At 36.9% G+C, this 143,529-nt stretch overlaps 8 protein-coding genes across 19 annotated transcripts in view; 7 read left to right on the top strand and 1 right to left on the bottom strand.

The window, feature by feature from the left end:
• Window positions 1-58,490, top strand: part of LOC127951694 (rho GTPase-activating protein 23) — a 68,863-nt gene extending 10,373 nt beyond the window's left edge. For 2 of the 6 annotated variants that reach the window (XM_052549748.1, XM_052549742.1), the window contains exons 2-23: window positions 27,487-27,678; window positions 29,303-29,327; window positions 31,813-31,905; window positions 33,834-33,912; window positions 34,347-34,401; window positions 37,588-39,319; window positions 45,541-45,696; window positions 46,129-46,240; window positions 46,352-46,391; window positions 47,162-47,299; window positions 47,501-47,809; window positions 48,570-48,631; window positions 48,716-48,944; window positions 49,038-49,190; window positions 49,378-49,456; window positions 49,621-49,694; window positions 51,636-51,725; window positions 52,068-52,193; window positions 52,290-52,331; window positions 52,417-52,510; window positions 54,009-54,040; window positions 54,248-58,490. In XM_052549748.1, the coding sequence (XP_052405708.1) occupies window positions 27,487-27,678; window positions 29,303-29,327; window positions 31,813-31,905; window positions 33,834-33,912; window positions 34,347-34,401; window positions 37,588-39,319; window positions 45,541-45,696; window positions 46,129-46,240; window positions 46,352-46,391; window positions 47,162-47,299; window positions 47,501-47,809; window positions 48,570-48,631; window positions 48,716-48,944; window positions 49,038-49,190; window positions 49,378-49,456; window positions 49,621-49,694; window positions 51,636-51,725; window positions 52,068-52,193; window positions 52,290-52,331; window positions 52,417-52,510; window positions 54,009-54,040; window positions 54,248-55,618 (5,283 nt within the window). In that variant the 3' untranslated portion in view covers window positions 55,619-58,490. Of the gene's footprint in view, window positions 1-10,200; window positions 10,321-20,961; window positions 21,892-27,486; window positions 27,679-29,302; window positions 29,328-31,812; window positions 31,906-33,833; window positions 33,913-34,346; window positions 34,402-37,587; window positions 39,320-45,540; window positions 45,697-46,128; window positions 46,241-46,351; window positions 46,392-47,161; window positions 47,300-47,500; window positions 47,810-48,569; window positions 48,632-48,715; window positions 48,945-49,037; window positions 49,191-49,377; window positions 49,457-49,620; window positions 49,695-51,635; window positions 51,726-52,067; window positions 52,194-52,289; window positions 52,332-52,416; window positions 52,511-54,008; window positions 54,041-54,247 lie in introns of those variants that run through there. The other 4 variants (XM_052549747.1, XM_052549724.1, XM_052549734.1 and 1 more) reach the window with 4 other exon arrangements.
• A 2,959-nt stretch (window positions 58,491-61,449) lies between these two features.
• Window positions 61,450-85,591, top strand: LOC127951673 (1-phosphatidylinositol 4,5-bisphosphate phosphodiesterase delta-3-A). The gene is made up of 16 exons (XM_052549690.1): window positions 61,450-61,748; window positions 61,783-61,875; window positions 67,937-68,104; window positions 73,971-74,199; window positions 75,215-75,344; window positions 75,461-75,686; window positions 76,959-77,160; window positions 78,099-78,243; window positions 78,353-78,505; window positions 79,617-79,769; window positions 79,995-80,148; window positions 81,257-81,373; window positions 81,457-81,635; window positions 81,774-81,909; window positions 82,178-82,327; window positions 83,556-85,591. Exons 2-16 carry the CDS (start codon window positions 61,788-61,790, stop codon window positions 83,684-83,686), a joined length of 2,361 nt encoding a protein of 786 aa, XP_052405650.1. The 5' UTR covers window positions 61,450-61,748; window positions 61,783-61,787; the 3' UTR covers window positions 83,687-85,591.
• Window positions 85,592-85,720: 129 nt separating this feature from the next.
• Window positions 85,721-100,986, top strand: LOC127951682 (glycylpeptide N-tetradecanoyltransferase 1-like). 2 transcript variants are annotated; one of them, XM_052549712.1, is made up of 12 exons: window positions 85,721-85,888; window positions 87,855-87,957; window positions 88,864-89,008; window positions 89,263-89,381; window positions 89,482-89,573; window positions 89,715-89,831; window positions 91,560-91,730; window positions 92,673-92,781; window positions 92,866-93,036; window positions 93,186-93,353; window positions 93,628-93,765; window positions 99,665-100,986. In XM_052549712.1, the coding sequence occupies exons 1-12, from the start codon at window positions 85,779-85,781 to the stop codon at window positions 99,683-99,685; spliced, it is 1,464 nt and encodes a 487-aa protein (XP_052405672.1). In that variant the 5' UTR covers window positions 85,721-85,778; the 3' UTR covers window positions 99,686-100,986. The 2 variants fall into 2 exon arrangements, with proteins under 2 accessions (XP_052405672.1, XP_052405663.1); XM_052549703.1 differs by having other exon boundaries at window positions 88,852-89,008.
• A 6,210-nt stretch (window positions 100,987-107,196) lies between these two features.
• On the top strand, window positions 107,197-115,837 carry LOC127951642 (C-type lectin domain family 4 member A). Of its 6 annotated transcripts, XR_008152689.1 has the most exons (14): window positions 107,212-107,359; window positions 108,266-108,385; window positions 108,467-108,529; window positions 108,653-108,688; window positions 110,082-110,218; window positions 110,509-110,633; window positions 110,762-110,897; window positions 114,232-114,298; window positions 114,418-114,510; window positions 114,966-115,028; window positions 115,131-115,214; window positions 115,395-115,475; window positions 115,563-115,681; window positions 115,810-115,837. XR_008152689.1 is itself a non-coding variant. In XM_052549648.1 (10 exons), the coding sequence occupies exons 1-9, from the start codon at window positions 107,296-107,298 to the stop codon at window positions 114,993-114,995; spliced, it is 771 nt and encodes a 256-aa protein (XP_052405608.1). In that variant the 5' UTR covers window positions 107,212-107,295; the 3' UTR covers window positions 114,996-115,028; window positions 115,131-115,278. The 6 variants fall into 6 exon arrangements, 2 of the variants coding, with proteins under 2 accessions (XP_052405612.1, XP_052405608.1); XR_008152686.1 differs by lacking the exon at window positions 115,810-115,837 and having other exon boundaries at window positions 115,131-115,475; window positions 115,563-115,573; XR_008152698.1 differs by lacking the exons at window positions 114,418-114,510; window positions 115,563-115,681; window positions 115,810-115,837 and having other exon boundaries at window positions 114,973-115,028; window positions 115,395-115,457.
• A 1,193-nt stretch (window positions 115,838-117,030) lies between these two features.
• Window positions 117,031-123,951, top strand: LOC127951666 (C-type lectin domain family 4 member E). The gene is made up of 11 exons (XM_052549678.1): window positions 117,031-117,460; window positions 117,811-117,915; window positions 118,009-118,071; window positions 118,162-118,227; window positions 118,516-118,652; window positions 119,705-120,764; window positions 121,115-121,198; window positions 121,559-121,639; window positions 121,908-122,044; window positions 122,173-122,291; window positions 122,461-123,951. Exons 6-11 carry the CDS (start codon window positions 120,698-120,700, stop codon window positions 122,609-122,611), a joined length of 639 nt encoding a protein of 212 aa, XP_052405638.1. The 5' UTR covers window positions 117,031-117,460; window positions 117,811-117,915; window positions 118,009-118,071; window positions 118,162-118,227; window positions 118,516-118,652; window positions 119,705-120,697; the 3' UTR covers window positions 122,612-123,951.
• A 129-nt stretch (window positions 123,952-124,080) lies between these two features.
• Window positions 124,081-128,836, top strand: retsat.2 (retinol saturase, tandem duplicate 2). Its single transcript, XM_052549626.1, has 11 exons — window positions 124,081-124,329; window positions 124,486-124,668; window positions 124,840-125,081; window positions 125,984-126,185; window positions 126,319-126,516; window positions 126,637-126,756; window positions 126,893-127,031; window positions 127,137-127,246; window positions 127,485-127,651; window positions 127,752-127,911; window positions 128,096-128,836. Exons 1-11 carry the CDS (start codon window positions 124,170-124,172, stop codon window positions 128,239-128,241), a joined length of 1,827 nt encoding a protein of 608 aa, XP_052405586.1. The 5' UTR covers window positions 124,081-124,169; the 3' UTR covers window positions 128,242-128,836.
• Window positions 128,837-129,690: 854 nt separating this feature from the next.
• cdk21 (cyclin-dependent kinase 21) lies at window positions 129,691-132,870 on the top strand. The gene is made up of 7 exons (XM_052549665.1): window positions 129,691-130,035; window positions 130,115-130,247; window positions 130,582-130,749; window positions 130,837-130,946; window positions 131,326-131,376; window positions 131,485-131,617; window positions 132,100-132,870. The coding sequence occupies exons 1-7, from the start codon at window positions 129,806-129,808 to the stop codon at window positions 132,190-132,192; spliced, it is 918 nt and encodes a 305-aa protein (XP_052405625.1). The 5' UTR covers window positions 129,691-129,805; the 3' UTR covers window positions 132,193-132,870.
• A 1,613-nt stretch (window positions 132,871-134,483) lies between these two features.
• tmem98 (transmembrane protein 98) lies at window positions 134,484-139,821 on the bottom strand. Its single transcript, XM_052549616.1, has 7 exons — window positions 139,659-139,821; window positions 137,266-137,469; window positions 137,008-137,139; window positions 136,871-136,904; window positions 136,090-136,205; window positions 135,954-136,013; window positions 134,484-135,871 (listed from the first exon to the last, which is right to left on the bottom strand). The coding sequence occupies exons 2-7, from the start codon at window positions 137,394-137,396 to the stop codon at window positions 135,682-135,684; spliced, it is 663 nt and encodes a 220-aa protein (XP_052405576.1). The 5' UTR covers window positions 137,397-137,469; window positions 139,659-139,821; the 3' UTR covers window positions 134,484-135,681.
• Window positions 139,822-143,529: the final 3,708 nt, after the last annotated feature.

Here is a 143,529-nt window from a genome sequence, read left to right as displayed (position 1 = left end):
TGTAGCTATTCGGGTCAACCGTATAATTCTTTTCTTTTGTTTAGACTACTTCCATGTTATGTTTCTGATTTGAATGCATGGCATGTGTTGATAATGAATGCACATCAGAGGTACACACTTTCCATGCGCACTAGAAAGCACAGTAAGAACACGATTCATTAGTGTTTGAGAACCATTCCAGATTTTGATCAGTATATCAACTTTTTAGCATTTGAAATCATAAAATATGATAGACCTCTGTGAAGCAGTTTTTCTTTTAAAAAATCTGTATGTTAATAGACCTATTAGGCCTAAACTCACTTCAGCATCCTTTACATGACAATGTAAAAGGTTTAATATTATTTACAGTGGTGGTGGAATAATAATATTTTAGAGTGTGACAGTTAAGTAATTTATTTAAGGAATTGAGTCTGTCTGTGAATATGACATAAATCTAGCCCCTGTCCCCAACCCACACAGTGAAAGACAGAGGGAAGTTATTTACAGAGGACAAGAAAAGACCAGGGAGGGAGAGTAGAAAGAAAGATGCTATTTTCTCATTAAGGACCCAAATACACTTGATAAATATAGCCTGGTGTTGTTTTGCTCAGAGGGTGTGGTACGAGTGAATGTGCTGCTCTCTCTCAGTCATGCCCAACTGAACCCTGATTCAATTATCACGAAGCGGTTAGGCAGAGAGGAGGGGAGGAAAGATGGAGAGAGAAGAGAACACCAGAACACACTTCATTTAAAGAGATCAGCAGACTGCATTTAGTGACTCAAATGAACACATTATTTTTTTCAGTCTGTTACTTAATAATTTTATTGCATGATCTATTAATCATTCAAAGATTCTCCACTGCTTTAAAAAAGCCATTGATTGGTGCTTCATTAGAAGACTTCAGCTTAGATCTGACCACATGAGTGGTTTGTGCTTCTCGACCTACAGTGTCTTGGCTTGTATGCTGACTGTCCCATCAGGTAGTAAACTACAAACTCAAAGCTTAGGTCTATGAGAGAGGAGAGGGTGAATGTGTGAAAGTAGAGGTTCATTAGCGCACACACAGGCCTCCAGAGCTGCTTTACACACTCAACTCTCTCTTTTTGTTTCATTCTTTATTCACTACTTTTGGTTTAGTATGATTTTTTTTTTTTTTTGGTTTGATGCAAATAGAAGGATGGATGGGTAGATGGAAAAACAGACAAGGAAAGATGATAGATGGTTAGATGAATAGATGAAAGGAATGCAAAGATAGCCTGATGGATCTCCTTGAAGATTCCCAAAACCATAATGAGGGATGTTCATTAAGAATGAGGATTTCAATTGGTCAGACTGACACCGAGGGGAGTGTTTTAGATCCTCTCTCATCTCATATCAGCTCAATGCTTCTGTGAGTTCAGGAAATTGTGCAGTGAATCAGGAATTGATGTACACCGATCCATGATGCCACAAACCCTAATTTAGAGAGGCTTCTTTTCTGAGAAGCTTGATTGTCTTGGTGGGGCGACATGACATACACCATTGATTTACAAAAACAAAATTTTACAGTTGATAACTGAATTAATCGAACATTTCTCATCAATAGCACAACAGTGGCTCCCTGTGACATACATTAAGACAGTGCTGAGCTACAGTTATGAATCTGCTTCAGTAATGCTCCAGAATGCTTCTGATAATCCTTCAGATATCTTTGACTCACTGTATTGAAATGCAGCGGCACAGTATAAAACATGTGTGAGCAGTATGCTGTTATTCACTGCAGCAGCCTATTATTGGGCCTGTATTTGAAGAATGATCGCTGTAGGGTTTAGATGTTGAATGCAGAGTCCCAGATGGGCGTTGGCCTCCACCGCTGTTCCCAGTGGATGACAGCACTCACATAATGGCTGCTTATTGATCTCTTTTTCTCTCGCGCTCTCCTTCTACCCCTGTGTCTCTCTCTATAACCTAAAGTGAACCTGATGAACCATTCCAGAAGTGCTCTTGTTAGTCATTTGACTGTCTCAGTAGCCTGCAGTCGATCCAGTGACCTGTGTTTGATGGGAATAGCCATGACAGTGACTCTGTGACCCTGACCAACCATCTCTATCAGCAGCTCATCTGACTGATAAACCCATGAGTTTACAAGTTTTATTCATCACAGTTAGTATATTCTAATGAGCTTTGCTACACTGTAAAAACAAGTTGCCAGAAATTCACCCCAAAAAAATACAGTGACATTGTTTCTGCCAATAGGCTACAAAATGGCATATATACTTGAAGTACCAAAATATGCTTTGTGACTTAAAAAGCACTTATAACCTCCGTGATAAATTACTGGTAGTAAAATAAAAAGTTAATCATAAGTGGCCTGTAGAAATGTAAAAAATATACATACAAAGACACAACACTGAAATAATGCAATAAACATTTACTACATAACAGAAAATGCACTGTAGCATTTTTTCCATAAAACTTTATTTTACAGTGCATGGTTTCCACTAGAATACCAGCTTGTTACACTTCTTGGTGCATATATATATATATATATATATATATATATATATATATATATATATATATATATATATATATATATATATATATATATATGTGTGTATGTGTGTGTGTGTGTGTGTGTGTGTGAGTGTGTGTGTTTAAGCTTTCTACAATTTTGAAAATTTCGGTCCATAAAATGTCTGATTGTAACAACAGAGCAAAAGCCAAAACTTTCCATTTCTGTCAGTACAGAGTGGGAAGAGGGCAATTTTTGCAAGTATGATGAAAATGCCTCTCTTCCCACTGAAGTACATTCCTGTGTGCCCTCCTGAAAGAGAGACTGGGAGGCGAGAGCAGAATTAAAGGAATAGTTGGGCAGGGCACGGGACTGTTGTGCTGTGAAGAGATTCACACAATGACTCTCTCTTTCAGCAGAACACAGCAGCTAATGCAGATCAGCTTGTTGATGGTACACAGCTGGTGTGTGTGGAAGAGAGAGAGGAAGGAAGAGAAGACAGATCAGACTATGTATTTAGCTATCACTCTTTGGGCATGAGGTCACTGTCCACAGTTTATTCATTCTGGTGATTTGAATCTGAAAAAGATTTACTTAAAAGATTTGTTCAGTAATCCTTTCTGTAGGTCATATCAGTAGATGGCAACCAGTCTGTCTTATAAGGGACTGATTCACTTAACAGATTAGTTCAAACAGATTCATTTGTTAAAAAGTTATTGAAAAAATAATAATATATATTTCATGACAAAAACAGGTTTTACTACCCTTTATTAAAGGGGTCATATGATGCAATTTCAAATTTTCCTTTCTCTTTGGAGTGTTACAAGCTCTTGGTGCATAATATATATCTGTAAAGTTGCAAAGACTTAAGTCTCAAATTCACAGTGATATTCTTCATCAAAGACTCACTCCTTAAAATGGCTCATTCAGACACGCCCCCACATGTCTATGTCACTATGTGGAAATATTTGCGTAATGCCGCCCAAATGTTCACGCAATAAGAAGATGTGGTCACATAGATGAATTCACATACTGAGCTCTGATTTAGTCAGTAGGGAAATCCTTGGTCTTCAACAAGGTGCCTCAGTTTGCTTTGTTTATTCACGAATGAGGTACTTTGTTCATTCAGATGGTTCACAAGATTTATTAAGTGTCGCTTTTTGATTCATTCATTAGGTCCAACCAGTGATATTCTTCTTTAAATATGGCACTCAAGTGCTCTTTGCTTGCACCACAGCAGGCATATGCTTGATGTACATAGTTAATGAAAGAATGTCAAAATGAAAACAATTTATTTACATAAACTATCTGTCCAAAAACACATTTTTTTCACGACAGAGATATAACTAGTGCCATTTTTTTTATTCCGGAAAGATGGTGGAACAAGGCCTGTTAGTCCCAATCACAGTCAATGTGCTGTCACTATTTTTGGCATGTCTTTGTGTTTGGACATTATGAGATAATTGGTTTTTACAGATTGCGAACTTGTTTATCATTAATTAATAAACAGTTTAACAGGCTCACATTCTGTATATGAGTGAACATGCAACCCTTGCCCTGTAGGAACAAACATCCCTCTCTCTGAGTCTGCTAAAGGATAAGATGTTTTTCCCCAGGGAAACGTGTCCAGGCAGGCCGGGATTGGAGCCTGGGACTTGCCTAGCTGGAGCGGCTGATGAAGAGATAAATCGAGCGTAGGGTAACACAGCAGCAGCCTGAGGGCAGGGAGGACAACTCTCCTAACACAACTCATTTATCTCATTTTCTCACGTCTAACTACTCCTGTAATATTCTTCAATAGTTATCCATCAGAATTCATGTTTCAGTTTTAAAAGGATTTAATTAAGGGCATAATAACAAACATAGTGTACAAAATTTAGTTTAAATGTTTTTCTACCTTTTCTTGGACTTTTAGAATTTTGTTGTCTTTAAGACATATGTTAAGTGACATTCAGCCAAGTATGGTGACCCATACTCAGAATTTGTGCTCTGCATTTAACCCATCCGAAATGCACACACACAGAGCAGTGAACACACACACACACTGTGAGCACACAGTGGGCAGCCATTTATGCTGCGGCGCCCGGGGAGCAGTTGGGGGTTCGATGCCTTGCTCAAGGGCACCTAAGTCGTGGTATTGAAGGTGGAGAGAGAGCTGTTCATGCACTACCCCCACCCACAGTTCCGTCCAGCACGAGACTAGAACTCACAACCCTTCGATTGGGAGTCCGACACTCTAACCATTAGGCCACGACTTCCCTACTTCCCAGGGTTAATGAACCCTGGTTAGATTTTCCAGTGTCCTGCTTGAAAACATGCAATAATACAGCATTGAAGTTGAACAAAATTGGAAACTCAAGTGGAAGTCAGAGTTCAAGTAGAATTTATTTTTATTATTACTAGTTTTATTAATCAAGAATGCATTCAATTGACTAAAATTGTAACATACTATTTTGCTAAACTCTGTTTTTACTGTATTTTTGATCACATAAATGTAGCCTTGGTGAGCCTCTCTTTTGATAATCTGACCTCTAAAGACAAATGTTAGCATCGGACTGCATCATTTATCCTGCACAGATTGTTCTTCTTTGTTGACCTGCAATGTTAACAGTAGTGTTTCTTTAAACATCTTGTTCCAAGCATTGGGCAGTGGAACTAATTTATGGACGTAAATAGGAAATATATCCCAATTTAAAATCCCTATTTAAACTTATTTTTAAAAGGAGTGCAGGATAACTTCCACATACGTGTTGTTCATCAGTCTGGGCCAAACGTGGGTGGCCATATGTTAAAGTGCTCATGGATTGTGACGTCAATGTCATCATGATTTCTGAATGACCCATTTTTTGCAGCTTAGTTTCTATAAAGACTGAGTGGACTGGTTAAGGAGCTTTGCTTCGTGAACATTAAAATATGTCAATGCACTACAACATCAAACTCTTATTTTTAAAGACCAAAGAAATGTCATCTTTCCGTGATATGGCCCCTTTAGCAAATCTCAGCGATTTGTGACCTTTCTTTATCAGCCTATCATCTCTGTTGTTTGTTATTTCCACCACTAGCATTCCACCATCCCTCTGTCTCTTCTGTCTATCTTTTCAGCTACTTTCTTTCTCAAGATCAGTCGCTTCTTTAAGCTGTTGCCTTATTTGGTTATCTCTCGGCTGAAATCTATGAATACACGTCTCTGCCTCCCTCTTTCTCCTTCCAGTCATCCCTCCTCTCTCTCTCTCTGCTGCTTGTGTGGGTCTGACAGTTTTTTTAACACAGGAGTGTAGCTGAGAGGTCACAGGAGGTCCACAACCTAGAGAGCTGCCTACTTAGCACATATTTTTGTTTATAGAGCATAGGTATGATTATGACGCAAAGGTGGATTCAAAAAACATATACAATATTAGCAAAATTAGTTGATTGCATTACATATCTGTCAGACGGTCTAAGTGGGCAGTTTTTAGAAAAAGAATAAACTACAAAGAATATCAGAATGTATTTGTGCCAATGACATTGCTTTTTATCTGTGATAATAATAATAATAATAAAATAAATAAATAAATAATGGAAATTATATTATAGAGAGGCCCTCAGGATTGGGTGCCAAGGTCAGTAAGTCAGATCATTTTACTTTTTATGACAAGGCAAGCTTAGTTCAGGTAATTTATTCCTCTGATGCAAAACTGAATTTTCTGCATAATTACTCCAGCTTTCAGTGTCTCATGATCCTTTAGAAATCATTCAGATATAATTTTGATCTGATTTGATGATGATCTGATTTGCAGGAATTCATCTTTGCTCAATAAAAGTATTAATTTCTTTAAAAAGCTTTTGAACGAGTATGTTCAGTATGGGCCCTCTTCCATGTGATTGACCCTGAGTTGATAGTGAGAAGCATGGTTGTAACAATGTCTGGAGCTTTGTAAGTGTTTATGTGAGACTGTGTGTCATTGGGACAGAAAACCAAAATGATCCTTACGTGAATGTGTGTGTTTGAGAGAGTATGCTCAGTCAGTATCATTGAAAAACCCGCGGAAGGTTGATATCTGTTTCAAATTAGCTGTTATCTGCTCAGAGCCGGGCTGGAAGATCCAGGAGGCTTTCTGTAATGGTTGAGTGCCATCGTCTGGATGGTTTTGGGGGGAACTATTGGAATATTTCCAAGTCCCAGCTTAGTATTTCAATTCAGGGTCCAGAATTAACACTTGGGCGAGTTGCTAATGTGAGAAAATGCACATTGGCAAGTGAATAAAACTACCTGCCAGTTGGCTGAATACTTTATTGGGAACATAACACATGAAAACATCCAGTACACCTAAAGGTTTTTTTTTTTTCTCCAAAACTGTATATGCAGAAGATTAATGGAATTACAATCACAGCTACTACAATTAATCACAACATGATTAATATTCATGAACCCAGCAGCTAATCAATCCTTAGTGTGTTTTATATTGTTGGTATATTATTAAAATTAGTAGTAGCAACATAATTTGTTTTTCTTACCTTTCTGGACAGTATACCGTTCACACAGTTTCAATGGAGGGACTGAGAACTCTCAGGCCCCGTCCACACGGAGACGGAGCTTACCCCAATCCGATCTTTTTTTTCCTCGTCTCAAGAAATATCCGCGTCCACACGAAACCACAAAATGATGTAGTATACATGCCAGACCAGTATGTGGCGCTGTAATTCTGCCACAGAGATACACTAAAAACAGAGAAGAAGACTTGGACTATGCTCATAAACCTTGCGCGTGATACACAAACGCACATGAAACAATACATTTATTAATCAGTGTTAATGTAAGTTAATAAAAAGACAATCGTTCAGTGTTTGTTCATGTTTTTGTTGCTGTTACGTGACGTAGAGGTGTCTGACTAGGGGGGAGACGTGGGCTGATGACGTCATCGTTTCAGAAAATATACGGATTACCTGTCCAGACGAAAACGCAAAGACGGCATTTTGGGCACTTTGGGACCCGGTTTCAAAAAATAGCGGTTTCACCTTGCGAAAACGCCGGATCCGTGTGGACGAAACGCCTATCCGATAAAAAATGTGTGCGTATTCACAGAAACGCATCTCCATGTGGACGGGGCCTCAGACTAAATCTAAAATATCTTAAACTGTGTTCTGAAGATGAACGGAGGTCTTATGGGTTTGGAACGACATGAGGATGAGTCATTAATGACATCAATTTCATTTTTGGGTGAACTAACCCTTTAAGCACCACCACAAGTCCTAATCTCACCTAAAATATTAAATATGCATTCATACAAGTTTTAATTCTAATCACTAAAGTTCTATCATTAAATAGCACTAAATTATAATAATATCACAATATAATGCTTGATTGACTGATTAAGAAGCTAAGATTTGAGAAGTTATTTACCATCTTACAAATATAAGCTTTTGTGTAATCAAATATATATATATATATATATATATATATATATATATATATATATATATATATATATATATATTAGGGGTGTAACGATACGCGTATTCGTATTGAACCGTTCGGTACGACGCTTTCGGTTCGGTACGCGGTACGCATTATGTATACCGAACGGTTCGTTGGAGTAATTAATTATATTTGGAAAAAAAAAAAAAAAAAGAGAGAGATAGAAATATAATGATATGCGTTCAACAAGGTAGCCCAATAACCCAAACAACGTAACAGGCAACGCCCCTGACACCCCCGAAGAAGAAAAAAACACCATCTTATATGTTTATGTTAGGCTACTCAGCAGGCGCTCGCTCACTCAGTACGCGCTGAAGGCTCGTTGCAAAATAGCCAATGCGTTTAACAGACTAGAAATGAGAAGATCCCCCAATAACCAACAGGTCTGGTGTTTGGGTGCACTTTGGATTCCCTTTATAATGGTGATGGCAAGAGAGCGGTGGATAAAAAAACAACGGTATGTCGTTCTCCTCCTTTCCAAAGCGCTCGGGCAGAAGCGCTCATGAGGCGTCTGTCTTTGCTAAGCAACAATGACGTGCTCTCTCCATGAGACGCGGAAATTTCAGCGAAGGATAAATGGATTTGCAGCTCTAAAAATCGCTTGCAGTAGCTCTGCTACTAAATTTATTTCAAAATTGCAATCCATATACAACTACGATCAGCTGTTCCTTCATCTTGGCTGAGCTCTCAACGTTGTTACGGGAAAGGATGAAGCTGATTGGTTGGTTCTTGTCACATGACCCGCGGTGCGCTTGCGGCATTCTGAAAAGTTGAGATGTTTTTACATTTTGCTGTATCTAAAACGTATCGAACCGAACCGAACCGAACCGTGACATCAGTGTATCGTATCGAACCGAACCGTGAATTTTGTGAACCGTTACACCCCTAATATATATAAATATATAGTCTGATGATTTAAAAATAAATAAATAAATTGCTAGCCAGTGGTGATTATATTGCAAAGGTGTGCTTACAGGGTTGGTTGACCACTCGAGTCACATCTTAATCATCTTATGTAAGGCTATCAAAGTCTCTCCTCTCCTCTCCTCTCCTCATTACTTTCATCCCAGTGGAGGTATGAGTCTCAACTGCTGAGGTCCACACTACAGTTCTACAGATGGGAACCCACACACACACACACACACACACACACACAGACAGATGGAAGAAACACGTCATCCTTGCAGTCCAACATTATAATTTACATCTGCTAATTACACAGGGGTTGAGTGAACTGAAGGGGCCCAGCAGATGCAGAGAGTCAGTCCTGTGAGGGAGGGTGCTGGGCCTCTTCTGACCACAACAAGCCCCTCTCTCTGCAGCTCTCCACCAGCCAGAGAGACTCACAGCGTAATTGAGAACAGGAGATGACGAAAGAGAAGTCAATTGGAAAGAGAGTGAACTTCATATTGGTGTTACTTTTACAAAATTGGTTAACCCTTTAATAGGGAATATCTCAGAGATCTCTTAATGAGAATTTTTTGTTTTTAATTAATTAATTTATTTATTTATTATTTTGTCTTCAATATAAACACGGCTTTCATATATATTCAATATTTGAGTGTATTTTATTGCAAAATATCTTAGTGGGTGTTGGGCACTGATCACTATATAAAAATTCCTATAGAAACCTATGCAAATCTTATGATAATAAGTAACGTTTACTAACGTTTAATGAAGCGTTCATGCTGAAACACTCAGAAATAGCGGCATAAAAATAAATACCATCATTACACATGATCAAGCAAGCTGCCCAAAGCTTTTCTACAAACTGTTGTCTACTTAAAGGCCAGTTGTCTTTAAATAGGGATGCACTTAATTTTGTCTGACATGGCAAGGCTATAATTAGTTTCATTCATATATTGTACTATGAAATTGTTAGTGTTTTTAATAATTTTAAGTGGGTAACTTTGATTTTATTTTTATTTTTAGTTTTTTTTTTATGAAGGCAAGGGTAATGTAAAATTAAAAATAGGGGAAATTAGTATGAGCAATTAATAAATAAAAAAAATTTGTTACATTTGCTTGATTATCTGTAAAATCACACACAAATCACACTGACTCTGGTACTGGTACGCTTGATCAGATGCAGTCAAACACAAATGAGTAAAGATGAATGATCTCAGCATTAAGAAAAAAGTGTCCGAGAATCTAATTCATGAGTTATGAATCATAACACTCCGACACGGAAATCTATCTAGATATTGTTTTAATAAACAAGAACACAAACTCCACCCCATTGATAAATCATTAGGTTGTGGTTACAGGAACATCCAGTTTAAGATGATTAGCTCCCCATAACCCACTGGACTGTGGAAACATTGATCGCCGCGGTGGTGGGGTGTGGCTGTTAAAGCAGCTGCACTGATGTGGAATTCAGCAATGCAGAAGGTAAACCACACACACTAAAACACACCATCACAGAGACGTTAACCTTCAGAGCCACGGAGGATGTATTTTTAGGGCAGAACAATTTCACAGTTGACTTAAAAGGGGTCAGTGTTGAGCTGACTGCTGGTGAGGAGAATGTCTTCAGGTATCTGACACATACACAACACATCTCAACCCATTCAGCCCCCTCTAAAGCTCCACACTTCAGGTTATGTTCCTTAGTTGTATTAAGTAGTATACTGTTGCAAACATTTGTGAATTTTTTTATTGATGTATAGAAGTTGCATTTCCACTTGTATGAATATATAATACTGTAGAAAATTTTGGAATGATTTTTAAAAAGTTTTTAAAGAAATCTCTTAGGCTCAACAAGACTACATTGTCAGCATAATTACTCCAGTCTTCAGTGTCACATAATCCTTCAGAAATAATTCTAATATGCTGATTTGCTGCTTAAGAAACATTTAGGCTATTTCTTTGTGTTTAGGGTTCTATGATGAATACAAAGTTCAAAAGAACTCTAACATTCTAAATGCCTTTACTGACACTTTTTGAACATTTAATGCATCCTTGCTGAATAAAAGTAATTTTTTTTAATAAAAGAATAACAATCGTGTTTACCCCAAACCTTTGAGTGGTAGTGGGGTGTGTGTGTGTGTGTGTGTGTGTGTGTGTTCACGTCTGCACATCTGCTCTGTGTTCAGTTGCTGCTCTAATCTCTCTGGTCTTCATGTAGAACAGGTGTGATGGGCCTCACACCCCCTTTCGACTGTACATCAAAAGATGTACATAATTCAGGTCCAGCCATACACATGCATACCAGTTGTGTAGATACTGGACAGTCTTATACTTGATAAATATACCTTGTGTGAATCTCGAGTTTCTTTCTGGCTGTGTCATAAACTTAAAGCAGCTGCCTTTCTGCCAAAACTTTTACAATGAACTGGTTTCAGACTTCCTTCCAAGGAAACCATAATGCCATATCTGGTGACCTTGAACAAATTCAAGTGAGCTTTAGACATAACCTACTAGTGACTATTTCATGACTTTGAAGAAAATGAGCATTTTGCAGGATTTTTCATGTTCAAACAATTTGCTATTAACTATTAACTGGAAACTGAATTCAGTTGTATCGTAATGAAAGTTTTCTGTGTCAGTGTCAGTGTTTAGTTTTTTTCCATTCAGTGGAAGTCAATAGTAATTACCAAAACTGTTAATTACATTCTTCAAAATCTCTTCTTTAATATTCTTTTAGATATTTTATGAAGAAAGAAAGTTATACATGTTTGAGCTGACATGAGGGTTAGTCAGACTCAGTGATAACAGTATTTTATTTTAATTTATGGCTGATCTGTCCCTATATAAAGGTTTTCATTTTTCTTGCTGCATTCACCTCTGGCCTGCCCATCAGGTGTTTTTTTATACAATGTATAACTGATTTGAAACGATATGTATTGTGAAATTCTCAAACACTGTTGTGCTCTAGTGCTGCCATCTGTTGGTAGTTTCATCACACTACAACCCATTGGTTTTACTTCAATTCTGCAGCCTATAGTCTATGGCCTTGCAGATTACAGCTAAAATTAACCATCTTAAAGTAGTTTTTTATTCACACACACAAAAACTCGCACACACATAAACACACACTCAGGAAAGTCAGATTAAAGTGGCGTCTAGACTGTGTTCTGCTATCTAATGCTCTTGAGACCAAATGGTGTTGACAGATCTCCTATTATCTCCTGTCTCTGTATCGCCATATGCTCTCTGAGGCCTCATTTAAACAGCTGAAACTCAATTTGAACTGATCTTTGCTCGGCACTTGTTATTGCAGCTCTCATATACTGTAGTTCCAGTGTGTATTCATGTGTTTATTCACGTGCGACCAGCAGGGGACAGACTACGTCATTTTTTAAGAGTGCACGAGTGAGCGTGAGTGTGTACTTTTATGAAGATAAAACCGTGTGTTATATGGTTGTTTTTGCATAAAGCATTTTTTTTGTTGTTGAGAGACCCGTGACCCATGAGCTGAGTTCTTCTGGTTTAGAGTATCTGTTCCATCTGTATATGTTGATGAATGAATCAGCCATGTTTGTATGAGGATGAAAGGGATTAGTTCATATCAGAGCACGTGCAAATCAAACATCTGCCGCTCACGTAGCTTTCACTGCTCGATGAGGGCTTTACACTGCTCTCTGTTTTTATAGATAAAGTGGCTGAGAAGATGTACAATATAGGCTATTTCTCAGAAATGACTCTATAGATTTCCATTTTATGGATTCAATAAGTTGCCACCGTATTGGTGTTTTTGTTTATTTGTTTTAGTGCTATCGGACTTCAATGGATATTTATCTGCCAACGTTATATGCTTCTACTTGTTTTAAGACGTAGATCATCACTAATTAAAAGAGATGGTGATGGATTATGACAAAGGTTTAACTCTTTAAGCGCACATATTGGAGTGATTTGCAATGTAGCAACGCACAAATCGTTATTAAATTATATTGTGTGTAATTTATCAGTTATGCTTATTGATGTTATTAAATGAAATGAAATGGAGATTAAATGTACACTTCTACTAGTGTTGTCAACTGTCTGGTTTGTTTCTGTTTTTATTTCTCTTTAGGAATGTTATCCCTCAGATATCCCTCACTTAGGGGTCATACTTGTGATCCTCAGGGTCAAAACAGGCTAAAAACAAGTTTAGTATTCAGAATTCAGAGAATGCACTGATGAATGTATGTTTGTTTCTATTTCTATTTGAAATAATACAGTTATTAAGAAAAAATAAATAAAATATAGCTGCAAGCAGCAATCACGGGGCCAAGCACTCCAACGGCAACATCAGGAGCTAAGCATATGTAGCATCAGACCAAATGCAACAATTAATAATGAAATTAATAATTGCATGATTGTAATTGAAATGGCTGAAAATCGTTAATAAAAGTTCCACAGCGAGGAGCTAAGCATGGCATGGAGCATCAGACCAAATGCAACGAGTAAGAAAAGCAATTATTGGAAGAGTGTAATTGAAACAGCCAGTAAAACTCCAGTAAAATGATGCTTTATCATTTTTGGAAAATAGGTGGCGCTGTAATCAAATCGCTTTGTTGTGTTCTGTGGGAGGTGACAATGTTGTGGGCAATTTCTTTCAAAATACTTACAGACCTTTAGGGCAATGAGTCGAACATGCCCACCGAGTTTCGTTCCGATCGACTTCCATTAACCTTGTCAAATAGGTGCTTAAAGTTGTTTGGCCAATGGCGGCCATGTTTTTTAAGATAAGTGAAATTCCTCATAGAGCACTTGTGCCACATTGGGCCATATCAATTTTCAAGTTGATTGGATCAACGGTTGCTTAGTTATAGCCATTTGATTTTTTTTCATCCTGTAGCGCCACCAAGTGCCAGATATGGAAAAAAAAAAAATAATTTGACTAAAGTTTTTGTTCATGCAAATGAGTTCTGAGTTTGGTGAAGATATCTCATTTTGTTCCCGAGTTATAGCCTTTTTCGTAAAATTGGTCCACGAATTTGAATGTTTTGGGTCACCTGGTTTTTTGTTCAGTCTTGATCAAACCACTGCAATAATATTCTATGGACTCTCTAGATCAATAATTTTCCAAAATATGTTGCATTTTGTCCTTTGGTTAGCTATAAGAGGTCATTTAGGAAAGGGCCGTGGCCACATGTAACCTAAAGCCTATAAAACTGAAACAAACAAAAACTCAAAACTTTATGAAACTTGGTTATAACATGTGAAAGATGACCCACCAAGCATGCAAAGTTTCATTAAGATCAGAAAATAGCTGGTGCTATAACAGTTAAAATGGCCTAAAAAACAAAAGATTTCTGTTGTGAATGGCATTAAACTGCAAAAAAAAAAGGGGTAATATAATCACACATGCATTAGATCTGTATTTTTTCTAAACAATCATGCAAAATTTAACAGAGATTAGGTAAAAAAGAACACTGTAATATTTATAAAGCTTCAAAACCCAGTGTTGAATAAAAAATTGCAATTATAACCACTAGATGTCACCGGAAGACCACTAATGAGCTCACTAAAGACTAAAACATTACAGTTTATGGGCTTGTTGAGGGATTCATCTAGAAAAAATGTATATTACTATTATTTAATATAACTGTTCAAGCATTTCAGATCACACTGAATCAAAGTTTACCAATTTATTCATACAGATATATCTAATGTTTATAATTATGCCAGATTATGATTGCAATGAAACCTGAAAAATGACATAGAAGCCCATAAAAACAGAAGACTTGCAATAGGTTTTATCACCCATCATTTATTTTAATTATCTATATATATAACAAAATGTGTGCATCTGTGTGTGGGTTTAAGCATGCTTATTGAGTATTAATATAGTAGTTTAAACATTTCATGTTTGTGTGTGTCTGTAATTCTGTTCTATTCTTTTACTGTCAGCCATATCTAGGTTATTTAAAATCAGTACAGTACTATTATCTAGACGGTGAAATTATACATAAATTGCGTATGCTTCTTTGGAATGAAATTAAGACAACATATAACAGTTATAAAGGTTAAAGAGACAGTGTTGTATGATAAATTGCATTTACGACCACTAGATGTCACTGGAAGACCACTAATGGGCTCACTAAAGACTAAAACATTACAGTTCATTGTCTCGATGATTGATTCATCTAGAAAAATATATATTACTATTATTTAATATTACTGTTCAAGCATTTAAGATCACATTGAGTGAAAGTTCAACAATTTATTCATACATGTATATCAAATGTTTACTATTATGTCAGAATATGAATGCAATGAAACCTGACATAGAAATGTAAGAAAAGAAGTCTTTCTGTGAGTTGTGTGTCACCTATAATTTATTTCAAATATCTACATACAACAAAATGTGTGGGCATGTACTTCTCTGTGTGTGTGTGTGTGTGTGTGTGTAATCATGCTTATTGATTATTCATATAATAGTTGAACCATTTCATTTCTGTGTGTGAGTGTCTGTGAGCCTATTCTCCATGTTAGACAATGGCACACACGAGTTTGGCTTAATTACAACAAAGCTTTGCAGAGATATAGCCTCAGACTCATTTTGTGAAGATGCCTGACATCTGAAGCAGCGCTGTACAAAAACGGTTTCGTCTATTGACACGAAATCCATAACTTTTTGTCAGCACGGTCTGAAGATGATCTGATTCAATTTTGGTGAAAATCAGACAAACGGTTGAGGATGAGTTTAAAAAAAAAGGTTTTCAACATGAATCAAAATGGCGGACAGGAAGTTTTGCTTAATATGACATAATTGGTATGTATGTTGTCGGCATGTCCCAAGGAACATGTTGAGACATGTTTCATGATAATAGGCTAATGCAATCAAAAGTTATTAGCATTATTGGAAATGTAATAATTAGCGGTTATTGATTGGTTTATTACTCTTGACCAATAGGTGGCGCTGTGACCAAAATGATGTGGCGTGGTCAATGTGATGTGACAATGTCACATATTAAGTTTTGTGTAAATATCTCCAACCTTTGCAGAGATACAGCCTCAGATGCAGTTTGGCATCTTTCCAGCAAATTCGTTGGTACGCTAATTGAAAACGGTTACGTGTATCGACACAAATTCCATAACTTTTTGCCAGCATGGTCTGAAGATGATCCAAATCAAATTTGGTGAAAATCTGAGCAACGGTCTAGGAGGAGTTCGAAAAAGTAGGTTTTCAACATGAATCAAAATGGCGGACAGGAAATTTTGTCAAAATTGACAAATGGGGTATCTGTGTTCTCGGCATGACCCAAGGAATCTATCAACATCAGCTTTGTTACAATAGGCTAATGTATGCAAAAGTTATTAGCATTTTTCGAAAAATCGTTATAACTATTGACCACAAGGTGGCGCTGCCCCCAATTTTTTTGTGTACATTCAGGGCATGGAGCCGGACATTTTTGTAATTATTTGCGAAACGATACGGAACTTCATTCTTAAGATACAGCAATTTACAACTAAATTCAAAATGGCCGACGCCCAAAATGGCCGAATTGGTAAAATTCGGTATCATTCGACTCGGAATGATGCACTGAATCTAAAGACACCACTTTTGTGATTTTTGGCAAAACCGTTCAGAAGTTATGAGCAAAAACATGCATTTTTCATATCTCCTGACCACTAGGGGGCACAGCGCCGAAACACTGCAGGTAGTCCCAGGGAATGGTTGTTATAAGACCCACCAAGATTGGTCTCAATAGGCCAAACCGTTGCGGAGATATAGCCTCACGTTCACGTTTGCGTGCTTTTCGAAGAATTCGTTCATGAGCTATTCGGAAACGGTTTGAGAAATCAACTTGAATTCCATAACTTTTTGCCAGCATGGTCTGAAGATTATCTGATTCAATTTTCGTGACAATCGGTGCAACGGCCTAGGACGAGTTCGAAAAAGTAGGTTTTACGAACAATTGACGATAGCGAAAAAACTAAACCTTGCGATTTTTGAATTTCAGTGTCCATTCGACTCGGCATGAGCCAAGGAATCACAGGAAAAAAGAATTTTCATTTTGTGGCTTACGGTTCAAGAGTTATTAGCATCAAGTTTTTGAAAGTTTAGACAATTGGTGGCGCTAGAGAGTTTGAGTTAGAGACTTCAAATTTGCTACGGTTAATGTTCAGACAGTCCTCTATTAGTGTGCCAAATTATACAACTTTCCCGCAATCGGTTCTATGGGCTACCATAGACTTGGGGTGGAAGAAGAAGAATAATAACGCCAACAAACACAATAGGTGCCTTCGCACCTTCGGTGCTTGGCCCCTAATTATTATTAGTTAATACAGTTTTTAACTTGAAAATGTATTTGAAATCCAGTGCTTGGAAGGCAGATTTGTTAGTGCCAGAAAATCAGATGTCATACCATACCATACATGTTACCACTAAAAGAGTGTGTTCCCTAGTTGATTATTTTTAGACATAATTTTATAAATCGACTTTATCTGTAGATTGAACCCAAAAAGGTTGCTCTGTATTTTTTTACTTATTATTATTTCCCATTAATTTCCTATGGAACTGTATCTTAAGTATAATTTTTATATTATTTTTGTCTGTGTATTTAAATAGCAAGTGCAGGAAAAGTAATCTAGTTTTGTAGCATTTTGATGAAGTAAAAACTAAATAACTAAAACAAAACAAAATCTGTCTAAATTAACTGAAGACCACCAGAGGGTTAAGAGATTTTTTTTGTCTTCTGGGCTTTAAAAAGACCAACCCTCAGAGCAATAAAAATGTTCCTCTGGAATTGCTGACATTTTATTTTATGTGGATTGCATAGTTCAAATAAGCTCTTATGGGGGGAAAAAATAATGGAAGTAAGTTCATACTGACTTTAAATGCAGACTTTTGTGTCTTGGCAAATCTGAAAGTGAGATATCTCTCTCTTTCTCTCATGCTCTCTCTCTCTCCTTTTTTTTTTTTTTTTGCTTCTTATTGTTATTGTTCTGTTTAGTTTATACAGGGGTAAGGAATAGGAGGATGTGCTTCAGATTAGACTGTAGGAAGTCTTGACACTCATATTTAATTACTAGAGATTATGTGTCTTCATCCCCAACACACCTCAGGCATTTTTCTTAAAGAGGAAACAGACACAGGAAGTGCTGTAATACCAAGTTTTAGACATTGTTCAAATAAGTACAAGCTAGAAAGAGAAGAAATAAATAAAGAGAATGCTTTTTTAGGGCCGGGACTCGATTAAAAAAATTAATCTAATTAATTAGAGGCTTTGTAATTAATTAATCGAAATTAATCGCATTTTAATCGCATATAAATATTTGACCTGAGAACAGTGATAAGTTTTTTTTTTCACATGGATTTATAGTATACCATTGAATAATGACTGAATACATAAGCTTAAGCAACAAAATATTGTTTATTTTTGTTCAACCAAGTCTAGCAGACCAGTGCAACTGCATATTTAGTAACAATTTAGAAATAGTACATTTCAGAAATTCAGGAAGCTTATAGGTGCTGGAACCTTCTGTAAGGTGTTTTTTTAAGTAAAACACAATACTGTCAATTACATTCAGAACATTGGAAACCCTGACTATTAGAAAACATCTCTCTGTTGCTTCAGAGGCCATAACATACTCCAACTCATAAGTCCAACTCTCAATAACCTTGGCCAAAACAATAAAGAGTTCAACATAAACTGTTGCACCAACAAAATAATACATAGTTCAACATAAAGTGTAAAGTCCACGCTAGCTGCTATATGTTTTGTGTTGAGGTGATACTTGAGGCTCGACGTGCTGCTGCGGTGATATGCGAACACTAGTTGGTGCTCCAGTATAATCGGTCCGCCAAAACTCATCCAGTGAGAAACGTTCCGCGGTGCAAAAATATGTTATTAAAAACGCGGGAATTTTTTTTTCTGTAATTAATTAATCTTAGTTAACGCGTTATTTTTTGTGTAATTAATTAATCTCAATTAACGCGTTAAAGTCCCGGCCCTAGTTTTTTTGTTTGTTACGATAAAGTGTGTTTGCTCAATTAAAGCTTTCTATTAGAGATTCACCGATTGATCAGCCACGGATTGGAATCGGTTGATTTTCTCATCGGCCCGGATCGGTGACAGGTGTTGTGCTGAATCCTGCATCCTTCCAGATTATGCACCCCCTAGTATTGGTAGGTTTAGGAGTAGGTGTGGGGGAGGGGTTAGGATTAGGGGTGCAGAATTCGGCACAACACTGGCCGATGAGTCACACTTTTTTCCGATTTCGAGCCAATTCATTTCGTTAGCAACGGCACAGGCAATAATGTCACATTTTACAGTGAAGACTACAGAAATTAAATTTGATAAAAATTTACATTTGATTACTTTCAGTAGTATTTCTTACCTAAATAAAAAATTAACCTGAAAGGATTTATTTGTTGCGGTTGTAAATTTTTTTTTACGTTTGTCACATTTTACATGTATTTTGTTTTATAAAATAAAATAAATAATACTTTGCAGTGAAGAAAAGTAGATTTTTTTTGTTTATGCTGCAATTATAGGTCTTAAAAAAAAATAGGTATCGGCAGATCACACTGACAAAAAAAAATCGGAAATCAGAATCGGCCAAGAAAATTGCAATCGGTGCATCTCTACTTTCTATGCATGCTTTCATAATAACACGAGGATATTTAATGTCATAAGCATCTTTTGTGTGTTTAGGCATATATTGTATGGCATTTATGTGATTGGAAGTCACTTATTGTTCAGTCTATTCATGACACTTTAACCTGGCCTGATGTGTTGTGTTTCATGTATTGTGTACATGTTCTGGCTGTATGTTGTCATGCAGGTACACGTCTAACAGTGCGGTAAGTGAAACCAGTCCATCCTCATTTGTAACGGATCTCAGGTGTGTGTGTTTTGTGCAGTTGAATTAGAGGGAAATGTCTCATTAATGGCCTGCTGCCTTCTCCTCTGACACACACCAGAGACCTGCCTGTTGGGTGAGATTTTCAATGGATGTGTGTGTGTTAGTGTCAGTATGTGACCTGATAAATGATATGTTACTGTGCGTGTCGTGGTGTGATTGTGTGTATGTCTGTTGTTTTATAGCAGCTGTTTTAGTCCAGCCTCAGAGAGCAGCTGCAGTGAGGTGTCTGGCACCCTCTGTTTTTGTCTGGGTTCTGGGGTTTTTCTCTCATAGTGGTCAATCCTCTATTTGTGCAGTTTTTCAATTTTTTTGTACACTTTTTTTTTGGGCTCATTGTGTTTGCTAGGGGAGCCATTATTTTGTTCTTTCTCTGAAGGGACTTTTAAAGAGCGGGGGGTTTTACATTGCTCTGTTGATTCCTGTTTTGCACTCAGTAGAGTGGTCTTTCAGAGCCGCTGGGGGCTCCGGCAGGTTTCAGCAAGGCTACAGCATGGACTACATGGACATTTTGTTTGTACTGTCTGATGGTTTTAGATTTTTTCATATCTTTTTCTTGATGGAACAAAAGATTGAGTGAAAAAGATGAAAATGAAATGGAAAGATTAGATAATACAGAAATCGGAGAGCTCCAAGGGGCAAAAGGCAAAACAGACTGAAGAGATGACAGTGATAAAGAAAGAGAAGGAGCCAGAGGGATAGAGATGGCAAAAAGAAAGCGGAGTTTACAGTTTTGGGTTTGAGTAAGTTTAGTTACATATTGAAGGGATTTTTTTAACCATTAGATATAAGCTTTGCAGTCATTTCTGGCTGATTTCATTTAAACTTGGTGACCATTTTAAATATGCAATCTGAAACAACAACAACAACAAAAATGACTTGACAAATGAAAAATGAAAAATTTGCTTAAAATGAGTTGTAGTTTTTATTATTAGAGGCTTGAGCATTCCCATTCTAAAGAGCGTCTGATTGGATGGAATTCTGTGCAGTGCAGGATGAGTCATCAGGATTAATAGTGAGTGTTCCGGAAGAAAAGACTGGCTTGAAAACTGACTTGAACATGACCTCAAAGCTAACAGACATGGACAAAAAGCAACAAAACACTTATTTTTATTTTGTAGGTCATTAGAAATATGAGATATTGCATGTGGAGTAAAGAATAGTGAGCAGCAAGCAGATACAGATAGGAAAGAGTGATAAACACAAAGATACCTGAATGAATGAGAGAGAGAGAGAGAGAGAGAAGGAAACAGCAAGCAAAAGAAAAGCAGGAGCGCAAACAGTTTAGAGTTCGTCAGGAGATGACAGAGTAGAGAGAGACAGAGAGGGAGCTGAATGGTTTAGAAAGTTAAAGAATAGATGAAAAAAAAGACTGAGAAAGACAAAAGTAAGAGAAGGAAAACTGATGCATAAAAAAACTTGGATTAAATGTATTTTTTTCCATCCTGCAGCCGGCTGCCCTGGATCTACTTCTTGCTAGCACTGCCACGTGCTCGCCACACACACACACACACATTTCTGGGTCTGCCAGACAGGGGTATGTGGCTACATCCCGGATCACTCTCATCTCTGGATATGCCTCTGTGGTCGTAACACTTATCTGGGTGTGTGTGCGTGAGCATGGGAGGTGCAGAGTTCACCGGTGTGATATGGAACTATCAGTTAAACTCTGGAATCCTTGAAAACATTTCACCAGCATGGATTAACGAAATATGAGGAGATTTGGGCATGTTCAACAGAAACCACATCTGGAATTTCTCCTCTCTTTGGGAGAGAACGGGGCACATCTTTAAGTTGACTTGTAGATCTGAACTTTTTCCTATTTCTGGTTGTCAGATTCTTATTTTTTTCCCCCTGTGATTGCGACTCGTCCTTTTGTGAGCCCTTGCACACTCCCGTGCGTGTTGATGTGTGATGTGGTCAGTGGGTCAGGTGCCGTTGGCGATGCCTGCTGTGTGCCCACGTGTAGGGGGTAAGGAGTGGTGTTTTCAGGATGTGGTAGGGGTAGACTGCAGCTCTCCAGAACCTTGCTGTATCTGGGTGGCAGTTTTACACGGGGATGCACCACAAATCAATGCTTTCAACCTCCAAAATGACACTATTGAAAGCACAAATGGCATCAGTGCTGGCAGAGCACTACCGAGACCCTCACAGACCTGCAGGGTAAGCTGTTTCTATATACGTGTGTGTGTGTGTGTGTGTGTGTATGGAGGAAAAGAGAGACATAATGTATAGCCTAGTCTACATGTTAAAATGCTTTTGAAAGACTTTTATATTTATCCTACTAAGGGTAGAAATGGAACTGGGTCTTGAGCAAAAATGCCACTGAAAGTCTCAAAAATGCCTAAAATATAAAAAAAATATATAAAAGCCCAAAATGGGAAAAAAAAAAGAATTATAATTACATGATACTGTTAAGGTTTATATACATATTTACATTTGATATTTCATTATATTAAATTCCTTTCTTATTAAATTTAGTATGGTCATTAAAGTGTTTATATTAAATTAATTGTATATATTATAATATTTTATGTTATATTAAGTGTTTCATAAATATTAAGTATTTGTATTGTGTTTGTCTTTAAAAGTTTTGGGAAAAACGGCCTCATAAAGGTAAAAGGTCAATTTGTGGAACAAATATTTAATGTCGGCGACTATGCCTTTCATGCATTTACATCTTATCTGAGACTTTTCTGAGAGATTGTTGTGGGAGGTCAGAAACACTAATTAGAAAGTAAAGGTAGCAGATAAGGGGTTATAAAAGCCCTGTGCTTGATATAGTTAGGGAATGTCTAGGTCTGTTGTGTATATAAGAGTCTGTTTGTGTCCGTGATTGTGCTGTCATGTGATCACACACTTTAAGATATGCGTAAGACCTATTCCCATGTCAGGATGGAATAGTGTGGAAAGGGATGGCATATTCTTCAGAATTTTACATGCAGACAGCTGTCGGCCAGACACATGCTCATATCAGACTCTTACCCAAACCAAACCCAACCACTTTCAACTATGACTACTCCTTCAGTTGGGTTAACTGCTCCATGCTCTCCTAAAAAAGCTAATTGTGCACCACACCATGTTTGTACAACCATCATAATCCATTTAGAAGTGAACCCTTCCATTTTTTTTTCCCATCACAGAAAAGGAAAATGTCTCTAGAATGACAGACTCATGATCGGCCAATGAAGGCAAGAAGCCATGTTGTTTCAGTGATGTTGTTGGGTTATTAGGCTGACAGAAGGTTTCCAGGTGGTGTCCTTTAGCAAGGCTGTGTTAAGATACACAAGTGCTGGAGGTGCACTGTATGGTTACAGAACATTTTGTCAGGATGGACTCTACACACCATATTATATGTGAATCAAACCAACGACTGGGGACAAATGATAAAATAGGTTTTTTATTCAAAATGGCACGCAGGAATTTTTATTATTTTTAATTATAATTATTTAAAAACCATTTGCAATTGAAATAATTGAATTCTGTATTTTGATTGGCCGTTGGCTGCCATTTTTGTTGTTCGATTTAAGAAAATTATGATATTTTAGTTCGAATTTGTTCGAATTTGCAGAAAAGGAACACCAAACTAAATTTTAAATCCTCGATCGAACAGTCGCAGAGCTATAAGTATTTTTCTGTTATAGACACCGCTATTGGTAAAATTTGGCTACATTGAACTAAATAGACTGAATAATAAGAATGTCAGTTCAAATAGATTTGCTGCTTGGGCCCTTAATAAGTAAGCAGTCAATCAGCAGACATGACCCAAAGTGACATACTCTTAAGCCCCTTTCACACTGCACGTCGGACCCGCAATATTCCCGTAACATTGCCTGGTCGCCTTCTGTGTGAAAGCAACCACGTCCCGGAATTGATTACCGAATCGAACCCGGGTCGGGGACATAGTAACATTGCGGTAATCGATCCGGAACGAGCGCTGTGTGAACAAAACTTTTTTACCGGCTGTTTTGAAGGAAGATCAACATTCGTGACGAAAACATATGTGCAAACTGTAATGAAGCCGAGATCAGTTAGTTCCTCACTTTCCGCGCTGACGCAGAGATCGTTTGCTTGCTTCAGTTAAAGTATAATGTGCCAAGCGTTGTCGACTCGTACATTACACGTCACGCGCTGATGTCACGTGTCGTTACGGGATCTTCAAGGGTTGTGTGTGAAAGCACGGACATATACCGGGTCATCACTGGCAGTGTGAAAGTGCCAAATCTAGCGACCAGGGAACAATTACAGGAACACTTTACCCCTGAATTTGCCGGAATGGCAGTGTGAAAGGGGCTACAGTGACAATGTGCCAGATCAGCCTGGGTTTAGATGACTTGCTTGAGGGCACAATAGTGAAAGCTCATGTTCACGTTTGAACCTACAACCTTTCAGTCACCAATTCATATCTTTTACCACTATACCATACCACTCCAATAATGTAAAATTAGCTTATTTTAAACAGTAATATCAAAAACTTACAGTAAAGCTGCTATTTTCTGAAACTATTCATTGCCTTGGCAACTGATGGAAATAGATTGAAGTTGAAGTAAGTTTAAGCTGAAATGCTAAAACTGATCCCCACCCCCCAAATCATAAAAAACTGAAAGGCTATAAAACTATAAATATTACTAAAATAACTAAAGGTTAATGCTCATGGTAAATGACACAGTGGTCCAAGACATCCATTCAGTGCATTAGGCTATATGGTCATCATGCTGACAATTATGTAGAGTGAAAGCAATGTCTATTTGATATTAAAAAGATGTTGGTATTGAAGTCAATCGTACTTGATACCAGTATATTCATTTATGTTCCCTACAGTTCTGTTTATTTTTTTTACATCTTAATTCAAACAATGCTGTAAAGGTGGAAAACCCTGTTTAACGGAGCTTCAGCGGAACTGAAAGAGCTGACATACAGGTTTATACACACACATACACACACCTCTTCTCAGTTATGTGTGTGTTGCAGTCATAGTGAAGGGTGTCAGGGATTAAACACTCAACATTAATTACGCTCAACTTTTCAGCAGGATCACGCACTCTGTTTGGACTGTATTGTTTCTGGTGACTGTTTGTGAGCATGTGTGCATAAGCATAGCCTGCCAGCTTAATAAAACACTCATCAAATGAGGTATTTTGAGGGCATTACGCTATATACAGTATCATAAGTCAATGTCCATGTTTAGTTTCCAATTCTTTCCCTGATTTATGACCAAATTACTCTGGATCAACACTAGAAACATGTCAACCCCAAAGAAAAATGTGTGTTAACCCATCATCAGCTGGTCATTAACTATGTCATCAACCCAACTGTTTGGCTGAATGAATTTTGGTGGTTCAGCAGAAATTATCAGGTTGTATTTCTAGTGTTTGCCTGACAAACGCATATATGAAAAAAAAAATTAAATCTTTATTAAATTTTTATTTTTATTTAATTTATTTTAAATGGGAGAAACATTTTTGCATACTGTGTTTCAGCATAAATCTATGAAATATTTTTTTTTAAGCATAATGAAAGAAAACAAATAACTGTGGTGCATGAAAATAAATTATTCAAGATGCATTCTCTGAAAAGAAATTTCAATAATATTTTCAATAATTTTGCTTCTCATGTCCATGTTCACCCTTTTTTTTTTTTTTTTTTTTGCTGGAAACTGAGACTCTCTCTCTCTATATAAGATGTGATATTGTTGTGTACCATTAGTTCTTTGGACATCTTCTGGCTTGCTGCATTTCAGCAAATTTCTCCAAAGCTTGCTCCTAATGGGAATGTACTAAGAGTTCTTGGAGATCATTGGATGAGGTCTCTCTCTCTGATGTCAAACAGATGACTTGTTTGAGCTTAGTGCTTGGTTTCCTTGGAGAGTCACGTTTACAATCCATTCAAATAGTAGTGATGGAGAAAACATAGATGAACAGAACGGAAGGAAAAGTTTAATGCTTTAAATGGATGGACATTGCTGGACCATAAGGAGACTAACATGTGTTTTTGGTGGGTAATAACAGGGTTTGGTATTCTCAGTGCCAGGAGGAGCCTTGTGCTGGAAACCTGCATGTTGGAGCCTGTTGACTGAACTCTCCCTCTCTATCTCTTTCTAAAGCTAGCCTGTCCATCTCTGCCTGAACATGTCCTGGCTTAACGGTAAATGTTAAGGAATTCACACATGGCCCGTACATTTGTCCTGTCACTTACACAGTCTTATTATGCGTTTTACTTTTATTTGTCTGTGTAATCCATTGAGCAGGCCCACGCGCGCATGAACTCTGCAGAACTTAAGTGGAGAAAGACAAGAATTTCAATTCAAATACATTCTCTCAAAACGAGCCCTAATATCTTTGAAATATCTATGCAAATTAGCTTCTCAGGAAGTATCTTATTTTAAGAAACCCCTAAAACCTTTTGTGTTTCTTAAATATTTTAGCTTTTTTTTCAGCCTCCGATAAGAAATCTCAGCTCTGTTTAATGTGGTGTGTTCAGATACATTCCACAGATTTAAAAAAATATATATCTTTAATCTGTTTTCTAATCCAAAATACTGGGATAATTCACCCAATAAAATGTTATTCCAAAACCTGTATAACTTTCTTCCAGACAAGAGAGGCAGAGTGACCATTTTTAGGTGAACTATCCCTTTAACAGAAGAATGGGAAATTAAATAAAACATATTACATCATTCCACACGACATGCAAGGCGGTTTAAAAAGAAGCATTTGTCTATATGTGTGTGATCATGCGTGCAAGTTGGTAGGATTGCAAGCGCAAGAAAGAAGGTTCAGACATAAGCACAGCCAAATGAAAACAGCGTGTGAGACAGAAATAGAGTGAGAAGCAGAGAGGGGGTGAGGCTGCGGTCAGAGTCAGGACCGCTGGATTACAGAGTATGACTTCTGCTGAGTTCAGAGAGATGTGAGGAGAAACGGGGTGAAGAGGAGACATTTGAGAACTAAATGTTTGCTTTATATAAAATGAGTTGGCAAAAATAAAAAAAAATAAAAACTTGTTTATGTATATGGCGACTGGCACCATTCTTGGGGAACTTCTTGCCCTCACTAGATACTTCCTGTTATAGTGAAACCACAGGGCTGGTGAGGTTGTTGATTTTAGGTTGGAGAGAAAAGAGGTATTTTAATGCAAAATGAGGGCAATAATGATGTCACCTTTCAAATAAAACGGCACTATACGCCTTTGACCTTTTTTGTCCCAATATTCTTGATGGGTTACATACTTATTTGGAGAGCCAAAGCAAAGAAAATATAGATTAAAGATCTATATATATATATATTATTTTTTTTTTTTTTTTTTTTTTTTTTTTGTAGCAATCCCTGGTCTTCATTCCTACTAACCTCATAACCTACTAACCTTTCTGAGAATTCCTCAGAGAATGTTGGCATCTCAAAAATGACATCATGGTTCCCCAATGTGTAGAGATGTTTCCCGTTCCCTCCCCTTTCAGTTAATTTTCCTCACATGTCCACGTCTTGTTTGCACAGGTGGCGTAAGTACCCTGACAGATCCAAAACAGTTGGGATGGTCATTTAGAACAACAAGGTGTTATTTCTAGCAATTATCTGGCAAGAACATTCTCCAATTATCACATTAAATGTGACGTGTTCGTCAACACAGATGCATTTCATTTGCATTCGATTCAGTGTTCTCTGTGACATGTTATCCCATTGGAATAATAGTTTTGGACGAAATGACTGAATGAATGAATGTCTAATTACAGTTGTCTCTCTGTGTCTCCCCCGGGCAAAGGGGCGGAGAGATGGGATCTCTTCATCCAGTGAGAACCCTCGGCCGGTGGTCAGGAGTGGAGCAGATGGTTTTGGCGTGTCCTGGCAGGGTCCACGTACACTGGTGCTCTATAAGAACTCTCAGGGATTTGGCTTCACACTCCGTCACTTCATCGTTTACCCGCCAGAGTCTGCCCTGCACACCAGTCTCAAGGTGAGGATGTCTGCCAGCTATCACAAAATCGAGCTACAAAAGTTTCAGTTAGAATAAGAGATTTCCAAAAAAAAAAAAAAAAAAATCCTGCCAGTGTATTTTATTCCCATATTTTATTAAGAATGGGTTACAGATGTGTTTGCACATGATGTAAGAGAAGCAAACCCCCGTTATGATAAGGCATCTCTTCTCTGAGAAGCTGCTGTTTGCTTTCTTGCTCAAAGGGCCTATTATGTGTTTGACTGGTACCACACATGCTCTGAGCTGGTCAGGGCCGTACCAGGGCTGCTGGGACAGTATGTTCAGGTCCATTCACTGTGCCCAGTGCCCATGTGGTCACATGACTTGTGTGGCACTCTCCATCTGTCACCCCATCAGCTCCATGTTAATGCACACGTGGACATTCATTTTGATCTGTGAGTTGGATGTTGAATACAAATCTTAAAGTTGTGGTCACTGTCCGTCACTCTACCCATCTGTTTCCCCTCTGTCTGTCTTTCTCTCTCCTGGGACGGCAAAGCCTCAGTATTGTGTGAGTCTGTTAGGAATGAGCTCAGTCAGCGCAGACTAAACACTGGGCTGCCCACATTAAACTGCCTGATCAGCGTTGCGTGTGTGTGATTTGAGCCTCTGGTTTGCAGTCTGGTTATTTTGTGAAAGCTGCGCATGTGTTATCTAAACACATGTGTCTGTTGTAAATAAAGATGCAGAGTGAATATTATAAAGACTATGTCATTTCCTGCAGAGATGGAAAAATGAATGTTGTTCTTGCAGAGGTGTGTTTAGATGCACATTCATTGCTAAAGTTCTCCATTTTTCTCAGTGCTGACCTCTATTGCTGGGACAGAGTCAGTGCTGATATCACTGCCATCCATCATGGAGATCAAACCCATTTATTGAGACCTAAAATAATAATAATAATGAAAAGTTATTTCCTGTTTTTGTAACAATTGACTTCTGGTTCATGTTGTGCACCATAGACATAATAGGTATAATTTATCTATTATTATATTGTTCCAAACCTTTCTTCTCAAGCATCCCAAAAGGATCCTTAATTTCTTGGCCACTTTTTTTCAATGTTAATGAATAAAATGACTCAAATATAATAAATTGGCCCATATGACATGTGCAGAATAATAATAAAATATAGTTTTTAAAAGTGACATAATGGTGAGTAAAAATGACATCCCTGAAGTATTTAGTAAATTACTAAATCATTAAGAGAGTGAAGTGACATTCAGCCAAGTATGGTGACCCATACTCAGAATTTGTGCTCTGCATTTAACCCATCCGAAATGCACACACACAGAGCAGTGAACACACACACACACACTGTGAGCACACACCCGGAGCAGTGGGCAGCCATTTATGCTGCGGCGCCCGGGGAGCAGTTGGGGGTTCGATGCCTTGCTCAAGGGCACCTAAGTCGTGGTATTGTAGGTGGAGAGAGAGCTGTTCATGCACTCCCCCCACCCACAATTCCGTCCGGCCCGAGACTAGAACCCACAACCCTTCGATTGGGAGTCCAACCCTCTAACCATTAGGCCACGACTTCCCAAATTAAGTTTAAGACCATATTGTAATTTTGCTAGGATCTAACTATCTTCTTATTATTTGCCTTTAGGATGAAGAGAACGGGAATGGAAAGGGTGAGTCTATCTTTTATATTTCTTCTATCTTCTCGTCATGTGAATTAGTGTCATTAAAGCAAATTTGGAAAATTTCTTATTAATTGAAAACGCTTCATCACTCATCTGAGTTGACTGAAAATCTTATGACTTGATGAGCACTGTGTTTCTTCCTCTATCTTACTGATATTATCATCCTCTGGACTTCATTTATTTCTCAGTGACTGATGATCCTAGATGAATTAGTAGCATAAGCAATGTCATTGATCAGGGAAGCTGATGTTGGTTGCATGGCGCCCCCTAGAGCAAGTTTCAGTTCATGCACATTCAAGGTGGCCATCTGCATTCAAATCAATCCAAGCAGGATTACTGGAAGGCACATGATTGAAATGAGATATATGCCACGTAATTTGCAAGTTCTGACATATGAAAATGTTTCCTTATATCTATTAAAAAAAAAAAAAAGATATTGCCCCAGTTGAACAATGATTTTTGGGGCAGTCCTGGCCTAATTAAAAGAGAGTCAGATTTGTAACCTGAAGGTTGTGGGTTCGAGTCTCAGGTCTGGCAGGGATTGTTGGTAGGGGGAGTGAATGACCAGTGCTCTCCGGGTGTATGTGTGTGTGTGTGTGTTCACTACTGTGTGTGTGCACTTGGATGGGTTAAATGCAGAGCACAAATTCTGAGAATGGGTCCCCATACTTGGCCGTATGTAACTACACTTCTACTTCTTCACTGTATATCAGTGTACTTGTAAATGAAAATAGATGTAAATCCAGATGTACAGATCTTAAGTGAGAATTTACTGTTGAGCCCTAATGTCTTATTTTCATAACTCCATACTAATAAATCCCAGGCAATTAAATCCAGTATGATACAGAGGTGCACTAGAATACACACACATCCACACATCTAAACAAAGCTCTACAGTTCCCAGATCAGTTTGTGCATTACTACCTCAGCCTGTTTGTTGACTATTACAATCTGTCCTCATCTTATCATGCCATCACGAGACACTGGCATCAGTATGAGCAAAACACATTCCACAGTGCCAGCCCAAACAACTGTGAATGTGTGTGTCTCTGTACATTGAGGTCCAAAAGTCCACTAGTGAAATTTTTCTAATTTAATACAGATTATTTTTTTCCATTTGCAAATTATATAAGCAGCATGATGAAATATTAACATGAATGTCAAGACTTTCTTATTATACAATATTCCATGTATGCTTTAATGACAACTGCACAAGTTTGTAGAACCTGATGATCTTTATGTTTTTTTATTTGTTTGTCTGATGAATAAAATCATATATATGTATATATATATATATATTAGGGCTGTCAAATAATTACATTTTTTAATCAAATTAATCAGAATTTTCAGTGGATTAATCAGGATTAATCACTATTTGCAATTACACCTGAATCGTAACCATTTTTTTTACTGAAATGCATACCAAAAGATAAATAACAGGACACAGATACATAATTTTCATGTATTGATTCATCAATATGTGGTTCTTTTTTTCAGAATTTCAAAAGTTTAACATTTACTTAATCAAATTTACCTGAGCACTATATCAAACCATGCCATTTAACTACAGATAGTGTAAGAGTTTTAGGTGTAACAGTGGTTAAATATAGCCACATATCTATGAAATTATGCATAGAGAAACTCGAAAGAATGAACTCAGAAACACAAACATGTGCCCTCTGCACTCTGGGCACTCTTGTTTTTGGGAGGTGTTCATTTGCTCTGCCTCAGTACTTTAGGATCGATATTTTCACGTTCTGAAGGCTGTAAGCGCCAGTAAAACCAAGTAAAAATGCATATGCTTTTCCAAACAGCTGTAATTTTCGCTGCATTGCATGTAGGCGTTCTGCGCATGCGCAGTGTGAAACACAGGACGCTAGAACAGGAAGAAGCTCCAGTGTATCAACTACCAAAGTCGTCTCTGTTTATCGAGCTTGGCATTAATGTATTTGAGAGTAACTGGGCTAAAACCTTAAGCTTCTTCTGTGTTTTCGTCGCGGCGCTCGCTGCTGTTTTTTTACTATCTTGAGAATTCAGAGATCGACGAGACTTTCCTAACCTGAATAATACGTCACACTGCACATGCGTGAAATGCGTTAAAAAATTTGACGTAATTAACGACAAACAACTAATTAACGTCGTTAACGCGCTATTTTTGACGGCCCTAATATATAAATATATATATATATATATATATATATATATATATATATATATATATATATATATATATATAGATAGATAGATAGATAGATCTACAGCATGACTTGAGATTATCAAAATAGCATATTGAGCAGAAGTGGAAGAGAAACATAAAATATTTCATATATCATTTTAAAAAAAATCTAGAAAACTTTATTACATGCAAGGTTAAATTGGATTTTGAATCCCAGATTTTCCCCACTGTATTTGCATTCTGTACTAACTATGAAGTATATTGTTTTGTGTGTGTGTGTGTGTGTGTTTCATGCAGGGCTCCATGGGAGTTGTCTGGAGCCCATGGACACCATCTTCGTTAAGAATGTGAGGGACAAAGGCCCTGCCCACCAGGCCGGCTTGTGTACAGGTAAAAGAGTTTTTCTGTTCAGACCGATACAAACATTAGTGTGAGGGAAGGATTTCCATCACACTTCAAAGAAAACTGGCCATCTAATAGGTTTAGCATTTTTGGTCACATGCCCAGAGCCGCTGCTATTATATAAATCTACGGCTTGGTGGTGTTCACAGATGGACTCACTGCAATGATAAATAATTGTAATGCAGTAAATATCCATCTCTGTATTTACTGTTGTTTGATAAACGTCATGCAAATCCCAAAATCTGAAGAAAATGTGTGTAGATATGTTCATGCTAAACAATATTACACCCGGACCAGAGCACTCATGTGAATACATATTTGATCTCTTGTTATGACATGCTTACTCAGAGACAGATTTGCAGAAAATGTGTCTCTGTACTAAGACATATTTAAAGTGCAGGTAATGTCCTGCTTCCTGTGACTAGTCATGTCACCTGACTGCCATGGATGGTCCACTGTGCTCTCACTGCATACAGAGTCTTATTCCTGATGATATCTATGAACAGAATAAACTTGAACCAGGGAGAGAAACTGATAAAAATCAGGATCTATTATGGAATATTTTGCTCGTGAATTGTGGTTTGTTATTTACACACTACACTTTCAGCTTGACAGAAGGTGACTCATTATCTCTCACTATACACAAGGCTGCTTCCTGGTCAGGAAAAGGTGCTTGAATTCAATGAGTGCATGTTCTTACTTCCTTTTCTTAAACCGTACTAAACCATATAGGATTACAGGATGTTTACCATATTTTTGTTGCTAGTAACTATGCTACCATACACACATGATCTCTCGCTGACAGATTAAAATAATCTTTTTAATTTAAGCCACATTGAATAAGAATATGACAGACTTTTTTATATTTTATGCGAACATCTTGATGCAAAGTCAATGGAATGTATAAAATTTGTTACGTGGAGCTGAGAGCCAAAATATTTCATAAACAAATATGCAAGGTGACGTGTTGAACTATGATAAGTGATCCAGTTCTGCGGAAATACTCTGAGTTTTCTTAGGAACCTGGTGCAACAGATCATGAATGTATTTTAATATGATTGGTTATGACTGGATAAGAGTCGCAGCCTTCACTGACTCCTCTGACAAACTGCCGCTGGCTGAGATGATCTGATAATGTAACCCTGAAATGAACCAAAACACAGCAGAGATCTAAGGAAAACAGAGTGAACACATGGAATGAGTCGATTTAATCTTTATTATTTGAACAGAATGCACATGCTCGCTCTCTCCCACTATGTAAAGAATGTTAATTGTGAAGACTTCTAATAAATGAAAAAAATACATGTAACTGTAATATTATATTTTAAAGTATATTACAAACCATTATTATATATATATAATAATAATAGTATATATAAAAAATTTAAATTGCAATTTTTCTGTATTTCTGATCAAATAAATTCATCCTTGATAAGCAGGAGAATCATCTTTAAAAAACATTACAAATCATACTGATCCAAAACTATTGAATTGCAATTTATGATTTTTTTTTTTTTTTTTGGTATTATTATTTTCATTTATATGTTAAAAACTGTATTAAAAACAGTTTTGTAATAATATATGAACATTAATAACTTTCAATTAACTGCATTCTTGTTTAATAAGGATTCATTTTATTAAAAAAAAAAAAAATCTTACTGACCCAAATGTTTAAACAGTAATGAATATGCTAATTTGTGAGTAGTATTGACTTCCATTATAATTAGAGACTTATAATAATATTAATGTTTCTGCAAAATGACTTCCATTATTACATCAGTTATAGGAACACATTTCTGGTTTATAAGTGTAACTTGAGTTTTATTTTGTGTACATTAGACAAAAAAAGCTTGGGAAACCCGGTTCTAAATGTTTGTCAAGTAAGTGTGTTATTTTGTGTGTGTGTGTGTCTGCAGGAGACAGACTGGTTAAAGTGAATGGAGAGAGTGTGCTGGGGAAGACATACTCACAGGTCATTGCACTGATTCAGCACAGGTGAGCTTCTGAAGTCAAAAAACTCTTATTCAAAAGATTATTCCACTTTGTAGCATGAGCTGATTCAAACGAGGTCTTCTACAGCCATCCAGACTAACCTTGGTCAAGATGTCTTGATCTGTAACATTGTTTGGGTTCAAATTTAAAGGAGCAGAACGCAACTAAACGTTTTCACATGAGTGCTGTTCATGTGGAATGTGTTTTACGTAACAGGATGACCTCAGGCAGTGTGTGCTTGGGGAAGTTTGCTGGATGATTATTATGTGCATTACTTAAAAAGGTTACTACTGAACCCAGTGTAAAGGTTGTCTGTGTACTCAACCCAAATCACAACTTTTAAAGGAGAATTTGTTCCATATTCACTACATCCTATAAACAGTAGATACTCCTATTGAATCTCATGCTGTCTGGGTCTCTTTGTCTTCTCCATGTAGTGAGAGTGTACTGGAGCTCTCCATCATGCCAAAGGACGAGGACGTGCTGCAGCTGGTAAGTGTACGTTTGAGCATTTTTGACACACCTTTTCTGTCTTACACACCCACTCATACCTACACATTTACCTGCACAGAATAGCATACACATTTATTTTATCGTATTTTATTTATTTTATCGTCTTACTGCTGTGGCAAGTGTCCTTTTTCTGCTTTTGTCGTATTTATTCAACCGGCCTTTTTTTTTTTTTTTTTTTTTTTCACGTTTTGAAGTCAAGTCTGAGAATTTTTGTCTAGTTTTAGTCAAGTCATAAAAAACTGATTATCGTAATTATTTTGCTTAAAGTTTTGTCACTGTTGCTGATCGTGATTGTAGTCATTTGAGATATTTCATCAGAATTCTTGCACTTTTAACCTTAAAGCACAAATCAAGTGTCAACTTATGCACATGGTTTGATTTACCTCATCTGGTTTCCTGATTTATTTTTATATGATCATAGATATAAACAGCATGTATAAATGGTAACCAGGATGCAAAGATCAAGTAAAACACAAGGCAGAAAATTTTCCTTTAAGAGAGTAGCTCTGATAGGGGATTTAAACTCTTGACATCTGGCGACCCCAAGCATGAAAGCTAGTTAAGGTCTGTTTTTTTTTTTTTTCTGAAGAAAAGTTTGGATATAGTATTTTTTTTTTTTTTTTTTTTACTACTACATTTAAGTCTTATCTCTCTTTTTTTTGTCAATTAATTAATCGTTTTTACAGCTAGTTTTAAATGATTTCAATGTCATCTTGTCTTAACCTTGTCTTACTCATGGAAAAAAAGGTTGTCAACCAAAATTTTTTTTTTTGTCAAAGTTTTTGCTACCAAAATCAACACTACTCCAGACTAACCCAGGCTCTAAAGGAAAAAAAAGCAATTGAATAACTTTCCAGTAAACTTGTGTATGGTAAATACAGTTCGCTAAATTGTTTAAATTAAGAAAGATTCTTTAATTTAATTTAATTTAATTTAATTTAATTTAATTTAATTTAATTTAATTTAATTTAATTTAATTTAATTTAATTTAATTATACTTAAAATATTTGTCTTAATATTTTATTCCATGTTTAATTATATTTTTACTGAAACAAGGCAAAAATACTGATTAATAGAATGTTTTGTAATGTGAGCACTTTGCATTTGTAGAGTATAGAGTTTAGGTAGCTTTGTGGTTTAGTTTTGTTTTCGAAGTACAGCTAGTAAACCCACACACACCCTCAAGAGTTGTGTACACTTCTCTCACACTTTTAAATAGACACAGACACTGAAGTTGGACAACTCTAGATATTTAGTAGTCATTACAAAGCAATGTGTGAGTCAGTAGGTTGCTTCAGCAATATCTTTGAAGCATTTCCAAGCAAGAAATCAAGATTCATTCTTGTAGTAAGCATGCAGACGGTCATATGATTAACACACAAACACATATGCATTCTTTCACACAGTGCACAGACATTCCCACTTGCATATTTTCCTCAGTGCACAAATTACCCAGTTGCCCACATGATCGGACATGCAACTCGCTAAAGGCGAAGGAAACCCTTCATGCACTTGTGAGGAACATAAAGACACATGCTTTATACACACTTTAATAAATCTTTATAGAAACACTCATACTAAGCAAATTACCCATATAGCCTCCCAAGAGACCCCACTCCTCTATTCTTACCCCATGTCTATCTCTCCTCCTCTCTGTCTCTCTACACACCCCTCCTTAAACCCGCATCAGCCACATTCCAGAGATGACATCATCAGTTATGTGGCCCCTCCCACACTCCCACAGGGTGGAGAGAAAATGAGAGAGAGAGAGAGAGAGAGAGGGAGGGAGAAAGAAAGGAGGGAGCTCAAGAGCATTGGGTTGGGTAGGGCTCAACATGGACAGAAAGAGAAAAAGAGATAAAGAGAATAACAGAGGGACGTGACAACGAGACATGAACTCAAAAAAATACGAATCAGGACATAAGAGGTAAATATAAGCTGTTAAAGAGGACACTAAATAGAAAACGAGAGACGTTCAACACTTTAGGGAATTTTTCTCTCGATTAGTGAGTTTCAGTTCTCTGTGTTTGGTTGTATTTGCATGTATTAGCAGACTGCATGTACTATGCTATGTTATTCGATTTGGTTGTCTGGAGCTGGACAGCTTGACATCCTCTGTACAGTCACACAGTAGTCACTGCATGGGTCATACAAGTTGTTGATGTTTTGGAGTCCATGTCTTCTGGTTTGTAACATTGTACTGCAAAATGTATTTTCTTAGTACATAATTAAGTCATATTTTCTATTTAAACATCCTTAAAACAAGATGCATTTAATTTAGAAGGTGATTTTTACCACATGAGTTAAGTTTTAATTTTTTCTTATTCTTATGCTTTTCTTATTTATTTATTTATTATATATATATATATATATAATTTTTTGCTTTAACCATAAATCTACATATTATATAAATTTTACAACAATTTTGTGTCTTTAAGAATTATTATTATTATTATTATTATTTTATTGAAAAATGTTACATTGTGGTGTTGTGGTGAATCTCTCAAAGAGTTTTTTTTTTTCTTCTCAGTTTTGTTTTCCGCTGATGATTTTTATTTAATTTTAGAATATTATTATAAATCATTAGCATTTGTCTTATAGCGAGACATCTTTAGAAGCCTGTTTTGTTTTTTAAGTTATATTTGTTTTGGTGTTTGAAAAATTGAATAAGCTAGTACCACACTGAAACTCAATATTATGACACAATCACATGATCAGTATATAGTGATAGTGTCTCATGGTCAGTAATCGTAATGTCATCCCTCTTACCCCTTTTTTTATATGAACTTTTCACCTCCACTCCTTGACTCCTTTCTTTATATATATATATATATATATATATATATATATATATATATATATATATATATATATATATATATATATATATATAAAGAAAGGAGTCAAGGAGTGGAGGTGAAACACTTTACATAATTACATGGAAATTTGGCTTCATTGTTTGTGCTTTTGTTTGGCTTTCTTTTTTTCTTCTTTTTTTTGTCAGACTTGCTTTACATTTACAGCAATATTTTCTTCTATTTTGTACTGTTTTTCTGTATGTCCTATTTTGTCTTGTTAAAAAAAAAAGAAAAAAAAGGAAATTTAGTCACCCAAAATATTTAGTTTATTTTCCTTTAGAATGAAAGTTGTATTTCTCTCTTTCAGGCATATTCCCATGATGCCTACCTAAGAGGGAACAATCCATATACAGGAAAGGCCCAAAATCTTCCTCCACCACCCCCTGTCCTCTACCCTCCACATACAAAATCACAGCCTCCAGCCCTGGCAAGCCCTGCCCCAGCTTCATTACACATGGGGCAAAACCAGCTGGACAACTGGAGCCACTGGCCCAGCTCCTCCTCTGGTCCCTCTCCACCCCTTGACAACCGGACAGTAGCTTCCAATGCTGTCTGGGCAGCCGAGGGCAGGAGCTGTGAGTCAAGAGGTGTTGGTCACAGTAGCCCTGCACACCGAACTGAGGAGATCCAGTATGGAATGACTGACAGGGGACCGCAGGTAACTGGGCAAATGAGAGGTCGCTCATATTCATCGTCTTCCTCCTCAGGAGGGATGATGAGCCCATTGCATCATGCTCATCTTGCCAACCACAACATGGGTACTGCAGTGGGGCACATTGGAGCCCGCAAGGAAAGCCCACCTTGGGCCAGCCCTTCTCAATCAATATCAACAACCCCATCCAGCCGCAGCGAATGCACCCAACAAGCTCTTTCCAACTGGTACTATAGCCAAGTACCAGGTCGGGAACGGGAACGAGAGCGGGAGCGATCTGTTTCTCGCTCCATGCACCCACGCCACAGGAGTATCTCACAGGACCGTCTAGGTGATATTGGGAGGGCCAGGCATTCGCAGCAAGCAGGTTTTCCCCACAGTGCATCACAAGACACATTACTGTTGCTTCAGCAGAGCTCAGCAGCATACACTGATCCCTACTGGAACCATGGAGACTGGCGGGGTGAGCATGTGTATGGACAGCACCCGTCTGCAGTGGCCTATGGGCGCAAGTCCTCTGAAAACCTTCAAGCAAGCCGGTACGGACATTCAGCACGTTCACTGGAAACTCTCGACAGAGCAGTGGGGATACTTTCACCACAACTCGAAAGATCTACTTGGGTCCACCAGCAACCAAACAGGACTGAAAGCTATCTGAGACATGCCAGACATTGTGGCCAACACGCAGAGTCACACCACCAAATCCAGCAACACCAAGTGCAACACCACACACCACAACACCATCAACACACACCTCAGCATCAAAACCTCACACATGCAGTACACCAACACTCGTCTCAGGCTCCGCAACCACAGCAGAAAGCTCCACAGACAAGACATTTGCCTTCTTGCCAGAGTCTAGATGAGGAGCCAGTTGGCTATCGTAGCTACAGCCCCTCTTTCAACCGGAAGACTGGCCGTATCTTGCAGCAAGCCCAGTCATTCAGAGACCCCTCTTACACAGGTCCACATCTCTGGACCCCTACACCCAAGACCAGTCCCCCAGAGGGGCTTCCACACTCGGCCACTCCTTCCCCATCTCCACCAACCACCTCTTCTACAACTGCTATTCCCACAGCTCCTGAAGGACAAGACAGAACTTACCAACCAACTAATCATGACAGAGGGGCAGGGGAAGCAACAGGTGAAGCCCAGACACAGGAAGTGGTTCTGAGGCAAAAACCACCCACTGGCCGCAGGGGTGTGAACGCCCTACGACATCCTCATTATGGCATAGCACTTGACTCCAGTGACCCTCTACTCTTTACCTCTGATCCTACGGAGCCCCCTACCAAAGCAGAAAATGCCATTTCTCATCGCCGTACAAACGGTAACCTACCACCACTATCCATAGAGGATGATTCCCTCGCGTCAATTCCCTTCATAGGTAAGTCGCTACTTATCAATGACTCCTTTGCTCTCATGTTCTCCCTTTCTTCTTGGTATATTCTTTGTTGCAGAATACTGTTCCATATAGTTCTCGGTTTCTCCCTCTCTTTTTCACTTCCCATCATTTGCTCACTCTATCCTGCACATGGTTGTTATTTTAACAAGGAAACTGATTTAGTTTCCAGACACCATTAAAATAGACTGATGGGAATGTTAGAGAATGACTGTTCTTGTCTTAATAACTCACAACCCCACTGGTCTTACCCTTCATTTCCTATGTCTGGTGAACCAGTGTGCATGTCTGCGCATTAGGTAATGCTGGAATCTCCCATGATCAGCCTGAGAATATTAGTTGTCTGTGGCTGAATCAGACTTACTGGATTTAAATTAGTCCTATTTTTCTTTCTTCCTCTCATTCTTTTTCCACTCTTCCAGTGCCTCACCCAATTCCATCCTATGTTTCTACAGTTTTAATCTTTTAGTAGAGGATTGTACACAAATTGACTGCATTCTCTGGGAATTGAGCTCACAACCTTTGAATCGCTAGTGCCACGCTCTACTGTTGGAGCAACGGGAACACTGTGAAGCTAAAGGATTTGAAGAGAATTGTCTTGACGTCAAATGTCTCTTCATATTTACATAATGTAGAAATGTTGATTGTCTAAGGCACAGTTTTGTGAATATGTGTGTTTTATAACCTACCATTATTTTAGATACAAACTAGCTGAAAAATATCTGTAGATGTTAACCAAGTCTGACAAAAAATATGTATTAAGGATACTCTTAAATGGGGAAATGGTTTATAAATAAAGTAAATAATGTCTCATGTCTTCTTTAAAGGGAAAGGTTAGGGTTGGGTTGTGGTTAGTTTATAGTAATTATGATTGGTTTTATTTGATTAAAAATTGTGTGTAGTCCGTGTGTATGCTCTGGTCTGTAGCTCAAAATGATCTTGTCTCTGCTTGCCTTTTACTAAACCAGAGTACAAGAGGAAATCTGAAACAAAATGGCTGGCTGAATGCAAAACATTCAAAACAAACTGAGATAGACATAGACACCAAAACTCTTACTCCTAAATGTGCTACAGGGTTATATATGGTTAGCCATAAATCCGTATCCTCTAATTATATGTTTATAGCACGGCTGGATTCAAGTGGAGTGCTATTGATTTTGCAGTTTCATTAAAAGCTTTCCGTTGGTCATTTGCTTTCTTTTAACATTGCAATAGGAGTTGTAATGGCAACATTAAAACAAAACCAATTCATTTCTAGGCCTAATTTCTGATTTTTTTTCACTGCTGGACATCTTTTTATGCTCTGTTGTGATTGCATAAGCTGTTGTTAGTGCAGTGCTTTCATTCCTGAGGGAGGTTAAGCCTAAAACCACTATGCATAATAGTGCCCCACCTTTAGCAATCAGCACAGATGAGAAGCATAGTTGTGTCTCCGCACACCTGTACAGTGCAACACACCCCTTGAGCTAGACCCATCAGTTTGAATACATGTGTTAAAATGATCTTGTTTACGATATGTGTTTGTGTAAGTTTAGGAGTTGTGGAGTATTGCAAAAATGTAACTACATATTTAGGATGGGAGCAGGTTGGTGTATCCCAGGTCCTGTTTAGAGACTGATGGAGGCAACACAGCAGAAAAGGCAGAGAGGACTAAACTGAAACTAACAGAAATGCTTACAAGCTGGGGCACGTTACACCATACTGATAAAAACAACAGACAGTTTGTTCTTGCTCTACCTGCCATGCCAGTGGAGTCGTTTTTGTACTGGAATTTCTCGTATTGATTTGGGGTGAATGGGTTTCAAACTGCATTATTGTGTTAGTGCAATTGGATCTTTGTTTTATGTAACGATGACATTCAAGTCATATGATGACAACCAGGAAACATCAGTTATTTTCATTGGATTTGGCCATATCTACATCAATCTACAACAAACTAAAAGCTTGTCTGTGTCTTGTTTTAAAATTGAAAAGGTTTTCACACAAATCTTTGGTCTTGAGAGTATAGGATAATTGTGATTGATATTATAGCTTTTATTAATATTTTATTATTTAACTTAATATTTTTTGATTATTATTTTTAATATATAATTTTAGTTGAAGCTAACTATAATAACCCTGTTAATTAAATAAATAAAAAGCCTTTGTGATATCTTTATTCATTCCAGCCCACAGATGAATAATACCCAATCAGGTTTCATTTTTTTTACTTTTTGAACATATTTTACTATAAATCATGCTGATCAGAAATTTGAGGAACTATAAAACTTGTTTCAGTTAGCAGCAGTTACCAGGGAACGGTCAGTTCATTCAGGTATTCAGGCAAAACGTTTTTCAGAGGAATGAGGAAAGTTAAAATAGTTTTGGAATGTATGTAGTTGTTTCATGTAGTGTAAACTTTTATGTTGTTTAGTTGCAGAAGACTTGCATTTTTTTTTACAGTCGTGTAGTGAACTGAGAATGGCAGAAGGAAGAGTGGCAGGGAGCAGGGGTTTATGGGGTTAGGGGTGAAAGACACACACATACACACTCTCACACAATCAGATATTACCAGACACAATCGGCACACTCAGCTCTTTCTGCACTCAATGCGGTCATTGTGTCTCAAATAAAAGGGGAGGAGTCTTCACTCCACCAGCCGCCCATTAACACGCTACATGCTAACTCACCAGAGATATTTGCACATCCACACACACGTTGTCTCCCCTACTCCTTTTTGGAGAAATCCCTCTTACCACACTTTTGCACATACAGTATTACAGTGTTGTCAGGCCTGGTTTCATTTTGATTAGTGACACTATAAGAGGAAACCTCGCCATATTTGTTATATTTGTGTTCTTCACTCTTTGGTTTTGTGGATATATCTGAAGAAAGACTGCATTTCATGGCTAATTAGAGTCCGTTCATGGAAGTACTTCTGATGGGTCAGGTTATTTACAGCATCTCATCTGAACCTCAAAATACGACTGTTACACATGACTGATGTTGAAGTAGAACAGATGGATTTTCTATGTGCATGTGTTGTATGTCCATGATACAGACACTGTGTGTGTGTGTGTGTGTGTGTGTGTGTGTGTGTGCTCATACTCAGGCTTCAGTAATGAGGGCCTTTGTTAAACCCACAGAACAGCTATTTCTGCCAGTGGCTGGAAAACAAGCTCAGTCCAGATTCCACATCCTAGATTGGGAATGTTTCCGCCCCTGCTCCCTTCTAGTATGAGAAAGAGTAGACAACAGAGAATTAAAAGAAAGAGGATTCACTTGATTTAGGATAAACATTTAATTAGAGGTTGGTTGATGTATGTGCATTGAAGACATTTAAATGTGATAAACTGATGAATAAGAAGAAAAGGAGTGGAGTTCATATGAAGTCAGAAGTGATGGATGGCTAAGATAGTCACATGAAAATGTGATGCACAGAGATAATGAGAATAGAGAGCAGGGTATGGATGAGTTTAAACACTGGGCCTATTTCTTAAGCTTTTTAGAAACAAAAGGGTCTATATTATACCCAGAGAAATCCATATGTTAGCATTATTCTTCTCTACTCGGCCAGATTTTATTGGTTCGGTCACCTGAGCCTTATGACATTTGACTAATCAAAGCAAGAAAATGACAACATGACAACACTGATTGGCTGGTGGCACTATAAGAATACTTTTTCCTTTTACTGTTTTGAATGGCTGTCAATGGTGAAAGATGATCTCTGCCCAGTTGTTCAAAAAGTTAATCTGGCTCAAAATAATGAAATATACTTGTAACAAGGCAAGTAGTTGTTAGAAAGTAATTATAATGTAAGTGTAATTACATAAAATGTAATTGTTAGATCAGGATAATGCCGTTTTATTTATTTATTTATTTATTTATTTTTTGATAAAAGGTTTAAAAATGTGGTTTGAACAACACTTACTGAAGGTTTTATCCAGATAAAAACCAAGAGTGGATTTCATGATTGCATTCTTGGAATCTTTTGTTTGTTTGTTTTCCATTTTCTAGTCTGTTCAGAGTTCTTTTGAACAACTTGGCCTAGAGCTAACTGGACCATGCTAACAGACAAATCTAGTTTAGAAATCCTCTTGTTCAGGGACGTTTGTGTGCCGCTGCCACCTGCTGGTGTAGATAGATGTTGTTGCAGGTGGTTTCATGTTTGACAGAATCTCCTTAGTCACTGAAATAGCAACATTCTGCCAAATTGTGTTTTGAAGCGATCATGTTACCGCTGCAGGGCAAGAAAGACCCGACAGAAAGTTTTTTGAAGAATTCATTGAAGGTGCTACTCATCTCACACATAACTAATATGTGCTTATATATTAGGGATTTGGGGAAAAGAAAGACTTTGAAGGGGTGGATCTTTAATGCATTAGTTTTAACCAGGTGACCACTCCAAAGAGGTAGTAATAAAAGCATACCTGCAGCAACTAACCACTTCCCACTAGAAACACACAACATCAAGCACTTTGCGCTTTAGCAAGAACTGAAACCATGTATTAATACAAAAAGGGCATGTACATCTTAGTTCCACATCGAGCACTTATTTCATGGAGGGGCACGAGTCAGGTACAAAATTATTTAAGATTTATTCATTCTCACTCTTTTTTTATCTTCTTTTATTTCTCAGCATTTTTTACTTTGTCACGCATCATATTCTTAAACATTTTTCATTTAAAGGTCCCATGACATGGATTATTTCCTTTTCTTTAAATGCTTTTTAATGTTTCCTTAGGTGTATTTATATTGTTAGTATGATTTTTACATTTAAAATTTAGAAATAAAAAGCATTTTTATATCCTGACATTAGCCCTCTGGCTTGAATGCTCTGTTTGAAGGGGCGTGTCTGCTGTGAGACTCCGAGTAAACCACAACTGTTGTGATTGGCTGACATCTTTGCATACGAAATGCATATTACATGTGAAACCCCTCTCAAATATTTATATATATATATATATATATATATATATATATATATATTTTTTTTTTTTTTTTTTTTTTTTTTTTTTTACTATTACAGCTGTCGAGATTAACGAATCGTGGAAGTGTGGATTATATTAAACATTTTTTCGATCTTTTCCCCATCACATGAAAGGCTGCAGTGATGAGCATTGAGTAGACAGCGTCTGTTTATCGCGTGGATGCAGTGATCTCGTCATTATTGCAACGTTTTCTCACAAAATGCTTTCACCACAGCTAACAGCAAACACATGAATACAGTAAGAGCTTTGTTGTGCAGCATAACAGCGTCATTCATTGTAACGGCAGTTTGGGCAAGTGTGCAGATATACTCGCGATGTGTAACAGCTCCGGAAAAAAGTGAGCGTTCTTTGATCGCTCTCTGTAGTTAAATCACAATTTAAATAACAGATTTGTTTCATGCTACTAAGAGAAACAACGTGAAGTTGATCGTTTAGTCACTGGCTTGATTCACTGATGCATAAACAGTATTAAACGATTTAGAAAGAAAGTCTGTGTGAACTTGAATGATTAGCTACCCATCAGAAATCATTGATCACAGATCAGGCATTAATGAACACTGTTACTCACTGTTTGTGCCAGTGCCGTCGAATCCATATCATAAAAGTCTGTTTGAAACGCCTGTGCTGACATTGCGACTGAATTATATGTAATGTTTGGGCGGGCAAAGCAGAGAAAGGGGAGGTTACAATTCTCGTTACAACGTCACAACGAGGAGATTCAAGATCAGCCCGTTTCTCATAGGCAGAGAAAGATAGAAAAATCTCAATTTACACCGATTCAAATTTCTAGAAACTTGGGGAGCATATACAGGCTAGGGGAACTCATATTAAAGTGAAATTTTCATGTCATAGGACCTTTAAAACATGAGTGGGTAGTGATAAAGTGTGCACTATAGCTTCTCCTTACTCCTCCTCTCTTTAAGAGGGTTTAAAACTCATTAGGTTTTGCAGTAAATTGAGTGTTTGGAATTTCACTTTTGTATGCACACATGTCAGAAAGGAAGAGTCTCTTTTGCTTTGGTGTATTATGATATTTGATCATATTCTATAGATCTTGACATTAACTGTGCAACACCATTTTGCTTTCCCTCTAACCTTTCCCTCCTTCCTTGTTATTCTTTTTGGTTTCCCTTCTTCCAATCCTACTCTTTTTACCAATATAACTTTCTTTTCTTCTTGTCTTCCTTTCTTCCTTCCCCTTTTCCTCTCCTTTACTCAATTCCACTCCTCCCACAGATGAGCCAACCAGTCCAAGTGCAGATCTGCGGGCACGTCATGTCCCCGCCTGCTCCGTCGTGTCCAGTGGTATAAACTCCGCCCCTCCTGTGGCCACAAGCCCCGCCTCCCCAACCTTCACCTTTCCCCTCAACCGCCTTTTCTCCCGCGACAGCAGTGAGTGATGCAGAGAAAGAGAAACACCGTTACTGCTACTACAGAATGAACCAATCAATGCCTAGAGCTGTACATGAAAACACTGCGATGAGTTTTCAATATTCTGTAAACATTCAGAAGCTGCATGTGATCATTATAAAGCTCCAACTGCATGCGTATTCATACAGCACGAATAAGTCAAATATATATGTGCATGCCATACTGAATTTGTTCACATGATCTTTCGGTAATGCCCATGCACCCTCTTTGGACTTCACTGAGACTGTGATGAAGATCGCCACCTTCCTACCTCCTAATCTCAGATCACTTCCTGTATCCTACCCAACTCCACACTAACTGTCTTTCATCAGCTCTCTCTCTTTTCCTGGACTTTGTCATTTTCACAGTTTTTAATGAGTGGATCTCTCTCTCTCTCTCTCTCTCTATTCGCAGGTGATCCCAAATCGAATCGTCGCTCCTCTTACCTGCTGGCCATCACCACTGAACGCTCCAAGTCATGTGATGAGGGGCTTAATGTGTATAGAGAAGAGGGCCGGATCTTCTCGTGAGTTTGGGGAATTTTACTATTACTATTTTTGAATACTGTTCACATCTCAGTAAGGATGTGTGACCTGATTTTATGTTTGAACATATTCTCATTGTTCTTTTTCAACAGGAGGATTCCAAAAAGAGTCAAGAGCTTCTTTACTGAAGGGGTGAGTTTAATTCTCTATCCTCTCTAAAATTTCGACATGAACAAAATGACTGTGTTGTTGTTTTAAATCAACACCAGTCAACATAATGTGATATATTTCTTTCTATAGATCAGATTGTTCCATCCTGGATGCTGATTGGTCAATATTAGTGTTATTTTTGCATTATTTACATACTATTGTTTTTATTAATGTTGAATTAAATTTTATATTAGGTCTTCGGTGTTCATTTTAATTGCAGTTTAAGTTTAAAAAATGTGTTATGTGCTTTTAATATATTTCAAATTAGAGATCATATTCTGATTGGTCATTATCAGTGTTATTTTATAATTTTTTTTTATATATAATTTTTTTTATTAATATTTAATAGAGGCAACATCTAATCAGTTAATATTTATATTGTTCAAGCTTTATTTACATTTACAAAAACTGCTTTTGAATGTTTTTGTTTTAGTTAAAAATGCCATCACTGGTCAGTACAGCATTCCAGCCACATTATAATTTATGCTATAATAAAAGTTATCACCTCTCCATTGTCTATTTTCTTATTTCAATTGATAATACATGTTAGCTAAAGCAATGCCTCACTAGTTATTTAACTATTGGTTAACCAAAAGGTCCATTTTGTTTCAAACTGTATTGTATGATATTTTAACACATAACTTTGGAGCGTACAGCTTTAAATATTCTCTTCCTTTATTCTGGCTCTTTTTAAACTGTAGTTCCATGTTGGTGTCACAGTTGTGTATTTTTTGTCCTGTGTCATTGTTTAGTCTCTGGACAGTCTGGCTGCTGCGGAAGAAGCTCGCTCTAAACGACACTCTACCTCTGAGCTGGGCAACATCAGCTACAGTGATGTGAAGAGAGAAGGCTGGCTCCACTTTAAACAGATCCACACGGAGAAGGGCAAGGTAATCAGACAGCGAGGGTTGATTTATAATTCAGGGGGAGCAGTTGTTAGTGGCTTAGATAAAGATGTTGGTTTGTAAGAGAAAGGTTTTAGGTACAAACTCGCAGCGCAAGTTGCTTTGGATAGAAGCGTATGTTAAATGACTACCGTAATAAGTTACCTGTATGATGGATGAGATTTGCCTTTTCTCTCTCTCTTGCAGAAGGTGGGTAGTGCCATCTGGCCTTGGAGGCGGGTGTTCTCTGTGCTACGGTCCCATTCTCTGTTCCTGTACAAAGACAAGCGAGAGGCAGTGCTTAAAGGGGCGGCGCTGGGAGGCGGGGCTGAAGAGGAGCAGCCAATCAGCATCCGGGGCTGCCTTGTGGACATTGCGTACAGCGAAACGAAGCGCAAACATGCGCTGAGGTTGACCACACAGGACTTCTGTGAATACCTGCTACAGGCGGAGGACAGAGAGGACATGCTGGAGTGGATCAGAGTCATCAGAGAAAACAGCAAGACTGACAACGAGGTGAGAGTTTGAGAATGATGGGACATAGAGGGCTTCCACCGAACAAATGGCAAGACCCAATTTGTTGAGGTTGTCATTACTTGTACAGGAAGCAGTGCATGGTATTTGTTTCTGAGATCTTTTTACTCTCTCTTACTGTTATTTACTGTCAGCAGGCTTTGCTATCACTCCCAGACATGCTTGTAAATGTGAATATGGTCATAATATATGGGCTCGTGTAATTATATGGGATTTTATTTTATTTTATTATATTATTTTATTTATGGACATGTTAAAATAACAGTATAATAAAAATAACATACTCGCAAAATCATAACTTGAAATTTAATTTGACTTAAATGCCAATATATTTGGATAAATTAAAATTAAAATAAAGTACATAAATAGCATATTTTATTTTAAAATCAAACTTAACATACTTGAAAGAACTAACATTAAAATGAAGTACATTTTATTTTGTTTTACATTTTTTATTTAATATTATGAACATGCCAAGTTACAACATACTTATTTAAATTTTTTCCTAGTATGTTTTATTTTAGTGCATGAAAAACCTTTAATTTAACACTTTGTTGTAGTTGCATTACTGAAACACAGTTTGTTGATCGATTTCCCCGAAGAGCGAGAACACTATGGCTCTGTGACCTGTGGTTTGCACTGCACAACATGGCAAAATTTGCTCAACTCTTGGTTTTTGGGGTGGGACAATTAATAATATTTCCATTAAATTGAAATACTCTTTGTTCATTTCTGTCTGTAGGAATTGGGTTTCTCACGACAGGCTCTCATCAATAAAAAACTTAATGACTACAGGAAGCAAAGGTGAGATTGGAGCCCACTGTAGCATTTTGTGGTTCTGAATAAATTCATTAAAATAATTCACTTCCTCTTGGTTCCCTATTGTAGTCCAACAGGTAATAAACCAGACTCCTCACCCAGAGTGCATCGAATGACATTTCTGCTCAGTAAGCAAGACAACAGCGCACCTCCACGTTCCCCAAAACACGAGGCCAAAGATGAGAGCAGCCCTCCTAAATCTCCTTGGGGCATAAATATAATGAAGAAGACTAAGAAAGTAAGTCCTAAAGCATTTGGTGTGCGTCTGGAGGACTGCCAGCCTGCTACCAACAACAAGGTGTGTCCTTTAAGCAGTGTGCTGAAAGTTTATGCTTACTGGTAACTTCACGTTAGTATGTTTACATGTGTATGTGTGGCATTGTCTGTGTAGTTCATTCCCTTGATCGTGGAGATCTGCTGTGGCTTGGTGGAGGACATGGGTCTGGAGTATACAGGGATCTACAGAGTGCCAGGGAACAATGCAGTAGTGTCCAGCCTGCAGGAGCATCTCAACAAGGGAGGAGACATCAACATCGCTGAGGAGGTGCGCTGTTTACTCACACACACAATCTCTGTCACTGTCATTGTTAACTTGTCACTGGCTCTTTGAGACTGAGTCAACATGCTGGTTATATTCACTTCCCATGTTTAAGCGGATGCTTCCTCATACTAAAAGCTTGATGATGATTGGGTTCAACAACAACTGCTTTCACTTTTTTACTCCTGTACAGAAATGGCAAGACTTGAATGTGGTCAGCAGCCTGCTAAAGTCTTTCTTCCGTAAACTCCCAGAACCCCTCTTCACAGATGGTGAGATCATGAGCATGTGAACTGTGATTTAGTGCTAATATATGCGCATAAAACTGTAAATATACTGGAATCCATCTGAAATTTATTTTGAAAGGTATGAAGTATGTCATGTAGTGAGATGTAGTGTTTTACTTCTATTTCTCTTTCTTTTTATCCTCTTGAAGACAAATACAATGACTTTATTGAGGCCAATCGGATGACTGATGCCAGTGACAGGCTAAGGACAATGAAGAAACTGGTATGAACTTGCTGTCAGCATGTAACTTAAAGAAGCCACATTGTGCTGCAAGTCTACACTACAATTTAAAAGTCTGAGATCTGAAAGCTCACCAAAGCCTGCATTTATTTGATCAAAAATATAAATGCATATTTTCACTCAGGATTTTGTGAAAAAAAAATTAAAAAATATTTCCTTTATTTTATTTTGCTGTACTGCCACTTAAAAAAAAAAATCTTAAAAAACAAAAGAAAAAACAATTTGACTGACCTCAAACTTTTGACCAGTAGAAGTCTATAGCATTTATTTTGTATGTTTAGGGCCAAGCACCAAAGGTGCATAGGCACCTATTGTATCTGTTTGGCATTATTATTCTTCTTCCATTTCTACCGCCATTACGTCTATGGCAGCCCATATAACTGCTTGCAGAAAAGTTGTGAAATTCGGCACACTGACAGAAGACAGTCTCAACATTAACCACAGTGAATTTCTTATTTCTAACGCAAACTCTCTAGCGCCACCATTTGTCAAAAGTTTTATGTTAATGTTAAAACTTTTGAACCAAAGGCATAGAAGGAATATTCTAGGAACACCTATTTTAATTAAAATAGGTGTTGCTAGAATTCCTAGCGTTCCTAGAGTTCCTAGAACTTGTCCTAGACAGTTTGTCTGATTCTTACCAAAATTGGATCATTCCATTTTCAGACCACGCTGGCAAAAAGTTATTATACATATTATATATAGATATAAAAAATGCATATTTTTGCTAATAACTTCTGAATGGTTTGGCCCAAAAAAAATCACAAAACTTGTCTCTTTAAATTAGGTACATAATGCCGAGTCTAATGCCATTTTGGGCGTAGGCCAGTTTAAATTATGTAATAAAATTATATATTTTCTGAATGCATTGATGTGTCGTTACAAAACTTGGTATGGGTCATCAGCATGATGCCCTGAAGAAGCCTGAGAAGTTTCAAGCCAGCGCCACCTACTGGTAAAATCAAATATTCACATGCTTATAACTTTGGGTGTGGTCTGCTTATTTTCACGGGAGTCACCTTTATAGACTCCTGAATCCTTGCTGAGTCAAGCGATACCAAACATGACAGGTTTTGCCTTATGGTTTGTTCAACGTTGCATTTTAGCGCTTTAAAAAACATTTGTCAAAATCTTAGCAACCGCAACTCCGATCGACACGAAACCACTGTAGAAAACTTGAAATCCTAGCATGCTAGTTATACACGAATTCCAAATTGCCAACATTTTTATATTAATTGCCAAATAAATGCAAACAAGTTGGCTATCAGTCATTTTTTTTCTGTTCTCATATATAAAACTCCAAAACTAAATGAGATATTTTCACCAAATTTTACACGAATATGTATGGGCACACTCTTAAGGACACATACAAAATTTGGTGGGATTGTGCCTCTTGGAGGCATTGAACAAAACATGAAATTGCCATTGACTGCAATGGATTATTATGATATAAAATGCTATATATAAATTGGTGTACCATTACAAAACTTTTTATGTACCATCGAGACAATGACCTGAAAGTACTCCAAATGTTTTGAGAGCGTGCCACCTTGTAGTCAAAAGTTATAATGAAATTTCAAATAAATGCTAATAGCTTCTAAAAGCTGAGATATTCTAATATCTCTGCAATGCTTTGGCATATTGACACCAAACATTGCGTCTGCAATTGTTAACAGAACACACCACATCGATTTGATAACAGCGCCACCTATTGGTCAAACCTGAAAAGCCAATAAATAATGTTACTAGAAGTTGTATTTATGATTTGTCAGCTGTTTGACTAAAATAATCCTAAAATGGCTTAAATTACAGATTCCTGCAGTTGGTCTGATGCTTGCTTCTATAGTGCTTGGCCCTGAATTAGTAAAGCTATATTCTTCACTTGTTTTTTTATTAACTTTTCCTTTTGTCTCTTGGCTCTAGATACGTGATCTACCAGATTATTACTTCCACACTCTAAAATTTCTAATAGGACACCTAAAGACTGTGGCAGACCACTCTGAGAAGAACAAAGTGAGCAGCACGTGATTTTCTGTGATTCAGATATTTCAGTATTTATAATTACAGTATATTTTACCTTTGGTAAATGACAAAGCATAGTTGAACACAGTTGTTGCTTTTTATACATTGATTTGGGTTTTGTTGAGAAATAGCTGGGACTAGTCTTTTTTTTCCTTGCCAATGCAGACCTTTGCAAATAGTCTAGAGATCTGTATAAGTAATGTTGATTACATTTTATTACTGAATAGTAGCATCTGAATTTGAAATTTCACAAACTGGTTACCTGTTGCATACAGTAGCTTGCTAGTTCAAATCAGCTTTATGATGTCTAACTGTGCGCTTATGTATGTGCAGATGGAGCCGCGTAATTTGGCTCTGGTGTTTGGCCCCACTCTTGTCCGGACCTCAGAGGACAACATGACAGATATGGTCACCCACATGCCTGACCGCTACAAGATTGTGGAGACACTCATTCAGCACGTGAGACACAAAGCTAACAAAAATTACCACTTGTTTTACAGCTAGTCTCCATTTTAATTATGATTTTAAACAAAGATTGTCTTGCTCTCTGCGCAGCATGCCTGGTTTTTCAGTGATGAACAAGAAAAAGAGGAAAAGGTATCAATTAATTAATATGACTAAACAATTAAATTATAAAGTTTTTCATGGCTTTTATAAAAAATATTTAAATCTCACCCCTCAGACACCAGTGGACACAGAGGATGTTCAGCCCGCCCCAAACATAGATCACCTCCTCTCTAATATTGGTCGGACGGGCCCACTGGGGGAGGCATCAGGTGAGAGTGCTTAACCAGCTACATCCAGCAATGCTCGGGTTAATAACAGCCAGTCAAAGTTGACAGTGGTCTCCATTAGAAGACTTCTGGCTAGCAGTCATATTGCACCTCAGATGCAGGTGGTCTGCCGGTTGAACATGTGAACCTAGTAGACAGCAGGTCCAACATGTTGTTTCTGTGTTACTGCATGTTGAACGCTCTTTACTTCTCTTGAGTTTTCTGTTTTAAATGATCTCTTTCATTATATTCACTTTCTGCTGTCTTTCTCTGTACATTTCTGCATCCCTCTCTTAGCTGAGCCTGTGGAACAGCTACTGCGGTAGGATGGGTTTCCCCTGCCATGCACTCTCTCTCTCTGTGTGTGTGTGCGTCTGTGTGTGTGTGTGTGTGTTCATGAGTGTGTGCTTAATGAGTGTGCGCTAGTCATGGAGGTGTTTATGGCCCCGTTTACATGTGCTGCTAACTAAATACTTCTTTATCCTCTCATTCAAAGCAACCATATTCAAACAGGATAGGTCATGGCAGGGTTGTATCTAATATTTTGACATTTTTGAGCACGATAATGTAGGTCTAAATGAAAAGATAAATAACCCAACTCATTGGGTTATTTAAACTGATTTTTACATGATTTTTGACAAATGTTATAGTTTTCATTTTAGTTTTGACGTTTTGATAAGCAGGTATTGCTGAGTATATACACAAAAAAATACAGGAAAAACATTAATATTATGAGCTATTGTTACAAAAAAAGTTCAATAATATTTTCTATTTGGATTACATTTCTTATTATCATCAATGCAGTCTTTTACTGTCACTTTACATGTAAATTAAACTTTATGTCCTCTCTTTTAAAGTGTTTTGAACGGTAGTGGTATGTATCAAAATTAAATGTAATGTAAAATTACTTGTGCAAAATCTAAATAATATTGAAGAGCTAAGCCTTGACAATTCGTAACCTTTGAAAACTTCTGAAGTCACACCCAAGCCAGGTAAACGGGGCCTGCGTGTGCTGGCGAATTGTGTTTGTTTCTACTTTCTCCCCCTGTGACAAATGCAGTTTCTGCCCTTGCCTTCTCTTAGCTTCTTTCATGGGTCGATGTCATCAGTATGTGATGTGATGTCATCAGTGTGCGCTTTATCTTTACCACTGCATATATGGGCTCCTTCACTTCTTCTTCTAAGACCCTGTTCACATTGGAAAATTAACTGACAATCGACGGCTGGTTGTTTATTACACAGATGCTGTTTATATTGGATCTTGTGTGAACACTGTCTCACAATCACTGTTTATGGGGGTGATGCTTAATGACTGACACAGAGGCTGCCACAGGTCTTGTTTATTAATGTATAAAGTTCATTTTCTGACAATCACAAGGTTGATCCTCCTCTGTGCCTCTCATTAATACATCAAATATTTAACAAGGTACCAAAATTGTTAATTCCACTAACTTCCTCTTAAAATCTCTCTCCCTGTCTCTCCCTGTTTTTAACTGGCCAGACTCAACCAACAGTGATTCTGCAAAATTTAAGGTCAGTATTAACCAAAAACTATGTAATATGTTTGTTGTGTATTGAAGGTTAAAGAGAGTACTGTAAGGATCTGGATGCTTTTGATCACTTTAAATTAGTAATACTTTTCTGTAAAACAATCTAACAAATATTTGATAAAACGGTTTTCATAGTAATTCATTTTAATGTATTTGTTTTAATTAAATTTTTTAAATATTTGATACTTAGGGGTCGTGGGGATCAAAACGTGACTTTACTGCCAAGGATATCCTGACGTTCTCGATTATGTCGGCTGTGACCCGCAAACGCCGGAAACGGCATAACGGCCGTCTCCTCGGAAGCAGCACGGACGACGATTCTGAGCATGAACCCCTTAAATCCTGCATCTCTGAAAAAGACGACTTGCAAGAGATGGGGCAGGTCGCATCTTTCTGTGCCCCTCGAGCGGAGGGAGAAGAGGATGAAGAAGAAGAAGAAGAGGAGGAAGAGGAGGAGGATGAGAAACAGAAGGCACAAGAGCAAAAAGAAGAAGTAGTTCCCAGCATTTCCTTCACAGAGGAAGCGGCGCCAGCAGTGCTGCTGAGCGAGGAGGAAGAGCAAAGGTGTGAAGTGAAAGGTCGCAGCTGGCGAGGAGATGATGCACGCTCTATTGTGTCAGGTTATTCTACTCTGTCCACTCTGGGGCGGAGTTTAGCATCAGAGGGGCGTGGTGAAGATGCAGATGACGAGCACAGCGAACTGGTGAGTGAAACTGATAATGAAAGCGGATTTGCTTCACGCTCGCTCACCCAAGAGAGGCCAGAAAAACCAAGCCGTTCAAGCCAGAACTCCCACAGCTCACCCGAACCAACGGCACCGCGCAGTTTCCTCTATGCGCACTGCAAATCACAGACACCTTCTGCTGCTCCGCCTCCACCTTCCCTCACAACCAGTCCTGAAGATGGTACAGCACGTTCATCTACTCCCTCAACCTCCTCTTACTCATCATCCTCTTCCCAGCGCCTCCACAGCTGCCACTCTTTTAACTCCCACCGCCTCATACAGTGCGACACCCTCGCACGCCGTCGGCTAAAGGCAGACAAAGCCAAAGCGTCCTCAGTGGACCTTTCAGAACTGTCCAGCTCCTCCACCACGGAGGGAAAACGACGGTCAGGTGCAAATCAAATGCTTGATTCCTCTCCACCTCGTTCCCCAAAAGCCAAATCCTCCTCCAAAGGAGTTAGCGTGCAAAATGAGTGCACGGCAACATCCGCAGCCAGTTCTGGGAGCTACTTGTTGTCCACTGGGCAGGGTTCCCTGGCGGATCAGGTCCGGGCTCGTCTGATTGGCTCGGCGGATGATCTACGCACCGTTGGCCTGAGGAAGAAGCTCTCGCCGGAGACACGGCGAAAGAGACGTGCATGGAGGAGGCATACCGTGGTGGTCTCCCCTACAGACAGTTCAGACAAAAAAACACCTACGCCACCCCCCAAACCGCTAGCTTCACCCTCCCCTGTTGAGAAGCAGGACATTGTAGACTCCCACCCAGATTCCTCAAAGACTGAAGACCCTACTGCACATCGGGTCCTGCCTACCTCGCGCTTTCGTGATTTCTTGTAGCAGTGATGGTGTGCACAGGCTAGTGTGTTGTAGCTGTGCCCTCAGTATGTTCACACTGACACGATTCTGCAGTGTCCAACTGTATCTGGTGGCGGATAATGTGAGCGTCATTGTGCACCAGTCAAAACTGAATTGAGAATGATTTTAAATTCCAGTTCATTTTTGGAAGTTGGAACAGAATTTCAGTTGAGGTAGAAAAATATAATTGAAATTTGAATTTAATTAAGTGGAATTAAAATGGACTGAAATTCTAATAAAAATACAACAAGGGCATTTTCAGACCCTTAGACTGTTTGCTTTGTTCCAGGAACAGGGTCTTGAATTGTTGCAATGTTGCACTTTTTCCTTGGTTAAGTTCCCTTTCACAAGGCAACATTTCACTTACCAAAATGTGTTTATGCTAGTCACACGTGTGTAAAACTGTCCTCAAACTGGTCCGATTGCACCTGTTTAACTTCCTGGAATCCGCTCGTCGTGTCATCCATCAGAATGGATTGTTACACACGCTCATATGCTTGAATGTACAGCGGGGAAACTATTTATTTGACCCCCTGCTGATTTTTCCCCACTTACAAAAATGAATGGTTTGTAATTTTTATGGTAGGTTTATTCTAACGTTTAGAGAGAAAAAAAAAACATTATATAAAGGGTAGAAATTAATTTCCATATCAGTGAGTGATATGAGTATTTGATCCCCAAGCAAAACATGATTTAGGACTTGGTAGAATTTAGGACTTAGAAACCCTTGTTGGCAATCACAGAGGTAAGACGTTTTTTTTTGTCGTAGTGTGTTACCAATGTTTTGCTCAGTGACTGTGGTCCCAACTGCCTAAAGATCATTAACAAGCTCCTCCTGTGTAGTTTGGGGCTGATCCCTCACCTTTCTCATGATCATCCTTACCCCATGAGGCAAGATGTTGCGAGGAGCTCCAGACCAAGGCTGACTGATGGTTGTTTTGTATTTCTTTCATTTCTGAATAATCACAACCAACAGTTGTCTCCTTCGCACAAGCTTCTTGCTGATGCTCTTGTAGCCCATTCAAGCCTTGTGCAGATCCGCCATCTTGTCTCTGACATCCTTCGACAGCTCTTTGGTCTTGCCCATGGTGTTGGGAGATGTTGGAATGGAAGATAAGGTTGTGTGGACAGGCGTCTTATACACCTAGCGAGCTGACATTAGGAGTAACTTCTTAAAGTGACAGGACTAATCTATGTTCCACATGTGCACATAACCAATCTGTGGGAGCCGGGACTCCTGATGGTTGGTAGGGATCAAATACTTATTTCACTTACTGAAATGCAAATCAATTTCTAACCTTTATTTAAAGTGTTTTTTCTTTTCTGGATTTTTGGTTGATATTCCGGCCCTATCAGTTTAAATAAACTTACCATAAAAATTACAGCCCCTTCACTTCACATCTGAGTGTCATTGTCATTTCTAAAATAACTCAAATAAGTTAGAAAATGTGTCCGGTTCTGAAAAAAACGTTTCAAGCCAGCCAGGTGTGTAAACACCCTAAGCGTCATTTTTAACGAGAAATCAAAGATTTGTCAACACAGACTTCTGCCTCATTTGATAATTTTTTTGTAATTTGTCATTTTCACTTTTTAGTAATTGTTTCACTTTATTGACCAAGGTGGAAAAACTTCTAATTTCCCAGAATATCCTTACCTGTTGCAATTTCTTTGAATTGTAATTTCCTTGAATTGTAAGTTCCACTTCAGTTCCTTTAGTAGTGTGTGACCAAATTTGATTGTATGGGAGTTCCTTGAATTGAAAGGGAGCTGAAACTACAATTTTCCTAGCCCTGGTCTATACTTCTATTGTTGCTGCATCACATTGCTGTTCATATGCATAAACATGATCTCTTCTTCATGCAATTAAGTGTCTAATGTTGCTTTTAGTATGTTCCCCTCAAACCATTCTCAATGAAAACGAAACCAGTCTCTTTGTCACTGCAGATCACTGTCGGTGTGAACGACCCTTTAGGTTGCCATGTGAATACTAAATAAAAACTGTTTAAAGCCCTCAGTTTAGTCAAATTTACATTACTTTTACTCAGATTTACTTCACCTGCAAGGCAAAGGAGCTTTTCAGTGTTGCCAAAGTTTTCTTCTTCCTTTTCTTGGCCAGTTACATTGCAAGATTCTGCCAAGACCCTGACAACTCGCATGCCAAGAAGTGATTTTGTGTTTTCAAGTCCCAGAGGAACCAATTCTTCAAACATGCCAGTACAGTATTGGCTAAATAGTGTTAGCAAACAGGAACAGTGTTGATAGTGACCATTTTAACATAGGCCATTGAGCTCCGAGCAGGTGCATGGTTCCACCAGTAACTCATTACATTAAGATCCATTAGAAGCCGTGTGTTGTGTTCACCTTCCCACAAGTTCATCTACATTGAGTAACAGCTCATTGGTGAAATCACTTCATATGAGTGTGTATGTGTGTCTGAAATTGCCTGTGTATACATTATGTGTTCGAGGATCTGTGTGTCAAACGATTTTGTAACATTTGTACAAAGCCTTGCTTAAGTTAACCTTGTAAATAAACACATTATCCTTTTTTATTTTAGTTTATATATGGTTTACAAAGTGCACTTAGGTGCACAGTCATTTCTTTCAAGATGTTACTTGAAATGTTTTTCCTTAATATTTTTTGTTTGTTTGTTTTATACACAGTATATATTATACATATATTTTGTATGAATATAATAAGTACTTGGGGTGTACCTGTTTTAACTGTTAATGGCCTTTTCTCTGTGACTTACAAATACTATGCAGAAATCTATTCACCTCAATGCAAAGAACCGAAATATAACCTGCAAAGTGTGTCTGTCACAAGCTATAATAAATTCTTGTTGCAGAGCATATTTCATTTGTGTTTTGTGTTTTTGTCTTGTTCTGCAGGTATTTTAGCACAGAGCAAGATTTCTGAGAAAAGGTATAAAGAAATGCCACTGTTTCCGCCTCAGTTGAGGTATTGTGTGTAATGTATGTGTGTCCATGTTTTGGATGATATATCAAAACGGTGTATGACTCAGTGCCGGGAAGTGTAGTCTCTGAGAACAACCTTGGGATGGCAATTATAGTATGTGTAACTCTTAGAGACTTGACACTTCAGATTTGCAGCATGCAGCAGGTATGTTGGACAGAATGGGACACATTAGAAAAAACAGGAGGTGCTTTTTTTTTTTATTACTGTTTCAGAAACAGTGGATAGATGACGGAGCTTACTCCTGTGTGTATGTATGTATACCTAACCTATATTTTCTTAATATTTTGGTGACAAAGTTGTAACCAGAAGTGAGCTAAAACTGACAAAACATGTTTATGAGCATACCATCATGGTATACAGTATAAACACACAAAGTTTTATTATAAATTGTATGCAGAAAGTTTTCTGTTAGGGTATGGGTTAAGTTATAGTACTTATAACAAACTTAAACTCTATATAAAAGACAACAAGTTTATGGAATGTCCCCATTTAGATAGCCAAGTAAACATTTGTGTGCGTGTTAAAATTTATAGAGGGACCTGAAAAACCTGTATACAGGTCAGTCTTTAAAATGAAACCATTTAACAGGTTTAAACTTTAAACAATGGTCTCCATACAGGGCCTGAATTTCGTTTTTTAAACTGGGGGGGAATTCCCCCCTTACATGGGTCACATGGGGGGGATCTAAAGATTATGGGGGGGAGAATAACTTTTGATGCATCGGTCTAATTTAATCATGTTCATTTATTAATATCTACAGATTTGTATGCATGAATTGTGCATTTCCAGTTCTCAAATCAGTTAACAAAAAAACTAAAAAAAACTTTATACAAAATACATCATGCTCTTCAAATTGACATTAAGACCTCTGTTTAAACTAGGCCTATGCTATATATTAATGTCTATTTCAGTTCATGTGTTTCAGTTCAGTTCAATTCTTTGCTTTTTTTTTACTTTTGATATTGATATCGTAAATTGATATTAAGAACTCAGTTTAAACTAAAAGTAAAATAAAAGTATTTATGTCTTTCATACATTTCAGTTCTATTTCAGTCATTTTTTTCCATTTCTTTTTTTCATGTGACTTATTCTAAGTTTCTCATCTGTCTCCTCATCTTCATTTCTTTCCATTTGATGATGGCTCTGTTGAAGTCAAACTGCTCAAGGGAAGGTCCAAGCTCTGAAATGATCATTAGATTTGTGAGACTTGTATTATTCAGTGAATTTCTGAATTTAGTTTTGATCCTGTTTTGTGTGCTGAATCCACGTTCACACGACACACTCGCTACTGGTATGACCATGGCTGTCTGAATGAGTTTCTCCATTTCAGTGAAAACTTTTTTCTTTGGATCGTGATCTGCATCATCCGAACTTGTCTTTCGCTTCAGCCAACGGTCCATATTTAAACTACTACGCTAACCAAACAGTTCATTTTCTGTGGCCGTGTTTGTGCGCGCGGGAAATATGCTGCGCATAATGAATAGAAAACAAGGGGAAACGCGTAGTCACATGCTCAAACAAGTGGAAAGCTCGGGCGCGCGCGCCGCAGTCTCATTTCCACAAGCGCTTGCACTCTCGTGGCGTCTGTCGTTGCCATGCAACCAACTGCGCTCTCCATGATGACAAGAAGGATCAGCAAAATATTAATTGATTTCTAGCCCTTGCGTTAACTTTATTACTAGATATATTTATAGATATATTTATGGAGATGAAAAATAATAAAGGCGCCCTGTACAGCTATGATCAGCTGTTCGGCCGAGCATTCAATGTTGTGACGCTGTAAGCTGATCAGTTGGTTCGTTGCTGCCGCGCTCTATCACTCGCACACCATAAAGAGCAAAATGTGTTTTAATGTTTCAGTTTCGTTATTACAACGACAATTTGGAAGCGGATAATTTCTTCACAAACGGCTCATTTTGACTCAAAATGTTAGAATGCTGCACCTACACTTGATAGTGTGAATAAGATCAGCGCAACGCAGACCCGCTGCATTGACAGCGTGAAACATGATCTGTCTACAGCAGCCAGGGCTCCGCCGTTTACTGTCTATGAGCTCAGCGCTGAGACAGAAAATGCCGGTCCAGCGCTGATTGAGGAATTAAATTCGAAAATAAAAGACAATTTGACATTTTTTCTCGCATCTGTGAATTTATTTTTTAATCATTTGCTCTGAGATGAAGCAAATATATTTGTGCGGGAATTTCTCGCACTATAAAAGCTAACCTTGCGGGAATGGTTTAAATTATGCGCAATCCCCGCATTCCCGCACCGAAATTCAAGCCCTGCCATAGTTACATATTTTGTCTTTGCTTTCAGTGTTTAATTTATATTTCCTCTATATAAAATCACTTCTTTAGTTTATTTACAGGGTGAGTAATATATTATCTTTAAGTATCAGTGTAACTCATTAAAACAGACTCCGGGTGATTAAAACAGATTCTTAGATTCTAACTTGCATGAAACTTTTGTCACTTATGTCACATATTTGAAAAATACGTGTATTCCAATAACAAAAAGATTACTGCTCACTCTCTCTCTCTGTGTGTGTGTGTGTGTGTGTGTATTATGTAGCTACACCAACACCAAATTACTTTCCCGTAGTGTTACATTTTCTTCCAATGTTTGCTTTTATTTATAATTTTACTTCATTTAATTTCGCGTCATTTAATTGCTATGGCAGCAGATGGCAGCATATACCGTGAAGAGTGAGTTGTGGGTAAATCTCACACGCAGCTCAAATCAAGTTTTTAATAATATGATACTATGAATCAACCCAGTAGGTGGAGTCCAGAGAGAAGTCTGTCTGAAGTTCATGTTCTACAGTCAGTCAGACAACTTCATTTATTTGTGTGCAACAGTTTATCAGTTTATCTACACCTGTTCATAAGCAAATATATGTATATACCTAGGCTGAAAATAAAAGCAACCCGATCGAACAATCGTCTTCTAAGTTCAGAAAGTGAGTAGGTGTGTCATCTAGTGTGAGTGAGTGACTCGTGTTCATGAGAGGAATACTTACCGCTCCTCGCCGGACAAGAGTTACGAGTCTACGACAGCCGACAGAGAAGCAGCTGTGATTGTACTTCTGGACGTTTTTCCTATTGATTATTCACATTTACCTCAGGACGGTTATAAGAAGTAGTGCCTTCCAGGAGCCGAAGGGATATTCAACATGCTGGGGAGGAAAAAGAAACCAGAGACAGTTCAGACTGAACCCAAAGCGTACGAGGCGAAAACCCACGATCCGCTTCGGAGGCTTGGTAAGATCATAATACGTGATTGTTACTTTAAGTATGCATGCTTTCTTTAGTTTCACAGAAAGTAAACTTAATCTCAGCCATTACACTAATGTTTTCAACTCTCATGTTGTGAAAGGGGTTAAATAAACAGATTCACACTAAATTCCACACTAAATCAATAAAGACCTTTACTCTTTGACTTGTTTTGCTTGACATTTGGGTGTTGGGAGACATCTAGTTAGTGTGAACTCATGCGATTTTCTGTTTTATTACCCCTTTTATTGTTTAGGTGTCGTTTTTGTCCAGCTTTGGTAAAGAAAACGCTAATGCACATTATTTATTGCATTTGTACCCGACTTTGTGATCATTTATATAATAATTCAATAATACAACAACAATTAGATCTGGTTTGAGTGGCCGGTGCTTGACAGCAATGGGGCATTTCACTTGTTTTTATGACTTTGTTATGTGAGCTGAAACTGAGCAGGAGAATTAGTGATGGTTGTGATTTTTTCCTTGAGTGACCAAGCTATCAGACAAGAACGATTGTCAAAGTAGACTACTACCCATTATTTTATGAGCAAAATCATATTCGAAAAGCTCCATGAAAAATATATAGGCTTAATAACATTTCGAGAATTTATTTAAAGAACAGATAGCTTTGGAAGACAATGCAGCCAACATTACTGGAATAACTTTAGTTCTGGAATAACTGTATTTTTTCATGATCAGCATAACCCACATGTAACCACATTCCACACTCATAACCACTGACTGTTCTCACACAATTATTATTTTCCCACTCATGTTTACCTCTCATCTCCACCCTTCAGCAGCATGACTCCAGAACACCTAGGCCCTTGCTTATGCTATCCACATAAAAAACAATTTAGGTGTTTTTCTTTTAATATTGACATTTATTTACCAATCATGTGCTTTCTTATTACACAGCAATCTGATGTCTGAAACTAACACATCATGTTAATATCAGCCTAGCTCTTAAACCAAACCAAAATAACTGCTAGTGCTAGTCTACGCTTCATGCTTTTGGAAGGAACCGCATGCAAGATGGTGGAAAATAAAGATACTTGAACATACTGTACAGTATGTAAAACGGACGTCATTGCATGACTGATATATCATGTGATTCAGGAATGCATTTATTGTAGTATAACAATTATGAAAGGTATAATATGCAGAATTATTCATGAACCATGGCTGATTTCCAAGAAAAGTAACTAAGGCATATTTATGTCATTGTTAATGCATGCTTTTATTGACCTCGGAAGATGTATACCACACCTCTGCCTATGTAAGCTGGGTTTCTTCAGCATTTGATCATGAATGAGTTGAATGTTGTCGCTATATTAAGTACAAGATCCTCTGAGGATTCGTCTTGCAGGACTTTCCCTGGCTTCTTCCGATAACTACAGTACAGATCTGTGACCGCAGATACATGAGTTTGAGTTCAGCATAAAGTATTGTAACTGGGGGTTAACCACTGATATATATATATGATGACTATATATATATATATATATATATATATGACTATTTCAATGTATATGTTCTCTATTATAGATCAGTAATGATAACTCTGCTTTGGTTTAATTCATTCTATTTAATGTTGTGCTCATCTGTATGATTTTTTCATAGCAATCTATGCAGAATTTATAAATTTTACCAATGGCAGAGTTTTTCTCTGCCATAGCCACTGGCGTCAATAGATATGCAGTGCTAAGTGTTGTTCAGATTTATTACACTTGTAAAATGATGTTGGGTGGCTTGTATGAAGAGGCTGTGCAAGTTGGTGCTCTTCAGTAGTGTGATTTAATGTTACTGTGGCAGTACTCCAAAATAAAGCACTGCAGTGGAAATAATCAAGAGGTTCTTGAACGAGAAAACAGTTAGTCAGTTGTTTTAGGAGTGAGATTTGCATATAAACCCAATGTGTTGGGTTTATTTTTAAGTTAAGTTGCTCCCAGGTTGCTCTAGTTGGTTTACTGTTCTTGTGCTTTTGCTAAATGACAAAGTAATGAGAGAGAATAAGTCATCCGAGTAATGGCGCCCACATTTATTCTAAATATAGATGCACCTCAGGTGAACTATTAGGTAACTCTAGTCATCTAAATGTTGCGTGCAGAAAAGTAAAGTCATCTCTTCAGCAATAATAAAAAAATTGAAAATAACAATCTTATTTTTTCAAGTCTACACTACTGTTAAAAAAGAACAGTAAGAACAGTTTTGAAAGAAGTCTCTTATTTTGACCAAGGCAACATATATTTGACCACAAATGCAGTAAAAACAGTTATATTGTGAAATGTGATTAAAATTTAAAGTAGCTGTTTTAATATGTTTTAAAATATTATATCATATTTCTGTGATGGCAAAGCTGAATTTTCAGCATCATTACTCCAGTCTTGTGTCACATGATCCTTCAGAAATCATTCTAATACGCTGGTTTGCTGCTCAAGAAACATTTCTTGTTATTACCAATGTTTAAAACAGTTGTGCTGCTTAATATTCTTGTGGAAACAGTGATACATTATTTCAACACTTTTTGATTAATATAAAGTTCAATAGAACAGCATTTACTGTTTTTGAAATAGAAACCTTTTGTAGCATATATATTTCTAAAGTCTTTGATAAATTGAATGCATTCTTACTGAGGAAAGGTATTCATTTCTAAAAAATAAAATCCTGCTGGTCCCAAACTTTTGAGCAGTAGTTAATTTAGGTTTCTTGAACCGAAAATGACCCTAAGTGGTAATTTTCATTTTGCATGACCAGTTTCCTCCCCTCTCACTAACCCATAAAATAAATGTCCCTTTTCACTGCTATATATATATATATATGTATATATATATATATATATATATATATATATATATATATATATATATTAGGGGTGTAACGATACGCGTATTCGTATTGAACCGTTCGGTACGACGCTTTCGGTTCGGTACGCGGTACGCATTATGTATACCGAACGGTTCGTTGGAGTAATTAATTATATTTGAAAAAAAAAAAAAAGAGAGAGAAAGAAATATAATGATATGCGTTCAAAAAGGTAGCCCAATAACCCAAACAACGTAACAGGCAACGCCCCTGACACTCCCGAAGAAGAAAAAAACACCATCTTATATGTTTATGTTAGGCTACTCAGCAGGCGCTCGCTCACTCAGTACACGCTGAAGGCTCGTTGCAAAATAGCCAATGCGTTTAACAGACTAGAAATGAGAAGATCCTCCAATAACCAACAGGTCTGGTGTTTGGATGCACTTTGGATTCCCTTTAAGCTATAATGGTGATGGCAAGAGAGTGGTGGATAAAAAAACAACGGTATGTCGCATCTGCAACATGACAGGGTACACCAGCGGGATTACAAAAAAAAACAAAAAAAAAAACACCGTTCACATATCGTGCCTAAAAACGCATGGAAAACGCTAAGCGCGTCTTTCTCCTGAGGCGTCTGTCTTTGCTAAGCAACAATGACGTGCTCTCTCCATGAGACGCGGAAATTTCAGCGAAGGATAAATGGATTTGCAGCTCTAAAAATCGCTTGCAGTAGCTCTGCTACTGAATTTATTTCAAAATTGCAATCCATATACAACTATGATCAGCTGTTCCTTCATCTTGGCTGAGCTCTCAACATTGTTACGGGAAAGGATGAAGCTGATTGGTTGGTTCTTGTCACATGACCCGCGGTGCGCTTGCATTCTGAAAAGTTGAGATGTTTTTACATTTTGCTGTATCTAAAACGTATCGAACCGAACCGAACCGAACCGTGACATCAGTGTATCGTATCGAACCGAACCGTGAATTTTGTGAACCGTTACACCCCTAATATATATATATATATATTAAAAGTACCATTCATTTGTAGTTTTGAGAATGAGGGAAAATACTGAGTGCTTCATTTTTTCACCTCAAATCATATATTTTTCAAACTCTATCTTCATCACGCATTGTTTAGTTTAGTTTAGTTTAGTTTAGTTTAGTTTAGTTTAGATAGTCTAGTCCAGTCCAGACCAATCCAGTCTAGTTAAGTTTGTGTTGGCATTTCATTGGCATGTTTCCGGTAGCTTTGTCTCTTTACTCTGGCAATATACCACAAACTCTCTCCCTTCCTCCCTCTATCAGCTTTTCCCCCTGACCCTCTGTGCTGTCTTTCACTTATCCACACACATTTGCCAGAGACACTTTATCATGGTCTTTACATTCTGGCTGCTGTGGTGAGGGTCTCTTTGCTGCAAACACTCTTGTCTGTTCTGTTCAGCAGGAGCAGTTGAGGGAGTTTGCTTTGCCTCTCACTCTTTTGCTGGTTGCCAAATATATATATATATATTATTTACTTCTTGGCCCATTACTGTCACTCCACTTTTTATTTTACTCGGAAGTAACTTGAAAATTATTGAAAAAGAAAGAAAGCAATGTTTTATTACATTTCAGAGAGTTGATGAAGAGAAGAGGAGAGGATTTGAAGTAGTGTTGCCTAGGGCAAATCTCCATGCTGTGAAAAAATGCAGAGCAGCTATTTCACTGTGAGCACAATCTCTGTCTTTCTTCAGGTCTTTTTGAGTCCAGTTAAAGCTCTGGCAGAGAATCAGGTTGAATTCACCAGACACACAACATTTGCATGCAGTATCTCAGTGCAAAAACTTCTTATTCGTTGCAATCCAGTTAAATCAGGTGCTAAATGCACTCAAATAGCAATGCACTTTATTTAGATTCAGTCATGGCTTAACATGGCTTATAGGTTATTTTGATTATTCATATGAAATAATGCTATTTGCCTGGCACAATTAATGCTGAATATTTGAAAAAACAAGGTTTTTATTAAAATTAAATAAATTAATACTTTTATTCAGCAAGGACACATCAAACAGATTAAAAGTAACAATAAATACATTTATAATGTTATAAAAGATTTCTATTTCAAATTAAAATTGCTGTTCTTTGATCATCAAATGAGCCCCCCCCCCACTCTGCAAAAACATTAAACAGCACAACAGTTTTAAATATTGATAATAATCTGAAATGTTTCAAGGATGATGTGACACTTTACAATCACTTAAATTAACTGCATTTTAAAATAGCTACTTTGAATAGGCATTATAAATTGTTTTACTGTATTTTTTATCAAATACGTTTAGCCTTTAACCAAGCATTTGAATCTTAGAATATTTTTGTGTATGTTTTCTGTCGTTCATGGTGGTAGTAATCCATCTTGTTTTAGCTAATCAAAACACTATACTAAGCCGTTAGATTGCTGACTATAGATTTGACCTTGATTTGCATGAACTGGCCCTAAATTGGTGCTAAAATCAACTGCACAGTTAATTTTTACAGAATTCCTCCCTAGTCCTGTTTTTCTTTTTTTTTTCAGCTCAGCCTATTGTAACAACGCACCGCTCTGCAAAGCCAGGCTTAACTTAGCTTTGAAAAGTCTATTAAGAGCTCAAAGTGCACTACTAGCAGTTTTGCGATCTTTGTTCTTAGTGAATAGTCTTTTTCCAAGCTTGTACAAGCCTATGAAAGAGAGCAAGCCACTTACATCTGGAAAACAAACATATGTTGATTATTAAGAATGAAAACATGCCAATAAATAAATAAACAAAATAAACCAAGAAATAATTTCCCTTTATTGTCATTTGATATCCTGTTGTATAGTATGTGCAGTCATTGCTGCTGACACTGACCCACAGTTATTACTGTACATCACCGTGGGATGACATCTTCTCTCATGTTTGTGACTGAAGCTTCTAAAACCTCCCAGTGCTCTCACGTCTCAAGTATGTGTGAGTGTGCACATATAAATTTATTCTGGAAAATGTTTGAGCAATGAATTGATTTTGGTCCATGTTTTGGATGAAATATCAAAACGGTGTATGACTCAGTGCCGGGAAGTGTAGTCTCTGAGAACAACCTTGGGATGGCAATTATAGTATGTGTAACTCTTAGAGACTTGACACTTCAGATTTACAGCATGCAGCAGGTATGTTGGACAGAATGGGACACATTAGAAAGAACAGGAGGTGCTCTTTTTTATTATGTGTGTGTGTGTGTGTGTGTGTCATAGGTGTGTTGGACGATGAAGATGTGCGCCTGATGCTGCAGGGGTCAAAGATGATGAAGGTTCGATCTCAGCGTTGGCGGAAGGACAGAAACCTGAAGCTTCTGGAGGACTGTGTGACAGTTTGGTGTGAGTCCAGCAAAACCTCCCGCAAAGGCAAAAGACAGCAAACCTGTGAGTGTATCTTTTGTGACTGAACTACATCCAAAAACTAAATTCAGCTTTCAGCACAGTATTTGTGAGTTCAGAAATTATGTGGCATGATGAGCAAGAATCAATTCTGTTAGCGCTCTCAGTTTAGCTCCTGAGGCCTTTTTAGCAAGATATTTGAGCAAGATTAGTCTTAGTCTAATGAATTTGTTCTCACCAGAGCGCAGGCTATTTTCGTGCTGACAGAGAGGGTGGTCAATTTTTAAAGAACTAATATATATAAAGTATCATTTCCGATTTTTTTTATTATTCTGAATAAATTTAGATTTTATTTCTCCACTTTTGAGATAAAGAAACTTTAATCTTTTTATTACTGTTTTGAAAATACTAAAAATATTAAGCTGCACAGTTGTTTTTAACATTGATCATGATAAGAAATGTTTCTTACCAAATCAGTATATAAGAATGATTTCTAAAGGATTGTGTGACACTGTAGGTGTAATGATGCTGAAAATTCAGCTTTGCCATTACAGGAAAAAAAATTACATTTTAAAATATAGCCTGTTCATTTTTTTAATTTTTTTTTTTTTTTTTACTGTAAATTTGATCTGCCATGGTGAGCATAATAGACGTGTTATAATTTGTTTTTTTTAAACTTACAGACTCCAAACTATGGAAACATTTTTTACAAGTAATCAAATCAAGGGAACATAGTCACTCTCTGGAGAACGAATAATGTTCAGAGACCATTACTTTCACTTCTTACTTCACTAAATCTGAGCTATAACTTGTTTTTAAGTCAAAGCAAGTCGTTATTAATGTTTTGTCTGCTGTGCTTTATTTTTGAATGGCCATTGTTAACCTCATCCCAAAGGTCCCAGCAGGTATTAAATCTTATGATGTTCAGTTTTTAGTAAATGAATGGCACTGAATTGAACAGGACGGATGGATTTGGCTTAGTGTGTTGAACTGTAGCAGTGACCCAATTAATCACAGGTCAAACAAGGGAACGGTTTTCATTTGATGTTATAGAAACATCTGAATCCTGCACTAGTTATGATCCAGAAAGGTTATGCAATGATGAGTCATTACAGTTGTCATCACAATATATTATGTATGGGCCTCATTCTTTTTTGTGAGACTGCATTTTTACCATTTTAGTTTATGTTATCATTAGAGCTGACATTTGATTGAAATGATGAATTAATTGCATGATTCATTTAAATTAATCACATCGATACTCAAGATAATTCAAAGATATCACATTCTTTTGGTCAACAGGTAAATCATTGGATAGACATTATAAAATTGCATTAGAAGTGAGTAGAAGGTTTATTTTATCTAGATTGAAATATTAGAATTTGAATTCTTCAGAATAACATAACATAATAGTACCTTTTTTTTTTTGGTTGAATAGAACAGTACAATGTGGATCCATTTCTTCCATTGCATGCTTTTTTTCCATAATAAACCTTTGACCATCTATGATATATTGCTTGATAGGGACGGGACTTTCCAATCAATGCAACAGCAAACAGAAAACCCATAAGGTTTTGTTTGCATATCATGTCTGAACTCATTAATGCATATGTGGTTGTGTGTGTGTGTCTATATATACTAGCTCAGAACCTCAGTTTCTCTCAGGTTTAATTTCCTACTTTTGTTTGGCTTGTTTCACAACACCAAATAAAGCCAGGAAATTAAACTAGAAATATATCCATTTATAAACGGTGATTATTAACCAGCACAGTCTGAAACTTGAAATGATTTCAGACCAGCAGATTTTATACTTAACTTGAATAGAGGCATTGTGGGACATTTGCTTATTAATTGTCCCAATCTGTTATTTTCACCTGCTTTTCAGGTGATTGGTAATCCCTTTTTTAATCACATAAATTCAACCTTTGCTCCTAGCATAATGGAAACACACCTGTAACAGGAGACATTATGTGATATGAGCTGCTCTATCATCTCTAATCTCTAGCTGTTCAGATGATTGTTAATCTGTTTTTCATCTCACTTATGCTCTTCAGATGGATGGATAATCCGTTGTGAGAGTGAAGAGAATCAGACTTCCTGCTATAATCCCATTCCAGGCACTTCACTGGAGCATGGGATGTTATTTCTCTTATTGGACCACAGGTGTTGGTGGACCCTATTTAGGGAGCCTTCAGCCCCTCTGTCCTTTATCTCAGTGATTATCTCCACTGTCATCACCCTCAAAAACCTGTAACTATGTGATCTCGCTTCACTTTTGCTGAAAATATTGGCTGCATTCAGATATCTGAGGCTACTCAACTTGAAATGCAACAAAATATTTGATTAAAAGTCAGTTATTCAAAATTTGAGCTCGCGACCACTTGCTCTTAAAGCAGGAGAAGTCTGTCCCACAAGACAAGGGGTTTAACAACCCTAAGACTTAAATCCTAAAATCATTACTTAATCAGACTCATTCTCACGCATGGACTGTGAACGACAACAACAACTGTGTCTTTTGTATAGTGATATAGAAAAGTGAATGGATGCATGTTTGGATTTTGAAACTTGCAACGTTTCCATATACACATGCAGCTGCACAGTAGGTTTAAACCCAGGTCATGTGTTTATGAATAATCCCTGCTCTTGTGAAGGATTTATGGGTCAATCTGAGGAGACCCTGAGGACTAAAGTGAACTTGTAACTAAACATGTGACTCATTGTGATTAAAAAGTTGTGCTGTCTGACACATGCACAATAACACAGTGGTGTTAGTAATCACTTTTGTAATATCGTTATGTAATAATTAGTGTTTTCATTTTAATTGGAACACATTTGTGCTTGGTTTCTTTTGACTCCCTGCAAAATGTTGTTTTTGTAATGAATATATAGACGTATCTTGATACACCCTAGACTACATCAAAAGACCACCCACTCACCTGTCAATCATCATCCCCTTTAGTTAAGGCTAAGGCTAAGTAGAGAAGGAGGCTGGGAGGGAACACAGAAGGCTCAAGATAATACATGAGATTTTCCATATTTATAAAAAAATATATATATTATGCTGGTTCTTCAGTCATGCTGGGCTCTGGCAGACAGTCTACATCCAGCATATTGATGGTTGGCAATAACAATACCAGACAAATCAAGAGTGAGACAGAGCAACATAAATACAAGGCAAATGAGGGAACTAATAAATAACATCTGTGATGATTAAATTCATTTCCATGATATCTAGAGAGTGACAGGATACCTAAGGAGGCTAGTAAACTAGAGAAAACAAACTAAAAGTCCAGGATGATGAAACTAAAAGAATATAATTGTGACAACCTTCACTCGAACTGAGATTTGCATTGTTTCTGTGTAAAGAACTAAATAAAATAACTTGTTGTAGCATAGCAAAGCATCGTACAGTACATGATACACTCAACCACTACCATCTTGATCAGCAAATCAGCATATTAATATGATTCCTGAAGGATTTCATTTAAACTGAAGACTGAAGAATATTGAATTCAAAAATTCAAAAATCTAAATATATTTAATTAGAAAACAGTTATTGTTGTAATACAACACAGTATTATTGTTTATACAGTATTTGTAGGTGAATATAGAGATTTATTTGTAAAATATCATCAATCTTTCTCTGTTTCTGTCTTGTTCTTTGTCACACTGGCTATTTATTAAGGTAGATAAAGACATGGTTATGGCATAAGTGTCAGATATCTTGCACTAAATGATGCCGGTCTGCGTAGGAGATGAGTTCACGCAGGTGTCATTGTGCTCATTGGGCAGCAGATGCAGGGCTCAACCTCTTGAGAGTTCAAGCTCCTGTGCATCTATGCAGCAGGCATTAGTGAGGAATGCCAGTTGCGTATTAAACACCCATTCACTCCACATGTCCCAGCACACGCGCGCTGTTAAAATTAACACCCTTCTTCTCCATACACACAAGAATTATGAATGCATGTTTGTCAGTGTTTGGAAGTGGGTAGAGAGTCTTTGCCATTTAAAAGAGCTCGTGTTTGTCTGGCCTTGTGTCTCTGCGTGTCTCTTTGTGTATTTGCCGTGTAGGAGTTTCCACAGCTCAAAGACGTTATTGTTGCAGCTGCTGTCTGTGATTCCTCATTATAGCTGACTTGAAGTTTACACTAACATGATGGAGGAGAAGGGAAGTCCATGTAATACATAAAGCTTTAATATACGTATTTGAGTGTGACTGTATTAGCAATAGCATTTCTTAATTGTTAAAGTGGTTGTCTGTCAAAAGCCTTTGCTCTCAAGTGGGTTTATATTGGTGTGCTTGTGTGAGCTGTGTGTTTTCGAAAAGAAGAAAAGAAAGAAAGACAGCTTTATTGCCAAGTATGTTTGCATATACAAGGAATTTATTTATTTATTTATTTTTTCTGGTGAAGCTTTCAGTACACCGTGACAACTAGGGATGCACGATAATATCGGCACAACATCGGTATCGGCCGATAAAAGCTTAAAATGACCATCATCGGTATCGGCCGATATGAATATTTCTGCCGATGAGCCAAACCGATATTCTCCAAGTGAAATAATTGACCTGTTTTTCAGATGTGAATGTCTGTCTACATTTGTAAAATAATACATTTATGGTAGAATCAGTACAGAAGAGATACATGGATTTCTCTTCAGTAAAATTAAAGTTTAAATATATCAGGCGAAAAATTTGTATATATATCGATATCGGTATCAGCATCGGCCAAAATTATTTTGAAAATATCGGCATATTGAATATCGGCCAAAATCCAATATCGTGCATCCCTAGTGACAACAACAACAACATGTACAGTATATACAGTTCTTAAGGGGCAGGGGAGCAACAATAATCCTTTCAGCAGTCTGAGAAGTACATTGTGAACATTTTTAGCACTGGTCATGTTTTACGAAAGCCAAATGAATCCTCACACTCATGTCCATCATCACAGATTGTGAAGACACTTTAATAACTTTAAATAATCTAAGTGTCCTTGTTACTTGTTTATCATTCATCTACTTGTTTCTCATTCGTCTAAATGTTTATCATCAGACTTTAGAGCATTTAGTTTGTTTTTGTTTTCATTTTTAATTTTGTTTATTATTGTTTAGTTGTTTTGAAGTCTTAAGCTAAGACTTGCTTTTAGTTTGTTTAATTATTTGTTTTTTATTTAGCTTCGTTTGGATAAATCTTTTAGTTGTGTTATTTCAGTTAGCCTAATTTAGTTGTTTTGAAGGCTTCTTTTTTATGTAATAAAAGCTTTTCATTTTAGTTTGTTTTGAAGGCTTCTTTTTATGTAATAAAAGCTTTAATTTTAGTTTGTTTAAATATATCTTGTTTTGTGTTCATTAAGGTAGCTTATCTTAGCTTAGTTAAGTAAAGTGTTATTTGGAATGATACAGCAAAGAATTTATTTTAGTTTGTTTATTTTAATATATTTTTTTGAATTCCGCTAGTTTAATTAAATTAATTAATTTATTAATTAATTTATTTTTTAAGTTTTCTTTTAGCTAAGACTTGCGTTTAGTTTGTTTAGGTGTAATTTTTTTATTTATGTGTTCGTTTTGTGTTAATTCACTCAGTGTAGTTTAATTTAATTTAACTTTTGATGTAAATACATTTTTGTTCTTTTTAAATTTTTTTCAATTTTGTTTTGTGTATACAAATATTTTATTTTGGTTTTAAGGTTGTTTAATGTACTTTTAATGTTTTCTTTTTTGTGTGACTCTCTTAATTTTGCATTGATTAATTTAGGTTGTTCATTTCTTTTTTGCATTCTTTTTGGTGCCACTAGTAGCACATAGATTTCACAATTCACCTTTAAGTAATAAATTATTTAATCTTATGTAAATCATTATTATTAGTAATGGTCCAATCATCCATTAGTGTGTGTGTGTTTCTTTCTGTCAGTCTCTGTGACAGAGGTGGAGTGTGTGCGGGAAGGCTGTCAGTCGGAGTGTCTGCGACGAATGGCAGATCTGGTTCAAGAGACCCACTGCTTCACTGTGGTCTTCCGCGGAGGAAGGAAAAGCCTGGATCTGTGCTGCTCCACACAAGACGAAGCGGAGCATTGGGTTCGAGGCCTCCGAACACTCAAAGACCGCATCTCCAACATGAGCCAGAAAGAAAAACTGGACCAATATCCATATTGCCATTTTTGCAGAGAGAACACACTAATACTGAGCACTAGTAACAGTCTTTCCTAACTGCAAGTCGCGCAAGTCGGCTGCACATTTACAGCATTTAATGCACATTTAATCAAAGTGTTTAAATGGAAGGCTTAAGTTTCACCTTCCTTGCCCACCATATGCCAATAAATGCACATGTAAACACACTTTCCATTACTGCACAGAATTACTCAGTGAGAGAGCTGACTAAATATAGAGCAGATCTAGAACAGCTATCTGAACGCCACTCCACCACACATGTGAACCACAGAATGTATCATGTTCAGATGCCTTTGTCCTGTTTCTGTTTCCTTCATCGTGGTTTTCACTTTATTGTCTTTTCTTTTTTAACCTGTAACCCATTTATTCTCATAATTCTAACATTTTTGTTTTGGCTGCTATGTTTATTTTTTTACTACATGCAGCTTCTAATTTTAATTGAATGTTAAAGAATATTAACTCGCTTATCACAATGGTAGACTGGGAAGTGTTTGGGAAACTAAATTATTATTATATATTTTTTATTATTAAAAAGATATATAAATAAATAAATACAAATGAAGGCACTTAAATTGTATCCGGAACTTTGATCACAGACCAAACACTAGAATAGTTCATCTACAGTGTATATACAATATATTTTATATATTGTATAATATTTTCATAAATTTGTCTTTAATTTAATATGTTATATTTCTAATTATAATTATGTTCTTTTTATTTAATTTCATACTTAAATACATACATACTTGAAAAGCTTGGCCCAAACCTGGCCTCGTACTTCGTTGAGTTCCTTTGGTAGCAGAGAGATTTCTTTTTTCATACTATATGGCTTTCAGCATGTTGTGTATGCATATTATTGTTACGAGCAGGTGGGGATTAATCAAATCAACCAAACATGAAAAGGAAGATGACCAAATAAGGAAACTGAAAGTCACTGAATGTAACAATTATAGGTTTGTCTAATTTTTCCCTAACTGTGCACACTTGGATCCGAAGCTATCTAAGACGTGCAGATCAGAACCAGGATGGGAAGATGAGCTACGACGAGGTGAAACATCTGCTCCAGCTGATCAACATTGACCTGAACGAACAGTATGCACGCACCCTCTTTAAGGTTTGTGTGAGAGATCAATGTACATTTGGCAACAGCTGTCATAAAAATTGAAAGCGTTTAATTTAAGTGAATTCTCAAACAATCTCTTACTCCTTTATTGCTCCTCTTGTGTGTAGAAGTGTGATCGCTCATGTGACGGGCGGCTGGATCACGTGGAGATTGAGGAGTTCTGTCGTGAGCTGATGCGCAGGCCGGAGCTGGATGCAGTGTTCAGGCATTATTCTGGTAACGGATGTGTGCTCACATCATTGGAGCTGCGCGATTTTCTCGGGGACCAAGGTGAAGATGCATCACTGGCCCATGCGAAGACTCTCATCCACACCTATGAGCTCAACAACTGGGGTACACAGCCATCAGCACCATACATTATTTGGTATTGAATGTTTATGGACACACTGGGATTTCATGAATACGTATACATGGATTTATAAATACATACATAAACTACTGTCTAACTTAAATATTGATAATTTCCTTCAATTCTTCAGTGGAGAGTAGACATCTCACAAAATATGCACAATATTTATATTCTTACTTGAATAAACAACACACAGAGAAACTCATGCTTCATACACATACCCCCAGGTCCTCTTATTCTTCTTGATTATTTTAATTTCTCATGCAATTCTTAATCAGATATATATGCTTATGTATTCGCAGTCTTGTGAAATATTATTAATTATGATCTACATAAAAGTATATAATAAAGTAAGATTTGTAGTAAGTAAGTCTCTCACCCATGTTCACCAAGGCTGCATTTATTTGATCAAAAATACAGTAAAAACAGTAATATTGTGAAATATTATTACAATTTAAAACAACCGGTGTCTGTTTGAATATATTTTAAAATGTAATTTATTCCTGTGATGGCAAAGCTGAATTTTCAGCATCATTACTCCAGTCTTCAGTGTCACGTGAGCCTTACCGTCTTTACTGTCACTTTTGTTTTAATGTATCTTGGCAAAATAAAATTATTAATTTCTTTGATCAAAATATTAATAAAACATGAAAGTCTTTTAAATCTATAATTATTACTGCTAGATCTTTTTATTATTGTTATTTTTAATAAATAAAAAAATATATTTTATGTGATGAAACTATCAGCAGAGCAAGTACAAATCTGATCCAGCATAAAAATAATAATAATTTTATTCATTTGAGAAATGACCAACAACTGTTAATCTAGCTCACCTTATCCTTGCTGTTCTCCATTATTTCCTGCCTGCACTCTACTGTTTATACTGTCAGTAAAAATGGCACAAAGGCCAACTCAAAACTGGTTTCGGTTTATCATTGTGTGAGCTAATGATGAAAAAATGTCCAAGCTACCTGTTGAAAACTGGAATGCAGTCCTAACAGTAAACTGAAAAACCACACCCGTCCACTTCCACAAACTAGTGCGAGTGCATAGCTCAGTATTGGGTCACTGGTTATTGTGCCAAACAACTGACAAACCTTGGTTATCTCTTTCGGCTCTTAATAGAACTGAGAGTAATACATTAGTAATACAGAACAGGAAAAGGTCTGTGTTAAACATTTCCTTGACTAGCTCTACTGAAGCATGTGTTTAACAGTGTCAAGTTTCAACTTATACATTTTCTTTATGACCCTCAGCACGGAAGAATCTTTTCATGACCCAGAACGGTTTCACCATGTACATGCTCTCGCAAGAGAACGATGTGTTTAACCCGGATCACACTCACGTGTATCAGGACATGAGCAGACCACTGGCACACTATTACATCTCTTCCTCTCATAATACATACCTCACCAAGGACCAGGTGACCAGCGACAGCAGCACAGAGCCTTATATCAGGTACAACACCCACCCAACGCCACCTTATAATCTGCCTCCAACACCACGGAGCTACTGCTAGTAGACGAAAACACACTTCTACTTTGTTCTTTAAAATCCCAATGATTACTTGTGTCTGCATCCCAGCCTTCACTGAGCTTAGTTTATTTAGTAACCATTTGTGTTCTGTAATATTGCACTGGGAGAAAAAAATGATGCCCAAGTTCACAGTACACTTTTAATTAACACGACTGGGATGCAAGATCCTTCAGAAACCATTCTAATATATTCTGATTTGGAGCTTAAGAAACTTTTCTTATAATTATTAATGTTGAAAACAGTTGTTGTGCTTAATGTTTTTAGGATTATTTGATAAATAGGAGGCTCGGTGTTTAAAAAGAACCCCAAACCTTTGAATTGAATGATAATGTAACTGTTACGTGATATCCCACAATGCAATGCTTTTTTCAGGACTGTTGTATTGGGAAAGAAAATGACCTAGAATTAGCATGTTGTCATTGTACTCTAAAAATGGGCTTGTGTGGTAACATCCAAAATTGATTAATTACAAAATATCAATTGCCTAAATAAATGTCCTCTCTTTTAGGTAATTTATAGGGTTATTTTGAGTAGAAAAACATCCTTATCAACTGCATAATTTTGTGGAATGGGTTTATTTAGCAAAATAGAGCTAAAGGAAGCTAATACTGTATGTGTGTTAGGTGCACACACAATGGACCAGGAATACAGTATGTAGAACTTTATGTATGACAGATAATACAATTCTGCAGAAATCTCCCAGGCTCATATTCAATCCCGGCCTTACCTCGTGAAATATTTGATCAACAGCGGCAGCTATACAAGACATATCCACTGTGTTATGAGATACAACACACATCGTTTATGCACATACACAGTCTTTGTTTGTGGGTAAACTCCTGAGTTTTGTGTGTGTTTAGAGCTCTGCATCAGGGGTGTCGCTGTGTTGAGCTGGACTGCTGGGACGGTGATAAAGGAGAACCCATGATCTATCATGGGCACACGCTCACCTCCAAAGTGCTCTTTAAAGAAGTCATTGAGACCATCGCTCAGTACGCCTTCAAGGTGCAGACGCATGAAATCATTGTATAATGCCACAATACGGGTTTGCATGTTTGATAATTGACACTTAAATAATGGATTATCTTGAACAACCATGTCTCTGTCTCCATAGACATCTCCGTATCCTCTGATCTTGTCCCTGGAGAATCACTGCTCAGTGGAGCAGCAGGCGGTCATGGCACAGCACCTGCGCTCCTTTCTGGGAAAGAAGCTCCTGAGAAAGCCGCTCAATGACCTGCCCCTCAAAGAGCTGCCCTCACCTGAGGTCACACACACTTCTAGTTTTGCTCTGTCATAAAATCAAACTACTGTTTCAAGCATTTAGTTTTGCATATTGTGTAGTTTCACATTTACATTTATATTTAATCATTTTAGCAGATGCTTTTATCCAAAGCGACTGTTGCTATATTATATAAGCAGTATGTATTATGTACAGTACTGTCCAGTAAGTATGCTGAATTTCTGTGTTAATCGTAATACAGTGGGAAGACATTATAATTACTGTAACTATTTATAACCTCATGTTTTACATAACTATAGAGTGATGTAACTCACAGTTACATTTACCTTTATATTACACTCAAAATGTACACTGCTGTACAAAAGTTTGGGGTCGCTGGCTTGTGCTCACTAAGAGCATATATTTGATGGAAAATACGGTAAAAACAGTAATATTGTGAAATATTTATACAATTTAAAATGACTATATATATATATATATATATATATATATATATATATATATATATATATATATATATTCATATTTTTATATATATATATATATTCATATTTTTCAAGATTCTTTGGTGAATAGTAAGTTTCAAAGAACAGCATTTATTTGAAATAAATCTTTTTTAAACAATATAAAAGTCTTTACTGTCACTTTTAATCAGTTTAATGCATCTTTACTGAATAAAAGTATTGTCTTTGAAAAACCTTTTAGTTAATGTATATAATTTGGCAGAAGCTGTCCAAAGTTATTTCCATATATTCTGTGCAAATCAGACCCAAGATCTTGGTGTTGCTAACCCTTCCTTCCTGGCTCTTGGAAACTTATTGTTTACTTTCTTAGCATAATCAGCAAAAACTTCTTACCCTTGTTATCTACAAAAAAAGGGTAAATGTGCAATCACATAGTACTAGGAATGAATGAATGAAGTAAATAGTCACGTACTGTAGTGTACACTCTTTATACCAACTCAAGCACACTTGCTTGAATTTTCATATTTATTTTCACTTTCTGCATTTTCTGTCATGACACAATTTTCCGTCTAATGTAAGGCTTGTTCCAGCCTCTGAAATAAACCATTATTTGTGTTCCGGTTATTGGTGAACATTTCTATTACTCACATCATGTGCCTTGTTTACTGAAGGAGTTGATGGGGCGCATCCTGCTGAAGGGGAAGAAGTTAGGTGGTCTGCTGGGAAAGACTGACAGCTGGACTAGCTTCTCATGTAGCTCAGATGAAGAGTCTGTGGCTGGAGGAAGTGGGAACAAAAAGGAATCCAAAAATGATCCTGGGAGGGTGAGTATTAAATCCTGTTCTCAATTTAGTAAATTATTGAAATATTGTGTGGTTTGATTGTCCGTTTATGAGTATTATTACAGCTCAGGTAAATGCATTAGCTACAGTACAGTATATACTGTCTGATATGTGTGTGTTTATAATACATACTATGCCTAACTGTTCACTAAAAATATCTGCTTGTGTGTGTACATTTACTTTTACAAATATAAATTCCATCCCCAGTCTATGAGCACTAAAATGAGCCCAGAGCTGTCCGATCTTGTGGTGTATTGTCAGAGTGTGCCTTTCAGTGGTTTCGAGACAGCCGGTCAAAGACCTCCCAGCATGATGTCCTCTTTCTCTGAGAATGAGGCGCTCAAACTCATCAAAGACTCAGGTGAGAGGAACAGGACAAAACTTGAGCTGCATTTTCACCCAAGTCTCAACATATTCATTCCACAGAGCCACTGTAAATGTGATAAGTGATGGATGGATAGATAGATTCATGTTGCTGCCTTCGTAGAAAGATCTTATCCTTTTGAGATTCGCTGTTTCTGTGATGCAAATGTGCTTTAAACAGCAGGCACAACGATGACTCTGCGTTTCTGAGCATTTTTTTACAAGCTGTTCAACATTTATATTAATACTGGTATGTCTTTGATAAAAGATGTGTCACATGACTTCCGAGCAATACACTACCATATGAATATATTTCACATATTACTGTGAACTGTAGTGTTTTTAATATTTGCTGCTTTTATTTGGACCGACTTGTTGCTTGGGGCCCCGCCAGATGGTTCATAACAAATGAGCAGATCACTTCCAAAGCAAAGACACTGCTCTTCCAGCAAACGCTGACAGCCAGCGGCATGACAAATTTACATCAAACTCGTGTCATTTCATAATTAGGTCGTGTCACCACTTTCCAGAGCTCAACATCTACCACACAAACTAAAATAACCATATCAAATATGGTTAACCATATAAATATAAAAAAACGAAAAAAAAGAAGAAAAAGTCTAAGATCAGTCACGCTATCCTTTCTAGAAAAAACTAGTCTCATTGTTGCATATCAGATTATATGATGTATTTAGTAAATCAAAGCAGTATTTATACTATTATGATAATTAAGTTCCCAATGGTCACCATAAAATAAAAACAGTGATATTGTGATTATTATTCCTGTGATGAAAAGCTGACTTTTCATTTTTAAGGGATTAAATCATTTTAATGATCATTTGGAATGTTTTTTTTTTTGTGTGTGTGTGTGGAAAACTCTTTTTTGAATAGAAAGTTCAATAGCATATCTTTAAATGAAACCAATAAGAATAGGTTATAAATAATATATAAACAACAATTTGTACATACTGTAAAAAAATAAAAAAAAATAAAAAAGTAATGTAGCATTTTGTTTTAAAATCTGTATTTGTATGTACAGTATGTCTCCTTGCATGTGTATCTGTGTCTGTTCACTTGTTTTATGTGCATATTTATGTCCCCTGTAGGGAAGTTGTTTGTTCGACACAATAGTTGGCAGCTGAGCAGGGTTTACCCATCAGGCCAGAGGTTGCAGTCCTCCAACTACGACCCTCAGGATATGTGGAACGGAGGCTGCCAGATGGGTGAGCGACTGAACACTGACATTCCTGTGTGTCTGCAAGTACAGCAGCCAATGCTTGAATGCTTCTTTCTCTCTGTTCTCCAGTGGCTCTGAACTTCCAGACACCAGGAGAGCAGATGGACCTGAACCAGGGCCGATTTCTTCCCAACGGCCGCTGCGGATATGTGCTTAAACCTGACTTCCTGTGTGACCCAAAGTCCAACTTTGACCCTGAGAACACAGGTGGAGGACCAGGACATATACCCACACAACTTACCATACGGGTTAGTAACAGCTCCTCTTCTCTCACAGCTGACAGGAAATATTGCTCGGGATCCCATGTGCTCTGTTAATATTGTGATAAATCTCTATCTTTTTTTTTTTTTTTACTGTACTTCTGGGCCATTTTGTTTCTGCCACAGGTGATCTCAGCCCAGCAACTTCCTAAAATAAACCCAGACAATCCCAACTCCATTGTGGACCCGCAGGTCTGGGTGGAGATCCATGGCGTTTCCATCGATAAGGCTCGTGCAAAAACCCAACGGATTGACAACAATGGTGAGGACACTTAGATTTTCAGTTATCCAAAGGAAATAATGTTGTGTCGTTTGATTGGTTAATCTATATAAATACATTAAAATTGTGTGTGATAGAAACTTGTGATGTTTTAATAGTTTGTATATTGATTACAGTGTTTATTCTGGCTTTTTATGGCCATTATTTTGCATGTGGCGAACATTCTAGAAGTAAAATGAGAGGTGTTCCTCTCAGGATTGAATATTGAGTGTGTGTGTGTGTGTGTGTGTGTGTTTGTCTCCCCCTGCAGGTTTCAATCCCCGCTGGGACTGTACTGTGAGCTTTCAGCTGCAGGTGCCTGAACTGGCCTTGGTGCGTTTCATGGTGGAAGATCATGACTATAAATCCAACAATGATTTCATTGGCCAGTTCACACTCCCATTCATCAGCCTACGAACAGGTGTGTGTATGTGTCCTGGTTTGGGTGGTTTATGAGGACACAAATTTGTATAATGGCATGGGTTTAATATACTTTAGGCATTACTTTGTGAAGATGGTTTAAGAGGACACTGCCTGTGTCCCCTTAATTCAAAAGATTGAAAAAGCATACTAAATGGTTTCTAAAAATGCATAAAGATTTTTGTGAGGGATAGGTTTAGGTATAAGGTTGGGGAAGGCTGATAGAAAATACAGTTTCGACAGTATCAAAAACATCACGCCTATGGAGAATCTCTGTAAACCACCAGTACCAACATGTGTGAGTGTGTTCAGTTCACACTGTATGATGTTTTTATAAAACATAAACTATATTTTAACATAAACATGGTTTGTGGCGAAAGTACTGTGTGTATTTCAAATTTTACAACACTTACTGCCGTAGGGAAGTTTGGGGTCAGTAAAAAGTTTCATGTAAATTATTATTCAACAAGGATTCATTCAATTAATCAAAATCAATGACTGCAAATAAATAAATAAATGTTACAAAAGATTTATATTTCAAATAAATAATTTTTTTTTTTTTTTTTACTTTTGATTTAATAAAGAATCATGCAAAACTGTATCATGGTGTTGTCAACATTGATAATAATAAGAAATTTTACTTGAGCAGCAAATCAGCATATTAGAATGATTTCTGAAGGATCATGTGACTCTGAAGACTGGAGTAATGATGCTGAAAATTCAGCTTTGCATCATAGGAATAAAGTAAATTTTTAAATATATTAAAGCAGAAAATAATTATTTTAAATTGTAATAATATTTCACAATATTACTCAAATAATTGCAACCCTGGTGAGCATAAAGAGACTTCTTTCAAAAACAGGAAAACATCTACCAACCCCAAGCTTTTCAGTGTTGTTGAAAATCATATAAATTAATGTTTTTAAATTAATTATTACATAAAATTTTTGAGAAATCTCCTTCTCAGTCAGAGGCCTAGAGCACTTAATGGTTAAAAAAATACCTAGATCTGAAGTTCAAAAAGGACATTAATCGCATTTGAATTCATTTCTTTTTTTTTTTTTTTTTTATAAAACACTGCGACAAAGAAAAACTAAATGTAAACAAAATTTGAATTGTTCTGACATCTTCAAAAGTATAATCTGTGGTGTATGTGGTACCTATTAAGTACACTTGTTTTAACTATATTTGTCATATATATTTATTCAAGCATTTGTGTTGTCCTCCAGGTTATCGTCATGTCCACCTGCTAAAAGCTGACGGCTCTAGTCTGTCTCCTGCCACACTCTTCATCCATGTAAAGGTGGTACGGCGAGGAGTTCCTATTAAAACCGTTTCGGAGCGGAAAGGCAAGGCCTGAGGCTTCTGTCATGATTCCTGGAAATGTATATTTCTGGAAGTACCTTACTGAAGGAAAATCCCCTGAGCCGGGCTCTTGAGGTGCTAGGACTCTTCAGAAGGAGAGCACCTATAAAAGCACTGGACGAACAAGCACAAACACTGTGCACAACAACCTGCAGAAAGTTAATGTAGTTTGTCAGTTTGTGATTCAAAGTGCATTTTTTTATCTTTATTGTTCTTTTATGCTATCGTCTGCAGAGCAGAACGTCAAAAGTTTTATAGAAGTGTTATGGTTGAAGCTTAAAGGGTTACTCCACTCCAAAATGAAAATGTTGTCATTAATCACTTACCCCCATGTTGTTCCAAACCCGTAGAAGTTTTGTTCATCCTTTGAGCACAATTTAAGATATTTTGGATGAAAACTGGGAGGCTTGAGACTGTACCATAGTGTAATAGTCTCAAGACTCCTGGAATTTTGTTTAATTGTGTTTTAAAGATGAACAAATCTTTTACGGGTTTGGAACGACATGGGGGTAGGTGATTAATGACAACATTTTCATTTTGGAAGTATCCCTTTAAGATGTTACGAAGTCAGTATTATTAAAAGTTACAAGTCAGTGTTGTTTATAGAGCCATTTTCCATTAAGACTGAATATTTTAATTGAACTTAAACTAGTCTTTAAATGCTGGGCAGGAATTATGTTTACATGTAGACAGAAATGAACTGTCTTTAATTTTGTTATAGTTTGAATCTTGTCGTTTTGTTGGTGGTTCTGATATGCTGAACACTGATAGCAAGGTAAAGAAAGTGTAGAATTTTTTTTTTTAAAGATTACAAGAGTCATGACTATTTTTTTGCAAGTTTTTTTTAAATTATTGTTTTAAACAACAAAAGTGATTCAGCAGTTTATAAGTAATAAGAAATCAGTAGTTATCAGTAATTAAGCAATCCGAGTAATAAGATATTTCTGAAAAATAATAATATATAATAATGTAATTAATATAATAAAATAATGAATATAATAAATATTAGATATTTTTTAAACAGCTACCAATAATGATGAATACTGTTTAACAGTGTCAGTCAATGTGAGACATAATATGTGATCGTTAAAGCTAAAAGCAAGCACTGAAAATGTCCTAAGATGGTCAAAATATGGTTAAATGTTATAAAATTACATGACTTGACCAGTGTTTCCTACCTGAAGATGCAGCCAACTATATCACTTGCCGCTAGATGCTTAGTTTAACATCCAAGTTTGTTGAATCGTGAAAATATGTGGTTATTAATATACTAGGCTGTTTAGCATGATATTATATAGTAATATGTGCTGCTTCTGTAAAGACGTGTAAAATGTAGATGTTCTGTTTCACAGTAGAAAACAGAACATGTCTCGATTGTAATGTCTTACTTGTTTATACAGTACTGTATGTGTAAGTTTGTGTATACATGCTCAAATTTGAGAAATAATACATTTATTTTTAAGTTTTACTGAAAAAGAAAATCATTAATTAAATTAATATTAACTAATGATTAGGCTATGTTTCACATTCTCATTAGCAGACATCAGTTGCAAATCTTCACTTAGTTAAGCACAGATACTAATTAGTTTCAGAATTTTTGCATGTGTAGCTTATTTTTGAATCCATGAAAATATGTGAATCAATCTCCATTGTGCAGTAGTGCTCTTTGTTTATTGATATTTGGATAAATGTAGTGCCTTTGAAAGTATGCCTACATTTTATACATGTAAAAATCGAACTGTACCTAATTATTGTGTGGATTAATGACTTCTGAATGCCTGTATGTGCTTGTGTGCATCTTTATCTATTTATTATTTCAATTTCATTTTTTGGGTGACTGACTGACCTTCTGTCCATGGACTACAAAAAAAAAAAATAATTAAAAGCCCTTTAGCTGTTACCTCTGGTGCAGTAATGTTTATAAATTTGCACTGTCCCAAATAAACAAATAAATAAATCTCACAACATGGGATAATGATAATCCTGCACAGAACTGAAGTACAGTAACCGTCGGGCTTTGCGGCAGTCCACCAATAGTTTCGCGGGTTGTGAGGGCGCAAGGCGAGAATCTCACTTCCTGGTTAAAGATGGCGGATGAGAATGAGACAGCACCGCAGCCGGAGAAAGAAACGGAGGTAGAAGTGGATCACGGACACTGCAGCAACTGTGAAAATGAAGAGCATCACTCTGATGACGGGTGAGCGTGCATGCACTTTATTGTTAGCTCTTAAATATAAAATACTCTTCCACAAGGCCCGAAAAGACGGGGCCCTTGTTCAACTAGGCTGTGGCACGCTTACAGCATATGAGCCCGCCCCCTGGTACTACCCTATTGGTTCACTTGCCTTGATTGACGGACGGATCTCTAAAACGATTGGCTCAGACGCCGTCAATCAAACACAAGGATTGTTCCAAATGTTCAGTTCTATGCGATCATTGGCATTTGTGTGAGAGGTTTAACAGCCTCACTAAAATTCTTGGTTTGGTAGAAAACAAATAAGCAATTACTTCTAAAGTCGCTATTCCATGTCCCGTTCAACAATAAACGGACCGATATTAATAAATAAACTGCTAAATCGCTTTCAGACCTGGTATGCAGGCCTTTATGATCACTAGGTTGTTAGTAATATGGATTTACTGTCGCTGACCGATGGCTTGACGTTATCTAGTTAGCTTGACCGCTGCTAGTCCATCCTTAAACGTTTGTATCACCCTTCCCTCGCTCTCAGGTGTCTTCTCTTTACCGATGCTAACGCTTAACGTTATATGAGTGTTACTTTCAGTATTATATAGCTCCGTGGTTTCACCAAAGTCCATCTGCTGCCTCTGGTTTACTGATACTGAAAGAGACTCATTAACCAGCTTCTTGTCCTGCTACATGTCCTTCAAGGTCATTACTCGCACCTGCTAGAGAGAATTAGGGAGTAGATTGTGAAATATTAAGTTTAATTATTATAATGAAGTCATGGCAGTATGCCGAAGATCCGGTAACATGAATATACAGTATTTGCCTCATAAGACTTGTGTGGTTTTCATCTGGTCATAAATGGGTCTCTCAACCTAACCATCTTTTCAAAGGACTTTCCAAAACTACCCCAACCAGACTAGGACATTTTCAATCAAATTAGACATACATCATTTAAATCTTATATACTATTGTCCATTATGTTAAAGCGGTAGTTGGTTATGATTTCACTTTTTTTAGTTAGTGTGTAATGTTGCTGGTTAGAGCATAAACACCCTCAGCAAAGCTAAGACACTCAAAGTTCAATGCAAAGGGAGACATTTTCTTTTAAAGAAATGGCTTTTTAAGGGCTACGAAAAAAAGGTTGGTTACAATGGGCTCTGAAGACATCACATATTTTTTAGGGAGGGGCTTCATAGAACCAGGAACTTAACAGACCTTTTTTTGACAAGAACAGAAACCGCCTTGTAGAATAAAGATTACATATGTCAAAATAACACGTAATATAACGAAGCATGAACACGTTACGCTGCACCCCATAAACAATCCAGCCTTTGACAAAAGCTGATGAGCCACCCCTTTAAGAGGAAATCCTCCATTTCAGCTTCTGTTTATTGAAGCAGGCTAGAGAGAAATAAGAGGAGCCCCTCTTACAGGGATAGACGGCTGTCAAAGCAGTAGTCACAGGGGTGCTTGTTTATCTGTCAGTCTTTGTCATATAGCCCACCTCCCCTCACACACACAAAGCATGCTTTTTTTGCAGGTCATGTGATAGACCATCTGTCCCCCGTTAACAAATGTAGCTCCGCTCTGTCACCTCTCTCCCTTCGTGGGCATTAATAGGATTAGCTGTGCGTCTCTGTAAGTCGTCCCATTTCAGCTCGACCACTGGTGCGGAGCTCGGCTCTTGTGTCTGTGTAGTTAAAGAATGAGTTGAATTGCATGCTGGGATGGAGAGACATTAGTGTTATATGATAGGTTTGCCTTCTTTTTTATTATTATTGTTTCCTTTTAAGTTCAGATTCCACTTCATTAAAATCTCTAAATATTTTCTCCCAAATATCTATCAAAATTAATTTTTCTTGACATTTTTAAAACGGCATGTAAAAGATTCACCTGCATCAGCTGCAGTTAGTTCTGAGTGGACATAACCGCTCACTATATCTGCCCATGGATACTGAGTTCATGTGTCCCGCAGGGAGAAGGGGGACACAGGTGCCAAGAAGAAGAAAAAGAAACAGAAGAAAAAGAACAAAGACAAGTCTGGAGGAAAAGATGCAGCACAGGATCCGCTGGCCAAAGTGAGTATGTTTGTATGGCTTTATGTGAATAGCACCAGATTGTTTACATCTAGATTACCTTTGCCGCCTTGTATTCCAGCTTTAGCAGTATCAGCCTGGAATGTATGGATACATGACTACTTAAAGCTGATTTATACATAAACATTATTATAGCGCTTCAAATCTACGCGGACTGCAAGCGCTGTGATTGGTCTGTTAGTACCCCTCCCTCCGTATGTATTTGAATTTTGTGTATGTTTAGCACTTTAATATATTTTAAGTTTTACAAAATAAAACAAAGCAAAGAACAAGTGTCTTATTTATTATAAAATGTAGCACTACATCACTTCGTTGTTCGTGACAAACAGTTGTTCTGCCAAGTCCTTGTGGAGACTGAAAGAATGCCGCCATCTGCTGTTCCGTTGTCATCTTTTTTTTTTTTTTTTTTTTGTAGTTTTTAATAAATTATCTGTTCTTTGATATTTATTTGCCACATGGCTGATGCTTCTCCAACAAGCTGTTCTTCAGTTTTGCCGTGGTCTGCTGGTTACACACGCAGCATGCCCGTGGACACTGCAGACTAGCGGTTTGCATGTGTACCAGATGTGATGGGGACAACGACGCAGAAGTATTAATAAAAACAGACATACATCTTACGGTGTAGAGACTACAGTGTATGTCTGACACAGAGTATAAATCAGCCTTTAAGTGTAAGGGGGAAACAATTCTTTACAAGGATTGTCCCAAATTCGTGGTGTACTCGTATACAGTTAAAATATTTGTAATTATACTTATATTTTATTGCAGGAAATAATTTAAATGCAATGGTATACTTTACTTTTAATTATTACCTGATAATATGGCATCATGGCATGGTGTTTTAATAATTTTTTTCTACATTTTCACTTGTTTTAGTCTCTTCCTCAGGTAAACTCTCTCCCTGCGGATAAGTTACAGGAGATCCAGAAGGCAATTGAGCTGTTTTCAGTGGGACAGGGTCCAGCTAAAACCATGGAGGAGGCCACACGGCGCAGTTATCAGTTCTGGGACACTCAGCCTGTTCCTAAACTTGGTATTGATCATTTGTGCCACTATACTCGCAGATTTTTTTTTTTTTTATCCAATATTAAAATTAATGTACTTTCATTTTTATATTTATTGCTTGGTTTGAGATCACTAATTTCTTTTAAGTAATGCCGATTTTTAGCATTATAACATCTGTTTTCTTGAGACTCATGACTTGTGGTAAAGTGTAGACTGTAGATTGAAGTTTTTTGTGAATTGCCTGATGACAGAAGTCTGATTATGCTGTTTGTTTGTTTGTAGGAGAGACTGTGATGTCACATGGCTGCATTGAGCCGGATAAAGATAGTATACGAGAGGAGCCCTACAGCCTCCCGCAGGGCTTCAGCTGGGACACTCTTGATCTGGGAAACCCTGCAGTGGTGTGTAATACAAACCACTAAACTTCCCATTCAATATCTTATACCGGACACAACTCAGTCTTGAAGAAGTTTTCTGTTTCCTCTCTTTCTCTCTCTGAAGCTGAAAGAGTTGTACACTCTCCTGAACGAGAACTATGTGGAGGACGATGACAACATGTTTCGGTTTGATTACTCTCCTGAATTTCTGCTCTGGTAAGAACGTTGGCTTAAAGTCAACTGGGTGTTGTAGTTTTTTTGGTCTTGTATTTGAATGGCTTTCTGTATTTATTTTTTTATCTAAAAGTTAACTGTGTCCGCGTCTCTCAGTTTAACGGTTCTCTGTTTTTGTCTCAGGGCTCTGCGTCCTCCAGGCTGGTTGCCTCAGTGGCATTGTGGAGTGAGAGTGGACTCTAATCATAAGCTAGTTGGCTTCATCAGTGCCATTCCAGCCAACATCCGCATCTATGAAATGTAAGTGTTTCTTTATAATGGTTTAAAGGGGTACTATTATGCTCTTTTACCAAGTCTTGATTTTGTTTTGGGGCCATATTAGAACATGCTCTCATGATTGGTGGTACAAAAAATTCATTATTTTTCACATCATTTACATTATTAAAGTACCCTTCTCCCCAGTTTGGCACAAGATGCTTGATTAGTTTGGGTTTGATGAAGGCCCGCCTTCCGAAAAATAAAATGTGTTGTGATTGGTTAGCTGTCCCAGTGCGTTGTGATTAGCGAAATGCTCAGACTGTTTCAGTTCTGCCCACCCCTTCCAGTTACTGTACTCTGTCATGTTATGGAGGCTGTCCTCAGTAAAATGTAGGGCTGTGTATTTCCAAAAATTTGGCATTAAAAAACATATAATGATACAGGGGTTGTGATACGTTATTTTGCGATAGATAGCGATACTGTCAGCAAAGCGATATATTGGGATATTTCTTATTTTAGGAATAGGACATATTGTGACATCACAAAACTCCTGAAAACAATGCTGTAGTCCAAACGAGCCGTTCACTGTAGTTCTTGAGAAGGGATTTTTTAAAAATATCTCCCTTGGACTTTGAGATTTGTTACTTTGTAGATCTTTTTTTATGCCTAAACATACACCCTACACACTGACTGAAATTCAAAAAGAAAAAAAGCATAATAGGACCCTTTTAAACGCACTTAAACCGGAAATACCTCAACCGTCCCTCTAGTGGCAGTAGCGCTGAACTTTCAAATTGGTCATGAAGCAGCTATTACCTTCTGATTATTCAACATGGGTAAAATGAATGATTAAAGGTATAGTTCTACCAAAAAATGAAAATTCTGTCTGTTTACTCACATTTAAGTTGTTCCAAATCAGTATGCATTTTTTTTTCCGTTGAGCACAAAGTAATTTTTTAAGAATGTTGGTAATCAAGCAGCTGACAGAAGCAGTTGAACCCACAATTCTCAGTATAATATTGAACCATCCATGGTTCAATATGCCTGGAGCTTCATAAGTTCTATTATTTCTGTGATGCATATGTGGCGTCTCTGTGCGAGGGCACCCTTGTATGATAATCTTATGTTTTTCTCCAGTGTACAGAAGTGTGCAGGAGTCGGTTATTTATACATTTTATTTTTTTCCCCCAAAATTTTGCCATCAGAACCAAAGCAAACTGAAAACCATGATTAAAAACTGAGGTATGTATGGAACCGTGGGTTAACTATATTGTTGCATCCCTAGTAGATATTGACTTGAATATTATAAACAAAAAAATATTGTTTTACTTTTTTTTTTTTTTTTTCTTTAGTTTACAACACTTTTTAAAATGTCTTGTTCAACAGAAGGAAGAAACTTCTACACGTTTGGAACAACTTGAGGGTGTTTATATATATATGACATTTTTTGTGCGGTGGTGGTCAATTAATAACTACCAATATATCTGGGGGAAAAGGAAAAAATAGGTCTTTGTAGGGCTGAACTAAATTATTTAATAATAAGAAATATATTTTGAAGATTATTTGTAACTGACCATTTAAAAAAAAAGACACCAGATTAGTGACCATTGTTGCCAATCAGAGAATGAATGTAATGGTGAATCTCAGGCTTTTAAATTATTCTTATGTAAATTAGAATGACTAAATCTAGCCACATTTTTCACACATTGTGCAGACTGAGACTACTTGTGTTGATCACTCAGTTCCCTTGTTGCTCTTCGATCCTCCCAGAGAGAAGATGATGGTGGAGATTAACTTCCTGTGTGTGCATAAGAAACTTCGCTCGAAACGAGTGGCTCCGGTACTCATCAGGGAGATCACGAGACGGGTCAACCTGGAGGGTATCTTTCAGGCTGTGTACACCGCTGGTGTGGTGCTGCCCAAACCAGTGGGCACCTGCAGGTAAGACACACATCTGCCCTCTTTTAACATGTACAGCTGCCTCTGCAGAGTTAAAGGTAGCATTAGATGGGCTATTTGGTGAAGATGTTGATCTACTCCCTATTAAACCAAATGACCCTACTCCATTGGTTCTTAAATATGCCTTATTATGCCACATACAAATGTCATAAGGGTGTTTTATTTTTTTCTTCTTTCCTTTTTTTCTCTTCCTTCTCTTTCTTGTCACTGGAGCGGTTTGGCCACACTGTTTTCAAGGATTTAATTTAAATTAGGGATGCACCGTTTGACCGGCCATAAATCGGAACGGCCGTTTTTTGGCTTAAAATACGTGATCGGTGTATTTTAATAATATTATAATATTATTACAATAATACAATAATATTTCAATTCAAATATGGGATGTTTTAAATAGATTAAAAAGTGACAGTAAAGATATTCATTGTTAAAGAAGGTTTCGATTTGAAATAAATGCTATTCTTTTTAACTTTATTTTCCCTATTTATCAGGAATAGGTTAAAATATATTCAGATGGAAAACCAGTTATTTTATATAGTAATAATATTTCACAATATTTCCTATTTTAAATGTATTTTTGCTCAAATAACTGTAGCCTTGGTGAGCATAAAAACGTCTTACAAAAACAAAACAATTGTACCAACCCCAAACGATTTAATATCCTGAATTTTCCATGACAATTAAAATCATTCATAATAAAACGCTACAGTGCTTTGTTTTTTTAATAATTAATGACTTATTAATCCAGTCTGATGTCGTGAAGTAAAAATTGCCACTTGATTTTGCTGTTTGTGTGCTACTGTTACTTTAAAATAGGGCTAAAATAATTATGAGTTGAGTGTTAACACATTGTTATGCTGTTTTTAACTTTATTTTTTGTGGAAATCCCTGTTTCACACTAATTACCTTGCTTTTTTTTAATTGTAGATACTGGCACCGGTCCTTGAACCCACGAAAGCTGATTGAGGTGAAGTTCTCTCACCTGAGTCGAAACATGACTATGCAGCGCACCATGAAACTCTACCGACTGCCAGAGGTGTGTGCAAGCCTGCTTCTCTGGGTAACATCTGGGAAGTATCCTCTTTTCCTTGTTTTCTTATGGCATGTTTCTCTCCTGTAGGCTCCTAAGACTTCAGGCTTAAGGCCGATGACTGTAAAGGATGTGCCAGCAGTTCACCGCCTGCTGAATGAATACCTGAGTCTGTTTAACCTGGTTCCCGTCATGAGCCCTGAGGAGGTCCAACACTGGCTGCTTCCTCAGGAGAACATCATTGACACATATGTAGTGGAGGTATTACACTCACTGAACCCTAAGAAGACACAGCATATATCATTCTATTGATATCAAACATGAAGGCTTTTCAAAAATAAGAATAGACAATCGGGTTATTTCTGTAAAATACATTTAACGTGAATTGTATTTCCTTTATATCACTGTAGAATTCAGATGGGAAGTTGACTGACTTCCTGAGTTTCTACACTCTGCCATCCACCATCATGAACCATCCTGTGCATCACAGTCTGAAGGCAGCATACTCCTTCTATAACGTACACACCACCACCACCCTGCTGGACCTGATGGGAGACGCTCTTATCCTTGCCAAGTCGGTCAGTCACTGAAAGATATTGATTTTCATTATTTAATTGATTATTTAGCCATAATATGAGTTTACTTGGCTATAGTTTTGGTGTAAATTTATCCCTAGAAGTGAACTACAGTTTTCCACATTTGGAAAAACTTTGCAAAAATGAATTAATGTTAAAGCACCATAGGCAAACCTGCATTTATTTAGACAAACATCAGTTTGTAAATGGCAGGAGTTGGAACATTTAAACTAAGAGCAGATTAATTAAAGCTTTTCTTGTGACATTCCCCCTTCAGAAAGGATTTGATGTCTTTAATGCACTGGATCTAATGGAGAACAAAACATTTCTGGAGAAGCTCAAGTTTGGCATTGGGGATGGAAACCTGCAGTATTACCTCTACAATTGGAAATGTCCCAGCATGGGGTCAGAAAAGGTACAGGTTTTCAGATGTCATACACATGATTGAATTTTCCTGGAAGATTCAAATCAGACGTTTTCAGTCAGAGTCAAGTGAAGTTCATTGGCTTGTAATCATAAATTAGCATTGGCATTGCTAAGTTCATACACTAGATGGCCATAGTGCTTCATAATTTGGCTCCAAAAGCACATACAGTCATGGCCAAAAGTGCTGGCAGTGACTTCAATTTTGTGTTTTGCAAAATTTGTGTCATGGCAATTTTCCATTTAAGTTAAAATAAAAGGTATGAGACAAATGACTTTTGAATATTTATTTTCCTACAGGAAAATTTCTGCATTCATACTGTCATTCAGTGTTGGCTGTACATTACAGCCAAGAGAAAACACCCAAACTCAACATTCAACCCTCTCAAGGCAGGCGTTGCAGATTTGCAACAGTAAAGTAACTAAAAACCTTGTTACTCCAGATACATATTTTATGAATCTGGAGTACTAAAAACTTTACTATAGGTTACTAAATTTACTAAGTTACTAAAACTTAATTTGAGCCTGAGAGGGTTAAACCTTCATCAAATCCAGATTCTTGGATCTCATCCAGATATAATGCATATATGTCAATTTAAGGTGTCTAACTATGCCCTACATATTTTTACTGTATGTGTTCCGGTACGTTAAAATTACCATTCCGGCAGCAAGAATGATCCTGAACTAAATGAAGATCAATGTCTTGGTGTTTGATGTGTTAAAGGGTACATAACATACATAGTTTCACCTAATCTCATGTTAATCTTGAGTACCTATAGAGTAGTACGGCATCCTTCATATATCCAAAAAGTCTTCAGTTTTATCATATTTATAAAAGAAAAATACAGCTTTCTATGTTTTATATTTATTTTAAAAAAAATTTACACATACAGATTGTTTCTGTGCAGCCAATCTGTTTTGCAGTTTTTTTTTTAAACGGTTGTTTTCTCTTGCAAATCACTGTTTATAGGCTTGCAGTGCTTTTGAACGTTTTTTGGTAAAAAAAAAAAAAATGTGCCAAAAGTAAAAGTGCAGGAAAGTGGAAGTCAGAAGTCTGCAGATCATATTTATTTTGCCTTAGCATGAAGCTGCAGTTTCCCAATACATGAATTACACTTGTAACAGTAAAATGCAAATATTTTTTTTTCTTATGCTTGAAATGTGACTTACACCATTACAAAGCTTCTCTTGCGCATGCAAATTTAATTTATGCTTGCAGTCTTATGTAGACTCCCAAAAATATTACCCTGTGTAAATCTTTTTGATGTTATTTTACCTTCATATAAGGTGCATTTCTAAGAATTTAATGCAAATCTTTTTCTAAGTAGCCAGGGCATCTAAGAAAATAAAATAAAATTTCCTGCATCACACAGTGATGATCACTCAGCACACATACACAAATAGATTTCCTGTTATCTCAGCTCATCGAAAACATAAGAAGAGTTTATTGATGTAGCACATTTGTTACAGCTGACCAAAGTGCTGAACAAAAGTCAAAGATAAACATAAAATAAACAAAACGGATGATACAATAAAACAATGGAACATAGATATGCTTTCGACTTCATTTTAAATGTTTTAAAAGAAGGAAAAAGGCGAATGTCGAGTGGAAGTTGATTCCAGAGATGGGGGGCCGCAATAGGAAAAAGCCCCGTCACCCTTCTATTTTAAGTGTGAATGAGGGACAACTAAAAGAGCTCTATCAGAAGATCTGGAGGATGAAACAGGAATAAGCTGATCTCAGAGATAAGATGGGGCTTGACCATTAAGAGCTTTTAAAACTAACAACAACATTCTAAAATAGACAGGGAGCCAATTGAGAGAGGCTAAAATTGGTGTAATGTGATCTGTTTTCTTTGCCCCGGTCAACAGCCTTGCAGCAGCAGTGTGCAATGGATAACTGAGGAAGACCCAAATATAATGAATTACAGTAGTCAAGGCGGGAGGTAATAAAAGCATGAATGACTTTCTCTAGGTCATTAAAAGTTAAAAATTATTTCAGTCTCAAGATGATCCGTAACTGATCAAAACTGCTCTTGACAATTGTATTAATTTGCTTAGTTAAGCAAAGTTCAGAGTCCAGAATGACACCAAGGTTCCTGACCTGGGAGGAGACTGAGGGGAAATGCCTGCCAAGCTCAATTATGAGACCACTTCTCAACTTAGGGGGACCAAAGATGATTACCTCCATTTTATTTTCATTTGGTCGTAGAAAGCTATTGGACAGCCATTTCTTGATGTCCCCAAGGCAGGCCGAATGGGTTAAATGGTATCGCCAGCTTTCAATTGTATGTACAACTGGGTATCATCAGCATAAACATTAAATGAAACATTGTGTCTCCTAATAATGTCTCCCAAAGGTGGCATATACAGTATTGTTCAAAATAATAGCAGTACAATGTGACTAACCAGAATAATCAAGGTTTTTAGTATATTTTTTATTGCTACGTGGCAAACAAGTTACCAGTAGGTTCAGTAGATTGTCAGAAAACAAACAAGACCCAGCATTCATGATATGCACGCTCTTAAGGCTGTGCAATTGGGCAATTAGTTGAAAGGGGTGTGTTCAAAAAAATAGCAGTGTCTACCTTTGACTGTACAGACTCAAAACTATTTTGTACAAACATTTTTTTTTCTGGGATTTAGCAATCCTGTGAATCACTAAACTAATATTTAGTTGTATGACCACAGTTTTTTAAAACTGCTTGACATCTGTGTGGAATGGAGTCAACCAACTTGTGGCACCTCTCAGCTGTTATTCCACTCCATGATTCTTTAACAACATTCCACAATTCATTCACATTTCTTGGTTTTGCTTCAGAAACAGCATTTTTGATATCACCCCACAAGTTCTCAATTGGATTAAGGTCTGGAGATTGGGCTGGCCACTCCATAACATTAATTTTGTTGGTTTGGAACCAAGACTTTGCCCGTTTACTAGTGTGTTTTGGGTCATTGTCTTGTTGAAACAACCATTTCAAGGGCATGTCCTCTTCAGCATAGGGCAACATGACCTCTTCAAGTATTTTAACATATGCAAACTGATCCATGATCCCTGGTATGCGATAAATAGGCCCAACACCATAGTAGGAGAAACATGCCCATATCATGATGCTTGCACCTCCATGCTTCACTGTCTTCACTGTGTACTGTGGCTTGAATTCAGAGTTTGGGGGTCGTCTCACAAACTGCCTGTGGCCCTTGGACCCAAAAAGAACAATTTTACTCTCATCAGTCCACAAAATGTTCCTCCATTTCTCTTCAGGCCAGTTGATGTGTTCTTTGGCAAATTGTAACCTCTTCTGCACATGCCTTTTTTTTTAACAGAGGGACTTTGCAGGGGATTCTTGAAAATAGATTAGCTTCACACAGACGTCTTCTAACTGTCACAGTACTTACAGGTAACTCCAGACTGTCTTTGATCATCCTGGAGGTGATCATTGGCTGAGCCTTTGCCATTCTGGTTATTCTTCTATCCATTTTGATGGTTGTCTTCCGTTTTCTTCCACGTCTCTCTGGTTTTGCTCTCCATTTTAAGGCATTGGAGATCATTTTAGCTGAACAGCCTATCATTTTTTGCACCTCTTTATAGGTTTTCCCCTCTCTAATCAACTTTTTAATCAAAGTACGCTGTTCTTCTGAACAATGTCTTGAACGACCCATTTTCCTCAGCTTTCAAATGCATGTTCAACAAGTGTTGGCTTCATCCTTAAATAGGGGGCACCTGATTCACACCTGTTTCTTCACAAAATTGATGACCTCAGTGATTGAATGCCACACTGCTATTTTTTTGAACACACCCCTTTCAACTAATTCAACTAATTGCCCAATTGCACAGCCTTAAGAGCGTGCATATCATGAATGCTGGGTCTCATTTGTTTTCTGAGAATCTACTGAACCTACTGGTAACTTGTTTGCCACGTAGCAATAAAAAAATATACGAAAAACCTTGATTATTCTGGTTAGTCACATTGTACTGCTATTATTTTGAACAATACTGTATAAATTAAAATGTAGACTTAAAATGGATCCTTGAGGCACTACACAGATAATAGGAGCAACAGATGAAGAAAACTTTCCTAACTCAACAGAAAAAAACCTGTCTCTTAAGATATGAATTAAACCACTGCAAAGCAATGCTCCCAATACCAAAAAAATTATCTTACTGGCAGAGAAGAATATAATGATCAACTGTATCAAAGGCAGCTGTAAGATCAAGAAGCAGCAGAACTGAACTTTTACCACTATTCACTGCAAGCAAAATGCTATTGAATACTTTAAGCAAAGCATACTCAGTGCTATGATGGGCAGATAAACCAGATTGAAGAGGTTCTGTTAATTTAGCTGCATTCAAAAAGGAAATCAATTGTGAATATACAACCTTTTCTAAAAAATTTTAGAAAAAAACGAAAGCTTAGAAACATCATCAAGACAGTTTCCCTCCAAACCCTGTTTCTTAAGCAAAGCATGCTTAAAACATTTCGGGACTACCCCAGCACTGCACACAGACGAGTTAATAAATGACTGAGTGGAAGTACCGATTTCAGAAAAAGAGGCCTTACTAATTTGAGAAGGAACGACATCAAGTGAAGAGGCAGTTTTCTTCATCTTATTGACCAAATAATGACTCAAAGAAACATTTTGAAAACAAGAAAAGGAATCCAGACTTGCCAACGAAAACAGTGACAGGTCTGATGACTGCAAGGTAAAAGAGGAGTGAATAGCTAACACTTAATCTGAAAACAAAACTGTAAAAAATTTCACAAAGTTCAGTTGAGGGTTCCACATGAAACCGACAACCTGGATTTATTATTGAATTAATCGTGGAAAAGGTCTAGGTCTATGAGAGTGTGTATTAATCAAATCTGAAAAATACTTCGACCTAGCTGATTTTGCAGCTTTCTGAAAGTTAAACAATCAAAAAACAGTTAAAGAATCCGGTTTCCATTTCCTCTCCACTTGATGACATGCTAAGAGAGAGCGCATTTTTGTCGAGCCAGTAATAAGATTTCTGCCTGGGTGACTTTAACTTAAAAGGTGCAATTGCATCTAAAATATTAGAACAAGATGTATAAAGACAAAAAGTCAGTTCATCAGGCCCAATGGAAGAACAAGAACATTCAAAATAGATCCTTAAACATTGTTAGCATGATATATTTCACTAAACTGAGGAGGAATAGATTAATTTATAAAACGAGAGTAATGGCCCAGATGTTTTTCCATAACTGCAGAGTTCTCTGCATGGACAGTAAAAATAATAGGGCTGTGATCAGAGGAGGAGACATATTCTATGTTTACATCATCTAGAGCGACAGCATTTGACAAAATAAGGTCTAGATTGAGACCATGGACATGAGTTGCTCCATTTATATGTTGCATAAAACCAAAAGATTCCAAAATATTACAAAATTCACTGACCAAGGGTCAACCTGGGTAGCACACATGTATATTAAAATCTCCCAATAATAACAGCTGATCACATGATGGCATGATATGAATTACAAATTCACAAACTCTCGTATAAAAGCACTGTCAAAATTAGGTGGCCTATAAATAAGCGCACAGAACACTGCAGTGGAGACAAACTCTAGCACAATACATCGTAACTCAAATTATGCATAGCTCCCGACAGAAACGGGACGTATGTTAAGGGCTTGTTTAAAAACCATGGCAACCCCACCGCCCTTGCCAGTACAAATACTGAAGCAACAAACTTTGCAAAACAGAAATTTTCCACTGCCAAAACGTTTTCCATTGTAATTATTTTATATTGTATTTTTTATTTAAGAATTTGAGCATTTTATTTAATTCAATGTGTACAAATCCTAGAACTTAAGTATATAGTTTACTGAGCTGCTATAATTATTATAATTTTTTTTTTTTTTTTTTAGGTGGGTTTGGTTCTACAGTGATCTATTCCACCATCCATAATCTGTGTCTCGCATGACAGTGAGACTGATTTATGACATCACACACTGACCACCTTGCCAGATGTAACCGATGGATTCAGGAAGGAGAATTCACCGCCCATTTTTAAGTTTGAACTTTGAACTCTTGGACCTGCACTACTCCTCTGTCTCTCTCTCTTATTCTTTCTCTGCTCATGGACTTAAAGCCATTGTAATTACCATCAATCAGAGATGAGGAACCTTAATCTGTTATGATTGTTAACAACGGTGCGTGCACACACACACACACACACACACACTCATAGGTAACACCAGACAAGCTCATGATGAACCCTGATGCATAAGTGTTGCGCTGTTCACATCAGTAGGTTCAACTCATTTAGTGTAAGAAGATTTTACTCTCCCTATCCAATGGGAGGTGCTTTTTGCAACAAAAATGGATGAAAATGTTTATTTCATAAGTGTTTTAGAAAAGACCAGACAATAATCAAAGACATGTCAATTCCTAAAGAGAAAAAAAAAAAACAGCTAATGAGATAATAAAAACCCCAAGTGGACATGACAAGGGCTGCTGTCAATGATTTTCCTGTGGTCATTCTCTTCTTCACACATCTTAAACTTTTGCCATGGAAACAATGTCTCTACTTTCTTTTTGACAAACTTTGACCAACTAATGGGTGCGGTACCTAGTAAAAGAGATGGTTTATCTGTCCGCTAATCAGTTTATTGCTAATTTGTCTCTAACTGCCTGTGATCCCCTTTCACTGTATTGCCAACAGAGAGCACCATGCTTTCTATAAACAAGAAAAAAACTACATTAGATCCACAAGTTGACAGTTGTTGAAACTACAATGTATACCTGGCAGATTTGGCAGGGGGGTCATCATAAATTAGCAATAATGTTGGAAATGGTTTTGATTGAGGTGGGTTGGGGAACTGAAAAAGAGTTGCGAATGAAATGTGGTGATTTGTGTCTTGGATGATATTGCCTGCTCAAAGTTTTAGAGCTCTATAAGGATTGGAGAAGATCCTGATTGTATTGTAACTTATTTATCGAGTGACTTCATCTGTCCAACAAATAGAAGAGGATTTTCACTCCAAATCAGTACAGTTTTAGGAGTAACTGGCAGTATCTATTTAAAGTTGGGGTTTTCTTGAACGTAATTTGAGGAAACAGGCTGTGGAAAATACAATGAAAACAACTGAAAACGGGTCTTTAGGTTTTTATGATGGAGGGAAAGATGTCAACGTGTATTAATTTTTTTCTTCTTTTGTGCTAAATAAAAAGTAGCAGCTGCTGTGAACAGTTGGGTTTTGGTTTGTCATTTGGGTTTTGGTAGATTATTAACTCAAATTTAATCCAGATTTAATCTGCACTTGCTGTTAGTTCTTGGTGTGGGAAATTTTAAGTTTAGCCACCACCAAGATTAATCTAACCTCAATGAGGTTAATACCATGCTTTGTTCTGTTAATCCCCATGACTAGAGCAATCAGCTTAGTCTTGTGGATGTGTTGATTATAGACCCTAGAAATTTGCAACATACACTACAGTTCAAAAGTTAGAACTTTGTTTTGACCACTTCTTTGAGGCTGTGTATGTAATTTATTCCATTGGCAAAGCATCATTACTCCAGTCTTCAGTGTCACGTGATCCTTCTGAAATCATTCAAATATGCTGATTTGCTGCTCAAGAAACATTTCTTACTAATGTTATAGTGCTTAATATTTTGTGGAAATGGTACTTATTTTATGCTTCCTTGATGAAAAGAAAGCTCAAAAGAATAGCTCTTATGTGAAATATCTCTTGGAGGATTATAAATGTCAAATTACTAAACATGCCTTATGATGTGCAAATATGTTACAATATTTATTTACTATTACTTTTGGATTCTTATAAATTTGCTTATTAACTGCATGTGAATGGTAAATGTATTTTTGACCGTCTCTGCTCAGTTCTGCAGGTGAAGCTCGTGTAAGTGACTGTTGAATGAAGGGGTTTGCACTCTGTCCTACAAATTCAGACCCGGAGCTGTAAATGATGATACTTGAAAGCATGAAAGCGGGGTCTTCGCTGAATCAAATTGACAGATTTAGACAAGAAGTTAAATGTGCATATGTGTTTATAGATGATAGTAAAATGTTATTTTCAAGACAGATTAACATCTAACCACTGACAAAAGCTGTGAATAGTCCCACTGTCATCTGTTCACTGGTTTCTAACAGGAAGTGAGACATGTTAAAGTGGTCATATAATGCAATTTAAAATTTTCCTTTCTCTTTTTAGTGTTACAAGCTCTTGGTGCATAAAGAAGATCTTTAAAGTTCCAAATACTAAAGTCTCAAATCCAAAGATTTTCTTTATGAAAGTTAAAGGAATAGTTCACCCAAAAATGGAAATTTTATTTTTATCTGCTTACTCCCCAGGGCATCCAAGATGTAGGTGACTTTGTTTCTTCAGAAGAGTGCAAACAGAGATTTTTAACACAAACCGTTGCAATCTGTCAGTCTTATAATGGATGTGAATGGAAATCACAGCTAAAACATACAATAGAACAAAACAAAAATACACAACAAAACCTAATTAAACCCTATGGATTGAGAAGAAACACTGATGTGTAAAGACACAAATCGATCAGTCTGATCCATAAACTGAACAGTATATAGTTTTTTCCTCTGATTAATGCAATGTCTGAACTGTTAGAACTCTCCTGAGCACGTTCTCAGCAGCAGGTTTGTGATGTGTCATCTTGGTTTATAGCAAATCGCAGACTTAAGTGCATTAATGTCACCTATCTCTCAAATAGACATTTATTGATTTGGACCATCCTAATTGAGAGAGATAGGTGGCGTTAATGCACTTTTAAACACCCCCAAATGTCTACATAATGATGTTGGAAAATGTGCATAATGACGCCCAAAAGTTCACGCAAGAAAGAAGCTGTACCTTTTATTCTTGCTGTTGCCGCTTTTATAGTAAAAACTAAGCTACTTCCAAAAGAAGACAACTAAAAATCAGTGGTTAAGTTGCATTTACAACACTGTTCCAGAACAGTTCAACCCAAATATTTAGATGTGTGCAGTGCATTTTATGGAGGACTGTTTCCTGTGAGAGAAGCCTACAGTGCCAGTGTCAAGTCAAGTCTTCTTTATTTATATAGCACTTTTAACAATATAGATTGTATCAAAGCAGCTAAACAGCATTAAATAGGAAAATATTGTGTCAATAATGCAAAAGCATCATTGAATCCAGCTCAGTTCAGTTTAAAATGGCATCTTTGCAATCAAGTCGACGTTATCGCTGGAAATTAAGTGTCCCCAACGAAGCAAGCCAGAGGAACCAAAACTCCACAAAATGCTCTTGTTCCGGTGGCCATTTAGGAGACAAGGTCTTGACTGTGGCTCTGTCTCTGGGGCTCATCTAGTTGTCCAGATCTCCGCTGACATTCAGGGCTGTAGAGGTCCTCTCTAGGTACTGATCCACCAACTGGACTGGATATGTACTGGATCCGGGTGACTGCAGCGACTATATGAACTGGATACAGACTGGATCTGCTGGCTACAGTGACCCCGGAATAAGAGAGAAACTGACTAATATTAGCGTAGATGCCATTCTTCTAACGATGTAGCAAGTACGTCTTGTGTTATGGGAAGTGTTCCCTGTTCCGGTTTTCCTAATTAATGCAGCGTAAAAATCCTTTAATGGATTTGAATATTAGAAATGTGTTAGTGTATTATGTGTAAGCCAGGTTAAAGAGATCTGTTTTTAATCTAGATTTAAACTGACAGAGTGTGTCTGCCTCCCAAACAATGTTAGGTTGGTTATTCCTGAGTTTAGGTGCTAAATAGGAAATGGATCTGCTGCCCAGTTGATTATGATATTATCCACCTTTTTCCTCAAAGCAGAAGTAAGCCTATGGGTGAGACTTCAGTTTCATTAGCCGCTATAGGTAAATAACGAGGAGAATAACAACGTACAGCAAACGGTAAAACTGTTTGCAGTACAAAACAGTGTGTTCTTAATTAAGATGACAGATAAAAAAAAATATGATAGGACACAGCAATTGTCAATATCAAGCAGCAAAACAAACTGTTTTGTACAGCTAAAAATAGCTGGATGCAAATGAGACCAGAAGCTAGACCCATAAAATTTACAAATGGCGGCGCCCATTTTTACGTCAGGAAAAAGGTGCATAGGTAAAATCAAATTGCCAGAGTTTTGGGAATGCAGCAGACATGGAGGACTATAGTGCAATAAGAGCTTGTTCAAATACTGAAGTGCTAAACCATTCAGGGCTTTATAAGTAATAAGCAAGATTTTAAAATCTATAAGATGTTTAATAGGGAGCCAGTGCAGTGTTGACAGCACTGGGCAAATATTGACATACGTCCTGGTTCTAGTAAGTAAACTGTAGCTGCTGCATTTTGGACTAGCTGGACAACCACCCAATAAAGTATTTCAAAAATCTAACCTTGAGATCATGAAAGGATTAACGTTTCTGCATTTGACATTGAGAGCATAGGTCATAATTTTCATATATTTTTGAGCTGAAAAAATGAAGTTTCACAAGTGCCAGAAATGTGGCTTTCAAAGGAAAGATTGTGATCAAGTAGTACACATAGGTTCTTAACTGATGATGAAGAATTGACAGAGCTGCCATCAATTCTTAGGAAGTGTTCTAGGTTATTACATGCAGAGTTTTTAGGTCCTATAAGTAACACCTCTGTTTTTTTTTCCTTCAGAATTTAGCAGTAAGAAATTACTCCTCATCCTGGTTTTTATATCAACTGTGCATTCCGTTAGTTTTTCAAATTGCTATGTTCCTCCGGGCCACGAAGAAAAGAGAGTGGAGTATCACCAGCATAACAGTGAAAGCTAACACCGTGTTTCCTGATGATTTCTCCCAAGGGTAATATGTAAAGCGTGAAGAGTAATGGCCCTTAGTACAGAGCCTTGAGGTACTCCATACTGCACTTGTGATCTGTCATGAGTCCGGACCCGGTGGCCCTCCCTCTCACCACCAGAGGGAACCACTTCCATTCTCCCAGACTCATCACCTTCACTCCGCACAGCTGTGTCACCCACTCACACATTCACTCTACACACCTGGTTCACTCTGCACACCTGTACTCACACACACAGCCGTTCCCCATTTGTTCACGAGTATACAGTTTTGTCTCACACACCACTCTGTCTGGCTGCATTAATCGTTGTTTGTATATGCTGTGGTTCCTGATACTTAGGGGGTGGGGACATAGCACAACTCGTTTTGTTAGGATTTTTTTTAGGGTTTAGAGTTTGAATAACTTAAATTGCGCTTTTTTAAAAATACATAAATGGACCAGGGATGGTGCCATGTAATTTTTTAACAGGTGCTGATGGGGTACTAGATCATTTACAGGGGGAGCTGGGCAACTCAGGGCTCCAGACTCCGTCCCATTAGTCGCTCTTTTGCGACTAATGCTGGGTACACACTAATAGATAATCAGGCTGATTTTGGGCCGATTTCGGGCCGATTTCGCCCCTTCCGACAATCCTAGCTATGTCCCGATTATCTTGATGGTTCTACAGATTATTTTATCAGATTTTCCCTTGGTGTGCTTAAAGTATCCATCATGCTTATTCTGAAGGCTCGCGAGATTTCCTGCGTTCACACTCGAGACTCTGGTTGAAAATCTGTTTGTGTGTGGTGTGCTGTCTTTGTCACATCATTGCACACCACACACTATAGGAGCAAAACGGTTAAATCTAGGATTTTTATACTCATGTTTGTGGTCTATCATATTTTGAAAATCTTACAAGATGTAAAAAATCTTTTGGTGTGTACCCACCCATCCGGCACATGACTGACCTTCAACATTGAAATATGGTTGAAATAAGGTTAGTTGTGGTTTCAACGTTGAAACAACGTTGATTCAACATTTAAAGCTGAACGGTTGAAAAACGTACAGCACATGACCAACTTTCAATGTTGAAATATGGGTGGTAAGGTAAATTGTTTTAACTAAACAACGTTTAAAATGTTTATTGCTAAAAGGTTGGAAAAGTTTAAAACACTTTTAAATTATTTATATTAAATTTTTAAAATATTTTAGTCATGATACCTATTCTAAAAGCTAACGGTATATGTTAAATATTATCATCAACAACAATAAAACTAAATACATTTCGCTGCTTTATCACACTAAAACAATTTGATAATGATTGTTTAATCTGGATGTCATTCAGGAAACTGGAAAATGAATCGGTTCGCGCCTTTCTACATTTAAAAATATGACCGTTATTATTGCCTTTTTTTGATTGAGGCGACTGACTGTTCTGTCCATAATTTTTTTTTTTTTAGTTGTTCCAACCCGCCACCCCATCCCCCCACCCAACAACCCCCCCCCCCCCCCCCCCCCCGCCTCTGGATGCCCCCTCTAATGCTTGGCCCTTGGAATTGTCCTATTCTTTCCTCCCGTTTCAGCATCCCTGGTTGTTGAGGGTTCAACACATTTTCACTGCACAAATGTACACCTCTCTTGTAATGAGACACATTACTAAAACGTGTTTTTTACAGAAGTTTTCCACTAAAATAAAAGATCAGCTGGTTTCAGTCATAAGGTACAAGGGTTTCTCTTGAAAGTGCTGAAAAAAATATGCATTTATATGCAAAAATTATTGGACAAAAACCTATAAATATTATTATATTTTGGATTGTTCTACTACATGTTTTTAACAATACATCCATGCATATTCTGCAAAATAAAGTTTGGGATTATTTTCATCTGTTTTTTACAGTATGTTTCCAAAATAAAACAGCTGTTTTACAATTTTGAGCATGTGGTAGTTTATTGAAGTTGTTTTTAAAGCCATTGCTGCAAGTCAGTTGATTTTTAGCCTTTATCATGTACAGTTTTGATCTAAATGCAAACTAATTAAACATTTAAGGGTGTATTTATACATGATGCCCGATACGACACAGAAACAACGTTGTGTTATCAATGTTGATTAACTTTTAAAATACTGTTAAAGCAAAAAAAATTCAAAAAAAAAATTTAACCTCTACAAAGTGCATGTTGGTTAAAAAATTGTGATTACAAGAATTATGCAAAAGAGTAGTGAGTGTGGAAGTATCGTTCACTGGCCATTGTGCTGAATGTCTTGTATTTGCTTTAAAATCTGTTGTTTCAGCACAAATGTTTCTAAATGTTCCTCATTTCATACACAAAAGAATAATTTTTGGCATTGAGTTCCCTTGGTAATAGACACACGTGGTTTTTGAAAAATACCACAAAGAGAAATGAAACTTGAAAAATAATGGACAAAACAGACTTTTGCATCACAGTGGTATTGTAGTGGTAGCAGACTGGTAAATTATAATAACTTTATAATTTATTATATGATATATTATATTACATCATATATTATATTACATCAGATGTTATCATTGATAATGAGTTAAGAATTAAACTACAGATGAAAACTCATCCCAAATAGACATGTATACCCCAAACATCTAATAACCTGACAGGAAATGATAACAGGAAATGACAAAAGGAAAGTGTGGCATGGAACCCCTCATATTAATTTCAGTCAGAGCATTCTCTATTTGAAAATCAGATGTAGCCACAAAATGCATGAAAACATTTATATGAATCCCATGCAGCATAATCCAGGGTCAGAAGCGAGAGATCAAAGTAAGTAATTTTTATTTTTTATTTAATTAGAGTGAACAGATTGAATGTGCATAGAAAATCAGATTCATGTTTCAGAAACATTGCTACAGAAGGCAAGGCAAGTTTATTTATATAGCACATTTCTTACACAATGGTAATTCAAAGTGCTTAACATAAAAGAAAGTAAAATAGTCATGAAGAAATAATAAAACAAAAGTAAAAACATGCAAATTTAAAACTTTGGAAATTATTTAAAAATTGACTTATTTAACATGAATTTAAACTAAACAGATGGGTTTTGAGTCTAGATGACTAGTGTTTTAACACTTCTGGTCTCTTCTGGAAGCTGATTCCAGCTGCGGGCGGCATAGTAACTAAAGGCGCACTCCCCTTGTTTTGTGTGAACCCTTGGTATTTCTAACTGACTCGATCCTAATGATCTGAGTGCTCTTTTAGGTTTATATTCAGTGAACATAGCTGCAATTTATTTCGGTCCTAGGTCACTGAGCGATTTATAGTAAAAGTACAGTATTTTAAAATCAATCCTAAATGTAACTGGAAAGTTCTTTCTCATTATTTGACTTTGTGGGAGCATAAACAGTGGGAGCATATATAAGACACATTTTATATGCTATCTATTTTTCTTTCCCTTCATATGTAACATTAAACAACATTACTCACATTTTGAAACTGAGTTCATAAAACATTTCCACTTCAAAGGTCTTCTTTTTTAAGAATAAATTAAAATTTTATCTAATGATTGTTACCTCAGCGGACTCATGACATGACCCTGTGGAACCCCACACTGTTGACAGTTTTAGGTCAACCACAATAAGCTGTGATCTCCATTAAAAAAAATGCTTTAAATATTTATGACCTTAAACTGTGTTGATTTTTTTTGAAGGATATTCATTTATGTAATTATAGTTAGTGTGTTTTCAGATAAGAAGTTTGTCGGCAATAAGAGGGATGGTGTCTATTTGGTGGTTCTTCTCTCTATTCTCCTCTTCCTGTCTCTGCTGGCTACAGCAGTGTTGGCTTGCCTGTGTGAGTGTTCTAACATTTAAATTGTGTTTGTATATGTTGTGTTTGCACTGTGTATTGGTTTCTCTATTTTATGCTTCACAGATTACACCAGTAACTCAAATCAGTTGATAGAATGTGAGCCAGTTAAAAACAACTCAAATCTAGGTTTGTAAACCACATTTTCTTATTTTATTATAAATATTTCATTTCTAATTTATTTATCATATAAATTAATTGATAAAATTGGTTGACTCTTTAAACATTTCTTCTACTATAACAAACCCGCAGAAGACAACAAGCCACTACTTTCCTGTTCTTATAAAGGTATGTCACTGCCTATCTACATAATTGGCATGTACAAGGTTTTCTCTATGTTTCAGTTAATACAGTACAGTATATGCCGTTCTACAGATCTGATCAGAGTTGGAGAGCTTTTGGCAACACTTTACAATAAGGTTCCATTAGTTAAAGTTAGTTAATGATGTATTAAAGAGTAATGGTGTATTTAAAGGGGTCATATGATGCAATTTCAATTTTTCCTTACTCTTTGGAGCGTTACAAGCTCTTGGTGTATAAAGAAGTTCTGTAAAGTTGCAAAGATTAAAGTCTCAAATCCAAAGAGATATTTTTTATGAAAGTTAAGACTTGTCCACATCCTCCTAAAACACCTTTCTTAAATGCCCCCATGTCTATGTCACTGTGTGGTAAGATTTGTATAGCGCAGCCCAAATTTTCATGCAAAGAAAGAACGCGTAACTTTAATTCTTGATGTTGTCGTCACTGCCATGTTGTGCAGATGCTGTGTGTTTCCTTGTGTCAGTGAAACTACTTTGTTTAGCCTTCCAAAAGAGGACACAACTAGAAATCAGTCTCTAGTTCAACAAACACATACAACCACAGCAGGCATAACCTAGGCCTATCTGAAGGCAAAATATACAACCACAGTTGAGGCTTTAGGTTAAGTTAAGTTTAACTTTAGGCTAGATCAACCCTAATTCAGAATTCATAAATGTGCAGTGAACTGCTGTTAAAAACATTTAAGACCAATTTGTCTAATGCTTTCTCTTTTACTAAACAAGCACATACAATAACTGTCTTTTTGAAAACCTCTAGCTGCCTGCACAAACCTTGATAACTACCTGAGTTTAACTCATTACATCTCTGAAAAGCAAGCCTTTGCATGTCACCTTTATCATCTATAATCCCATCTGCAGTAACAGCATTCTTTTATTGCATAACAACCCTAAAACCCTGAAAAGAAAAATTGGCTGCATTAAAGGCTTGAGAAAAGCATTTCAAAGCATAAGACCAAGAGTCTGGTGATGTCTATGGGTTGCAGACTCACTGCTCTGATTGCATGCAAGGGATTTGCAACTAAATTTTAGCTTTTAATCTTTTACATTCAACTGTTCCAATACTTGTGCTCACATCAAGTAGTGGTATAGTGGTAAGAACACAAAAAGTACTGTCCTTATATTTGGAGAAACATGTATGTGTCGAAAAAACTAATAATAAAATGTGACAATCTGTAGTTTTGTCGCATATTTATCTTTTAATCATATTTATATATGTCTTGACTCCACAGCAGAGAATATATATGAAGTTTTTTAGAAAATATATTGAATGCATTATTCATTCTGCCATTTAATGAGAAAGCATACACGTACAGTATAATTACATTAACCCTCAATTAACAAAGAATCCTCTTTCACTTCAGGTTTGCCAGAGAAGTGGGTCCAGGACAAGGGCAGATTCTATGTTTTCTCCAATGATACAAAGGAATGGAACAGCAGCAGACAACGCTGTCAGGATCTGGGTGGAGACCTGGTCATCATCAACAGCAGTGAGGAGCAGGTGCATATAGTTGCTTTTAGTTTTAGGATTTTATTTATTTATTTTTACCGCAAATGTACTGCAACTAGAATTTACCCACTGCAGAAAGGACCTGACTCATATGTAGGCACCAAAATATCATAGAAACCTTTTTGTTGGTTTTTTTTAAATGCAAGGTTGCAAAGGTCTAAGAACTATGCAAACACTTTATCAGTCACACTGCAACACTCAGTTGCCCATTATACCAAACCTTGGGTTGCATTGTGCATAATCAATTATTAAAGTCATATTTCTGCCTTGTGTCTTTTCAGGAATTTCTTGCTCAGCAAATAGTCGATTTTAATGCATTGGTGCTACACTGGATCGGTCTGACTGACCACCAGACCGAGGGAGTATGGCTTTGGGTGGACAACAGCCTCCTAAACAACAACATCTCGTAAGTACCATTTATTTCAACATCTGATGTGCTTAGCATTGCCTCTTTGTACGATGGCAAAAGTTATATAAGGACCATATGGATTTTTGATACAGGTTATTGCCCTGACACTTGTTTTGTCCTGTCAGATGGTGGATCTACCCCCCTGACAATTATGATATGCGTGATCCCATGGGTGAAGACTGTGCTGTAATAAATGGATACCTAAAAGGAGAAAAATGGGGAGATATTTCTTGCTTGGAAATGCAAAGAAGTATTTGTGAGGTTCCGTGTTCTTGATCAGTAGTACTACAGTTTTTACAGTGATGTCATTGATGAACAAAAGTTGGTCCCCAAAGAACCTTTCAGGAAATCTTTTTTTTAAAAGAACCATTTTTAGTGTGAAGAATATTATAATGTATTAATCTAAACAATGTATTTCCACTGTAAAGAACCTTTTGTGGAATGGAAAGTTTTGGATGTCAAAGGTTCTTTTGACACTTCATGACTTTCAATACCATTGTTATATATAATAATGTATTATATACAATACACTTAAGAAAGATTTACGTTCTTTATTTTGTAATTATTGTTAGCAGCAATGGCCACAGCACCTCCATCCACCTTATTTTGCATTGTGGAAGTAAGCTTCTGATTCATCAGCCACTATAGGTAAATAATTAGAAGAATAGCAAAGTGCTACAAACCAGTGTGTTAATAATTATGACATTAAAAGAATATATCAACATCAATAGCAACATCAAACATCATAACTAGTGAATGAAAGCCTCACGCATGTAGAGGCCAGTCTCCAGTTATGACTCTCAGGGTGGTTGAGATAATTGAGGAGGTGGATGTTGCATGCTTGCCAGGGTGGGCAAATGTTCATTATTGGGTGGCCCAGGAGCCCTGTGAATCTTGGTCTTGTTTGTTTCCAGTCCTCATTAACATAAGAATGACATGATCCAGTCTGACTTTTTTATTAATATTATTATTTTTTTATAACCGAGCAGTAGACTTGTGCCGGTATTCAATAATGCGATAAATTACGGTGATGAATATGCACGATATTGTTATTGTAGGCAGTTCTATATACCGTGAATAATTATATACTACAAATTATTCGGAATTTGGAATGCATTTTAAGACTACTTTTCCCATCAACTGTTCAAAATGAACAATGCCGCTGTATGCTGCTTGAAAGATGCATGTACGCTCTCATGTAAAAAAGCACGCATGAGAAGCACATGAGGCAACACGTGAGAGGCACGCTGTATGAAAGCAAAGACTATAATTTTTGAATGGGAAAAAATGCAACACTCAATATGGCCGCTCAATCTCAGGAAGCCCTGCCTTCTGAATGAAAGAGCCAATCGCTAATCGGTAAAGTAATTGCATCACTGCAGCTGCTGTTAGAAATCCTGGTTGCTATAGAAACAGTGAGTGTTTGGAGACTGCTCTTGGGACTGTGCATGTGGCATATCTAGCCTGATTAATAAGATTTTCATAATGCTATTTGAGCAAAAATAACAACATTTATGACACAGTTGTTGTCAGATTTCTTCTGTGATTTCAAATGTGAAATATAATCATAAGCATACTGAACAGTTTTGGAGAATTTGATGTTTCCCCATTCATAGAGATTGCACTTGAATGCCCGAGAAGCGTTTCGAAGATGGCCGCCGAGTGACATGAATTGTCTTGAAGGACTTTGAAGAAAGCACATTCACTCTCTGACTGCAGATGGTGCTAAACTGCAGAAAATGCAGCCATTAACCTGGAAACCCATAAATAAAGCAGCTGTGTCACTTTCTAAAACGTATTTAAATAGTGATTCAGATTTGTGGATTTGCTATGGTGGTCATTACAGCCCAAATACTTAAATATTTAGGCTTAATAGGCTATTATTTTCAAACTTTTTTTTACATTTTAATCTGGACTACAACATGTCCTCCAACCCTGCTCCTGGCGATCAACTGTCCTGCAAAGTTTAGCTCCATCCCTAATCAAACACACCCTTAATTTTTAAGTGGGCCTGAAGACCTTAAATAGTTGCTTCAGGTGTGTTTTATTAGGACTGGAGCTGAACTTTGCAGGACATTCGATCTCCAGAAGAAGTGATACCTATTGGTCTTCCTTGTGCACTTTAATCGGTGTAAAACATTTAACTTTATTTATTTTTCTGTATTGCTTTATTGTATTTAAATATTCAATTATTTTGTTTATAAGACAAAAGTTATTAAACCTGTTTGTAACAACGTACAAACTTCATAATCATCGGGAAGAAGGAGGCGGGAACCGGCAGACAATTAAATGACATTTTAATGACAAAATAAATATAAAACAGCGCGTCAGCCCCTCACGGATGACTGACGCGCACAAATAAAAACCAAACACAACTAAAACCCAGGCCTGGTCCTCTCTCGTCCTTCACTGTCGTCACTCCTCTTTTATATCCTTCCATCTCCTCCGTGGGACAAGCAGGTGTCGCTCATTTCCAATCACTCCACTGGCCTCGCTCCTGTTCCCACGGCTCTTGGCCCCGCCCCACTCGTCACACTGTTATAATGTACTATGACCACTTTTTGGAAAATAAACTTTAATATTGTGATAATACCATATAGCATTAGCAATTAATCGCAACATGAACAATTGATACCGACATTATGTCGGCGACATATCCCCACAGAGCAGTCAAAACAAGCACAAGGCAGTAATACCTATTATCTATTTTAAAAATCTATAAAAAAATATATTAATCCCAATCACTGGCTCAATTTACCCCAAAGTATCTGGTTATAACTTTCTGAAGAAGAAGAAAAAAAAAGTCCCTCATACATATTTTGTGTTTAACTGGTATGTACAGTATACAGTGCAAAAGTCTTAGGCCACTAGTATTTTCACCAACAAAAAATGGTGAAGTCGGTCTCAGTTTGTTCTGTTTTTCTTCATGTTATTCCAGACAGACTGATGATGATGAGATCATATCAGATCAGATCTCTGTGTGGAGCACTGGCTGCAGTCAGACTCATTGTGCAAGCAAAAATCTCACTGGATTATTACAATTAAAGACAAAAATAATGTTTGGAAATGTAAACTGATATTTACTAATGACACACTACAGCAAAACATGGAAATAACTGCCTTAAAATAATTTTTGTTGGTGAAAATAGTAGTGGCCAAAGACTTTTGCACAGTACTGTATGTCTAAAGGTATTTGTGGTCTGTGAGGGCTGCTGCCTTATCACCTTCATTTCTGTATGTGTGAAATGTGAACAGCAAGAAGCTCCCCTTCAGTTCAGTAAGAGAAGGACGATAAAGTAAGCCATGTTTCTTTCCATTGTAATTGATTGCATCATTATTAAATTAGAGTGAGATCAGAGTTCAATTTCTTTAACATTTCATCAATTAGGTAAAAACATAAATAGCAAGTGTAAAAAAAAAAAAAAAAAAAAAAAAAAAGAAATATGTATAATTTGTGTTTGAGATGATGCCCCTAACAACTAATGACCAACTGACAGGAAATGATGACAGGAAATATAACTGCTTAAGTAGTTAAACCCAGCCTCTAAGAATACTTCACCAGATCCTCTCTTAATTTCTCACATATTTGCAAAAGATGGCTGAACCTATTTATTCCAACACCATTCCAAGATCCATCTCAAAATCAGCACATAAAGCTGAAGGTAAGTGCTATTTGTTATTTATTTATTTTTTGGTAAATTGTTTCAACAGTTTCATTTCGGTTTTGAAATGTTCTTGTTTTTTTTTTTTTTTTTTTTTTTTTTTTTTTTTTTTTTTTTAGATAGAAATTGTTTGGTCGATCATATCTGTATGGTGGTTTTTCTCTCTGTTCTCTTCCTGTCTCTGCTGGCGAATGCGGTGTTGGCTTACCTGTGTGAGTATCCTCATGTCTTATATTTACACTTTGTGGAAGTCTGTTAAATATTCAACACATTGTAATAATAATTATTATTATTATCATCATTATTGACAAACAAAATGTACATTTCTTTTCCCTCATATGCCACATAATTTAGTTTGAGGGTCAGTTATAATTAGAATACAATTGTAATATAATCATGTCCACATAACATTCACTCTAGAATCTTGAAATTATTTGTGTTTATTCCACTGTTTGTTTAATTTACCATGGATTTTATTTATTTATTCTTATTATTATTTTCTGATGAACGTTTTTCTGAAATTTATGTTGTTCATATGGTGTCTTAATTGGAGGGAAACTCTCTAATCTGGTCTCAACTTTTCATCTCTCGTTTATTTTTTATACAGTGTTTACTACATATACAAAACGTAAGTTCAAAACAGAAGTCTTTTTAATTTGTATTTCAGATTTTAGCAATGCCATGGACTGGCAAATAAGTTGTGAACCAGTAAGGAACTGTTCAGATCAAGGTAGACAATCTCCTCATCTTCTCCATTTACGTGACAATACAGCTAGTAATACTCAATATTCATTTAGAATTTCAATTATTATTGTGTTTATTTCTATGCTAGATGTTGACCATGGTGCACAAATCAAGCCGTTCCTTCACAAGGATTTGGGAAACAGGTCCCAAGCACGCCACTGTCCTCAAAAAAGCAAGTCAATTTATTTTTTATGTCAGTATATTGAAGAGCATATATTAGAAACATTACAAACTAAGTCTCACTGCTCGTGTGCCAAACCACAGTGACATTAAACATTAAGACATTTTCATGTAAGATTTACCAGAAAAGTGGGTCCAGGACAAGGGCAGATTCTATGTTTTTTCCACTGAGGTCAAAGACTGGAACAGCAGCAGACAACGCTGTCAAGATCTGGGTGGAGACCTGGTCATCATCAACAGCATTGAGGAGCAGGTTTAGATAAATAATATGATTATTAGAAAAATCTCATATGTGCATTGGATGTAATAAATGAAGATTAAATGAATCTCTATTTCGTAGAAATTTCTAGCAAAAAAAATCCAAGCTATTGGCCCAAGTACATTATATTGGATTGGTCTGACTGATAGCCACACGGAAGGTGTTTGGCTGTGGGTGGATGACACCAAGAATCATCTTAAGCAAGTATTCCTTTAAATGTCTGTTGATACATGTATCAGAAGATTCTATTTGGAAGCCATTTAGATAAACTAAACATCTCGTCAATTATTGCTTCACTTATTAATTATTCATTTTTTTTATTTGACAGTTTGTGGGCAATGCCTCCTGATGATCACAAATCAGCTGACAATCCTCTGGGTGAAGATTGTGTTGTACTGAATGGACGAATGCTTGATGCAAACTGGGGAGATGTTTTTTGCTTGAGGAAGGAGAGATGCATTTGTGAAATTCCATGTTCTTAATAAATATTTACTTGATTAAAAGTTTTTATTTGTCATTTATACATCCTTATGTAGTGAAAAGTGCTTTCTGCAAGCCCCCATATAGTAATGTACAATAAAGATTATTAGGGATAGTTCACCCAAAAATGAAAATTCTGTCTTTAATTTCTCAACCTCACCTTTGTTCATCTTCGGAACACAAATGAAGATATTTCTGATGAAATCCAGGAGCTTGATAGCCCGTTCAACCTTAATTTTATCTGTAAATGTATTTCTACGGTGCCCGGGAGATGACATGGTGGGTTCGTTTAGTTTTGTCATGGCCATGACTTCATTACTCTCATGAACGTGATATGTCATGGCCACGAAATATTAATTTGTGGTAATGTCATAATGTTTTGTTTCAACAAGATCATTTTGTCGAAGGAACAACATCCTTCTGCCTTTCCATTGATGTATGATTTATTAGGATCAGACAATATTTGGCTGAGATACAACTATTTGAAATCTGGAATCTGAGGGTGCAAAAAAGTCAAAATACTGAGAAAATCGCCTTTTAAATTGTAAAATGAATTCTTAGCAATGTATATTATAAACAAAAATTACGTTTTGATATATTAACAGTAGTAAATGTACTAAATATCTTCATGATCTTTCCTTAATATCCTAATGATTTTTGGCATAAAATAAAAATCTAGAATTTTGAGCCATACAATGTTTTTTTTTTTGCCTATTGCTAAAAATATACCCCAGTGTCTTAAGACTGGTTTTGGGGTCCATGGTCTCATATTATTATGTTCCCATGAGTTATTATTTTGTGGCAACAAAACTAAGTGAACTGACCATGCCATCTCCTGGGAACCGTATATTTCAACATATCACATTTGTTATTTCTGATATCTCAAATTGGCCTTACTACGATCACATTCATGATATCAGAAATGGACATTGTCACTAGTAACAATAAAAACAAACAAAAGTTATTGCTATCGAAAATTTTTATTATCAGATCAGTTGTTGATATCAAACATAGCCATTTGCACAAGTAACAATGCAATTACTGATATAAAAAAATCAAGGATTTTACTAGTAAGAATTGTATTTCTGTACAATTAGAATTTCAACTAGAAGAAATCAATACTTGATATCAACAATTGAATTTGAATTGCAGCATATGGTTATTGAATTAGTGAAAATACTATTACAGATATAAAGAATTATAGTTTTTACTAGTTGCAATGTAATTGTTGATATCAAGAATTTGTATTTCTGCAAGTGATGATGTCTGAAAAATTGGGCAGCATCATGACTAATAATGCTGACAGGAAATGACATTCGGCTTGCATGAGCGTGTCTGTTCAGTGTGTCTTCACAGACAGTGTGACACCTGTTTAGTGTCACACTCACAGTTCAGAGCACTTCACCCCCTTTCTGCTGCACACTTAATAATGGCCAAACGTGACATGTCTGATCATGTTTATGACAACACCAACTGGATGAAAAAGGATTCATTTGGAAGTAAGTGCTTGATTATTGATCTCCTTGATAATAATTAATTACACATTTAGGTTTAAAAATGTTTACAAGTGTGTAGCACATTCTTGACCTCCAACTGAGGTTAAAGATAAAGCTACGACTGTGGCTGCTAAACGTTTGTATTGGTTTTAGATATACAACCTATATATGTTAACTTTTTATCAGCATTTTTTCTTTTCTTTATACAACCGTTTAAAACCCACACAAAAAAAGTTGGAGAACTGTGTAGGAGTTTTGTTGGTGCAAAGTTCACGTAAATCTTTATTCTAATAAATTAAAGTAATTTAGAGTTTTCTTAAGTATTCGTTTTAAACTGTAGTTTTCTTCTGTAGTTAGGAAACCTGTCAAAGAGAAGCAATGTAGATCTGTCTGTGCCAAGGTTCTTGCTGTTCTCCTCATCCTGTCTCTGCTGGTTAATGGAGTGCTGGCATACTTGTGTGAGTATACTCGCCAACCAGCTGCATACTGTGGTATATTTACATTTGCTTTTCCATTTTTTTGTTTCATTTTGTTTCACCTGCCTTTTGCAGGTGTCACTAAATACAACAATGTGCTGTTGCATTGCGAGCCAGGAACAAACTGCTCAAATTCAGGTAAATCATTTACATCTATTTGCTCAAATTTGATGTGAAAATAAACTGACAGTATCTTTGTTTTTCTCAATTCCTCACACCTTTGTTCAGACCATGATCAAAGTAGTCCAGGCTGCACATATGATGAGAACTGGAGGTCAATAAACTACTGCCCAGGTTAAACTATGTTTGGTTTTTTCAGTCTTGAGTGCTTGAGTCTGTGGTTTTGCAGACATTTTGTCTGAGCCTTGTTTGTCTGAGCCGTATTTCTGTTCTTGTGTTTTTAACAGTGAGTCATAACAAAATATCTTAGAAACACATTTATGCATGTAAGAGTGCAAGCACAGCAGGGTTTCAGCTTTTTTTCCTCCAGCCTATAAATATGTTTCTAGCTAAACCACAAACCTGAAACAGACACACAAGAGTGTTTCCTCTTTATAAACATTAAAAAAACTTTCTCTGTAGATTTGCCAGAGCAGTGGTATAAGGGCAATGGCATATTTTACGTTTTCTCCAATCACAACAAGACCTGGAACTCCAGCAGAACGTATTGTCAGGATCTGGGTGGAGATCTGGTCATTATCAACAACACAGAGGAGAAGGTGTGTAACTTTGTGTTCTGCAATGATTTAAAAGAGAAAGGACTGTAAGAGAAGCGGGTCCAGGTGTGAAAACCCACAGGGTGTGTTCACAAATACAGTGTTGAGACCAGGGTACATATATTTTTGTTAGTAAAGCCATGCGCAAATGATTTTTGTAATACAGATTTCAAACCATAAATAGCATTATGAATAAAACTAATGTTTCTAAAAGAGGAGCAAACATGAGAGAAGTGGGTTTCACATTTTGTTCTTATAGATGTTCTCAATAAGCCATACATAAAAGCTTGCATATTAAAGACTTCACTGAAGATTACGAATTAAAACATGCTTTTAAAAGAGGAACAAACATGAGAGAAGTGGGTCCAGGGGTGAAAACCCACAGTGTGTGTTCACAAATACAGTGTTGAGAGCAGGGTACATATTCTTAGAATAGATATTTCTGTTAGTAAAGCCATGCCCAAATCATTTTTGTAATACAGATTTCAAATTATAAATCGTCCCCTTGGAATTATAAGGTTCTATCTGAGTAGTTTTGAGATATTGAGCTTTAAAGTTTTTGTGTTCCATAGACTTCTGCAGATAGAACCTTTTTGTTTTTTCAATAAAAAATCCCAAAATGTACACAACTTAAAATAAAAGATCACATAATATAAATTAATTGTCACAGAATAAGAATATGTGAATAACTAAATTTTGTCAAAAATGTCAGATAGAACCTTATTTGTCCAAGGGGACAAAATAGCATTATGAATAAAACTAATGTTTCTTAAATAGGAGCAAACATGAAAGAAGTGGGTTTCACATTTTGTTCTTATAATAGATGTTTTCAATAAGCCTTACATAAAAGCTTGCATATTAAAGATTTCACTGAACTGAAATATGAGAGAAGTGGGTCCAAGTGCATGTGTAAAACACAGAGGCAAGTATAAAATAGTCTGATTAGATTTTAGATTTGTTCTTATAATAAACTTTTTAATTGATAAAGCCATGCAGAAATAATCATGAATTAATACAGAAGAGAATAAATGCAATTTATGGTGTTTGTGATGCAGGAATTTCTTGCTCAGAGACTATGTGTCGCTGGTGAATCTGATCTCTACTGGGCTGGGAACTGGCCAGACCTGAATACCAAAGCCAACTGTGCTGTTCTTAAAGGAAATACACAAGAACACATTCAATGCTCAAGAAAAGAGAAGAGCATTTGTGAGATCCCATGCATGTAGATTACTTCTTTTTTAACAGTTGACTTTTTGTTTTATTTCACTGTGCATTCGTGTAAATATAAGAGGTTGCTATATTTTATACATTTCTTGTTTACTTGTTTTCATATTTCTGTACTATGCCATGTTTGATATGGGAATCTTCCGAAATATCTTACTTTTTATAGTTTTCCATATGTTTTTCATATTATCATATTTTAAAAATGTGTTAAGAACTATGAAGTCCCAATAAATGCAGTGTGTGTATATATATATAAATAAATAAATAAATAAATAAATAAATAAATATAGATGTATCTTATTAATGAATTTTGTAGATAAAAGATCTAGCAGAGGAAGTGCATCTGGACACTTGACCATGTATGAATGTCTTTGCAGCACGGTTTGTGAACATTAAGGTTCATTAAACAATATATTAGCATTAGTAAGTCAAGTGAATAGATTCTCTTTTTTAATTTGTAATTGTAATTAACCACATGTAAAGCCTATCTCATTACAGTAAGTCTTTTATCATGTTGTTACATATCTGTGCACAGTTAATACACTAGTTCACAATAAATCATTGCCAAAGGATTTTGTAGCCAATGCAAACTATTAAGAAACAACAACTTATGAAAATAAAAGGCATGTAAACTATCACAAAATGTTTGAAAATATACCCCACACCACTAAAAACCAGCTGACTGGAAATTTTGCAGATGCTGTTATTTGGTCAGTGTGGTTAAACGAACCCCACAGAAACGTGTCTTTCTTCATGAGTATTTTGTTACAAGGCTTCAGTTCTCTCTTATTACTGCGATAAAACAATCTCTCTTCAGAAAAAAGATGGCTGAAAATATTTATTTAAACTATTTATCAGACACCAATCTGACATCAGCGGATAAAGATGAGAGTAAGTGTGTTTCTTGCCCTTACTAACGGATTTTATAGAATATTGCCTTAACATAATCTTGCCCAAAGATGCTCACAGCATTAAAACACTTAAATCAAGTTTTCAGTGTTTAATGTTTTGATTTTCCTTACTTTCTCCTGCAATTATACTGCATTTCAGTGCCTATAATTTTCCTTTGTCAATTATTTGTTACAAAGCCAAATTAAGGTTTGGACTAAAACTGTTTAAATTGTGCATTATCTTTGCACAATTTAGAAGAAATATAAAATGTAATTCTGAATCGTATATATATTATTACATACATATTAAATATATTGCATGTGTAATAGTGCTTATATTTGTTTATGCAGGGCACTGTTGTGAACCAATGCTGAGGAAATTCTCTGTTCTCCTCTTCCTGTCTCTGTTAGTGAATGCAGTGTTGGCATACCTGTGTGAGTGCTATTTGCTGATGTAAAATTCCTAACTTCACTTGCTTCGCGTTGTTCACTCGCTTGAAGGGGTGAAACGGATCGTAGAATTCATTTTTGTTTAGACATGATTTTAAAAGCATCCCAGATTTTTCTAAAGGGGTCTTAGACATTTGGACCCATTGTACATATGTATTAAATATCAGCATTTGCATATTAGATTTTTTTTTTTTCCACTATACTTTAATACTTAACGCATCACACCAAAAATGCAAATCAGTATTGTGAACCAAGAAGGAATTGCTTAAATTCAGGTAAATAATAATTTCTCCTCATCCAAAGCTGTACACCTTAATTGCCTTACCAGTTTTGCTCTTTCCACAGGCTTGCGTTTAGATTCTCAACCAATAAAGAAAATACATTCCATGATTATTAAAAACCACAGTCTACCAAACTACTGCTCAGGTACAGTCATGTGTTCATAAATAAGAAAAGCATCTCCATATGAAAATGGGCAGAGCGTCCATACTTGTTATTTGTATATTTCTTAGTAACATAATTTATTAAATAAAGCAGAAGTACACAAGATTAAATACAATTATGCACAGATATTTCATTTCTTCTCACCTATCTGGTTTCAATTATGAGCTTAACCACATACCAAGATTTTTTTTTTTTTTTTTTTCGCTTCCTGTGCATTTCTATACTTTTATGAGCGAAACTGTCTACGCAGATTTACAAGAGAAGTGGATCAGAGCACAGGGCAGATTCTATGTTTTATCCACTGATGTCATGGACTGGAACAGCAGCAGACAGCGCTGTCAGGATCTGGGTGGAGACCTGGTGATCATCAACAATGAAGACGAACAGGTACAGATTAGGAGCGGTGGGATGATGACAGAGATAAAGAGACACTCATAGTCTACAGTATAAAAGTAATACATTTTGGATTTCATTGTGCTAAACAAAGACTAAAACACTTTTTTTCTGTGTTGTAGGAATTTCTGTCTAAAAGAGTAAATGGTATCAGTGACTATCACTGGATTGGCCTGACCGACAGCCAGACAGAGGGCATGTGGCTTTGGGTGGACAACAACCCCTTAAACACCAGCCTCTTGCAAGTATCATTTTAAAATCCTGTCAGGACATTATTAAAATTCTTAAAATCTGTAAGAATGAGTGGCAAATAAGAAATCACTGATGTTTTTTTTTTTTTTTTTTTTTACAGTTGTTGTTCCCCATAATTTTGTTCTTGATCTCACATTTGTAATTAATGATTATTATAGATGGGAGTCTCCCCCAGATGACTGGAAGAGTGAAAATCCTTTGCATGGTGAAGACTGTGTCATCTTAAAGGGCGAAAGATGGGGGGATGTCTCTTGTTTGAGGAAAGAGAAGAGGATCTGTGAGATTCCATGCTCAGTGACACAGATCTAAAATAAGCAGTTAGATCACTTTTATTGATTGTATTTAGATTGTATTGATTTGTCCTTAAACTTTAAACCTGTTGTGATTTCCGTCGAATGAGTTGTAATCATGTATCATGCATGTATGTTATATTTGTAAACAAAGTCACAAATGTACACCTTGTGTACTGTTTACAACAAGATTGTTGCATTCCATTCTATTTTATATTCGATTTTTTTATTAATACTATTCCAGACATGTTTTCTTAAAAAGCCAAAAATGATTTAAATATTTCCCTGTCATTTGCATACAACATCCCAGAATAAAGAATTCATACAATAAGCTTCCGACAATAGCAATCAGAAATGCTGACATACTCTGAGGAAGGCTGGAGGCCAAAGGTTTTTATTTACTTATAACATTTTAAAGCTTCAGATAATAGCAATCAGAAATGCTAATACTCTGATTAGGGCTGGAGGCCAAAGGTTTTTGTTTATTTATATACTTATTTTTATTTTAACAATTTTAGTCCTTGATGAGGTCAGAGGAGAATGGGCAGACTGGTAAGAGATGATAGAAAGGCAACAGTAACTCAAATAACCACACGTTACAACCAAGGTATGCAGAATACCATCTGTTAACGCATAACATGTCGAACCCTGAAGAAGATGGGCTACAGCAGCAGAAGACCACACTGGGAGCCGCTCCTGTCAGCTAAAAACAGGAAACAGAGGCTACAATTCACACAGGCTCACCAAAATGTGATTTTTTTTTTTTTTTTTTTTTTTTTTTTTTTTTTTTAGAATATAGGTATCTTGGGACACCTCCGCTACAAATGCTAATGGTGTAAGTCAAGTGGTAGATTAAGGTGCAAAGTGTATTTTTCTTATGAATGTTTAAATTTATTTTTTAATAGTGATTTTGATAGATAAACGTGTGATCTTGTGGCATTGTTCCTGCATGTCCTTTTCATTTAACTGAAAGCCTGCTATAGATGTGTGTGTTCATCACTTTGGGTATCTGATTCGGGTCTCCGTCACACTGTAAATTAGTCATGAGATTTAATAGGCTTTCCTTGCTGTTCATGTAGCATGCTATGTATGCTGTGTTTGTAAATGAAGCTATAAATAAAACAAGGTTTATTTTGAAATTATTTAAACTTTCCTCAGAAATGTGCATACAAAGTATTAGCAAATAAGAACTGACAGGGTAAGTTTCAGAAAATAGTGAATGGCTAATGTTGAAGGCAAGGACAAGTCCGATTAGACGTTATTTCACACAGAACGACAAAGTAGTTCAGTTTTAGTAGTTGTAATATTTAACGTCAATATTATACAATTTCAAACATTTATGTAAAAACATTTTCTTGGTTAAAACCATAGGCTGTAATGGTTAAAACGGCCCTTCTCTCCTTACACCAATACGTCATTTAAAAACAAACCTTATGATTGGTCAGTATCGTCCTCGGAGGAGGGGTCAACACTAAACACCTATTACATTGGGCAGTGGTGTGAGGAGGAAGTGTTTTGTTTCACTGTATGACAGTACGTGGCGTGCCAGCACATGACAACACTTTGTACCTGACAACATGTGGATCGCTGTCGTCCTAATTTCCTTGGCTTTAGTGGCCATTATCCTCAAACGTATGTCGGGAACTTCTGGACCGAATCCTTTTGCTATCGACACGCGCGAGCCGCCGAAGCCCATAGTGTTCGACCGAAAGCTCAAGAATAAAATCCTGAAACAAGGTCAGTTAAAAATATGACCGTCCGCATTATTGTTGAGATTGTTGTCTAGACAATATATATTTTTAGTTTTAATTTTTTTTCCCCCCTCTTGCATTAAATGCTTTGGTTTTCATGAAACACCCAATAGTCTCACTTCACATTTGTTTCCACATGCAGGTTTTCTGGCCAGTAAGATCCCTCAGGACTTGGATGCAATAGTGGTTGGCAGTGGGATTGGTGGATTGGCAATTGCTGTCCTGTTGGCTAAAGTGGGTAAGAAGGTTCTGGTGCTGGAGCAACATGACCGGGCTGGAGGATGCTGTCACACCTTCACAGAGCAAGGCTTTGAGTTTGATGTTGGTGAGAATGACTTTAGTACTTCAGCAATGGATCTACCTCATAGAACCCCTGTGTTGTGTCTTGCTTTGGCAAATATAAGCACATTTATAGGGTTTTATTAAAACAATGAATGTGATATATCACATGCATAGGTCAGTTTGTGGTGATCTGAAGGTCTTTCCCCTAACTCAGGGATCCACTATATTGGGGAACTACTGGATCACAAGCCATTGCGCTGTGTGGTTGACCAGTTGACCAATGGGCAGCTGCAGTGGGAGCCGCTGGATAACCCCTTTGATAAAGTGGTCCTGGGGCCACCAGAAAACCGGCGCATATACCCCATCTACAGTGGAAAAAACCGCTACATTGATGAACTGAAGAAGTGCTTCCCAGGGGAGGAAAAGGCCATTGATGAGTATGTGAGACTTTCCAAGGTGAGTTGGAGTTGTCCGTCGGGTGTCAATGCACATGCTGGTCATTTGGGCCATTAATTCAATTCACCGTTCAGAAGTTCGGGGTCTGTAAGATTTGTAATGTCTCTTATGCTCACTTGTAATATTGCAAATGTGTTTATTGTTAAATTGATTAATTTCTTTTAAAAAACCGTACTAACTCCAATCTTTTGAAAATCTTCTCCAATCTTAAAAATCTAAAAGATTTAGTGGGGAAGTCGTGGCCTAGTGGTTAGAGAGTTTGACTCCTAGGGTTGTGGGTTTGAATTTCGGGCCGGCAATACCATGACTGAGGTGCCCTTGAGCAAGGCATCAAACCCCCAACTGCTCCCCGGGCACCACAGCATAAATGGCTGCCCACTGCTCCGGGTGTGTGTTCACAGTATGTGTTCACTGCTCTGTGTGTGTGTGCACTTTGGATGGGTTAAATGCAGAGCATGAATTCTGAGTATGGGTCACCATACTTGGCTAAATGTCACTTTTTTCACTTTAAGTTTTGGAGATTTTTGGAGTTTAAAGATAAAATTTCTTGTATGTAGCTGTTTGTGTGACCTTTCCCCTACAATCATAACCACAGACAGGCAATCATCCAAGAGTACTGTGATGTGTTTCTAAAAAGAAATAAGGCCACTGGTTGCTTTCACAATATGTTCATGAAATTTAGTTCTACTGTATGTCCACAAATGTAGCTGACTGACAATAAATCTCAGCATGACTTTAACTTGACTTGACATAAGCTTATATTTCCTTCATTAACTATTTCTGCTTTAATTTTTTGATGAGTTACAAAGACTAGACTTAAAAATCCACTTTTACAGAAAGAGCTAAATGGAGACACAGAGTAAAGCGCAAAACTTAACGCTGGTTTTTAATGCTCCTGTCAGAAAGTTGCAAATGGAGTATGGTTCATGGTTCTGCTGAAGCTCCTCCCGACTCCTCTAGCAAAGTTCCTGGTGCACACGGGCCTGGCCAATCGCCTCTCTCCCTTCTTCCGCTATGCGTCCCGCAGCCTGACGGATGTGGTGAACGAGCTGACGCAGAATAAGGACCTGAGAGCTGTGATGTGCTACATCTTTGGGACCTACGGTGAGATGATCCAGCTCTCTGACCTGACTGAAAATTAGTGGTTTTATGTGTTCCCTCTGTACTTATAGTCATAAACCATACAGTAACTTGCAGCTACTGATCTCCTTTAGTTTTTGTGTTTGTGTTTAAACAGGTAAAATGCCGAAAGAAGCCAGCTTTTCCATGCACAGTTTGCTTTTGTGCCACTATCTGAATGGTGCCTGGTACCCGAAAGGCGGTGCGAGTGAGATCGCCTATCACATGATCCCCATCATTGAGAAGGCAGGAGGTGCAGTGCTTGTTAGAGCACCTGTCAACCGCATACTCCTCAACGACGCTAAAGAGGCTATTGGTAACACTTAAAACATCTTCCCCATCCCACACAACATTTAACACTTGATACCATTCAGAAGAGACTTTAACACATGTGCTAGGATTTAATAACTGGACTGTTTTGTTGGCATTCATGCAGGTGTGAGTGTTCTGAAGGGGCAGGAGGAGGTGCATGTTCACGCTCCCATGGTGATTTCAGATGCCGGGATCTTCAATACCTACGAACATCTCCTGCCCAAAGATGTGCAGACTATGCCTGGTGAGAGCCATATAAAGCATAGGTTTGAAATTGTAATGCTGAGATATCAGTGACATTTAAACCTCTTTGCTGTGATGTTTGTGCTCTTATTCATGTGAACATACTGTATGGTATTTTTGGTGATGGTATTGTGCAGCGATCCAGAAACAGTTGAGTATGGTGCAGCATGGAGATGCTGGACTCAGTGTTTTCATTGGTGTGGATGGGACAAAAGAGGAGTTGGGCCTAAAGGCAGACAATTATTTTATCTTCCCTGAGAACAATTTGGATGAGCTGTGAGTGTGAACATAATTTCCTAAACAGCATGCAAGTGCTTGTTCATTTCTAAATCTAACATCAGCACTGCTCTCATTTTGCGTTTATGTCTGTTGTTCTTCCAGATTGGAGGCTTACATGAAGGGAAGCGGGGAAGAATCTTCCAAAAAGGTCCCTTTGATTTTTGTGGCCTCACCCTCTGCAAAAGACCCAACCTGGCCAGAAAGAAAACCAGGTAGAGAGAAAAAGGGATGGTGACCTGATGTCGTTTTCACATGTGGAGTTAAGATTTTTGCCATTGGATTGCAAGTGGACAAAGCTGTAAATGTAATCCAGAGTGTTCTGAGCTTGTCTACATTTGACAAAAGGAATGTACACATGTGATGTGGTTGAGGCTCTCCACTGAAATAACTGACACTGTGTGATTCTGTTTGATGCATTATGTTCCAAATCCAAATATGCTTCACCTACAGGTAAATCCACCGTGACTGTTGTTAGCTTTGCTAACTATGCGTGGTTTGAAGAGTGGAAAGATGACAAAGTGAAGAACAGAAGCATAGATTATAAGGAGCTGAAGCAGGCGTTCATCAATAACATATTAGAGGCAGTGACTGAGATCTTTCCTAAGATCAAGGACAGGGTATGAACTCTATAAAAAGGGTCTAAACAGGATCCTGCTTTCATCTTGTACTATACAGTCTTTTTGTTTTTGTGTTTTTTATGTCTTTCTATGTCTGTAGATTGAATTTGTGGATGCAGGCACCCCAATCACGAATCAGCATTACATTGGTGCTCCTAAAGGGGAGATCTACGGTGCTGATCATGGTATTCCTCGCTTCAATGTTGAACTAAACGCCACCATCAGACCACAGACGCCCATTAAAAACCTCTTCCTCACGGGTGAGTTTGACTTTATCTATGCAAATTCATATGTAAGCCATTCAAAAGTAGATTTTAAGATGCATTCCATGCCTTATATTGTTTGAATTTGTTTTAGCTGATGGAACTTAATGTTTAGAAGAATGAATGGGCAAAGTGCTCTGGCTTATCTCCTTTCTCTTTCAAACCTGGACTTTGCTTGCAGGTCAGGATGTAATGTTGTGTGGCTTTGCTGGAGCACTGACAGGAGCGCTGACGTGTGGTTCTGTCATTCTGAACCGTAATCTTCACCTGGATGCCGTTGGCCTCGCCAAGAGAGTCAATAATGGCAACAACAAGAAGAAAGAATAAGTATTAATAACATGTAATGTTCATAATCATTCGCAGAGGTATCAGATATGACTTTAGAGAAGAACAGATGGAGGATATGTGTGATTATTACCAAAATAAACACTGCACTGCCTGACAATAATATACCACTGTATTTGTAACTAATAATTTTAAAATGATTTTATTAGTAAAGTGTTTATCAAGTGCCTTACTGGTTTAAAGCTCAACTATGCACTAATTCCAAATCTGTTTTTTTTTAATGCACATAAAAGGAAATAACTTTTTGAACGGTTTGTGAGAAAAGCAGAAGACATTCTTGGCACAATGTCTTGTGAGTGTTTTGTAACTATGAACTGAAATCTTAGTTGCTCTTAGATTTGATTCATTACTGTGTATATAGACCTGTAGGTCTGTATAAAGGGTTTACATGCATCTTTCTCAAAATATAACAGTGGAGATGCTGTCTGATGATGTCATGTGCACATTTATGTGTGATGCTGCCTTTTTTAAATTGCAGTGAAATTTCAGACGGATATAAATATACCTATAAATGTGCTTATTAATATACAGTGGATGCTTGTGCATACTGAATAAATATGTTAATTTCAACAACAAATCACTGTGTGGAATGTTATCTTGATTTAAATCAAGGGGGCAGTGTGGCTGAAAGTTAAGTTTAAAAATGGCATATACTATATATAATAAATGTATATTTTCTTAATTTGTTTTTTAGCCAGCTGATTTTTTTTAACAAGCCTGAATTATATATATTTATATATAATATATGAGAACATGAGAATACATTTTCTTGAATAGTTCACATAAGATGGGGGATATCCAGAAAAAAAAAAAAAATCCTCAGCTGTTCATTGGTTGGTTTTGCAGATACAGATCTCACACCCCTGCATGTTTTGTGAGGTTTTATTAAAATCATGGCTAACAACGCGTATTGATCCATGCCATTGGTATGAATTAGTAGACAATAATTTTCCTACTCAAGGTTTTGGATTACAGTGACAGAAAAAGTGAGTTAAGTTACTTAATTGTAGTTTTATATCTTCGAAAGCGCGTATATCTTAGCCATATGAACCATTTCCGCAACGTGCAGGCTTACCGTAAAGTTGTTAATAACATTTTATCGCGAGGTATTTAATTGACATCCATGGATAAATCTAGCGTCGCCGGTGATGGCATCTGAAATTGAGTTTCTTGTCGCTAATTGGAAAAATCAAATATTATACATATCCAATTAATTGAGTCAGATTTAATTAATTTTAACCAGTATGCCGTAAAAAGCAAACTTTTTTAAATTTAGAAACAAATTTAATGTCAATAGGATGTCCTCTCTTATTTATTTATTTATTTTAAATAAAACAACAGACACATTCATAAATATTTGTTATAATTATGTAATTATTTTTATTGGAGTTTTTTTTTTTTTTTAACAAGCCGTACAGTCCAGCTGTAAAACGCCAGGGAGTGGAAGCGTCTCACAAAGCTTTGTTTGATTTTTTTTTATTCAGCACAATGACTCTTGTCTCTTTCAGTAACACCTACTGACAGATTGCTCTGATCTGATCTAAACATGGATGACAGCTGTCGGGAGAGCTCAGATTATGAAATCTTGGCAGAAATCGGCCAGGGCGCCTACGGGAAAGTGTACAAAGCCCGAGAGAGGCGCGGGCAGCAGCGCTTCATAGCGGTGAAGAGACTCAACATCCCCGAGGAGCCGGAGTCTGGCATCCCTCAGTTCGTGATTCGAGAAGTGGCTCTTCTGCGCAAAATAGAGCACTTCAACCACCCCAACATAGTCAAGTGTGTATGGAAACGGTAAAAATTGCCGCATACAAGCATAATGGACCTTTAGTTTGAGTAATATGGCATTTCTCCTTAGGCTGCTGAATGTATCAACTGGATGGCAAAACCAGAAGCTTGACCTGACGCTGGTGTTTGAGTATATTGATCAGGATCTGACTGCATTTCTCAGCAGAGCATCAGAAAAAGGCCTGGCCAGAGACAAAATAAAGGTTTTAACTTTGCTCATCTCATTTGGCAGTAACTTAATCTTTCATATTTAATACAATAAGTTAGTAATAGTGTAAAACCTTTCACAGTTCTACTCTTGTAAATGTTCTTTTTGAAAAGCAACTTCTGTTTAGACATACCTGAAAGTCTCTGCTACAAAAAAAAGTCATTGTACACCACCACCATTTATAACCCAGGAAAGTAGATCAGTTCTTTGAATGTACAAACACCTTTGGGGACAACATGTCCTAGTGTGGTAGCATATTGTCATACTGTATGGGATAAATTGAAGACTAGAGCATAGATTTGTGTGTTTTTCCTTCTCTCTTTATGTAGGATGTGATGCGTCAGCTGCTCAGCGGACTTGACTTCCTCCACACTAACACCGTCATTCACCGGGATCTAAAGCCAGACAATGTGCTCGTGAGCTGTCGAGGGGAGGTCAAGATTGCAGACTTCGGTTTAGCCAGGATATACACATACCATATCGCCCTCACCCCATGTGTATGGAGCTCAGATTGACGTTCACAGTAATATGTGTGGTGGTAGTGAGCTCCTGCATGTGATGTATTTGTGTTTGTGTGTGTGTAGGTTGTGACTTTGTGGTACAGGGCTCCAGAGGTCCTACTGCAGTCCAGTTACATGTCTTCTGTGGATATGTGGAGTGCTGGGTGCATCTTTGCAGAGCTCTTTCTATTAAGGTCAGAGCATAACAGAGACATTTTATAATTATTATTATCAATATATTTTTTTAATTCAGCAAGGACATTATTAGTGGTTACAGTAGCGACATTTATCATTTTGACGTAGAATCCTGAAAAACAAAAACAGCAAAAACATGCTAAAAATTTAAAACTGAAATGTATTAATTTATACAACAGACTGCATAAAAAGCGTTTCTAAATGTCTCTATTTTCTGCCTTGTGCAGTTGTTCATGGTTTTGGGAATGTAAAAAGCAGATTTTCTTGACATCGGTCTAATATAAATTTTTATCCAAGAAACAGATGAATTTGCATGAAAATACAAACAACTTTTCTAATTCTGAGATGTTTTATCTTTCTCTCTCACCTTTTCTGCAGGCCTTTGTTTCGTGGATTCACAGAGATCCAGCAGCTGCAAAAGATCTTTGAGTGAGTCAAAATACTTATGCCTTTCCAAATCCCAGTCAAAACTTATAGCAACCAAGAAATACAGCTTTGTGTGGTCATTGTTGGTCTTGCATGTTTGCTCTCTCTCAGGATAATTGGATTGCCGGGTGAGGAGGACTGGCCCATAGAAAGCCCTGTCTGCTACAGCCCTGCCTGGGCTGAGAAAAAGCCTACAAAACAACTACTGCCCAGTCTCACCCATGAGGAGAATGACCTGCTGTCTGTAAGTGTTATTCATCTATTCCTTTTTGGATAGAGTAATCAGTGACTGGTACTTAAAATACATATGTGAAATACATATAGTCCAGTGTTAAGTCGCTGGGGTATATTTTCAGCAGTAGCCAATAAAAAACATTAATAACAATAACAAACATGGGTCAAAATGATAGATTTTTCTTTTATGACAAAAATCATTAGGATATTAATTAAAGATCATGTTCCATGAAGATATTTTGTAAATTTCATACTGTAAATATATCAAAACTGAATTTTTTATTAGTAATATGCATAATATGCAAAGGTGATTTTCCTCAGTATTTGGATTTTTTTTTTGCACCCTCAGATTCTAGATTTTCAAATAGTTGTATCACGGACAAATACTCAATCCCAATAAACCATACATCAATGGAAAGCTTATTATTCAGCTTTCAGATGATGTATAAATCTCAACTTTTACATATATAAATAACTTTTTTTTCCTTTCAGCAATTTTTGGCTTTCAGTCCAGCTCATCGCATCTCTGCCTGTAGAGCTTTGGCCCACCCTTTCCTGGCAGACTGCAACAGTGAAGACGAATGACAGATGAGTTTAGAGAGTGGGGTCACATGACTAGACAGGCTCCTCCCACCCAATCAGGGTTGCACCAAGAATTATTCTGTCAGATTGATTTAATTTTTTATAATGGAGTAAAGTGCAACACCTTAACCTGTAACTCACAATTTTTTTTTCAAACATTTTTGGTGGAAATGACTTGTACTGCTAAAAAGAAACAAATTCCCTAAAAATATCCAGCTGTTTTTGGAGCTCTCCCTCCTTTATATACTGTACCATCACCTTGTTCATGTGTTTACAATGGTGAAGATTGAGAATTTGTCTTTCTCACATGCGACAACTCTCTAATAATGACATTTTTGTTTATGTTGTAGCACAATTGGTTGTCTAACAGGTAAGTTTAATGTTTCCAGTTATTTTCAGCGTGTGCTGCCTTTTGAAAGTTGACTTTTAGTGATGCTTTTGTGTTTGTTTTGACATCAATTTAAAGTGTTTGCTTGTTTTTAATCACATATGTAGAGCTTTAAGTTCTGAGCAAATTGTTTGAAGTTTTTATGTTTCTGTTCCTGATGAATTTGCTGTGGTAAACACAAACTAGAGCCAACAGTGCCTGTTTGTTATTAAATGCTGTGAGATTGATATTTAAACATAGTTATGACATTATGACCTTTCAAATGTATACAATAAATTAAATTTGTAATTTAATGCACATTTGTCTGTTTTCTTTATTCTGGCACTTCAGTAATAAGACTGCAATTTCAACATTGTTTGCCAAAAACAATGTTTGCCTTTCTTCTTGATCCCCAGTAAAGAATTTCCGTTCAATTAATCTAATACAATTAGTAAAGAGTCAAGATGACCACCGTGACGACAGTTAAGAAAGATGGCCACTGGGAGGCAGTCATGCATTTGCATATGATAATTTTATTTTTAATTGCCGTTCATTAGCACATGACCATAAATTGGTTCAGTCACATGGAATGACATCTGCCTGTCTAGAAATCTAATACAAAGGGGTCAGAGTTCATGAGTTCATTATTTACACTGAATTTTAAATTTTGTTTAAGTCCGATTAAACATTTCTGTTTCTGTTTAGCTCTCTCTCGTTCGACCCAATGATAACATTGGCTTTGCATTTACATGTCGCCTGGATTTTTATTAGTTTACGTTATTATTTTTTCAGAAACGCCTTCATGATGATAATGCCGACCACGAGGAGCAACCCCATGTAGACAACAGAAACGCAACAGAAAATCCTCATTAGGATATTCAAATTAATTTGTAAAACGTTTTAATTTTTTCAATTTAAGTGAGCTTTATTGGCATGACACAAACTGTACAATTTTAATGCCAAAGCAGTTGCAGTTGCTGGGCTGCTTAACATAAAGAAAAAGAATAATAGTAAACAAATATATATATATATATATATATATATATATATATATTATGCATGCAGTGCAATATGAAGTATTAAGCATGCAGTGCAATATGAATTAGTGTATGTTAAATGTATAAGTTAGAAATAAAATAAAATAAGATTCTCTCTCTCTCTCTCACACACACACACACACACACACACACAAAAAGGTTGTTCGCACTCTCTCGTTGGCCTTTGCAGAATATATGGATGTCTAGTCAACTACTAATTGCCTGAAACATAACTCTGAATATCTTGGGTTCACATATTGGGTAAAAAAAAAAAAAAAAAAAAAAAAAAAAATATATATATATATATATATATATATATATATATATATATATATATATATATATATATATATATATATAACTTACCTCTTTTTTTTTTTAAGGTTGCTTTGGGAATTACATGGAATGACTACAACTGTCTATCCGATTTACAAAAAACGGACCTACTAAGTGTGACCTATACACTCATCAGAAGCAATATTTTCAAAGATGTGTTTGTAATATGACATGTTCTTTATTGTACTCATATGTACAGTGTGAGTGTGTTAAACAGTGAGTGTGTGTCCTTTTGGTCTGCTTTTTGCAGTCTGCTGCGTTTTTTAATGCCTAAAGTCCAGCACTTATTTTGGCCAAAAGCTTTTTACTCAAAGCTACACAGAACTGTTTACACTGACTTTGAGAAATAGTGGTCATGTATTTTCTTCCTCCCCATCTGTCCTCCATTGCAGCTGTTTCTCCTCCTTCTTTCTTTACCTCTCCCTGTCCGCCTCCTCTCTCTCTCCTCTCTTCAGAAAGCCGCACATGTGAATAGAGGTCTACCGGCAATTATTTTACTGAACTTACAGTTGAATTTTTTAATGCTTATTGTAAAATAAAAATATCTTGACGTCTTTTCATTGTGAAACTTTTATTTACCTTTACAAAGCTAAAATACATAAACAGTACAGGAGTCAAAGAACAAATAGAGGAACAAACAAGAAATGTCAGTAACAAGATTGCTAAAAAAAACAAAAAAAAAAACAAGAGAAATACTCATAATTAACAACTGTATTCTGCAATTGAATCTTATCATTGAAACCGAAAAGCATATGATTGATAACTGAAATGTATGATAATCCATGAAATTACAGAGTTCTGAATGTGTGTGCGGCTGCTGAAAGTGTGAAGTGTATAGTCAGGGGTTGAGGGAGGGAATTAGTGGGGATTTAGACTTCATGTGACTCTGGTGAAATAATACAGGCCACTTCTAAATAGCAGATGGACAAAAAAAAAAAAGAGTTTTACTTTCTGCATAACTGTTCATAACCAGCTATTTAACTGTTCAAAGTTTGGTTGAGACTTCTTTCAAATACTTAAAAAATTAATACTGACCCCAACATTTAACAGTGGAGTACATTACAGTACAGTAATAAAGGAGTGATATATCAACTTAACGTGATTGTACAATTTTGACTTGTCAGTTTGTGAATTGACTATTTATAAACTGATATGCGAAGGAGACTGAACTGAAAAAAAGGAAAATGAACCATTTTTTCTACTGCTCTTTTTTTAAAATGTATTTTTAGAGAGAAATAAAAGCAAAAAGATTTTACAATTTCGCAGAACCTGATGCTAATAAGGAAAATATGTAAATGTATGAAAACATTGTACGTATTGTACTAAAATATTACACTATATGTAGACTGTGATAAGACAGATAAGACAAATAAGACAGACCTTTTTTGTTTCTATATGGTTTAGCTAACAAACTTAGTGATAACAATAAGCATTTTTGGGGAATTTTTTTATACATTCATGTTTTTGATTGTCTGAGGAACTTTTTGCCTCTAGCATCTACATATAAATCCAGCATGAGGAAATATTAGATGGCATGACCACCGAATAAACTGGAATGTAACAGAGATAAAAATGAGATACAGTGAAAGAGTACAAGAAACAATGTTTGAAAGCAAGGCTTAGCGAAGATGTCTTTCATATCATGGACGTGCCAAAGTATTGTCCACTAAATTGTCATATTCTTTACAGGAATACATGTGCATGTTCTTGAATGTGTGTTGTGTATATGTCTGCCACAGTCGTGTGAGTGACTCAGATTGACTGCTCTCTCTCTGGCAAACCTCTCTCTGGTTCAGATGCTAAAGCCGCCTCTCTCAACACGACCATGTGATCCTCGGCCGCATGCAGTGATTGGTCGATCCAGTCCAGGCTGCCAGACATGTGACAGGCGTTTCGTGTCACCAGTACCAAGTGACTGACCGACAGTAGTAATGCTGTGGCTCTGGTCCAAAAAATAAGTTGGTAAAGTCACTTCTTTGCAGAAATCTAAATCTAAAATAGTCCCTGCCATCTTAAAAAGTTACCTGGCATCCAGAAGAATGGGGTCCAGTGGAGGGTACATAGAGCGAACCACGTCGTCCACCCTGTGATGACACAAAGCAGCTCATGGTCAGTACCAGCACTCTCAGATGTGTCATATCAACTGCTCAAGCTATTTACCTTGGACTGATGCGTTTGGCCACGGTGATGATGTCATTCAAGCTGGCAGGTGCTTTGACCTTTGCTCCAGAGCCCATTGTCATGGCAACTAGCTTTTCGGTGAGAGTGTGGCATATCTGTACAGAACCAGGACAATGATTTCTTCAAACCAAAGCAAAAATGCTGTGTATTATTAAACGTACATACATGACTGTTCAAAAGTGTGGGGGTCAGAAAGATTTTTTATTAAATTAATACTTTTATCCAGTAAGGACATATTAAAGATTTCTGAAGGAAACAAGTTATTTAAAATTGTAATAAAACACTGCCTGTCCAAAAAACACAAACACACACAAAATTGCAGTGTATTTTCTAAGGAGCCCCGCACATGACATGCAAGAAAAAAAAAAACAAATCCTGCGCACGATTTACTTATTCGTTCCCTCACTGTGCCAATATGTGAACACGATTACTATTACTATTAATTAGTAAATCGTGGGCACAATTAATAAATCAATTGAATGAAATAGTAAATCGATGGAACGCAGTATTAATCGTGTGCACGTTTTAGTACAATGAGGAAATTAATTAGTAAATCGTGCGCACGATTTAGCCTACAATTTTTTCCTGCATGTCATGTGCGGGGCTCCGTAATTTCCCATTATTATTCTTCTTCCTGTATTTTTGATCAAATGAGTGCAACCTTGTTGAGCATAACATTAAAACCTTAAAAAATCTTACTGACCCATTCTTATATTATATTATATTATGTATTCAATGTACTTGGTCAGGAAAAATCTACCTTCAGAATCGCAATGCAATGAGATACAAGACCACTGAGGGAAAGAGAAAGTGATGTCAGTAAAGTATCAAAACCAGAATATTATTTTTACTATAAATGGTTATGGTTGTGAGAAAGAACGTGGAGAGAATGCATACGAGGCATCTTCGATCCAGTCTTCGTTCTCCAGCATGGCCTCGATGTGAGGATTGGTGATGACAACATCATCCAGCTCCAGCTCTGACGGTTCACTCTGAGTCTCCATCGCTCCGATCAGATCAACTGTAGGTCTGAAATATGACATTATTACAATGGCTAAGAATGAAGTGTTGGGATGCAAAATGTTGATCCCTTCTGAATCTGCAGTGTGGGAATGAGGTTATGACTTATCCTCTAGTGTATACTCAAGTACATACTTGGAATCAAACTGATGCAGAAAGTCTGGAGGGTGGCAGTAACGATGTCGACACACAACCACCAGCGCCACAAATGATGCCAAGAAGATGGTGGCGAGTACACCTATGGCCACGATCACCACCGTCTCCATGGTTACAGATGAAGAAGAACGAGGACGACTGTCAAAAAGTTGTTTGGCTGGAGTTTGCAAAAGCTAGTCAATTCTGAGGAAATAAAGATAAGACTTCCATTGTATATTAATAATATCAATAAACCTTATAAATGGTCTGTCTGTCTATCTATCTATCTATCTATCTATCTATCTATCTATCTATCTATCTATCTATCTATCTATCTATCATTTATCCTATTATTAATGCATTTATGTGAAACACTATTTTCTGTTGCTTGTATTTTTATTATGATTAGTTGCACCAAAGCAATTTAAGCATTGCACTAGTTAATAAAAGCTCATTTTTACCTTTGTGTTGCCACAAATAGAAAAGAAGTATTAGACTTCAGTATTATTGTGACGTATTGAGAAAATAATGTCTTGTTGAAAACATTTCCTCCTGTTTACTCTCCTTATGCTTCACTGAATACAGATGCTTATCTAGATCATTCCACTCTTATCTAGACTATTTTCAAATAAATATGTAAAGCTTTATTTAGATTGTCCTCTCATGCTTTCTTTCCAGGGCCTCTCTGACAACAGTCTAAGATACATTTTTTTAATGAGTATAAAAATGACAAAAAATGAATGTAGACGTGCATTCTGTACCTGTGTATGTTATAGTGTGTTTTTAAGCGTCACACCCATCAGACCTTTGATCAATCAATCATTAACCTGCTCACAGTATATGTGACACCATGTGTTTGCTATGTATCACAGTCATTATTGCTGTACTGTATATGTATGGTGTGTTTGCTTTGCCCTTTTAATAAAAACCAGAGGACTGAATATTTCTATTTGTTCATGAAAAGCCTTGAGTTTCATTTAGTTATATAGGTCTATATAATTTCATTTCCATCACAGTCTTTCATGTAATGTTAACAATGCCATCAATATATATATTTATTTATTTTTATAAACCCAACAATATTTTGTCTGTTTAGTGATTTAATGCTTATTGAACACGCACGGCTGTTACAACATATGAGAAGTAATATTTCGATGAGGTGATTATGTGAAATTATGTTTTGGAATGCTGTAATTCCCTAATCAGATTAATGTGATCTCCCCTGGCCGTATCATACTGTGCACTCCTCATAGGAGCCAATTCATACTCACCCTGGCATTCAGAGACACTGGATTAACCTTTACGGATTTGATAAATACAATGTATTTTGGGGACACTAAAGCAGTTATGATATCACGTTTTACACATTGGCTTGATAAGTTAGCTGGTCTTTAGTTATAGATAGACATAATTTAGTTTGATAGCCACAGTCCAGCCAATAAGATAAGATATAAAAACTTCTGTTATGTAAAATTAAACCTTTCACCACAAGGCAAAACGGCACTGACAAGTGAGCCTTAAGTGATCTATAAACCTAAAAAAACTAGGAGCAACCCACCCACCCCTTTATGTGGTTAACAAAAAGTTTTAGGTTTATAAAAATGCAATGTTATAAAAAAGAAATTACACAGATTTTAGGTCACTAATAAGAAAGTGAATGACAAGGATCATTTGAATTCTCTGCACAAACAATTTAATTAAATATATATTTTTTAATATATATATATTTTTTCTCAAATTATGGGGGATTATTAGTTTTTTTTTTTTTTTTTTTTTTTTTTTTTTTTTTTTTTTTGCTAATAACATTTCTAATTAACCTTTCACCAAATTAGAAAAGCAGGTGAAATAGAAGCATTTTGTGGTCTCAGAATTTTGGACCCCAACGTGATCTGCTTGACATTATATAATAACTGTTATGTTAACGGCTTTTTATTAAAGTTAAATTGTTACATTGTAAAGGTAAAGTGTTACTATTACCAAAACACATAATTGTATAAACTGTAATTAACAGTTATTGGCCTAAAGACATTACTATCCTTCATTTTTACTCGGGGCAAAGTTATATTCACAGTGTAATAGCCTGTAACATGGAAACAAAGAACGCGTTATTCTAATCTAAATAAATCCGTGGGGTTTTACAGACCGAACAAAAGGTTTGGTTTCATTTGAATGTCATTGATTTCAAGCAAAAGAAACCCGCTAACGTTAGCCTGTTTATATGAATCTTCTGTCACTGTTTGAAAAGACGCTGTGACTTATTTTTGACTCACAAATTTTAATGCAACACCAATCATTTTTATATATATATACATGACCACAAGTTCCCTTAAGTATACATATCACTGGTCAATTAAAACATCATCAGCAAATATAGTTGTATTTCAAGATCTTACCTATATATCCTTTCCATTTTATGGCGTTTGTCGCAAGAAACAAAGCGCGCTCGTGGTGTACAGGCGGAGACGGCACGGAGATCTCCAGCGCGGGAGCGCGCAGCAGAGAGCAACGACGTGAACTTCGATCTTGCCCGAGACGCGCTCTCATAGCCACAGACGTTTGCTATCAATTTCTAGCCACCAGGTGTCATTCACGAGCCTTTGTGTTGTGGAACCCATCCTGTTTTTTTCATTTTGCCCTGTTTTTATACAGTCTATGATATTGCCCAATGTGCATACGCAATGTTTTGGCAGCGCGTTCGATAGAAGGTACGGATGTTTCAGTGAATTTGTGCTCACCGGTTGTTGTTGTTGTTGTTTTTTTACACACTAGCAGTAGCTAGTTGTCTTATGGACATCTCTCCTTCCTAGAAAGTAAAATATTTCAGTCGAAAATTATTGAAACATCAAACCAGTCAAATGTCAGACAAATCAGCAATATATCACAGTATAACTAGAAATGCTTTAAAAATGATGGCCATGCAGTTTAAACTGTTTAAAGCCTGAAGTCGAATGCTATTATTAATATTATTGTTGTTATTTTACATTTCTCTTTCTATAATTTACTAATTTCGTATTAGTTTGTTGATGGGGGTGTATAACATTTCTCAATCGAATGATTTACACTTTAATATATATAATGCTGAATCATAACAAAAGTAACACATATTAAATAATTTTGGCAAGGAAAGGCTGTTAATTGTTTTTTTTCTTTCTTTCTTTCTGAACTGTCTTCTGACTGCTTTCTGTCTCTCTCTTTTTAAATATGTTCATTAGTTGTGTCAACTTGTGGTTCTAAAATTGGCAGCCAGTTGTATAAAACAATACTGGTTTTCTTAGAACTGCATCTTCTCCAACAGTTGATGAAATCAGTACTGAATATGTTTAAAGACACAGGTGCAACAAATGTAAGAAATGAGCTCGAACAGTGAGTGCGATGTTGAAGTGTCATTGAGATGAGACAGAGCAGCAATATCTCCCTGGTCCTCTCTGGTCAAGTTTGATATCTGTAGAGAGAGGTTTCCTGGAGAGGTTTCAGTTAGCAGTTTGACTCGTCCTGTGTGTCGCTCACTCTGTTCATGTGGGGATATTTCTTCAGAGTTTGTTTTATTTAGTGGAGTAAATGTAAATTTAAGTTGTTCAGGTGTCCCGTCACCTCAACTTGTTCATTCTCATCCAGATCACACCCTGACAACACATTCACAACAGTTAAACTGATAATTATATTTACACTGCACATTTATGAAAAACAAATATCTATTGCATCTTAAAAGATCAGGCAAAATGTTTTTATTTACCTTTAACTTTTAAGCCAATGTCTGTAAAAGTTTGTGAAATCTGTAGACCCCTTCATCCTTCTTTCTGAGGTCAGAAAGAAGCAGCGAATTTTGATTAAACAGCTCCTGTCTGTCCTTGTTCTTATCTCTGAATACTTCAGTCCACTGGTTTTCTCTTTTGAAGTGGTGGATCTGGGTGAATGTGTTTTCTGTAGATTACTGTACAGGAGCATGGCAGCAGGACCAATCCACCTGTATAACCTGTTACTTCTTTAAGCTCTTTATAACCTGAAACATGACAGCCTGAGGTTGAACACATTTTTGTGTTGATTTTGATGTTTGATTTGGATCATTGTTCTGATGGAAGATGCAACTATGCCCCATTATAAGATTTCTAACAGAGGCAGTCAGGTTTTTTTTTTTTTCTTTTTTTTTTTTTCTTTTTTTTTTTTTATCTCTTGGCATTTGATAGAATCCGTGATGATGTATCTGAACAAGATGTCCAGGAGAAAAATAGGTCCACAACATTAAAATCCAGCAACAGCAAACAATAAAGATCCAGCAGTATATTAAGTTAGGACAATATAGACACCTCTTCCTGGCAGATTTGTTACACCTTTAGTTGATTAGAACTTTTTAATCATTGCCCTAATGGTGGAAATGAGGATTTTCAATGCTTTAGCTCTTTTCTTACAGCCACTATATTCTTTGGTTTTACTCCTTGTGATGGATGATTAAGTGAATTTGGCCTTGGTGTTCCTCATATGTATAATCCTGAAGTCATGGATGGACAATCTCATGCTCCTAGTCACCCTGGTTTGCTGAAAAATGTAAATATGAATGGGAATATACTTTATTAAATATACTATATATATATATATATATATATATATATATATATATATATATATACTTTTTTTTTAATGACAGTGCTTCAAATGGTTTTTCAAGCAATGCCTTAAGGCTGGTTCACACGGCAGGATAATTAGGCCGATTTTAGCCCCGATTCAGCCCTTCCGACAATCTTAGGATGCTCCGATTATCGTAAAATAATCTGATCAAATATTCCTGCCGTGTGTGGTGTGTTAAGACTAATCTCCTCTGCTCGGAAGAATGTCGGGACCGCTCCGATCTCAAATCGGGGATATCCAACATGTTGGATTTATTTTGCCCGATTTCTTCTCGTGTGTGGTGTCCCCCGAGGACAAACAATCACGCAGCCTGTGGACTGTGGCGTGTAGCCAATCAGAACGCGAGGTGACGAGGCAGTGATAGTACCGGGAAACAAAATCAAAACAGCCGGCGTATATAATATAACAAATACAAATAAAGTCGATGGGCATAACTACATCCACAACTGCAGTCCACCAGAGTACATGGAAACTAATATATGAACGTTTATTTCAACGGTTATTAATCTGTGTAGTACGTAACAACATTTCTATGAGATAAAACAACAACTTATCTCCATATCATGATATAGCAAGTATAGTCCATGCTCGCGTCGTCTCCACCTCTTTGACCATCGCCTTTTCTTATTTTTCTTATGTTTTTTTCCCCGTTAAAAACAAAGCACAAACTATGGCCACTGCATCCTCTTTGTCCGCCATGATTGTTTACTCTAAAGTCACGTTTGATCTCGAGGGATTTTGCGAGATTTCCCGTCTGACCTGGGAATGTTCGTGAGTCAAATCGGTTCGTGTGTGATGTGTTGATATTGCCGTGTGGCTGCACACCACACACGGAGCGACCAAAACTGTTAGACCCGTGATTTTTTATCGCCGTGTGTGGGGTCTCTCAGGTTTGGAAAATCTGCCGACAATTTTAAAATCGTCCCGTGTGAACCAGGCCTTAGAAGAACTCTTTTTGGTTCTGCAAAGAAACGTTTAGTCAAAGGTTCTTTAAAGAACCATCTCTTTCTTACCTTTTTGTAATCTGAAGAACCTTCTTTCGCCAACAAAGAACCTTTTGTGAAACAGAAAGTTCTGATTGGTCAACTGACATAGTCAGGTTTGATTGGATGTTCCGCACACAAGTTAATGGTAAACAATGCGTTAGCATCTTTTTGGGGTGAATTATGTCTTACCCCTCTCATCACGAAGCAAACAGTAAAATAAAAAACTTGAACAGTCTCGCTGCTTTTTCTTCTGTGTGGGTGTATTCAAGCCGTGCACTTCAGTTTGAATCTGAATAGCACGTTCAGCGCGGGGGCGTGGTCACATTAGATATAATGAAGGGAGACGTGAAAAACGGACATCGCGTTGTTTTCATATGGATTTCTTTATCACAGAATATCTGTTTTCGGCAGCACTTGTTTAGTTTTAAAGTAGACATGTCAAGCGTTCTATAGATATCTCTCTCATGTCTCTTCGTTGAGTATTCACGGAGATACACTTCATTTTAATGATGTGTTTGTGCATGACGATCAACTTCATAATCATACTTTGCGTTGTGATTCGGAGATGCTCCTTGTTCTAATCTTTTATGGCCAAACGCTTTGAAAATCCCGCTGTACTCACCGAGATTAGAAAAGCAGTCATCAGTGAAATGTT

This window comes from Carassius gibelio, chromosome A3 (assembly GCF_023724105.1).
Source record: "Carassius gibelio isolate Cgi1373 ecotype wild population from Czech Republic chromosome A3, carGib1.2-hapl.c, whole genome shotgun sequence".
NCBI lineage: Eukaryota > Metazoa > Chordata > Actinopteri > Cypriniformes > Cyprinidae > Carassius > Carassius gibelio.
The sequence above is the reverse complement of the archived record's forward strand: the minus strand, read 5'-3'. Positions and strand labels throughout refer to the sequence as shown.

What these genes read in the sequence shown, in the direction of transcription:
- cdk21 (XM_052549665.1), top strand. Translation starts at nt 129,806, where the DNA reads ATGGATGACAGCTGTCGGGAGAGCTCAGATTATGAAATCTTGGCAGAA. An exon ending in GCAGAGCTCTTTCTATTAAG is followed by an intron (nt 130,947 to 131,325) that starts GTCAGAGCATAA and finishes CCTTTTCTGCAG; the next exon opens with GCCTTTGTTTCGTGGATTCA. An exon ending in CAGCTGCAAAAGATCTTTGA is followed by an intron (nt 131,377 to 131,484) that starts GTGAGTCAAAAT and finishes GCTCTCTCTCAG; the next exon opens with GATAATTGGATTGCCGGGTG.
- LOC127951642 (XM_052549652.1), top strand. Translation starts at nt 107,197, where the DNA reads ATGATAACAGGAAATGACAAAAGGAAAGTGTGGCATGGAACCCCTCAT. An exon ending in GTCAGAAGCGAGAGATCAAA is followed by an intron (nt 107,360 to 108,280) that starts GTAAGTAATTTT and finishes GTGTGTTTTCAG; the next exon opens with ATAAGAAGTTTGTCGGCAAT. An exon ending in TAAAAACAACTCAAATCTAG is followed by an intron (nt 108,530 to 108,652) that starts GTTTGTAAACCA and finishes ACAAACCCGCAG; the next exon opens with AAGACAACAAGCCACTACTT.
- LOC127951666 (XM_052549678.1), top strand. Translation starts at nt 120,698, where the DNA reads ATGGCTGAAAATATTTATTTAAACTATTTATCAGACACCAATCTGACA. An exon ending in TCTACCAAACTACTGCTCAG is followed by an intron (nt 121,640 to 121,907) that starts GTACAGTCATGT and finishes CTGTCTACGCAG; the next exon opens with ATTTACAAGAGAAGTGGATC. An exon ending in TCAACAATGAAGACGAACAG is followed by an intron (nt 122,045 to 122,172) that starts GTACAGATTAGG and finishes TCTGTGTTGTAG; the next exon opens with GAATTTCTGTCTAAAAGAGT.
- LOC127951673 (XM_052549690.1), top strand. Translation starts at nt 61,788, where the DNA reads ATGCTGGGGAGGAAAAAGAAACCAGAGACAGTTCAGACTGAACCCAAA. An exon ending in AGCACAGAGCCTTATATCAG is followed by an intron (nt 77,161 to 78,098) that starts GTACAACACCCA and finishes GTGTGTGTTTAG; the next exon opens with AGCTCTGCATCAGGGGTGTC. An exon ending in ATTCATCAGCCTACGAACAG is followed by an intron (nt 82,328 to 83,555) that starts GTGTGTGTATGT and finishes GTTGTCCTCCAG; the next exon opens with GTTATCGTCATGTCCACCTG.
- retsat.2 (XM_052549626.1), top strand. Translation starts at nt 124,170, where the DNA reads ATGTGGATCGCTGTCGTCCTAATTTCCTTGGCTTTAGTGGCCATTATC. An exon ending in TTCCTAAGATCAAGGACAGG is followed by an intron (nt 127,652 to 127,751) that starts GTATGAACTCTA and finishes CTATGTCTGTAG; the next exon opens with ATTGAATTTGTGGATGCAGG. An exon ending in TAAAAACCTCTTCCTCACGG is followed by an intron (nt 127,912 to 128,095) that starts GTGAGTTTGACT and finishes CTTTGCTTGCAG; the next exon opens with GTCAGGATGTAATGTTGTGT.
- tmem98 (XM_052549616.1), bottom strand. Translation starts at nt 137,396, where the DNA reads ATGGAGACGGTGGTGATCGTGGCCATAGGTGTACTCGCCACCATCTTC. An exon ending in CTGCATCAGTTTGATTCCAA is followed by an intron (nt 137,140 to 137,265) that starts GTATGTACTTGA and finishes GTCATATTTCAG; the next exon opens with ACCTACAGTTGATCTGATCG. An exon ending in ATTGCATTGCGATTCTGAAG is followed by an intron (nt 136,206 to 136,870) that starts GTAGATTTTTCC and finishes GGTTCTGTACAG; the next exon opens with ATATGCCACACTCTCACCGA.
- LOC127951682 (XM_052549703.1), top strand. Translation starts at nt 85,779, where the DNA reads ATGGCGGATGAGAATGAGACAGCACCGCAGCCGGAGAAAGAAACGGAG. An exon ending in TCAGCCTGTTCCTAAACTTG is followed by an intron (nt 89,009 to 89,262) that starts GTATTGATCATT and finishes GTTTGTTTGTAG; the next exon opens with GAGAGACTGTGATGTCACAT. An exon ending in TTGACACATATGTAGTGGAG is followed by an intron (nt 93,037 to 93,185) that starts GTATTACACTCA and finishes ATATCACTGTAG; the next exon opens with AATTCAGATGGGAAGTTGAC.